Source organism: Sphaeramia orbicularis, chromosome 17 (assembly GCF_902148855.1).
Source record: "Sphaeramia orbicularis chromosome 17, fSphaOr1.1, whole genome shotgun sequence".
Taxonomy (NCBI): domain Eukaryota; kingdom Metazoa; phylum Chordata; class Actinopteri; order Kurtiformes; family Apogonidae; genus Sphaeramia; species Sphaeramia orbicularis.
In genome coordinates, this window is record NC_043973.1 from 31,046,039 (window position 1) to 31,170,939 (window position 124,901).

The 124,901-nt window shown below is 35.8% G+C and overlaps 3 protein-coding genes across 3 annotated transcripts; all 3 read left to right on the forward strand.

Moving 5' to 3' along the window:
* Nucleotides 1–17,715: 17,715 nt before the first annotated feature.
* Nucleotides 17,716–76,803, forward strand: colec12 (collectin sub-family member 12). The gene is made up of 10 exons (XM_030160097.1): nucleotides 17,716–18,167; nucleotides 25,880–25,930; nucleotides 64,845–64,967; nucleotides 69,775–69,861; nucleotides 69,966–71,009; nucleotides 72,093–72,653; nucleotides 73,203–73,345; nucleotides 73,491–73,600; nucleotides 73,739–73,881; nucleotides 75,747–76,803. Exons 1-10 carry the CDS (start codon nucleotides 18,161–18,163, stop codon nucleotides 75,764–75,766), a joined length of 2,289 nt encoding a protein of 762 aa, XP_030015957.1. The 5' UTR covers nucleotides 17,716–18,160; the 3' UTR covers nucleotides 75,767–76,803.
* A 2,579-nt stretch (nucleotides 76,804–79,382) lies between these two features.
* On the forward strand, nucleotides 79,383–90,460 carry stam (signal transducing adaptor molecule (SH3 domain and ITAM motif) 1). The gene is made up of 14 exons (XM_030160102.1): nucleotides 79,383–79,794; nucleotides 82,181–82,265; nucleotides 82,590–82,665; nucleotides 82,787–82,882; nucleotides 83,420–83,566; nucleotides 83,747–83,837; nucleotides 84,075–84,270; nucleotides 84,484–84,578; nucleotides 86,006–86,094; nucleotides 86,305–86,392; nucleotides 86,489–86,543; nucleotides 86,679–86,832; nucleotides 86,948–87,069; nucleotides 88,305–90,460. The coding sequence occupies exons 1-14, from the start codon at nucleotides 79,755–79,757 to the stop codon at nucleotides 88,534–88,536; spliced, it is 1,566 nt and encodes a 521-aa protein (XP_030015962.1). The 5' UTR covers nucleotides 79,383–79,754; the 3' UTR covers nucleotides 88,537–90,460.
* A 4,761-nt stretch (nucleotides 90,461–95,221) lies between these two features.
* tmem236 (transmembrane protein 236) lies at nucleotides 95,222–108,082 on the forward strand. Its single transcript, XM_030160104.1, has 4 exons — nucleotides 95,222–95,475; nucleotides 97,753–97,825; nucleotides 101,733–101,856; nucleotides 107,203–108,082. Exons 1-4 carry the CDS (start codon nucleotides 95,222–95,224, stop codon nucleotides 107,835–107,837), a joined length of 1,086 nt encoding a protein of 361 aa, XP_030015964.1. The 3' UTR covers nucleotides 107,838–108,082.
* The last annotated feature ends 16,819 nt before the right edge of the window (nucleotides 108,083–124,901 follow it).

Here is a 124,901-nt window from a genome sequence, read left to right on the forward strand (position 1 = left end):
TGTTGAAGATGACGATGTTTCCACAGTAACTACGGAGCCTCTGAACGTCCAAATGGCTCATATCTGATGACCACGAAAAGACGACAAACTGTATTTTACACCAATTATTTACATGTATTGATAGGATTCATGGATAAACAGTTTAGATCAGTAGATGCTTTTGGTTGACGGTGGAATTTTGGGTCTTTAAGGGTTGAAACATATTTTGAAAGTATTTTGCAAAGCTGTAAAATTATTAAAAAGAACATATATTTAGTTGTTGTATTATACTGAATTTAATGGCTTCAATTATTCTGTAAACTTGTTGTTATGATGTGAAGAGTGTTTGTTTGGATACAGATTCTGGTTGAGCCAAAATGTGTTGGATCGACATATTTAAAGGTAAAATATGTGACATTTTCCTGAAAAAACAAAAACAGTGTACAGACTGAGGGGCAATGTGGGAGTATATTTGAGCTAATGTCACTGGGGTTGGCTCCATAGACCTTCACTCGACTTCTCTCTCCATATTTTTTGTCCATGAGTCATTCTGTTCTTATTTGTTTTATTTGGTCCCTCTAAGACAGGGGTCTCAAACATGCGGCCCGGGGGCCAAACGCGGCCCACCAAAGGTTCCAATCTGGCCCGTGGGATGTTTGTGCAAAGTCAAAAATTCCACAGTCTTGAATTGAATTAAGTAAAAAAAAAAAAATTAGCTTGAATTAAGGAAAAAATCTTGAATTAAGCAAAAAAAAAAATAAAAATCTTGAATTAAGCCAAAAAAAAAAAAAATCTTGAATTATGCAAAAAAAAAATCTTAAATTTAGCAAAAAATCTTGAATTAAGCAAAAAATCTTGAATTAACAACTTCCATTTTTTTCCTTTGTTTTAGTGCAAAAAAAAATAATAACATTAAATTATGAAAATTTTTACATTTCCAAACTATCATGTAACAATAAAATGTGAATAACCTGAACAAATATGAACAACCTGAAATTTCATAAAGAAAATTAAGCACAATTTTAACAGTTTTCTGCCTGTTACTAAGTGTTTAGTGTCTTTGTAGATCCGATTTATAATGCACACGTAGAAATGATAAGTTGAGGCAGAATATTGTTAAAACTGCATTTATTTTCATGTTTTTTCAGGTTATTCACATCTCTTTTTGTTTGGATAGTTTATCAAAAATAAGTAGTTGCATAATTTATGTTTTTTTTCTTTACACTAAAACAAAGACAAAAATTGGGAGATAATAATAATAATAATAATAATAATAATAATAATAATAATGATAATAATAATAATAATAATAATAATAATAATAATAATAATAATAATAATAATAATACATTTTATTTGTATAGTGCTTTTCATAGAACTCAAAGACACTTTACATGCAGCAAATGAAAACAGAAACCAGACATATTAAAAACAGATTAAAAGCAGGTGCAAAAGGCAGCTATACAAATATAAAACAGTTAAAGATTAAACATTGAGATTAAACATTAAAAGCAATCTTGTTGTCATTATTTATAGGTTATTATGTTATTATTTTACTGGTTCGGCCCACTTCAGATCAAATCGGGCTGAACGTGGCCCCTGAAGGAAAATGAGTTTGACACCCCTGCTCTAAGTAGTCTTCTGGAGGTCCATCTTTAAATCATGGCTCTGTTAATCAGAGCTCATGTCTAATAGAAGCTTTAATGTCTGTCAGGTTTGGATTGACAGGTCCGTTTGACCTGCCGAGTCAGACTTTCTGAAATTAAAATTAGACTCATTTTTTCCTGACAGACCACTCCACTGTAGCTGTAGAGGTTCCACAAACAACACAACAACATGGGTTTTCAGTGCAGTGCCTGGAGACGTTTACCATTTGAACTAATTTGAAAAACTAGCATTTAGTATTATCTTACCCATGACAACCCAGATATGTCTGCAGTTGCACCCCTTTTGTCCAAATATGGTCACTGCCTTCTCCCAAAATCCAACTTGCTGGCTTCCAGATCACAAATGAGACTCATAAAAGAAAAGCACTCGGAGAACACAGACCTCCGCCAAGCGAGACCCCCCCCCCCTTCATTTTGTTCATTATTTTCTTCATTTTTCTTCATTTTGTTTTTATATTTTCTTCATTTTTCTTTATTTTGTTCATTATTTTCTTCATTTTTGTTCATTTTGTTTTAATATTTCCTTAATTTTTCTTCATTTTGTTTTATATTCATTTTTGTTCACTTTGTTCAATATTTTCTTCATTTTGTGTTCATTTAATTTTTGTATTTTTGTAATTTTTGTGCATTTTGTTCATTATTTTCTTCATTTGTGTTCATTTAATTTTTGTATTTTCGTCATTTTTGTGCATTTTGTTCATTTTTGTCCTTCATTTGTGTTCATTGAATTTTTGTATTTTCGCCATTTTTGTGCATTTTGTTCATTTTTTTTTTCCTTCATTTGTGTTCATTCTGATGATGTGAGTCCACTCCTCCTTCTGATTGGACCAACCCCCATTTCATTTCATATTTTAAATCATTTCCTTCTTGTGCCAGTATCAACATTTCCTGAAAATTTCCTGAAAATTCATCCATAACTTTTTCAGTTATCTTGCTAACAAACAAACAAACACGCACGCACACAAAGCAAAGCGATCAAAATACCTCCTGGCTGAGGTAACAATTCTTCCTAATCATCTCTCCTGGTCCTGCAGAGACCCTACCCACACGGATTTTTTTTTCTCCTTGTGTTTATGTGTTTGGGGCGTCTCTGAGTATCAACCTTTGAGCAGCAGTGAGATGATGCACTTCTGTTTAAGGAACAAAGCATACAGACTTACAACCTGTTGGCCTGTACCAAGGTTTGAATAGTTTGGGATTTTTCATTATAGTTTAGTTTTATTTAGTTTTGACTTTTTTTTTTCTCTAATTCAGTTAGTTTTAATTCATTTTTAGAGCAGGTTTGCTAGTTTTTATTAGTTTTCATTATTTTCTAAATGCTTAGTTTTAGGTTAGTTTTAGTTTCTTTATATCTTTTCTCTTCTTCACTGTCATATTCAAATAAATCCCAGACTGGACTCTGCTGCTTTCTCCCAACTTTAGTCTCCATGTTTCCAGGTAGAGTGGGGACCAGAAGACCCCTAAATGACAAACTGTTAAATATCATATGGTGCCAGCAGCTAAAATTGCTTGAGGGACATAAATCGATTTTATATCAATCCGACATTGACAAAGACGAAAACGAAGGGAATTTTATCCGGAATTTCACTTTTCACATTTCCAGAACATTTATAATTTCAAGCAATGTATTTATAATATAAAGACTGACACTGGACATGATGAACAGACAGAACCCAAAGGGAAAAAAAAGAAAAAGGCAATACAAACAAGACACGCATAAGACAGTCAAGACAGTGTATTCTGGTACCATTAAAGGAGGAAAGAAAATAAATAAATAAATAAACAAAACAGGTCAATAACAATATAAACACCTAAAATGTTTTTAAAGTTCCAGGCCAGGCAACATATTCACGCAGTGTAAGAGAGGCTCCCATATTTGTAAAATTTATTGATCGAGTTATTTAGGGTGTACCTATTTTTTTCTAACTTTATATTAAGCATGATTTTAATTATAGTTTTATTTATTTCAGTTAACGGAAATGTTTTTACAATTCTAGTTTTCATCATTTCGTTAGTTTTCGTTAATGATAATAACCTTGGCCTGTACCCCGTTATAAACCCTTTTGCAGACATATAGGTTCCAGAGGAATCCGCTGAATCTGGAACATTCCCATTTCCTGTTAGAGTTTTGCAACTCTTTGCAGTTTATGTGTACTTTAGAACATTACCGCTGCTGAACAATCAGATTTAATAGCATTTTCTTTTCTACTTGGCTGATTTCTTCTCACTAACGTTGCTTGTTCTCTCCTTTAATGTGGTCTAGTGGGTTGTCCACACAGACCAAAGGTTCAGTCCACATACTGAAGTGTCCCTGGGGGAAGACAATGAACCCCAGACCACCTTTGGCCCTGAGGCTGTGTGCTAGCAGGAATGGGTGAACGTGACATGTTGTAATGCATTTTGAGTGCCATCATGGTGGAAAAGCAAATCCATTAACAATTTATTGCTCCCATCATTTGTTAAGCAGAAAGGGGGGGTGGACTTTGAAAGGTCTGTGTACAAACAAACTAATAAGCTTGGGCGTATATTTAACATGACATATGTGCTTTTGATTAAAACTATTAAAATGATGGATTAATCCTGATTGACTTCTGCCACGCGTTTTGATTGTTATTAACATGGATATTAAAAATAATGAATCACACTCTTTCTGTTTCTGTCCAGCACACTAACAGTTGTAAAACCGCACTGTAAAAAATGACTGGAGAATTAACACCAAGAAGTTGTAAAATTGCAACATAAAAAACTATTGGTTAAATCCATACCAAATTGGTTTTAAATATTGCTAGTGACCAAGAATAGATGTGATTACATTTTAGGAAAAGTAGGTCAAAGTTAAAATTTTGTATGAATTTTTCAAATCTTTTTCTTCCCCATTTACACTGTAAAAAATAACTGTAGAATTAACACCAAAAAGTTGTAAAATTGCAACATAAAAAAAAAAACTGTAAGTGACAATACAATGCAAGTTGTTTATTTGAAAAGATTTTTGTGTTAACGATTGAATCAAATATAGCTGTAGTTTTACAGGAAGAGTATGTGAACAAAACCAGTTTTGTATGTAGAAATTATGTATTTCTATTGTTTTTAGAAAATAAAACTGTAAATTGAAAAACAATGTGGTGCCGTTTAAATTGCAAAGACCATAATGTTGAAATAACGGCATATTTTCTTTATATTTATTTATTTATGTATGTATGTATGTATTTACTTATATAAGTTATAATAAAGTAAACATTTAACAATTTAACATTTTGAACTTGTAAATTAATCACTTGGTAGAGTTGGTAGAGCAGCTTGTCCAATAACCAAAGGGTTGGTGGTTCGAATCCTGGCTCTGACTGTCCATATGTCCAAGTGTCCATGGAAGACACTGAACCCTAAACTGGTCCCAGTTGGACCTGGTGGTTTTGGAAAGTGCTTTGGACACCATGAAGGTGGAGAAAATGTGCTAAATAAGTGCAGTCCATTTACCAGTTAAAGCCACTGTTAAATCTACATGTTTAAACTGTTAAATCTACATGTTTAAACTGTTAAATCTACATGTTTAAACTGTTAAATCTACATGTTTAAAATGTTAAATCTACATGTTTAAACTGTTAAATCTACATGTTTAAATGTTAATCTACATGTTTAAAATGTTAAATCTACATGTTACTTTGTAAATATGTTTACAGTTGGATGTGTTTTTTACAGTATTGTTCTGGAAACCACAGCTGCCAGTTTTTTTCTGTAAAAACAACTGGATTTTTTTTTACAGTGTACCCCTCAGGGAAACTCACACATGCAGAAGCAAAGTCATGACTACGATCACTCTATTGTTTTTCCCATTTGATTAATGAATGAATTTGTTAGTGTGGGATTACTATGGCCCACTTTGTAGAAAATAATCACTATAAAATGAGACCACATAATCAGAGAAAACTGTTTGGCTGGTGCTGAGCCATGTGATGATCTCACATAGCACTGACTGTGGCCTACTGGAAATACGCACCCAACCCAAAATCCATCAAAAACTAATAGAGAGATAAGTCAGTAGGTCACTTCTGTAAGAGTAAATCACTAGTAGCTATTCTTACATTTCTAACCAGATGGGACTGCAGATATTTTTAGTAAAGGAAACATTCTCCTCAGTAGGAAGCTGTTTAGCATCTCCACATCGGATGGAATGCGAGGGGCGAAGGGTGAAAGGGTTTCTCGGTCCGAAACTCTTCACAAGTGCCCCGGCTCCTTCGAAAAATGTGCCCTCTATGCATGCTGTGACCCAGAAAATAGGGTCCTCTCCGGATAATAATCAGAAACAGCCAAGGCTTCAGTCCAGTCTGCAGCCTCAGTGACACCTTCAGCACCTGGTTCCTATAACGCTGCAGGGAGAAACGTCCTTCCCATGTTCTCCCATGGCTCACCATAACATAAAACAGTTGTCAATAAAAAGGTCTTAGGCTACATGCGTGCAAGCCTTTACAGGGCGCTAAAAGTATAAGCGGTACAACCTGAAACCGAGGAGTTTTCCAGGAAAGAAAAAAAAAAAAAAAAAAAAAATCAGCCTGAATCAGCCCTTTTCCAGTCCGATATTATGGAACTGTATTAAGTGCGTGTTGCAGCCGGTGCATATAACAGGCTCATGATGTCTTTAGTGTTAAGTTGTGATCAAAGCAGGGCGTCGTGGGCTGAAGAGATAAACAGGTGGATGGGATAAACCGCTTTACGGGGCATTCAGGTAATGGTTTAAACTGAGGGTGTCAAACATGCGGCACGGGGGCCAAATGCGGCCCGCCAAAGGTTCCAGTTCGGCCCCTGGGATGTTTTTGCCAAGTGCAAAAATTCCACAGTCTTGAACTGAATTAAGCAAAAAAAAAAAAAAAAGTAGCTTGAATTAAGGAAAAAATCTTGAATTAAGCAAAAAAAAAAAAAAAAAAAAAAAATCTTCAATTAAGCAAAAAAAAAAAAAAAAAAAAAACTTCAATTAAGTAAAAAAAATAATCTTGAATTAAGCCAAAAAAGAAAAAAAAAATCTTCAATTAAGTTAAAAAAAAAAAAATCTTGAATTAAGCCAAAAAAAAAAAAAAAAAAAAAATTCAATTCAGTAAAAAATCTTGAATTAAGCAAAAAAAAAAAAAAAAAAAAAAAAAAAAAAAAAGCTTCAATTGGGTAAAAAAAAAAAAAAAAAAGCTTCAATTAAGCAAAAAAAAAAAAAATCTCAAATTTAGCAAAAAATCTTGAATTAAGCCAAAAAAAAATCTCCAGTTCAGTAAAAAATAATCTTGAATTAAGCCAAAAAATACTCTTGAATTATAGCAAAAAAAAAAAAAAAAAAAAAAATCTTCAATTAAGCAAAAAAAAAAAAAAAAAACTTCAATTAAGTAAAAAAAAAAAAAAATCTTGAATTAAGCCAAAAAAAAAAAAAAAAAAAAAATTCTTCAATTAAGTAAAAAAAAAAAAAAATCTTGAATTAAGCCAAAAAAAAAAAAAAAAAAAAAAATTTCAATTCAGTAAAAAATCTTGAATTAAGCAAAAAAAAAAAAAAAAAAAGCTTCAATTAGGTAAAAAAAAAAAAAAAAAAAAAAAAAAAAGCTTCAATTAAGCAAAAAAAAAAAAAAAAAAAAAAATCTCAAATTTAGCAAAAAATCTTGAATTAAGCCAAAAAAATAAATCTCCAGTTCAGTAAAAAATAATCTTGAATTAAGCCAAAAAATACTCTTGAATTAAAGCAAAAAAAAAATAAAAATCCAGAATTAACAACTTAAATTTTTTCTCTTTATTTGAGTGCAAAAATTAACATTAAATTATGAAAATATTTACATTCACAAACTATCCTGAAACAATAAAATGTGAATAACCTGAACAAATATGAACAACCTGAAATGTCTACAGAAAATTCAGCACAATTTTAACTCTTTTCTGCCTGTTCCTCAGTGTGTAGTGTCTTTGTAGATCTGATCCATAATGGACATGGAGAAATGATAAGTTGAGGAATAATATTGTTAAAACTGCACTAAATTTTCTTACATTTTTTTAAAATTTAAATTTCATTTTTTTTTCAGGTTTTTGTTTGTTTGTTTGTTTGTTTTGGATAGTTTATAAAAGTAAGTATTTTCATAATATAATGTTTGTTTGTTTTTTACACTAAAACAAAGACAAAAATTTGGAGTTGTCATTATTTATAAGTTATTATGTTATTATTTTTCTGGTCCGGTCCACTGCAGATCAAATTTAGCTGAATATGGCCCCTGAACTAAAATGAGTTTGACACCCCTGGTTTAAACAGTTACAGACTGGGAACCACTTGTCTGAGGCCTGTACTCAGTAACAGGGCTCATTGGTAATAGGATTTATTAACAGTAACATTTCTGAGCCCAATGTACAGCTAAGTTAAAGACAAATATCTGATTATCTGGTTTCAAATGTGTTTTTTTTTTCACTTCAAGGTTTACACTAGTCCTGTCTTATTAACCCTTTAAGTGCCAAAGTCACAATATTGCAGCAAGCAACACAAGGTTATTATCGTTAACGAAAACTAACGAAATCTAGAATTGTAAAAACATTTTCATTAACTGAAATAAATAAAAACTATAATTAATAGAAAAAACGATAACTAACTGAAACTGTATTGTGTGCTTACAAAACTAACTAAACGGATAAAAATTATGGGTAAAATTCCCTTCGTTTTCATCTTTGTCAATGTCGGATTGATACGAAATTGATTTATTTCGCTTGAGCAATTTTAGCTGGTGTCACCATACAGAACTTCACGATCTGACACTTCTCATCACTTGTTATTTAGAGTGGTCTTCTCATCCTAACAACATGGAAACTAAAGTTGGGAGAAAACAGCAGAGTCCTGTATGGGAATTTAAGAGATAAAAGATATGAAAAAAACTAAAACTAAACTAAACATTTAGAAAAAACAAAAACTAACTAGCAAACCTGCTCTAAAAACTAATTAAAACTAACTGAATTAGAGTTAAAAAAAAAAGTCAAAACTAAATTAAACTAAACTATAATGAAAAATCCAAAACTATTATAACCTTGAAGCAACATAACTGAATGAAACGGACCATAGCTCCAAACAGAGATGTAAATTTTGTTTCCACCTCCCACCAATAGATGGCGGACATGTGCCCCTTTAATCCCAACACCATTTCAGGGCATGCTTCTATTCAAAGTGAAGAAGAAAATCCAGTTTGAAAGGCGTGGTCCCTGCAAAAAAGTCAAGTTGATGACCCCGCCCCTGAAGGGAAGGCAAGGGGGACTGTTTTTGGTTCAGTTTGTTTCTTTGTTAACACTTTAGCAGCAAAACTATTGGTTAAATCCATACCAAATTGGGTTTAAATATTGCTAGTGACCAAGAATAGATGTGATTACATTTTAGGAAAAGTAGGTCAAAATTCAAATTTTGTATGAATTTTTCAAATCTTGTTTTTTCCCCATTTACTTATAATGAGCAAAATTTGTCTATGCTGTCTATGTCTATGCTGGCATCACCACATGCATAGACATGATGACGTCAGCTGGATCGATGCCAAAATCAGGGCCGTTTCAAGATATCTGGAGGCCCTAGGCAAGAAAGTAAAGTGAGGCATCTTCGCGAATTAGGTGAAGATGTGGTGGTCGAATCACCGAAGAAGAAAAATAAAATCCAGATGCGATTTCCTGTTTTCTGGTGCATTTAATGAGTCGTGAATTACTCTGTATTACGCTACACAGAGTATCCACTAGAGTGTAGTAAAGGACACAGTGTCTTCAATTAGGCATTGTTGATGGGAATGACACAATTTGGTTATATTAATGTTTATCTTTGTTAACAAGTCAAAAACATAGTAAAACATTATTATTATTATTATTATTATTATTATTATTATTATTATTATTATTATTATTATTATTATTATTATTATCATCATCATCATTCTTAAAAAGAACTATACATGCCAAGACTTTTTGGAACAAAGTGCTTTTTTCTTGAACTACGCAATTTATGTGTTAAGAGATGTATTAAAACAGTGAAATAACACACACTATCTTTAACAACATGATACAGCAAGGATTGCTGTTAAAGAATAACCATCAAAAATTAAGAGTTTTAGAACGTTTGCGGACTTTAGCTCGCACAAAAGCAGTGACCAAATCTTCCATGTTCAATGACTTCCTGATGCTGCACTCTATTGATATAAGTGCCAGCCATATAGATAATTACACAGTTTAAAATGTAGGATTGTGATTACATGGTTCACAGACATGGTTCACAGACACTGCCATTCATTTTTTTTTTTTTTTTTTTTTTTATGTTGTATTTGAATATTCTGAATATTCGACGATTTTGAAAAGTGTTGTAATTTCCTAATTATTCTAATTGTTCCTGAACGCCTCATGTATTGTTTACGTGTGCCTCCTTGAACGTGAACAGAACTCAGTTCCGCAGTGAGGGCACAGAGCTGATGTGAGGGACTGAACAAATGTTGGCTGGAAAATACAAACTTTTGCTGCAGTCCTACTCTAGTCCTCTTCTGTGCCTAAACCATCTGACACACAAGGAACAGACGTATGGATGAGACGGACAAACGCAATGGAAAAGGGACGTTTTTCTCCTAATGGGATGGACAGATCACCAACGGAAATTGCTAGCTAACCGAAAATGTCCATGGAACTGGATGGATTACTTGTCCAAACTGGATGGGATTCATAGGAGCAGATGATTTTGATGGAATAAAGTTGTGTGGGTGACCGCAGAAGGAGCAGACAACCGTCCAGAGTAAGTGAAAACACTTCAGTAGGCTTAGCTTTGGCTTTTCACGACTAAATACTGTTAATGCTGTCGTACTTCGGTCCTCCACATCCAAATTATTTAGCTCAAAAGAAGTTTTGGAACGCTGGACAACTGTAGAAAAGGGCGATGGAGAAGTTGTGCTTCTTCTCTCCTTAAATTCTTCCAACAGAACACAGTTGTGTTGTGTGTATATGATTAGTTCTTGAACTGAATCCTCTCCCTCTCATGCTAACATCTATCTGTGTGTTTGGTCACTGATGTGAGGGCTTTTGCACACTTTCAAACATATCACACAGCTGTAGCCTATTTGGAGAAAACACTGGTTTACTTAATACTTACCGCTGTGTCGTTGGTGTTTTTCCCCTTCTTCTTTCTTTTTTTGTCTTTTTTCAAACCCTGAAGGGTAGGAGCGCTTCATCATTGCTGTTCTTTTAAAATGGCCGCCGCCGTACTCAGTGTGGACAGACGTTAGTTCCACTGACAGAGAGTGGGGGGTGTGATGGGGGGGTGTGCGAGGGCGGAGGTCACTTCTACATGACCCTCATAGTGTTTGTCATTGTATAGGGGGAATCCCTCTAGTTTGGGGGGCACCAGTCACAAAACAGTACAGGAGAGGGTTAGCACTGCCTCACTGTGGTGGTTTGTTTACAATGGATGGTTTTGAATAAGTTGTACAGATAAATGACCATGTGGCCATCGGGGGCCCTCTTCAGCGAGGGGGCCCTAGGCACCTGCCTACCTTGCCTACGTCATCCCAGGGGCTCTGTCCAAAATAAGCTACAATACATGCACGGGGCAGGGTTTGTTATGCCTGGCACCACTTGTTTAGTTTCAGTTTTGCTAGACAAGGACAGATTTGGCTATTCTGCTGCTTGGCTAAAACGCTGCTAAGGTAACACTTTAGTTGAAGGTCTAGTTTATTAATTATAGCATTAAGTGCACATTCATAAGACATTATAATGCATTTCTAATGCATTATAAAAGTCATCACAACAGTTTATGATCATGTACAACAACTTATACCAAGGTTAATAAAATATTATAAGTGTAGGCATAATGTATTATAAATTCAGCTTTCATAATGTTTTATACATCCGTACCAAAGTGACAACAGTGTTTGAAGGAAGAATCTCTAATCCTCAGTTACGGAACACATTCTAACCATCATAACTGTAGCCAGTTATAAAGACACAGAGAACTGCTGTGACATGTAGTTTCTGAAACCGAATAATGCCTTAGAAACATCAATAATAAGTTACAGGATGACTTTAAGAGCTTTTAGTAAAGTGACAACACTGTCTAAGGTTATTAGCAATTGTATGATATTATAACACAAGTATGATGACGTATGAGCAGTATCTGCTGGCTCTGAGTAAAGTGGAAGTCAAAAATTATACATCCAAGTGTTCCTAATAACTCTTTATTTTGCAAAAACACAACATTAAAAGAACAGAGACAGTAAATAGAAGTGTTACATGTTGCTTTATACATAAATAAAAAATAATGTGGCAGCTCTAAATCTTTGTTAATTGAAACACATACTTTTAAATAAATAAATAAATAAATAAAAATTACATCCCTAAAATAGATGGGTATAGGGACTAGTGACAAAACCTAATAAAAGTTCCCCACCTAAAATCTAAATTCCTTCACACTGCTTCTGTGCCAGAATCCAAATCACCCAATGTTTATCCGATAACTTTTAACTTAAAACCAAGCATCTGAGGAACTAAACAATACACTTTGAAAAACAAACCATAAGCTTAATTTACATTTAATGTGCAATGGGCAGTAAAGTACCATTTAAGTACTGCAGTAAAGTTCCTTTTATAATGCATTATAAATGCATTATAATGTCTTATGAATGTGCACTTAATGCATTATAAACTAGACCTTCAAATAAAGTGTTACCGCTACGAAAACTTACTGCATTTTGCTTTCTACTAATGTTAAAGTTAATTTATTTTAAGGATAATATGACAAAAAAAACGAAAACACAAAAAACTTCCATGTAAATATGTTCAAAGTTCAATTTTACTAAATGTTACACAACCCAATATGGCCGCCGACATGACATTACAATATGCAAATTAGATGAGTATATTTAACCTCATCATAAACTTTGAGTCTTACCCAATATTTTCCTCATTTACAGTATGACTTTATCTCGAACCACTTCTAAGATATAGCTTTTTGAAATCTTGATATCAAAACTGAATCTTTTTTCCGGTTTATTTGGTCCCACATTTAGACTCACAACTTGTATGAAATACACAAATAAACAACACACATGCATTTCTCCTCTGTCCCAGCTCCAAATCTTGTTTTGCGCTCAAACCCTGTTTTTCACCCTATCCCCCAAAATCATATCAAATCCATGAAAAAATTCCAGCATGTGTCCACGTGTACCGTGTGAAAACTGTATGATGTCTTATATTTGTGCTTTGCATTATCTTGTTCTTCACTGCAAATTTCGAAGAAGAGGGTTCAGTGGCAGCACACCAGTTGCGGCAGCCCGATGTCCTTAATCATCGATTGCAATCTCGTTTGATGCACTCTGTGCTGTATGTAGTCTGTGCTGTCAAATGACAATAAATGAATCTGGAATCTGTAAAAACAAATGTAATGTTACCTTCTTTCAAACCAAGCACAGAATACTGTTTCAGCCTCATGTCCTTTGGGTGTATCAGCTGTATCTCACTAACAGATACATCAGTCTATATGATACTTTGTGTGTGTATCAGGAGCTGTTGCCTCTAGTTTCCTTGGCCTCGGTACGTCATCTCCAAACAACTAAGCTGGTGTATTTCATAAACTTTATTACGTCTAATAAAGGAGCATGAACACTGAGTATGTATCATATATTTCCTCACACTGTCTCTATTTATCATATAAATCAGATGAACATTTTATCTTTGTGTTTGTCTATTAAAACTTCACAGATCTTAAATGTGTTTCCATGTAAACTGGTGGTTAGATTAGCCACCAGTATTTAACTGTGACAGTAATAATCTCAGTACACTGTGTTATGATCTTGTATGCAACGACACTGTTGTAATCCTCATAAAACACAATGAGATAATTGGACTGGATCTGCAAACACTTAACTAATCTACTGTGTACCAGTCACTTTTCAAGACAATATCATTGTGTGTTGCTTTCAACATCATTGTATCTGTATGTGTAACGAGCATGACTCACAAACTGTACTGACAGTAACATCAAAAAGTAATTAGATAGATAGATAGATAGATAGATAGATAGATAGATAGATAGATAGATAGATAGATAGATAGATAGATAGATAGATAGATAGATAGATAGATAGATAGATAGATAGATAGATAGATAGATAGATAGATAGATAGATAGATAGATAGATAGATAGATAGATAGATAGATAGATACTTACTTTATTCATACCCGAGGGAAGTTTACAGGTTCCAGCAGTATCCAAAAACTTAAAACACAATAGTAAAAACACAAAGAGTCAGTGCAAAATTAAAGAATTAACATTACATTATGATGCATTAACCCATAAAGACCCAAACATCCACCATCGACTAAAACCGTCTACTGATCGAAAATGTTTAACCCATAAAGACCCAGCGCTACTTTTATGTCAGTTCCCAAATGAAATGTTCTCTATATTTAACCTTTCTTAAGTGATTTATCACCATTTATTAATATATTATCATCTGTCTTTTGCATTTTATCACTACAAATCCAGTATTTTCCTATATTTAATTTACTGATCATAGAAATGGTCATAAAAACTGAGATTTAAGTTGAGGGGTTTTACATCAAAAACAGAGAAAACTGCAGAAAAAGTGACTTTTTTAGTCAAATCTATCAATACCTGATCATAAACCAAGTGTCTCCATCCACTGTCATTATTCAAACTCCATGGGTTTTACTGGTGAATCAGTGTTGTAGAAGATAACAGTGTTTCCATGTTTACTACAGAGCCTCTGAACGTCTAAATGGGTCATATCTGATGACCATGAAAAGATGACAAACTGTATTTTACACCAGTTATTTACATGGATTGATACGATTAGTGGATCAACAGGTATTAAACAGTTTAGATCAGTAGATGGTTTTGGTCGGTGATAGATGTTTGGGTCTTTATACTGTACTTATACTATTTACTGTATACTTTATACTGTACTTATACTATTTATAATACCTGCTGATCCACTATTCCTATCAATATGTGTAAATAGTTTGTGTAAAATACAGTTATTCATCTTTTCATGGTCATCAGATATGACCTATTTGGACGTTCAGAGGCTCTGTTGTTACCATGGGAATATCGTCATCTTCTACAACATTGATTCACCAATAAAACCAATGGAGATAAATAAAATGACAGTGGATGGAGACACTTGTTTTTATGTTCACTTATTTCTATATTTGCTGAAAGTCACATTTTCTTCAGTTTTCTCTGTTTTTGACATAATCACCCTGAACTTTACTCTGAGCTCATATGAACATCTACATGATCAATAAATGAAATATAGGAAAATACATGATTTTGACTGAAAAAAAACAAAGTAAAGAAGATAATATTACAATAAATGGTGATGAATCACTAAAGAAAGGTTAAATATAGAGGAAAAACTCATTTGCATTGGGTCTTCATGGGTAAAAAAAAAACTGTTTTTAATTTTTTTTTCTAGCATTGAGAATTGAGAAATCTACAGCCACTTCTGAAGAATTTTGTGTCTCCTCCAGCTCTCACAAAACTGATGGAAAACAGTCTTCATGGGAAATACTACACTATTTTCTAACAACAACTCAGTAAATTTCTGTCATTTCAAACCACAGTTGTGGCATCAGTCTAAAATAGAAATACTACTTCACTGGTGTAAATAGGAGGCTTTTAATTGTTTTGTAGGCTGTCAAACGGTTTACCACATGGATCCTTTTTTTCTTCAAGGCCACTAACTAATGTTGTACTCTCTAAGCTGTAGGCATCTGAATCTCTGTAATTTGGATATAATTCGTCATACTTGAAGGAGTGTCTGATAACGTAGCAGTAAAACCTGATACGGTACCGTTTTAATATGATAAATGTCATCTTTATATAATTAAATTCAGTGCTACTTTTACGTCAGGTCCCGAATGAAACTTTCTCTATATTTAATCTTTCTTAATAATTTATCATCATTTATTACCTCCGCCAAGGAGGTTATGTTTTTGCCAGTGTTGGTTTGTCTGTCTGTCTGTTTGTCTGTCCGTGTGCAAGATAACGCAAAAAGTTATGGACGGATTTGGATGAAAATTTCAGGAAATGTTGATACTGGCACAAGGAACAAATGATTAAATTAAACTGATTGGCCTTGGCACAGGTCTGCACTCTCCAAGTGCTTCTAGTTTATAATACTGTCATCTATATTTTCTATTTCATCAGTATGAATCATTTATTTTCTTATATTTGATTTATTGATAATGTAGGTGTTCATAAAAGATCAGATTAAAAGTTGACGATTATTATATAAAAAACAGACAAAGTGACTTTTTCAGTAAAATATATCACTAACTGAACATAAAACAAGTGTCTCCATTCACTGTCATTGATCCAACTTCGTGGGGTTTACTGGCGAATCAATGTTATAGAAGATGACAGTGTTTCCATGGTAACTACGGAGCCTCTCAACGTTCAAATGGGTCATATCTGATGACGATGAGAAGATTAAAAACTGTATTTTACACCGGTTATTTACATGTATTGATAGAATTAGTGGATCAACAGGTATTAAACAGTTTAGATCAGCAGATGGTTTTGGTTGGTGATGGATGTTTGGGTCTTTATGGGTTAAAACATTGCTTGTAAAACGCTTGAGTCAGTTACAGGCATGGGTCACATGATCAGGATGGTATCACTTCACTTTAACCCATAACGACCCTAACATCCTCTGGTGATCGAAACCATCTATTGATATAAGATATTTAATATCTGTTGATACATTAATCCTGTTAATACATGTAAATAATTGGTGTAAAATACAGTTTGTCATCTTTTCATGGTCATCAGATATGACCCATTTGGACATTCAGAGGCTCCCTAGTGAATGTGGAAACACTGTCATCTTCTACAACATTGATTCACCAGTAAAACCCATGGAGTTGGATCAATGACAGTGGATGGAGATGCTGGGTTTATGTTCAGTTAATGATAGATTTTACTGAAAAAGTCACTTGTTGATCAGTTTTTTTCTGTTTTGGTATAATAACCTTTGACTTTACTCTGAACTTTTATGAACATCATGATCAGGCAATTAAACACAGGAAACTAAATGATTATCGCTAGAAAAAAATGTAAAATTCAGAGGATAACTTTTTTTTTTTTTACTTACTTAATCAACATTTATTACCCGAGTGTTTTTATTCCTCTTTTGGCATGAAAAAAAACAATGTGATTGAAAATTTTCTCATGAACCTATTTTTCATGGAGTTCGAAAAATGTCAGCTTGACACCATGCATTTAATTTCTGAAGAAAAGAAACAAGGATTTACTGATATATTGTGTGAAAACTATGAAATAAAAACATTTTTAATGCTGCTAATCTGCTGTTTTCTCACATTTTAACAAACTCTAATACTAGTCATTACTCACTTCATGGAGATAATATGCAAAAGAAAAGAAAAAATGTATAAAAAAAAAAGTTAACTGCAGTTTAGTAACAATACGAAGCAATTGATTTGTTTGTTTGTTTGTTTGTTTGTTTTGGTTTAGTTTATTTCGAATATGCAACAAGACAAAGTAATCTTGATTAGTCCTTAGAACAAATAAAACAGGTATTAAGAAGTCACGGAAGAAAAACAAAAAACAAAAAAACCCAAACTTATATATACATGACTTCATTTGTACATTCGAAAAGGAGTGGGCGGAAGTACAATTTATTTAATCCCACCCCTTCTCCACCGTAATATCGTAATAAATGGTGATAAATCACTTAGGAAAGGTCAAATAATAAGAAAAAATTATCTGGGATCTGCCACAAAAGTCACACTGGGTCTTTATGGGTTAATAACGACAGCCCACATGTCACACAAGTTTAGTAGCTGCTGGACTTGGTTAAATCTGATAATTGTTTATTTATCCTACTGTTACTGACGCTCTTTCAGCTAAAAATGAAGTCACGCTCTCACCACATGCGCTCGCGCACACACGCACGCACCGGCGGAGTATGTATAAGCGCAGCCCCCCGTTATACAGATGTGCAGAACACGTGGTTTTTCCTCAGAGCAGCCCTACAGGCGCACCACTTCCTCTCACGTTTGGATTCCTGCACTTTTTTTTTTTTTTTTTTTTTGCAGCTCTCCGGTTACTGCTGCGGGTACCACAGGAGAACTGACGAGGATACACCCTCATCTCAGCATCTTTGCAAACTACCACATAAATAAGAAGCTTTTCTCTGGCTCCTGTTACTCCTACTTGCATTCCCTACAGGCTGCTGGCAACTAAATTACCCCCCCTCCCCTCCTCTATCCCATCCTTCTCTTTTCTGCTGCAGTTATAGAAGTTACCTGCGCTCAACGGATGGAGCTCTGATTACTATTTTTATTCTTAATTCTTTTTTTTTTTTTTCCTTTTTTAATTTTGCAAAGTGGATATTTGGATACACGCAGATTGAAGGTGCGTGTCGCCCAGGGGGAGCTTTGGTGCAAATGCCAGTGCAATGCTGTGGATGTGACTTCAAACAGCAGCTTGACCACGGTACAGTCCTCTAAAAGCACAATGAAAGGTAGGCGCACTTTATTCCTTTAACAACCCAGGAGGACACACACACACACACACATACACACTCATGGCATCACTAATACAAGAGCTGAATGTGTTTTCTGCGCATACACTCATCCTCTCGCACTTTCTTTGTCACTTTTGTGCGCTCTTTCTCTCAGTTTGAGACGTGTGGAATGCGTGGGCTACAACTCGCGACTGACATCTGGTTTCAATTACGGGACTGTGTTTGGGATTGTTTTGCATCTGGCTGCTGCTGCACATCAAACACTAACTTATGTCAAGAAAACTATTCACAACACAGTCCAAAACATGAACAAAATACACACAAGGACAGCCGATGGTCATTAAATATTAATACAGGGAGATGGATGTGAAAATAAACTTTAAAATGTGAACTTATTGGTGTTTCTGAGAGTTTTTGATGCTAAATTTGGACTGCTAGAGGCTTAAATAATAATACAAAAAAAAAAAAAAAAAGTTATAGAAGGAAACAGTGAGTCAGACTGAGCTGCTGGTCATGAACTGCTTTATTGTGGTCAACTCGAACCCCCCCTGCGCGTGCACAGACATGCGCGCTCACTGTTGATCTGATGACATGTTGTTGTCCAGCAGCAAATCAAACACAACCTCCCCCCCCCCCATCCAATTGTCCATGAGTCATTGCGGTCACTGGTGACAGCGCATCATTTGTGAATAAAAGTTTTTTTATTATTTCCTTTTTTTTTTTTTATTCTGATGTGGTGGTGACTTAATGTTTCTTCCACTGCTGCCTTTCTTTCTTTCTTTCTTTCTGACTTTGCATTGCTAAATTCATCATTACACATATTACACACACACACCACTTGAATGGTCACTACACTGACCTCTTGTTATATTAACCCTTTCATGCACAGTGGTCACTCCAGTGGACAGTTCTTCTCCAGTTGTTCTCTTGTATATTCATGGGTTTTGTTGTTTTAGTTCCATATCAGCCAACATAGTGGGCGCTTATGCACCATCCCATAATACACTGCAGTTCATACCATTACTGTAATGTTGCTGCTCTTGATAAACCTGATCTGCACTAACACATTTTAGTGTAAATTAATTGCTACTTGTTATTAGACTGTCATTAACAGTTTTCTGAAACAAAAAGTTTTTTTTTTTTTTTTTTTGCATATCCTCCTGAGACCCAGCAATGCATTTTGTCCTCTATAGGGGACAAAAGTTTGACAGTTTTACTTTAAAAATGCTGTCCATTACAAAGGACATTCCATTAAAAAATCAAATAAATAAATAAATAAATAAAAATAACTTTTAAAATGTATCTGAAAAAAACAGTTGCATTATGCAGTTTCCAATCATGACAGTTTTTTAATGTAAAAAAGCTAAAACTGTCCATTTCCTGGGTCTCAGGAGGATATTATCTCCATGAAATGAGTAATAACTAATATTAGAGTATAATAAAATGTGAGAAAACAGTAGCAATTTAGCAATTTGCAGCATTAAAAATGTTTTTATTTCATAGTTTTCACACAGTATATCACTTTCTGATGATGATTTTTAAATAAATGTTTCTTTGCTTCAAAACTTAAATGCATGGTGTCCAGCTGAGTGAACATTTTTGTAACTCCATAAAAAATAGGTTCATTAAAAAAAAAAAAAAAAAAAAATCAATTGCATTGTTTTTTTCATGCCTAAAGAGAAAAAAAAACCCTCCAGAAAAAAATATTGACTAAGGTTCTCACAATTCATGCATGAAAGGGTTAAATAAACAGTGTAGGACGCCCCCTTCTGGTGTATTTTAGAATACAAAAGCACACTGTGATATGAACAAGACTTTGCCCTTTGAATAAATCCGGTTCGTGGACCTCCTCCTGGCCTCAGCAGGGAGTTGGACACAGTCACAGTTGGACTTAACGTGTTTCACATTTACTGCTGTTCACCCTATTACAACTGGCACCGAAGGTTTTTTATTCATTTATTTTTTATGTTAACTATAGGCTGGGTTGTTTTTAAGATTTCATTTATTCCAGATATTTGCATTTACTGTCCCTGATCAGTCCATTAATTTCTCTTGTAATAAGTGGAAAGTCTGAAGATGCCTCAGGTTTACTATACTGTATTAGGCCTGCCTCCCAGCATGCACCTGGGAGGTTGTGTTTTGTTTAGCAGTGCAGCTAAAGTGTGTTCTTAACTGTATATATTTTTTTATTTTGGCAGATTCTAGCAGCCACTAATGTATAACAGTGCCCGAGGTTGTAGATCAGGACTGTCAAACTCATTTTAGTTCAGGGGCCACATTCAGCCTAATATGATCTAAACTGGGCCAGACCAGTAAAATAATATAAATAATAGAATAAGAACTTATAAATAATGTCAACTCCAAAGTTTTCTCTATGTTTTTGAGTGAAATAAGTAAAATTCTGTAATGAAAATGTTTACATCTATGAACTGTACTTGAGCATAACATGAACAAATATGAACAACCTGACAATTCTTACAAAAAAATAAGCGCAACGTTAACAATATTACATCTTAATTTATCATTTATACATATGCAGTACAACGTACAGATCACAGTGGATCTACAAATACACAAAACATTTAGTAACAGGCAGAATATTGTTAAAATTCCACATTTCAGACATTTTTGTAAAAGGCCAGTCTGTAAATGTAACCATTGTTGTTTAATTTTCCTTTTTTTTTTTTTTTTTTTTTTTTTACACTAAAACAAAGAGGAATATTTGCAGTTTTCATTATTTATAAGTTATTTATGATAGTATTTTACTGGTCTGATCCACTTTAGATTGAACTGTCCCAAAATGATTTTAACACCGTTTATTGTTCATATCTTCAGTGTAAATTTTGCATTTTACAAATTCATCCCAGGGGCCGGATTGGACCCTTTGGCGGGCTGGTTTTGGCCCCCCGGGCTGCATGTTTGACACCTGTGGGTTATTATGATAGTATTTTACTGATCTGACCCACTTGAGATTGAATTGGTCTGTACATGGAACCTGAATTAAAATGACTGTTAATATCTTAAGTGTAATTTTTGCACTTTTTCACAAATGCATCCTACGGGCCGGATTGGACCCTTTGGTGGGCCGCATTTGGCTTAATTGAAGATTTTTTTACTTAACTGAAGATTTTTATGGCTTAATTGAAGATTTTTTTTTTTTTACTTAATTGAAGATTTTTTTTTTTTTTGTTTAGTTCAAGAATTTTTTCCTTAATTCAAGCTAATTTTATTTTTTTTTTTTATTTATTTTTTTTTTTGCTTTAATTCAATTCAAGACTGTGGAATTTTTGGACTTGGCAAAAACATCCCAGGGGCCAAACTGGACCCTCTGGCGGGCTGCATTTGGCCCCCAGGCTGCATGTTTGATTTATATGTTATTATGGTCATATTTTACTGGTCTGACCCACTTGAGGTTGAACTGGTCTGAATGTGGAACCTGAACTACAAAGGATGGTTAATATTTAATATTTTAGTGTAATTTTTGCATTTCACAAATTTATCCCAAGGGCCAGACTGGACCCTTTGGTGGGCCGGATTTGGCCCCCGGGCTGCATGTTTGACACCTGTGACCTGGAGGGTTCATATTCAAACTTTTGGAACTATTAGGGTCCAAATACACAAATAAATGAACCAAAGACTAATAAAAGTGAGTTTAGCAAAATATGACCACTTTAAGTCTGCATAAAGGTTTGAAGACATCTCCATTTCAAAGCAGAGCATTGATTTCATCGCATTTCAGTGATAATATGTTCAAGCAGTCATATGTTAAACCTCTACTATCCCATACATAAATAAAGTGGCCCTCCTGTGACCTTCCACCGGTCAAATCAGTATTCGTAGACGTACCAGCAACAGGTCTGATGCAATCCGTCTTACACTCACATCCACTCAGTCTGATAAAGTGTGATGAACTCCTTTTCCCTGGATGTTTCTCTAAAAGTCAGAGGACACAATCAGAGTTGCTTAGAAACAAAGAGGAAAGGGATTGAGAAAGGGGTAGTGAGAGAAACAAATTCCTGGAGGAAGATCTGGTTTCACATGTTTTACAACTGTTTACATTTGTCCTGTCACCTCTTAACTCATTCTGATCTCTCTCATGAGGTGGATGCTTAAAATTCTCTGTGATTTGTTAGCCGATATCCCGCAGACGGCACACTTAAAGACCATACAAATCATTTGCGCTTCTGACAGATTGGTTTGTCTTTGCTTTCATCAGGCCACACCTCCGCTCCCTTTTTCACACTCACTTTTGTTGTTTGATTACTTGAATTTTATCATTATTTTCCTCAGGTTTTCGGTCTGTACGGTGGCCCAGAGGTGCAACAGCCCAAAAAATTTTCCATATAAGAATTAAAAAAGAGAACACCCCAAAAAATGATCCACTATAAGGAAAAAAGAGAACAGCCCAAAAAAATATCCACTAAAAGAAAAAAAAGAGAAGAACCCAAAAAATTTTCCATTGTAAGAAAAAAAAGAGAACAGCCCAAAAAATTATCCATTATTAGAAAAAAAAGAGAACAGCCCAAAAAGTTGTCCACTATAAGAAAAAAACAACAGCCCAAAAAAGTATCCACTATAAGAAAGAAAAGAGAACAGCCCAAAAAATTATCCACTGTAAGAAAAAAAAATATAACAGCCCAAAAAATTTATCCACTATAAGAAAAAAAAGAGAACAGCCCCAAAAATGTTCCGTATAGGAAAAAAAAAGAGAACAGCCCAAAAAAGTATCCACTATAAGAAAAAAAGAGAACAGCCCAAAAAGTTATCCACTATAAGAAAAAAAAGAGAACAGCCCAAAAAACCATCCCTTATAAGAAAAAAAAGAGAGTACAGCCCAAAAAATTATCCACTATAAGAAAAAAAGAGAACAGCCCAAAAAAGTATCCACTATAAGAAAAAAAGAGAACAGCCCAAAAAGTTATCCACTATAAGAAAAAAAAGAGAACAGCCCAAAAAACCATCCCTTATAAGAAAAAAAAGAGAGTACAGCCCAAAAAATGATCCACTATAAGGAAAAAAGAGAACAGCCCAAAAAAATATCCACTAAAAGAAAAAAAAGAGAAGAACCCAAAAAATTTTCCATTGTAAGAAAAAAAAGAGAACAGCCCAAAAAATTATCCATTATTAGAAAAAAAAGAGAACAGCCCAAAAAGTTGTCCACTATAAGAAAAAAAACAACAGCCCAAAAAAGTATCCACTATAAGAAAGAAAAGAGAACAGCCCAAAAAATTATCCACTGTAAGAAAAAAAAATATAACAGCCCAAAAAATTTATCCACTATAAGAAAAAAAAGAGAACAGCCCCAAAAATGTTCCGTATAGGAAAAAAAAGAGAACAGCCCAAAAAAGTATCCACTATAAGAAAAAAAGAGAACAGCCCAAAAAGTTATCCACTATAAGAAAAAAAAGAGAACAGCCCAAAAAACCATCCCTTATAAGAAAAAAAAGAGAGTACAGCCCAAAAAATTATCCACTATAAGAAAAAAAGAGAGCAGCCCAAAAAATTATCCACTATAAGAAAAAGAGAGAACAGCCCAAAAAATTATCCATTATAAGAAAAAAAAGAGAGCAGCCCAAAAAATTATCCACTATAAGAAAAAAAGAGAACAGCCCAAAAAATTATCCACTGTAAGAAAAACAAAACATCATCCACCTTTTCAATTATGGGGCGCTGTTTACCCAAAAGGTCTCTTGCTTTAAAATCAAGGCCATCACAAAAATAAAAGCCAAGGCTGAAAATTTTTAAGGCCTTCAGCTAATGTGGCTAATTCTAAGGAAGTAACCCACCAGAAGTGGAGGTCAGTGTGCTAAAAAATAAAGTTATTTAAAAATAGTGGATAATTTTTTGGGCTGTTCTATATTTTTCTTATAGTGGATAATTTTTTTGGGCTGTTCTATTTTTTTCTTATACTAGATAATTTTTTGGGCTGCTGTCTTTTTTTCTTATAGTGGATAATTTTTTGGGCTGTTGTCTTTTTTTCTTATAGTGGATAATTTTTGGGGCTGTTCTATTTTTTTTTTTTTCTTGTAGTGGATAACTTTTTGGGCTGTTCTATTTTTTTCTTATAGTGAATAATTTTTGGGGGCTGTTGCACCTCTGGGCCACCATAGGTCTGAGTTTCTATTCCATTTTTCTTAATAATTACTGGAGCGAATTTCTTTGTTTATTAAGGAACTAGTTAGAATTTGGTCAAAAGTTAAGATCAATGCAACTTCAAATGGGTCATTCCATATGAAATCAACAGATTTTAAGAAATTTTCCCACCTGACCCTCTCAGATTTTTCTAAATTTTTACATACTTACAGAACATAATATATGATGGGAAAATCCAAAATTTCAAGGCTTAATTGTAAATAGTTCCAAAGTTGTGACCATTTGAAGTAGGTAGGGGCTACCCTAAAATTGCGACCAAAATTAAGACTTGAAATTTTCAGCTATTTTCAGGACAACAAAAGCTAGAGGTCTGAAATTTTCGGAATCCTTTCACAGGAATCTATAGTCCTAAGAAATGTGAAAATATTTACGTAAAATTTATGACAAAGTTTATGATAATGACAAAGTTGAGATTTTATCCATTGCGAACTTCTGAAATGCTACATTTGGCCACTCAATACACAAAAACTAATCATCATATTCATTAGGAATTTTCAGCTATTTTCAGGCTTCTATAACTTCTGAACAACAAGAGCTAGAGGTCTGACATTTTCAGAATCATTTCACAGGAATCTATAGTCCTAAGAAATGTGAAAATATTTACTTCAAATTTATAATTGCATGTTACAGAGAATGACAAAGTTGAGATTTTATCCATCGCAAACTTCTAAAATGCTACTTTTGTCCACCCATTACACAAAAATTAATCATCATATTCATTAGAAATTGTATGTGCTATATCTTGGCTACTTAGGGAATGGATCTGTGTAAAATGAAGGTCCTATGTTCTGTTATGTATGATATACGAACAGCTGAAAATCAAAAATATCTGTCCGACCTTCAGATTCAAAGGTCAATACCAGCATGTAGGATAGGTAGGGTCACAAAATAAAAGACACCATGTGAAAGGACAGGAAGTGACCTAAATTTTGACATCAAGCACAACTTGCTTCTATAAATCCTTCTGTGTTAAATGTTCGAATTAAATATGGACGTTTTCGCCCTCAATTTCTCAGCGGGGCCAGGCGGGTGAAGAAATCTTTCCATTCTCTGTTCCGACCAGTTTTGACTGTGTCCGGGCAGGCTGAAGTGTAGTAATGCATGCAGTCACATGATCAGGTCAATCAAGATATGCCCTCTCAGATATTATATCCTGCATTTGATTTGAACTTGATTTTTAGTAGGAACAGTGTGTGGTGTTTTAATTATAATGAAATATATATTGGAGGAGCCCAAGGTTGAAAACACTGCATTACACTAATCATGATAGACTTCCTGTACCTCTTTGTGACACATAGTGGGTCTTTATTTTCACTGACCCAGTACAATGGAAAAGATACTAAAAGTTGCCAAAGTGTTTTCCAACAAACACAAGAGCTGCTTGAGCAGAAACGACCTTTTAAACAATCAGAGTTGGAAGAAATATTGCAAAAGAATACAAGCATTTACTGGAAATGCTTATTCAGTAGTCACTTGTAGCTGTCTTATGACAAGTTTGTTTCTCCTCATATTGTTTCTCTGTTTCACAATTGGCTCATTTTTTTTTCTCCCTGCAGACGACTTCGCCGATGACGAGGAGGTGCAGTCCTTTGGATATAAGAGGTTTGGTAAGTACTATGTTACTTCAGGACGTCCTATGTTCATTTTCACAGGACACTTTCACTGTTGGGTCTAACCTTAGAGCTGATTATCACATCATATATTCATCTGCATTAGAATAGGAATGGGTACGTTAAATGATAAAATAAGATAAGAAATGAATGAATGAATGAATGAGTGAATGAATGTAAGGTAAGGTAAGGTAGGACTGAATGAATGATAAGAATGAATGAATGAATTAATGAATGTAAGGTAAGGTAAGACTGAATGAATGATAAGAATGAATGAATGAATGAATGGTAAGACTGAATGAATGATAAGAAATGAATGAATGAGTGAATGAATGAATGAATGAATGGTAAGGTAAGACTGAATGAATGATAAGATAAGAATGAATGAGTGAATGAATGAATGGTAAGGTAAGACTGAATGAATGAATGAATGAGTGAGTGAATGAATGGTAAGGTAAGACTGAATGAATGATAAGATAAGAAATGAATGAATGAGTGAACGAATGAATGGCAAGGTAAGGTAAGACTGAATGAATGATAAGATAAGATATGAATGAATGAATGAATGAATGGTAAGGTAAGGTAAGACTGAATGAATGATAAGATAAGAAATGAATGAATGAGTGAATGAATAAATGGTATGGTAAGGTAACGTAAGGTAAGACTGAATGAATGATAAGATATGAATGAATGAATGAATGAATGAATGGTAAGGTACTATTTATGCATACAAACTGTTTGACCCGCGCTTTGAGACATGTTAAATATAGACAGTTTCTATCAGCAAAATTGCTTTTGAGTTTGATAAATCATTTTGCGTGTGCTAAATTAATGTATTTACATTTTCTCCTCCCAGCACACGCACAACTGTGTGTAAACGCCCCATATTGCATATTCATTGTGGCAAATGTACTAACTGGATGCAGATGCGCTATTTTGCACCTATGAAAGACTCAAACCCTTAGCGCACACTTTTAATAAATCAGTTTGTAAATTTTTTTGCGTGTGCAATGAGTTTGCACACGTTTTAGTACACACAAACTTTTAGTAGATCCGGCCCTAGATGTGTAAAGACTTTAATTTGAGTAGCATTTCAGTTGGGTGTATTTTCTTGAACTTCTACCAAAGTCAGTTTTTGGTAAAATACCTGTACTTCTACTCAACTGTGACTTTCCGGTACTTTATTCAACACTGGTGATAATAGACTCAATAAAAGATAAATAAAACAAAGTCATCAGGGATCTGTCCACCTGGAATGTAGCTAGTTTCCTGAGGCCAAACAGATGCTGCTGACCCCTCTGGCACAACATGTCAGAGTCTGAAAGAGTATGAATAAGACAAAAAAAAAGTTTAAAAATATAACATGACCCATGCATAATGTGAGCAACTGCCCTTGGATTAACTGGTGTCGGTGGTGATGATTATTACATTTAAAATACTGTTTCAAGAAAGATTTATTAGAATTTGGCAGCAGCGTTCACTTGGAAGTGAAGTGAACTGAAAAGATTTTGGCCCAAGTTCAAAGGTCAAAGTTACTGGGACCTTGTGTCTGTCCAGATGACCTGGTTACATTTTTGTGGCTAAAACGTGCTCAAACATGAAGGTCAACTAAAAAAAACGCATTTATGACTCTAACCCACAGGTGTCAAACATGCGGCACGGGGGCCAAATCTGGCCCGCCAAAGGTTCTGTTCCGGCCCTGCAGGATGAAAGTGCAAAAATGAACCTGAACAGTCCAGGTTGTCCAAATCATTTTGGTTCAGGTTCCACATACAGACCAATGTGGTCTACAGTAAAAACAACAACACAATAACCCATTAATAATGACAACAACAAATTTTCTTTGTGAAAAATTATGTGGAAAAAATTGAAGTGAAAAAAATCGCATTACACTGTGAAAATATTTACATTTACAAAACTATTCTTTCACAATAAAACACAATAAATGCATAACTAAAAACAAAGATGAACAACCCAAAATGTGCAATTTTAACAATATTCTGCTTGTTACGAAATGTTTTGTGCATTTATGGATCCACTGTGATCTGGAGTTGTTAATAATAACAGATGGAATATTGTAGAAATTGTTCAAATATTAGTTCCAAACTCCAAAATGTAACAATATTCTGCCTGTTACCAAATGTTTATGGAACACTGTGTGTAATGTACATGTATAAATAATAAATTGAGACATAATATTGTTAAAATTGCAATATTGTCGTTTTTTTTTTTTTTTTTTTTCAGGTTATCACATCTTTTTTGTAAAATGCAAATATTTTAATAATTTAATTGGGGTTTTTTGTACTAAAACAAAAAGGAAAAACTTGGATTTGTCATTATTTATAGGTTATTAAGTCATTATTTTACTGGTCTGGCCCGCTGCAGATCAAATTGGGCTAAATATGGAACTGAACCCAAATGAGTTTGACAGCCCTGCTCTAACCACTGCTATCTGAGGGAACTGTAAGAAGAGATTATGATGCACAACTTATATCATCATTTCCATATTGAACAATGTTACAGTGCATAAGAGATTTTATATTCTGTCCCACAATACACTAGTGATGTAAATGTCTGAAAGCTGCAAAAGTAATACTTTCTTTAAAGGCAGTGTTTTCCTTGGCCGACCCCCCTGATAATATCTGTGAGGTTAAAACGAGGCCACACCTCATTTCTTGGAAACCAGATTATTTTTGGCCGCTGCTTTAATTTGTATGTCTTTGTTAAAACAGCTTTTGGGTATAGTGGAAAAAGGAAACCACAGCGTCATGGGTGTTCTGACCAGTCCACTGCCATATCAGCATCCAGCATACTTTTGTTCCACACACACCACTTGGTCTAAAACCAAATATTCATTCTCCAAATGGGTCTGCTCATTTCCTCTTCTTCCAATTCAATCTGGTTATCTGAAACTCTAGAACCCAGAGGCAGAATTTTCCAGACAGGTTCACAATCGTCAGGAGGTAAAAATTACCCACTGACCAGATGGTGGTAACTCCCCAGCTGTGTGGAGCACATTCACAAATGATACTTTTACACATTCCATGAGTTCAGGCACGTCTGTATATGACATTTATACCAAGATGGTCTTTGGCAAATTAGGCAAAACTTTATTTAAAAATAAGTCCAATGCTCTTCTTAAAAGGTTATTATTGGTCATTATTTCTGTGAGTCTGTTGTTTATGAAATCATTTAATATGCTCAAACATTAACCCTCTGGTATCGGGGTGTGCCTTTTAGGCACACTTTGCACTTCGTGTTAAAAAACTTCATATTATTTTTCATAATTTAAATAAGGTTAGAATTCAATAGTTGTTCATTTGTGCATGATCTTCAAAATTCTGGCCACCAACTAAAATGTGCACATTGTAAACAAAAGAAAATTACAAAACTAGCATCTGTCTCCCAAGTGTGCCTAAAACGCACTATTTCTAACATTTGATATGTATGATTAGGGCTGACCTGGAGTTACAAAAATAAAATCAAATTAGAGCAGAAAAATAAATCAATATATAATATTTAATAGTTTGATTTACAGGTGTGCATTTTATGCACACTTGGTGACAGATGCTTGTATTTTTGAACATTTGACCTAGTGCCAAAAATAGTCATGCAAATTAACCAGTGTTGGAGTTAATCATTGACATATGCCAGACTGAAAAAATCAAATATGTGATCCACTTTTTATGTAGTATTTTGAAAAAAAACATTTTTTTGTGTTTTTTGCAGCCATAAAAATGGTTTGTTTACATTACAAACACGGGATTTAAAGGGTTAAAAAATGTGACAGTTATTGAGTATTTGGTATTTTTATTTACGGATCAAGTTGATGAAATAGAAAAAAGTGTAAAAGAATTAAAAACAAACTGTATGAAAATTTTTTTGACATTATTCCACAAGTGTGCCAAAAAGGCACACTTGGTGCTTAGTAAGGGCCTTGCTGGATGGGATACCGCATTTGCATTTTGCAAAGATGGATATAATGCACATTTTTGTATCAAGACTGTTGCCCGTATAGATGGAATAATTTAGTCTGTAGAAAAATTCCTCTTCTTATTCTTATTTAGAAACATCAATAATCACTTTGACTGGTCCAGTGATTACATACTGAGTCCCAGTTACACTTTAGATAGATAGATAGACAGACAGACAGACAGACAGACAGATAGATAGATATGCATTTATGACAACTTCTTTTTTTTGACAAAAATGGCCACTCATTTGACCCCCTAAGTAAATTTTAGCCAACATATATGTATACAGAGTACTCTGTGTTTGTGTGTGTGTATGAGTGTGTGCTTTGAAACACACTTCTGATGTATTTACTTAAAAGTTTAATGGGAAAAAATCACAACACTATTGACCACGTCGCCACAAATTGTCATAAATTAGCATCTAATCTCATATCTTATCTTAAGAAACACGAGTAAAAAAGAAATACAACACAAGAGCAAACACTATATATAATAAATTATAAGCTTAAAAAAATCTGGGTAGAATCTATTAAGGATAAATCACATTGTCAAAAATATCTTAATCCAAATTTTGGTGTAACGGTGTAAAGTTTGAGTACCTTCAGTACACAATATTTTCATAAACTAAGCCAAATCTTAGAAATACGTCTGTTTTTAATGATGTATTTCACACCAAGGTGAATTTATCAGATGTGGATTTACAAATGAATACAGTCAAACATTGTAATTATAACCCAAATTAGACACGAGAGTTTGAGAAATTCTGTCCCATAAAGAGCTTACACTTCCAGCAGGTAATGAAGAATATGCAGACTTTACTAGAGCTGCATATTTTACGTTATGGCTGTTGCACTTCAGGCTGCAGTGCTTGATAGGTTTTTGGCTTAAAATTCCATAATTACCCTTCGGTATACTGTATTTCAGCTGGTCTGACAGGAAACAGGAATTCGACTCCTTGTCTGGACTGTGTTTTCGGGCGGTACAAAACCAGCCCCATGACGGGAGGTTTTGGTTGAGGTGTTTTCAGACAAGTAGGGGGTTAAGTATGAGATTGGCAACTGTAATTACTGGTCGCTGTTAAGGTTCAGTCAGACGTGACTCTACTGCTCTGGTCTGAGGCTCAACACACAAGTGGCCTCACTTTTCCACAGTGGTGTGACACAGTCCAGTTTATCTATATGAACTCTGAGTTAAGAGGAAGGTCTGTGATATTTCCCACATTTTAGCTCCTGCAGCTTTAAGTAGTTAAATAATGGCTCTGTAGTTTCTGAATGGAAAAAGCCACTGAAACAAAGCTTATATCAGAGGTCTCAAACATGCTGCCCGGGGGCCAAATCCAGCTCACCAGAGGGTCCAATCTGGCCCCTGGGATGAATTTGTGAAATGCAAAAATTACACTGAAGATATTAATCATTTTATTTCAGGTTCCACATACAAACCAATTTAATCTTAAGTGGGTTGAATCAGTACTATCATAATAGCCAATACATACTGACAACTCCAAATTTTTCTCTTTGTAAATTGGCTAAAATTTCCTTAGGGGTCAAATGAGTGGCCATTTTTGCAAAAAAAAAAAAAAAAAAAAGTTGTCATAAATGCATAGAACTGTGTTGAAATAAAACTAATCCATTTGTGCACAGACTACTGATATTATTTGACAGTGGAAGCTCTATTTTCAGAAATATTGGATTTGGAATAGCACGTGTATGTGAAAACTTTTGGTGGTGGACGGACGTGACATTACCCATGATGCTCTGGTCAGTACCAGTACTTTATTAGGAATAAACTTATAGACTTACTATTGATAATTCTCCTCTTATTCATAAATGTTAGTATTGTGGATCTAAAACAATAACAGCTGACACAAAAACACTAAATGTGTCAGTGGACGGATGTGACATGGTTGTTGTGGATCCCATCATACTGATGCTCTGCAGCCATGTCACTGTTTACACTAATGATCCCTGTGCAAAAACTAGGATCACAATTATTTATTGGATAGTTTATCATCAGACTAAAGAGTAAATAACAATATAGAATTGTTATTTCTTTATAAAAATGCTTATTATTAGAAAACTGTTGATTTAAACAGTGCTGTGTGCCATTCTTCATGTATGTATTGGCGTAACATAAGCAGGATGGATCAGCACCATACTCCAGATTGAACCTGTACAAATAAAACATGTGATATGTAGGATAGAATCTGGGAAGAAAAACTGGGGAATCTAAAAGAACAGAATATTTGTTTTTCAGGTAAATTCAGTTCAAATAGAACTTGGCCATTTGTGACATGAAAATATAGCATTAATTGTGATGAAATCTGACATTTTTGAGCTGAAAACATAGTTCATATGAGCATCAACATGTTGAACAGAACTGAAATCCTGTACATTTGCAGAACTTGCATTTACCAACACAAAGTTCCTTTGGGGATTCACTGAGATTGATTTCTGATGCACAAAGACAGAAATAAGACCTCGAAGCAAATTTAGCCAAAATATAAACACTTTCATGTCATTTTTACTACATTACACAAGTGCAAGTTTATCAATATTCTGCCTGCTATTTGTTCTGCCTGCTATTTGTTTTGTGTATTTGTTGATCCACTGTGATCTGTAAGTTGTAATTTACATATTGTAAATGATAAACTGAGACATAATTTTGTTAAAATTGCACTAAGTTTTCTTAAGACATTTCAGTTTGTTCATGTTATTCACATTGTTTTAAAGGATAGGTGGTAGATGTTAACATTTTCATCGCATAATTGTACTTTTTTTCACTCTAAAACATAGAGGAAAGTTTGAAGTTGACATTATTTATATATTATTATGTCATTATTTCACTGGTTCGGCCCACTTCAGATTAAATTAGTCTTAATGTTGCCCCTGAACTAAAATGAGTTTGACACCCCTGGCTTATATCCGTGGCCATTAACCTATATGTTGAACAGGTTTTTTCCTTTTGTTGACAGCATACCTGTGCAGAACCTTAACTTTAGGGTGATGTATTAGCATCTCCTGATAGCTTTCTCCTGCCTCTGTCCCAGAGCACAGGTCAGGTTTCAGCATCGCAGCAGCCCCCTTTGCTTTACGACGTGTTTCAGAGCATGTGTGTCATCCTACAGTTCAGCAGTCAGGCTGTGTCAGTGGAGTAGGAGTTCATCAGATGTAGAATTTCAGTCATTGTCTAAAGTTCAGTTTTCTTAACCTTGAGTTTTTAACTGAACACAGTAACTGGTAATACCTGAACAAAGACATGCTAAATATAGTTTTCTCAGGGAAGATTCAGTCAGTAAACTTGTTTCTGACTGTAGGTATTTTACACTGTGGTTTACAGTTGTGAGACTATGTATGGATGAGGCAGATACTTCTGTTCATGATAGCCTACAAAATTAGTTTTAATGTTATTATCTGTTAATATAGTGTGAATATAATGATAAAATGTAACTTTAACTGTGAGATTCAAGACAAGGGAAAATGACCTTGGTTTGCTACAGAAAATAAATGCTAAGGAATGTGTCTCAGCTGGAAATCACAAAGTTTTATGACGTTTTATTATTATGTTTGATACTGAAGCAGAAAGGGTGTTATCAGCATGATTTTCTGCCATCCCAAAAATCATTGTAATCACGTTGTTGGCATGTTTCTTCCCACGGGAATGAAACCAAAGCTGTGTTTAATACTTTTTTTGACGTCTCTTGGCTCTTGCTAATGGTATACATCATGTAGAGGCCACATAGAGAACAGGGGGGAAAGTGGGTGGGGCAGGGGCCGGGGTGGGGGGTAGTGAAACGCACCTATCCTCCCCTAGTCTCTGTCCATGGACCGACCATAACATGTAGGTTTCACACTGCACCACTGTCTGTGGATAATTACAAGTAAAAACTGTATCGCCATAAAACAAACTAGAGATATTATTAGAACAGAAAAGACAACCATAGCTATTAAAATAGTTTGTCAAACCACACAACTTCAAGTAGATACCAATGATATAAGGTATAATAACAAGGCTATATAGACTCATAACCTTAACTTTATGACAAATGAAGTGAATACATTCAAATGTTCTGTAGGTTTCGTACATTTTTATTGCCATTGTGGTAAAGAAGTTAAACACCATACTGTCAAAGGGGGTATCTAACATCACATGTCCTAGTTAGCAGAGTGATCAGTGTTTCAGTACATTAGCATTAGCAAGTTTCTCCAAAGATGCTTAAGAACAAAGACGGATGAATGGAGCATGATTTTCTGTTTCAGTGTCACATGTTTTTCCATTTATTCAAACCGTGAACAGATCCTGTACCAGTCATTCTGATGGGAGAAGTGAAAGTGATTTACAGATTTCAAGTAAATATTTCACCTCGAGGTCACCCAAGTAAATATATATCTTCCTTCTTCCGTCGTCCACGTATCTTCATTCTAACATAAATCTCTGAACTTTTCTGACACAGAAAATGAGAACATCAATTTTGGTTGAAGTCTTTTTCTGTCTCAGCAACAAACTCTTGTAAGATCTTACAAGACAAATTTTTCGTGAAGGAAAAACAAGCACGAAAAGTTTTAACAGTAAAAATATATATATTGGTTTAGTATACTTTCATTTGGATCCTATTAATTTACTTTCATTTAATCACACAGTGTTCTCTACCCTCTGAGCACACCCACAGGCAGACAGGAAGTGAACAGTCCGTGCGTTTCCATGACAACTTTTGTTCCTGGTTTAAACTGATTAAAGGTTAGATCCTATTTCAGATGCCCATGTAAACACCTTATTCCAGCTGAAAAAAAAAAGTTGGGATTAAATTTAAACCCGATTAAAGTCACTGGTTTAATCCACTTTTGAATGAAATTATTCCTGGGACATGTAAACCCTTTATTCCGTTTGGACTGTATTCCTTCCATTCTGCTCATGCTCATTGTCTTGACGCACACATTCTGCGCTGGTGGAAGAATACGCAATGCAGTCTAGTGTTCCCAAACTGTTCCAGTGGGCTATTCTGATGGGATCTACCAGCCTGGAAAACCCTGAAGGAACAGTTCATCACCTGTTTTTTGTTCATTCATTTGTCATGCACTAATGAGTTCGATAAGTGGGCTAAACAGTTTGCACTGCAGTGCACCGATTGACTTGTTCTTCCGGCCCTTCTGTTAGCTTAGCTTAGCCTAGCTTAGCATAATTGCTTCATTCTTATGGTCAGATGTAGCCAGGCTTTTATAGGTGATCCGTAGTATTTTATGAGTGATTTTGTGAAATTCAGCTCTCCCTAATCATTTCTTTAGTCCGCTGGGGTCAATATGATCACAAACTGAGGCTCAAATCATGGCCATGTGACTTACTGCAGTAATAAAATCTGGGCAAATAAAAACTAATCCAAAGCTAAAACGGTAGAGCAAAGCTAATTTAGCGCATGCATCCCTTCCAACAAAAAGATTTTCCAACTTCAAGACTGTATGAGTGCAGTAAGTTGCGGATCTAAAGAAATAATTAGAGAGAATCGGATTTCAGAAAATCACTTAGAAAAGACAACAAATCACCTTTAAAAAACTGGCTACATGTGACCATGGAAATGCAGTGACTATGCTAAGCTAAGCTAACAGAAGGGCTGCCAGAACCCAATAAACGCTTCTCCTGTAAACCTTTATTCGGGTTTAACATTTCCATGTAAACAGAAGAGAAAGTACTTTAGTTCCGGATTAATTTCTTCTGGAAAAATAAATCGGATTTAAAAAACATCATGTAACCGTACCCAATTTCACCTCATTGATGAAACTTAGTTTAAAAAAGGCCTTCGGTAAATCAACCACAACACAGACTCCAATACACTTTCACTTCTACCACACAAACATGCATAGTCTTTTTGAACTTTCTACCAAAGAAACAAACCAATTATTTACATGAACTTTCAGTGTTGGATTTTGGACTGAGTTTATTCAATTCATCTGCTTTCAGTCTTTTTTTTTTTTTTTTTTTTTTTTTTTGCAAAGTTAAGCTAAGTATCTCCTGCCACCATACTTAACTCACAGACATGACAATGATCTTTTCTTTTGCACGGAAAGCAATATTAGTGTTCTTTCCTCAGACCCTAGCTGTTTCACTGTTTCCTTTGGTTCTTTCTTCTCTCTGTACCTCCAACACATATTTTTGTACAAACCTAAAGGTACAGCATGTTGTCAAATGTCTTAGAGTAGAGAAATGGGTTGTTTGACTCGTTTTGACATCTGCTTTCCACAAGAAGTCTATTATCCCACCGAGATTATGTCCAAACCCAAGAACTGCTGAGCCACTTCCTGCGCCCATACAGCAAATTTTTAGTGCAAACCTATATAGTCAGAGAGAAAGGGAGACAGAGGCATTGAGGGAGTTATTGTGGGTTTGTGTGTCAGCAGTGGAGCAAAGAGAATAGAAGGACAATGGAAAATTGAACTTACACTGATCTTAATTAAATCATTTATCTATTTGGACTTTTTCTCTTACTTGGTGTTTCTCTGTGCCAAGTGCTTTTATTAATCTGCTTTCCTTTTTTCTTATTCAAAGGGGAAACATTTGTCAACAGTTTTATTTTCAGCTGAGGAGTTGCATTCCTTACCCGACTTATTTTTGGGAGCAAAACAGCAAGTGGTTTTAATTTACGGGGACTTTATTACCAGAAAAGAATGTTTTCAGAATGCCTGCCTGTTACTTACAACCCCCTCCAGGGCATGCATGCATGCAGTTTGTGCTCTGTCGTTGTAATGAAAGATTACTCGCTCATGTTTTTAATAAAAAAGTGTAGTCAAGTAGTGTAGAGAAGAGAGGGTGAAAACATTCAAAGATTACAAAGAAGTACAAAAAAACTGAAGGGTTACGTAAAGGAGACACAAAGACACATAAATCATCCCAGAAAACAGTAAGGCTGTTTATCTTATTTAATTCCAGCGAAGTCTGCAGAGACAGACTGTGACTGGTCCGGAGGATGGTGGGTCAGTCCTGGATTGACCAATGACAGGCAGTTGGGAATGGATCCCAGACAAGGCACAAAGCATGCCATGAGGATTTCTGCTGAGTGTTAGAGGGGGAACAGGCTTAGGTCAGCGGCAGGTTGGCTGAACGAGCCCCCCACTAAAGAGCTGTCGAGATTAACCCTTCACTTTATACTGCTGATATGCACATGATTTATGCAAAACTGTGGCTCAGCACAGTTTACTGTTCAACAGATTCATTTTCACACAGAGGAAGGTCAGTGCAAGTCACAGTGTCACAATATTTTAACAAAGTCTGAGTAACAAACAGTTGAGAGCAAGAAAAGGGCACTTCAGAGAGAAATGGATTCTTTTTCAGTACTTAATTGATTTTTTAGCTCTCAAGTCACAGAACCACTACCTGGTAAGGGCTCGACTCAACTCGACTCGGCCTTTTTGCATTTCCATTACGAAAAAGGACCTGGAATCTGGTACCTGGTACTAGTTTTTTGGCATCACCTCCACCGAGGTTCCAAGACTGGGGACCAGATACTAAAACATGACGTGTAAACACTGCAGACCACTGATTGGTCAGAGAGTTGTCTCTGTGACCCGCCGTTTTACAAAAAACAAATGTTTACAGTTGACAGTAAATACAGCGGTAGGTTAATCCACATGATAACAGCCCGCAAAACTACACCATGGTTAGTCAAGGAGGTTCAGATGTAAAAATTCAGCACGAGCTTGATGAGACAACACACAACGAGCGAGTTTATCAGCAACTCTCTGAGCAGACGACACGAAAGTAATGTGCCGCATCGCTTTGACATCCAGGTACTGTAAAGTCAGTAGTATATGGAAACGGTCTCCAGGAATAGTACCTGGTACCTGAGTCGAGTCGAGCCAAGTCAAGCTGGTTCAACCAAGTGGAAACGTGGCATAATTTAGTTCAGTGTCTCTGAAATGTTTGGTGTTATTGGACACTATTGTTATTGGGCACTGGTGAGATTTTGCAGGTTGTTATGTTGTGCTCTTACACACACTTTCAGGTCCCTGAAACAGTTACTTTTTTGCATGATTTTCATTCTGATCCACAAACTTGTGTGAGACAGGAGTTGTTCTGTGAAACTGCCAGACCACAGTCAAATGTAGAGTGAAACGGAATCAAAAGGCACGTATACCAGACCATTCACTGGTCTGAACAGGTTTGAGAGCAGCAGCTAAATGCATTTTAGCTATCTGCAAAAAAGCCCTTCTAAAGCCGTCATTGTCACTTTAAATGTACACGACTGATGGAGCATTTTTTTTGCTTTACCTTGCTGTCAGACAGTCCTTTTCAACAGAGAACTGAAGCTGAAAGCCACGAGACACCTCTGAGAAGAACAGTCATTTTACCTCACACACCATGGGTGTATGCCGCTGCCTCAGCTGGGTAGTTTGTTTTTCTTATTGCATGTCTTTTGTTTCTTAATGTGTTAATTTGATTCCAGACTAACAAACACACTAACCAATCAAGACAGTGGTTGACCAACAAGTCCTGTGTTCTGCGAGGTAAAATTACTGTTTTTCACAAAGGAATCCAGTGGCTTTGAAAAGAGCGATATAATGAGCTCAGCACCCCATGAGAAAATGAGTGTGGTTTCACACACTCCCACGAGTGGGCTGGAGTTGGCAAAGTGATGATTTAAACCAGGGAAATGAAGTAGTGAAACATTTTCATCCAATTTTCATACATTCATACATGTCAGTATTTACAGCATTGTTTTGTTTGTGCAAAGTAAAGTTGTATCAGAAGCCGTTCATGTTAAAGTGAGAAGTACATTTTTAATCCTTAGCATCAGATTGCAGTGTTTAACATTCAGTGCATGCCAAGATATACGGCACATTGTTAACATGGCCTGCCTCGTGTCAAAGATCAGACCCTTTCACTTGTTATTGAGCAATAACTGGAAAATGTGACTGTAAACCATTTTTATCCCTGTCTGGATAATGAAAAGGCTCCATTTTTTATCAAGCTTGAAGATCAAAATGTGCTCCAGCTGCTGTGACTTCCACTTTATCTGCTAGCCCTGCAGGCGTTTCACATACAGTGCTGACAATACAGACTTAAGACAAGGAACTCCTATTAAGTAACTGTGGAGCTGAAAATGTTCTTCGCTAATGAAACGTGACATTTCGGAGGTGCAGCCGGGCCTCTCTCTGTCAGTAAGCGGCGGTTTTGACCAAAATTAGCCTAACCACCTCTTTCTCACTTCACTTCATGCTTCATGTCCCAAAGGAGTACATTGGCCGGTGATAATGACACGGCTGCAAAAAAACTGTCATCTGATATGGTGTCTGCTGTCACATAATGGATGTTTGTTAAGCTCTCCTTTCACAGCAGGTTTTGGCTCCATCACAAGATCAACACACACAAGTACTGGAAGTGTCTGACTCCATTTAATGTCAACAGTCTCAGACAGGATGGGTGAAGACGTTTTGCATATGGCTCAGCATCAGTGTTACACTGAATAAAAGTCTTCTGCCTTCAGAGTGGGCCAACATCAACCTTAGTGCTTCCTCTCTTTGAAAAAACCTGAGTAGAAAGCTCAAATGAAACATGTGTATTTTTCTTTGTTCCGCTGTGCTGCTCACCAGCCGACTCTCAGACCTGGCTGCGGCGCGTTTGTTTCTCTGGCTGTGATTATATTGGCTTAAGACCAGCACACCGCTCAGTGTTTTTCTTGTTTATGCTTTAGTACGTGTATTTTTGGAGATACTGAAAAATGTCTGCATGTTGTGCAAAGAAGACTGCCATGAAGAAGTTTTCCATTGACTCAGCTCTCAAGTGTTTCAGATGACTGTTTCAAGTCAGGCATGTGTTTGTGTGTTCACATCTGCACATCTGCTGCAAAGGAAAATATCAGAAGCGCTCAGTCTCCCACAGCAAACTTACAGCAACTTCTATGTTCACAGGATTAAGTTCACGGTTTTCAGTGGTTTTAGGAAATACCGATTCAGTTAGTCTGTTCAGCCCCATTACAAAAACAGATTTACTACCTTTAGTCCGACTGATACTACTGGGTTTGTTTCTGAAACAGGGTGACTTCACAGAAACAGAGAAAAACAATATCGCAGGCATAATTAATCCTGGGGGTTGAAAATAGGTCTGGACAACATGGGTCTAAATACAGGTTTGGTTGAATGGTGAGTTACAATGTTTATCTAAGTATTTTTTGTGAAATGGGATCATTTTCTGTTGTAGCTAAGGCTAAACAAGATATCACAAAAACACTCTTATCGGTCAGAGTAGTGGTTGAAGCACATTTTGTACTCAGGGTTTGAAACAGTCACTTTAAGGGGTAAGATTCTCAGCTCTAAAATGAAGCCAGTGCAGATGTATTTTTAAGAATAACATCACAGATGGACACTGGGGATGTCTCCAAAAAGCCATTGTTCCCATAGACTTCGAATGATACTTTTTTGTAAAAGTTCTAAACAAATAATTTTTTCCAAGGCTTGTTCTGGTCTTATTCTTCTCTAATCTCACTATTCATCTTTATTTTTTTTTCCCCATTCATCGAATCTCAGGTCAAGTTTATTTTTATAGTACATTTACCATAACGTAAAGTCCTCAAAGTGCTGTACGAAGATAGGTAAAAATACAAGATATGATAAACAGTAAAATATATTGAGATATAAGATAGACTAAAACTGATAAAAACATATAATAATAGGATAAATAGCATCACACAACAAACAGAAGATAAAACAAATAAAAGTCCCACACTTGTATTAAAAGGTCAAATCGAAAGCTTGGATGTCTGTCATGTAGATTTGATCATCAGGTCTGTACTGAGTCAAACTTTAGGAGTTTGTGTTTATTTAATACAGCTCTTTTTCCTGACAGGCAGTTCAAATGTATTTATGATAACTATGTTCCACTCAGATTATAAAATGGCTTTGTTTCACAAAGCTTGATTGACTTTACTGCATTGGGAAGCTAGTGCTTAGCATTAGCTGTCGTCAGGCTCCCATAGCTCCTTCTGTCCAAATGGTAACTTCTTAGCTCTGAAACACCCAACATGGAGTTCAGAAACCAATGGATGACTTCATAGGTCCTCCATCCACAAATTAAATCCAAACTATTGGTCATTTACTACATGGCATATAGAAAAATAGGACCAATGGCCCTGTAGCTTACCGGCCAAATTCAAAGCTTTGGGAAATGTATCCAGCTGCCATTTATTATCACCCAGTTATGTGTATTTATTATATTACAGAAATAGCCCATGTTTTAGTCATATTCCAAATAAATCTGTAAAAAATTCAAATTCCAACTTGATATCATTGATACTTAATGATTTATTGGATCAATCCACTTCCTATCTCTTATAATGGGAAAATTTTACAAAGTCGCACCAAATCCAGAATCAGATCCGGATCAAAATAATTTCACTAACTTTTGTTGACATCATCATAAAGAAGCTGTGTACCAAGTTTGAAGTTAATCGGAATTGTAGTTTCGGAGAAGACGACGATTGAAATTTTTGTAACAGACGACAGATGACGACGACAGACGACGACGACAGACGACGACGACAGACGACGACGACAGACGACGACGACAGACGACGACAACGGACGCCGCATGACGACAATAGCTTACAGCCTGTTGGCCAGTAAGCTAATAAAAAGGACCAATACATGGAGTGTATGAGATTAATTGACCTCCTTTAAAGTTAGTTACACTGTGCAGAATGGAAGATTCACAAGTAAAGGTTGTGAGTCTGTTTTAAACTGGGAGTTAGTGACTTTAGCTCTGCTGACAGGTCGAAGTCACCTACGTCCATGGTAAAACCGATGATCTGCATAGAGTTATAGGTCCAGTTTTCTGTGAAAGTACTTACAGTCAATCTTGAGTTCTTCAGTGTTCTTCTTTGGCTCATCTACCAACCATATGCAACTGTAAGGCTCAGAAGTTAAAATAATTTATGTTGAAGGAATGTAAGGTTACAGAGAACAAGTTAATTTATGTATTTGTTAAAATATATTGACAGTGTTTACCCAAATAACTATTTACATTTATGTTGCAGAATTATTATTTACACATATACACATTTAATTATTTTTATTTGTGGTATATAAGCAGCTAAAATAACCTGTTGAATGTGCCTTTTCTAAATCACTTAACATTTAGGTACTGTTAGCTCCTGATTGGCTGGTTCGGTCATGTGAGATGATGTTTTTCAGGAAGTGCTGTGGTAGCAGTTACGGTACATGAAAAGTAAAGCACTGTTGTGTGAGGAAATCCATCTCCATCCTGCAGTCTCATTTTATAGAGAATGAACTATTAACCACCAACAGACCCTCACGTTACACAACTAATAAAACAGCTGATATTAGACATTTAGACATCTGGCTCATAGCACAACAGAAAATCTATCACAATCGTCATGAAAGCACAGATGTATGTGCATAACTGATATAGAGCCCTTAGAAATAACCATTAGTCAAGTATAGGAAAGAACTATTTTCCCATTAGTTTAAACAGGTTTTTCCAAATAGAAAATAGATTCAATAGAAAATATTTTTTCACAGTAATTGACAGAAAATTAATAATCTTAACCCGTAAAGATCCAGTGCTACTTTGGTGGCTGCTCCCAAATATTTTTTTCTCTCTAACCTACGTAAGTGATTTAATTTAAGTGATTTATCACCATGTATTATAATATGACCCTCTGTATTTTGCATTTTTCATTGAAAATTAGATACTTTCTTATATTTAATTTACTGATCATGTAGATCAGGGGTCACCAAACCTGGTCCTCAAGGGTATCCTGCATGTTTTAGATCAGGTGTGTCAAACATGCGGCCCAGGGGCCAAATCTGGCCCGCCAAAGGTTCCATTCTGGCCCGCGGGATGAAAGTGCAAAAATGAACCTGAACAGTCCAGGTTGTCCAAATCCTTTTGGTTCAGGTTCCACATATATACCAGTGTGATCTACAGTAAAAATAACAACACAATAACCCATAAATAATGACAACAAATTTTCTTTGTGAAAAATTATGTGGAAAAAATTGAAGTGAAAAAAATATTACACTGTGAAAATATTTGCATTTACAAAACTATTCTTTCACAATAAAATGCAAATAAATACATAAATAAAAACAAAGACGAACAACCTGAAATGTGCAATTTGAACAATATTCTGCCTGTTCCTAAATGTTTTGTGCATTTATGGATCCACTGTGATCTGGAGTTGTGTTAATAATAAGAGATGTGATATTGTAGAAATTGTTCAAATTTTAGTTCCAAACTCCAAAATTTGAACAATATTTTGTCTGTTACCAAATGTTTATGGAACACTGTGTGTAATGTACATGTATAAATAATAAGTCGAGCCATAATATTGTTAAAATTGCACTAATTTTTCAAATGAAATTTCTGTTTTTTTAGGTTATTCACATCTTTTTTGTAAAATGTAAATATTTTCATAATTTAATTGGGATTTTTTTGCAATAAAACAAAAAGAAAAACTTGGATTTGTCATTATTTATAAGTTATTAAGTCATTATTTTACTGATCTGGCCCGCTGCAGATCAAATTGGGCTGAATATGGAACTGAACCAAAATGAGTTTGACAGCCCTGTTCTAAAACATAGAGAAAATTTTGGAGTTGAAATTATTTATATAAAATTATGTAATTATTTTACTGGTTCGGCCCACTTCAGATCACATTTAGCTGAATGTGGCCCCTGAACTAAAATGAGTTTGACACCCCTGTTTTAGATGTTTCCCTCTTCCAGCACACCTGACAGCCGTTATCAGACTTCTGCAGAGCTTGATCGTAAGTTTATCTTTTTTTTTTTTTTTTTTTCGAACATGCAAAGAAAATAAAACAAATCAAATTAAAACATAAAATAACATTTAAATGGATAGAATCTATCTTCAAGCACAAACAAGTCTGAATTTTGCATGGTCAAAAAAGAGTAGGAAGTATGAACTTATTTAATCCTACCCCTCAGTGCTTTTACACCTTTATCGTTAACTTTATACAGCAATCAGCCTATACTATTTCCCTAATTTTAGCATCGTACCGCAACAATGGATAATGCAGTAACTGAATTATCCACAACAGTATGTTCATGTCAGTACAGTCATACAAACAGAATCAACAAATCAAACATTTTCTTCAATAATTACAGCAGATTTATCAGCACAACTTCATTCATAAACAAACAAGCCTCATTGTCATTATTAAATACTGGACCTCTCAAGAATCAATTCTTTATATCTTTTTTTAAACTGAATTATGTTTGATATTTGTTTTATCTCCACACACAATTTGTTCCACAGTTTTACTCCACAAATGGTGAAATCATTTGAATCAGGTGTGTTGGAAGAGGGATACATCTAAAACATGCAGATTAGTAGATCTGGAGGACCAGGGCTGGTGACCCCTGATGTAGATGTTCATAAAAGTGCAGAGTAAAGATGAGGGTTATTATTTCAAATACAGAGAAAACTGAAGAAAAAGTGACTTTTCCAGTGATATCAATAACTGAATATAAAAACAAATGTCTCCAACCACTGTCATTTGTCACTTTACATGGATTTTACTCATGAATTAAAGTTGCAGATGACAGTGTTGTTTCTGTGTTCACTATGGAGCCTCTGAACGTCCAAATTGATCATATCTGATGACCATGAAAAGCTGACCAACTGTATTTTACCTGAATTAATTCAACATATTGATAGGTTTAGCGGTTCAGAAGATATTAAACATTTTTGATCAGTAGATGATTTTGGTAGCCAGTGGCCATTTGGGTCTTTGAGGGTTAAATAAAAGCACTATATTAAACAAGTGATTGGCAGCTGTAATAACCAATTGCCTTCACGTACACAACATAACTGCTCTATCTCCTAATCATATTATTTTGGCTTCATGTTTCACTTTCCTATACAGTCTGAAGTAGCGCTGTGTCATCCAGTTTTACATTCAGTCTATAGAACAGAGGAGAACGCTGCAGGAGGAGGGGGTGTTTTGTAGAATACTTGCTGGTTTTTCCCCCTCATTTCTGCCTACTGAAGCTTTAAATAACATTATTCTGTTCTCCATTAGGTTCCTGTAAACTGTCTTCTGTTAAACAGAGAAAACTGTTGTACCTGAATCAGTTGATATTGAATAAGAATTGTCTGTTTATGAAACTAAAGTGCTTTGCAGCTCAGTAACCTGTTAAGGTGTGTTGAATTATTTGTGTTTTGTTAGTTTTCAGTCTTCAGCTCTATTTGGTGACATCCTCTTATTCTTCCTTGTATTTTTCGTTATGTGAAAACAACCCGGAGTGAATAATACCAGACCTACTTTAAAAAATCTGACATCGACAGCAGCCCAAGAGGTCTGGAAGGAGAAGTTAAGAAGTGCTCGCTTTTTGTTATTTGTGCGATATTAAAATATTCGACTTGGACTGTATAGATAAAAACTTGATAATATAATATTCAGTGTAGTAGCGTAGACACAGACCACAGTGCGTCTCCAGTGGTCCAAACAACACTGTTAGATACCATCTTCTCTGTGGTCAGCATCTTTCTTGACACGTTCTTCCAGACTTGGCTGGGCGGCTGGCTGGGTCCACACTGTGTGGTTTTGTTGGCTCTGCTGGGCGATGAAGCTTGAAAGTAGTGTGCGGCGGTGGAATGAGGCCAGAGTCAGGCCGATGATCATCAGGCTGGTGATGATTGTTGCTGATTCAGTATCTTAAGTGGTTCTATGGCGGGCCACCCAGCTGGTGTGACCACACAAAAACCCAACAGCACAGATGGTCTGTGGAGTTAACTCTAGTGTACAGCTCAACGCCCGGGCAGTGGTTTTGTGCTCAAATGAGAGTGTAATGAAATACTCTTAACCTCTGTGACAAAACATGTCTCTGTTTATTTGTGTTCATGTTGTTGTGGTAAGTTTGAGACTAGTAAGAGGCAGATTTTGGATTGATCTCCCCCAGTAGATGTTTTCCAAAGCACAGAAAGTTCTCTGTAGGGCTTCACTGTGGGAACTATTACAAATACTAAAATGGCCTTTTGCCAGAATAATATGGTTACAATTATAGAGCTGTTTGACATCAATCACACTGATATGATCCACATTTAAATCTGTGCACCACACATTTTTCTGGTGGTAGAAAAATTAGTTGGTCAAAAATTAGTTCTTGTGAAATTTTCAGATCAGAGACACAGCACATCACTACATTGTGGTTGACTCTAAAAATACACTGTGTCAGATCTTGGTTTATTAGGCCTGCTAGTGCACTTTGTCTAACTCTGTTAATGACTTAAACCAGTTATTTTTATTTTTACCAGAGGTGATTTCTCACAGACTGCAAGGGAAGCTTGGCTTCCCCTAAAATTACTCAAATTAAATGGTCAAATTTGTTCGGTTGTGTTGACATTTCATTGACTCCAAATGTGTTAGAACACGTTCATCTCACAGACGAGTTCGTTCAGAATCAGCTTTATCACAAATCATCAGACTGGATGTTGTTCACTTCTCCTCCATTCCCGTGTCTCTGTTTTCTCATTCGATCTCTGCTCAGTGCATTTGTCCGTAGACGCTCTGCGTCCATGCACTTCAATGGGACTGAGTGGAACAGTTTTTTTCATTGCCTAAAAACTGGACGGTAATTGGATAAATGCCACGATGTTGTCCCGCACCCGGACGCTCAGCGTCTCTGGGGATGAATGGAGCTGTGGGCAGAGCTCAGCCGGGCTGGACGCCGAGCTTCCACGTGCTGATTGGAGGATCAGTTGAAAGGTTGAATCCCATTTGATTGACAGCTATTTTCAGATCCACTCCTTCACTGACACAGTTCAGTTTAATACCGTCGCACATTCTGCTGTGAAATCAAGAGAGAAACCACTACGAAATTACTCGTTCATTTCTTGCACTGTAAATAAAACACACTCATTGTACTTCCTTGTTTCAATTTAACATAATTTCAACGTTTTCTTGTTTCAGTTACATAATTGAATCATTTCTTGTTCAGGTTTAATATCGTTTTGTAGATAGTTAAATCAATCATACTGTTGGCTAGGTCGGAGTGAACTAGCAATCAAGTCCCTGGAAAAGACACCTACTTTGAACGATAAGGTCACTGACCATTTTCTTAAAAAGGAATGGAGGGCTGAATTTATGTTTAAATAACTGGACCATTTTTTTCGATGTAAGCCAACATGAGCTTCCCCTGTCTGAAAGACGAGCAGGCGCCACTGATTTTTAATATCTGTAACTGAGGTGCTGAGTGCTTCTCTCTTTTGGGCTCTTTCAACATCGGCAAACAATATCAATTACTGAGCTTTTGGAGCATAACAATATCCCACATATTGGCCTGTTAGATGGTCATACTGACAAGCTAAAAGTGGCCAACCTCCTCTGCTCCTTTCTGTGAGGTTCACATGGTCCTGTTTTACTTGAAATGACCTCATTCCGACATGCCAACACTCAAACATGAGCAGGAGGAGCCAGCAGGGCTCATGTTCTTCAGTCAGGGCCATAAAGTTAGTTTATGGCACGCATGTGAAAAATGGTAATTGAGAGATGTCTGTTTAAAAGCAAGGTATTAATCCCAACGATGTTCTGGTATTTAGTTGGAACTGTTTCCGATGCATGCTGGAAACTGAAAGGTTTGCAGTTTTAAGTGTTTCATGCATGCAGTACAAGGAAGAATGGAGTTTTTCTTATCCTCTTTAGTGAAAGGGGATTGTTATTTCACAACAGTGTTGGAATTTGTTTTTCCTTTACTTGGGTAAGAATGGACTTTAAGGCTGAGTTTATTAGAAAATGTTCATTCATTCTTTAGTTGCCTCTTGGAACAGGAGTATACGGTCAACGTAAAGATGAAAAAAGTAAAAAATGAAATGGAGTTTGTCAAGTGTGAGATTGTTTGTCTGTATTGGTTACACAGGGACTTTGCATTTCCAGTTTAGTATATCACACTTGTGCATGTTTGTGTGCATTGTGCTGGAGTTACTCATTTTCTATGCTACTGACTGTCTCCATTTCCCACAAGGATATTAAGAGTCTGCAACACATTTTCTCCTTAGATTTTCTCTTCTGCTACTCAATAGTTGCAAGAGTGTGCAGTTACCATTAGCTTAAGATTCCACAACAAACTTCATATTCACTGACACCAACTGAGAACATTTGTTGCTAGATTTAGCAACTTTTCAAACTGCTGTAGCAACTTTTATTTGTCTTCAAAAAGCACCCAGCAACAATTTTAGTTTTTAAAATTTGTTTGGAAACTTTTATCAACTTTTGAAATGACATGAAATAATTTTCCCTCTCATACAGTCACGAAAACACACTTTGTAGCTGCAAAAGTCAGTGTTGCCAACGTAGCCGCTTTGTTGCCATATTGAGCAATTTTTCAGACCTCTAGTGACTCTATCAAAAACCAAGTAGCAACAAATCAATCAACTTTTTCTCTTGTCATTGGAGACTTCTGAAGACTCTGACACAAAAGTACATATCATTTTTTAAGACAAATCACTGAATATAAATCACTAGACAGTTTTCTCTATTGTCTCTTTTTGGTCCATTTAGATCATTAATGTACTGAAAATTAAAAATGTTATGGTTAAAATTGTTGATGTTTTACTTGTTGTATGCGCTTAAGTAGACTGTAAGGTTAAAAAAACAAACCAACCTGAGGAAAATGAAGCTAAAAAATAAACAAATAAATTGGATCACTTTAGCTGGGATAAAGGAGGAGGGTTGGAACTGTGACACCAAAAAAAAAACCACGAACTGAAAGAGTTTGGTGTACATTTGTAGTTCTAAACATATTTCGGGTGTTTCTATTCTCAATGTTATTCCTCTCTTTTACATCATTCATTACAATTACATGCATGTTTCCAGTTATGCAAATTAGGTGCAAGGTTATTATCGTTAACGAAAACTAACGAAATGACAAAAACTAGAATTGAAAAAACATTTTTGTTAACTGAAATAAATAAAAACTATAATTAAAAGACAAAAAAAAACCGATAACTAACTGAAACTGTATTGTGTGCTTACAAAACTAACTAAGATGGATAAAAATTATGGATGAAATTACCTTTGTTTTTGTCTTTGTCAGTGTCAGATTGATACAAAATCGATTTATTTCCCTCAAGCAATTTTAGCTGCTGACACCATATGATATTTAATGGTCCGTCACTTGTGTTCACTTGTGGTTTCCAGTCGTCTTCTGGTCCCCACTCTACCTGGAAACATAGAGACTAAAGTTGGGAGAAAACAGCAGAGTCCTGTCTGGGATTTATTTGAATACGACGACAGAGAAGAAGAGAAAAGATCTAAAGAAACTAAAACTAAACTAAAACTAAGCATTTAGAAAATAACGAAAACTAATAAAAACTGGCAAACCTGCTCTAAAAATGAATTAAAACTAACTGAATTAGAGAAAAAAAAGTCAAAACTAAATAAAACTAAACTACAATGAAAAATCCAAAACTATTAGAACCTTGATTAGGTGATGACATCATTTAGCAACTTCTAGCAACTTTTAGGACAGATGTTTGCCACTGTAATTACTGAGGAGTTGGCAACACCGCATTGGCTAAACACAGGAGCATGTATAAATCATACGTATTAAACCTTTAATAGACGTTTCTGTAAATGTGGTCGTTATGCCAACTGGCTTACCCTCAACTGTTGTCCCTCAGCAGGTGTAATGATATTCACAGAAGATATAAAATATGTTAAATCATGAACAGCAGTTTTGTTTTTATGTAAGAGTATTTTTTTTAATAAAGTCATTAAAAGCCTCATTAAAATGAGGATTTAAACAAAACAACAAAATAAAAATAAAATACCAAAACAAAGCATGTACTATGTGTACCCTTGCATGTGGCAGCTTTAAAAACATTGTTTTTTTAATAATGTATGTGCAGGTGCTATTTTAGTTGCATTTTACAGCCTTCAGTGGGAATATTAATTATAATAAAAAAAAAGTTCTGCCTCTACTCGCCAATTCATGGCGGAGTTACATCACATGTTGTATTCCAGTCAAACACTACTATTTCTTCCTCATGGCAACAGATGTGAGTCCCATGTTATTTCTGCAAAATATACCATCCACAGTCAGAGCAGGAGACACACACTGAGCCTGGATTTGAGCCTATAATGGAAACTGCTGACACAAACACAAAGACTTTTTTTTTTTTTTTTTTTTTTTGATATCCAATCCTGCCTCACAAACTATCCCCAATACGGTGGCCCAGCTCTGTTTACGAGGCACACTTGCACGCTTAAAGGTCTGTCTCAAGATTACGATATATGACCTATTTGTCATAGTCTGTCTTTCTTTAAGCAAGCGCAGATGGGATGACAAAACCAGATCTAATCAACTCCATGTTCACTGCTCCACTGGATCCTGATCTCAGTTTAATAGGGCATCTAACTGTTTTCTCTACTAATTAGGTTCTTTTTGAGTCTTTTAGCGCCTCAGATTAAAACAGCAGTCTGCTCAGCTAACTAGAATCATGTTATGAAGTTTTCTTTCACCAATTAGCCACGCTCCGCTGAAGGAGACCACTCTAATCTTTTTGCATGGTTCTTTTAATGCACAGGTGTCAAACATGCGGCCCAGGGGCCAAATCCAGCCCTCCAAAGGCTCCAGTCTGGCCCTTGGGATGAATTTGTGAAATGCAAAAATTACACTAAGATATTAATAATCCTTTTAGTTCAGGTTCCACATTCAGAACAATTCAATTTCAAGTGGGCAGGACCAGTAAAATACTACCATAATAACATAAATAATGACAACTACAAATTTTATCTCTTTGGAAATGTAAATGTTTTCACGTATTTACACTAAAACCAAGTATGATTTTGCAAAAAATATGAATAACCTGAACAAATATTAGTGATGGGACTGTTGGCTCTTTGAAGGGAGTCGTTCAATCAGGAGTCGTTCACTGAAAAGAGCCGTTCAAAAGATTGGCTCTTTTATGTTTTTGGCATTATTTTGACACACCAATGTTTGAATGACTAAATAGGCTACATGTGATGATTGACATTACATTTTAAAGGTGTTTCATTGGTGCGGCAGTAAATATTATCTTATCGTAAAAAAGAATAGTTAGTTCAAATGTGTGGAATAAATCCATGACATGAGAGGTGACATTAGGCAAATGATGGAACTGGACCAAAAACATCACGGTACATTATGTGGACTAGTCTGTAGCCTAAAAATGAAGAAGAAAATAAAACATTTTCTTATGAAATAACATTTTATTCTCCTAAAAACAAGAACAATAAATGTGTGTAAACATATGGGAAAAACTGCACAAAACAACAGTGATTAATCACTGCAAATACTGAAATACCTGAACTGCAGTGCAATTCTCAGAACAAGAACAGTATGTTGGTAAATTGACAGGCAATCGGACACTCCCTCCTTTAAAGAAAAAATAAAAAATGAACGGCTCTTTACAAAGACTTGGTTCATTTCAAAGAGCCGTTCAAAAGATTCAATTCGTTCGTGAACGTCACATCACTAACAAATATGAACAACCTGAAATGTCTTAAGAGAAGTAAGTACAATTTTAACAAGATTCTGCCTGTTATTAAATGTTTTGTGTATTTGTAGATCCACTGTGATGTGTACGTTATAATGTACATGTGTAAATGATAAACTGAGGCAGAATATTGTTTAAATTACACTTATTTTTTCAGTTTGTTCATGTTATTCACATCTTTTGAAAGGATAGTCTGTAGATGTAAACCTGTTCATAATGTACATTGACTTTTTTCGCTCTAAAACAGAAAATTTTGGATTTGACATTATTTATATATTATTACATTGCTATTTTACTGGTTCGGTCCACTTCAGATCAAATTTAGCTGAATGTGGAACTGAACTAAAATGAGTTTGACACCCTGGTGTTAATGAAACACCACTTGTGACCGTTTACTAGTGCTTTTCTTTACTTTTACAGGTTTCTAGTCTAGGAGTTAAGAGGATGATGGCATGCTGAAAGGATGTTTTCAGGTTAGCTTATCAGCAGTTTGTATCATGTTAAGATCTGTGGCCAAGACCTTCAAAGGCCACTTTTTTAGCTGTGTAAGCTTTAGGCGAAGTGTGTATGTGCTCTGGTTGTGTGTATAATGAGGGCATGCCATCCTGTTCAGACATGCAGTCATCCATATGTTAGTTTCTCTAAACAGCCTTAACATACAGATCTGTGTCTGTAAACGCTCTTTTTATCTCTTTTTTTTATGATGAAAAGGAAGTGAGCGCCACTGAGATATTTTCTTATAACATCTAAAATAACCCACTGAAGGTAAACTTAAAATCGACACCATCGTACTTATGATGCTTGGCGTGAAGGGATGATGTATCGAATGTTTGCTCATGTCTTTTGATTTGGCTCCACCGTAACAAGGTCCAGATGTTGTAGAGTACCAGGGCCAATTTAAAGTGTTATAAACCTGTTAGCAGCAAGGGGGGGGAGAGAACACGGAACAGGCATGCGAGGCTAGCTCAGCAATTCAAGGGCCCTAATGTCTTAGTAATTTGTCTCAGTGGTAACTTCCTCTGTTGGAGAGTGTTTACTTGTTAACATTCCAGTTGGCGACTGTTAATGCTGGGGTAGCTGTAAGGGCCAGTGGGGGACACCACGACCCCAGGGCACCCTGTTTGCTCAGTTCAACAGGCAGATTGTCAGAAAGCTACGATCTCAAGTGCCAGGGCTTGTTCTGGAAGTTGGAGCTACACTAGACGATATATACAAGGACAAACATTTGTTTTCATTTAAGTTACACACAACTGCAGTAGAGAAGGCAGTGCAGAACGCAGCAAAGAAAGACAGCTTCATCTGTGTGAGAGTCTAATGTAGTGTTTCTCCACGGGGGCGTTGGGACACTGTCGGGGGGCGTTTGGAATGAGAAAGCTGAGAGGGGGGCGCTGAGACCAAAATAGAAAGTGTTAGTCTGTATAAGTATCAATATCAAGCAGCATGTTCTGAATTTCTGTGACCCCTCTATGGAAGTAAATCTGTCTCATCAGATTTTGAATTATAAAAGCGACTGAATTTTGAGCACTGAATTTTTTTTGCACTGAAGTTAAGTATCTGAATTTTTTGTCTCTGAATTCAACTATGTTCATACATTTTGAATAAAAAAATAAAAAAATTCAGATGTAAAAAATTCAGATCAGACATCCGGGACACCAAGGATAAATAATCAATTCTATCTCAAGTCGAACCGACAGCCAGCCAATCGAGTTATGTTAGGTTGGTCAAGTGACGCCGATGCAGGAAGATGGTGGATGTGTGATCTGAATTTTTTACATCTGAATTGTTTTGCATGTGATTTTTTTTTGCATTTGAATTTTTTGCTTTTGAATTTTTTGCATCTGATTTTTTTTGCATCTGAATTGTTTGTATCTGAATTTTTTTTTCTAAATTTATGAACATAGTTTAATTCAGAGACAAAAAATTCAGGTACTCAATTTCAGAGCAAAAAAAAATTCGGATATTTAATTTCAGTGCAAAAAAATTCAGTGCTAGAAGTTCAATAGCTTTTATAATTCAAAACCTGATGAGACAGATTTACTTCCATACCCCCCTCCCCTCCTCCACAATAAGATACGTTGCGGCACCCCATCTTCAGTGTAATACCTCACTTTTGCTTTTCATTCCTATCCAGTTGTTTTTCATTCCTATGCAGTTTATTCAAACAGCATAGGAATGATTGTGTCCCAGGTTTTAGGCCCATACAAGAGATTAATCCTAGTGCTTTCAACTATATTATGAAAACACACTGTTGTCCATAAAGTTGGAATAAAATATTTTTACCTCTTCTCATGAAATGATTGTAATAATGGGTACGGTTACATGATGTTTTCTAAATCCGATTTATTTTTCCAGAAGAAATTAATTCAGAACTAAAGTATTTTCTCTTCTGTTTCCATGGAAATGTTAAACCTGAATAAAGGTTTACATGAGGTATTAATGAGGTAGATAAGTGAGTAAAAGGGTTTGCGCTGCAGTGCTCACATTGCCTTGTTCTGGCAGCCCTTCTGTTAGCTTAGCTTAGCATAGTCACTGCATTTCCATGGTCACATGTAGCCAGTTTTTTAAAGGTGATTTATTGTCTTTTGTAAGTGATTTTCTGAAATCCGATTCTCTCTAATTATTTCTTTAGATCCGCGACTTACTGCACTCATACAATCGCATGCGCTAAATTAGCTTTGCTTTACCGTTTTAGCTTTGCATTAGTTTTTATTTCCCAACATTTTATTTCTGCAGTAAGTCACATCGCAATGATTTGAGCCTCAATTTGTGATCATATTGACCCCAGTGGACTAAAGGAATGATTAGGGAGAACTGAATTTCACAAAATCACTCATAAAATACTACAGATCATCTATAAAAGCCTGGCTACGTCTGACCATAGGAATGAAGCCATTATGCTAAGCTAGGCTAAGCTAAGCTAACGGAAGGGCTGCGAGAACAAGGCAGTCGGTGCACTGCAGTACAAACTGTTTTGCCCACTTATGGAACTCATTAGTGCATGACAAATGAATGAATAAAAAACAAGTGTTGAACTGTTCCTTCAGGGTTTTCCAGGCTGGTAGATCCCATCAGAATAGCCCACTGGAATGCTTTGGGAAGACTAGACTGCAGTGCATATTCTTCCACCAGCGCAGAATGTGTGCGTCATCACCACAGGACAAGACAACGAGCATGTGCAGAATGGAAGGAATAAAGTCCAAACGGAATAAAGGGTTTACATGTCCCAGGAAGAATTTAGATCGGATTCAAAAGTGGCTTAAACCAGTGACTTTATTCGGGTTTAAATTTAATCCGAACTATTCTCTTTCAACTGGAATAAGGTGTTTACATGGGCATCTGAAATAGGATCTAACCTTTAATCAGATTAAACCAGGAATAAAAGTTGTCATGGAAACGCACAGAATGTGATTTATTCCTGACAGATAATGTGTACCTGGGACTGTAATCAGTGGACCAGGTCAAAGGTGAATACTGATGTGAATAAAAAGGAATAAAAAGATAAATGTGTATGAAAACTAAATTATTTCAACTTTATGGGAACTTTGGACCTGTTATCTAACTTTTTTTTTTTTTTATCTCCCTGAATGTTCCTCTGCACCTGTTTCACATGCCTCTGTGTGGTTGAATGTGTATGTGTTTTGAACCAATTATCAAAACTAATAGTTTCAATACAAGGCCAATTACGGAAATTACAATCTGAAACTTGAACTGCAATTAGATGTAATTTTACTCTCAGCAATTTGTAGATTTGTGTGTAGAGGTACCACACGACAGTAAAAAGAACAAGAAATTATGTGCATTCCCTCTTGAAATGTCGAGACAAATATTCAGCGATTGGCAGCATTTTAATCTATCAGACTGTATCCAGATGCGGCGTGGAAGCACCGTCTTTCTTTGTGACTACTGGTTGTCAGCTTGTGACCATATTCAGCTTTCATATGAGTCAAAATGGACGCCTATGAAGTGAAAGAATTCCTGTGGTAGCCACCCTGTTACTGTATATAACATAGTATTAACACTGTACAAAGGCGCTTCACACAAAAAGGCTCTGGTCTGTAAAGGCTTTCTTTGTGTTGCCATGGAAATTTCCACTGGCGGCCAGGAGGGAGACAGGGCATGCAGGCAAGTCTTATGGCAGGTACATGGAATAAGGGAATAAGTGTTGGATTTGTTTTTTTTTTTTTATTTGACTGAGTCAGAGGCCAAATGAAATACAGCTGCTGTACAGACACTGAACTGTGCTGCCCCCTTCGTTCTCCTTCTGATTCTTTTCTCTGTTTTCATTCTGTGCCTCTTTCTTTGTGAACCCCAACTTAATTAAATATAAAAGTTCAGAGTTTATATGTCTTTTTTTTTTTTTTTACATTAACGCTTAAATTTAGGGGTGTCGCACTCATTTTTGTTCAGGGGCCGCATTAAGCCCAAATTCATCTCCAGTGGGCCGGACCAGTAAAACAGTAGCATAATAACCTGTAAATAATGACGACTCCAATTTTTTCTTTTTCTTTTAGTGCAGTCAAAATTAAATTGTGAAAATATGTACATTTACAAACTATCCAAACAAAAATGATGTGAATAACCTGAAAAAAACTGGAATTTCTTGAAAAAAATAAGTGCAATTTTAACAATATTACACCTCAACTTACCATTTATACATGCATATTATGGATTGGATCTACAAAGGCACAAAATATTTACCCTCCTCAGACCCAGCTATGGGTTTTCTGTCTGCATTTGTGGACAACGGTTTCACAACTTTATACAAAAAAAAAAAAAAAAAAGAAAAGAAAACTGTCTACCGCAAAGGACATTCCATAAAAATTTTAAAAACTGCATCTGACAAAACTGTTGCATCAGAATGTTTCCAGTATAGGCACTGATTTAATTAAAAAAAAACAAAAAAAAAGCTGGTACTTTGCTGACATTTCCTGGGTCTGAGGAGGATAATAAAAGGAAGAATAATGTTAAAATTTCACTTTCTAAAGTTCAGGTTTTTCACATTTTATTGTTAAAGGATAGTTTGTAAATGTTAATATTTTCATAATTTAATGTAAGTTTTTACACTAAAAGGAAGAAAAAAATTTGGATTTTTTTTTTTTTTTTATAGGTGTAATGTAATATTATGTTTTTCACATTAAACTAAGAAAATTTGGAGTCATTATTTATAGGTTATTATGCTATTATTTTAGTTGAGGTCACATTGTTCTGTATGTGGAACTTGAACTAAAACAAATTCGACATCCTTGATTGTTTATATGTTAAGTGTAATTTTTGTGCTTTGTAAATTCATCCCGCAGGCCAGACTGGAACCTTTGGTGGGCCGGTTTAGGGTTTTGGCCCCCGGGCCACATGTTTGACACCCCTGGCTTAAATATTTTCTGACATGTATAATCATCTTACCCTGTAAGTAGGCATATGAAAAATAGCCAAAAGGTACATGGTTTTCATTTGATTACCATCCTCTGCCGTACCTCTTTTTTTTTTGTAGTCCTTCTGGTATTTATTCACCTTAGGGGATTATCTGGCCAGAGTCCAACTTGTTGATTGGCTCGTCCTGGCTGTCGTCCAGCGTCTCAGCTCTCAGCGGGCTCAGATTGATCAGTGGTGTTCTGCGCTGGCTGTGGTTTCAGTCAGCTCATGACATGAATCTGTCAGCGTGTTTATGTAAGATGGTAGTTTGTGCTTAGACAACAAGCAGCCACAATGGCATGAAATATGACACGCAGTCACTAATGAGATGCTCCATGGGCTGCACTGCAGAACTAGATGCTATGTCATTTTATTTGATCAAAGTTGAGCATACGGACAAGTTCATTTGACTTTTTGCTCAAGGGCAGTTCAGTTCAGTATACTATAAAAACAAGCCAAGAACTATTGGCATCCATGATTCCAGCAGTTTTATTGTCTTTCTGGATTATGTATTCTACCTTGGAAGCATTTGCTCCATCATCCGTGTTACCTCGCCTGAGACAGAATTGTTATTCAATCAAAAACCCCTGCAGGGGAACAGAAAGTACACCAGTGACAGGCAGTGGGAAAATGTTGCAACACTGGAAGGAGCCACTGGCGACTCCTGCCCAGAATGAATGTTCACATCAGTTCAGTGGAAGCGTCACCACTGGGGGAACGTAACTGTGTGGGTGTTTTTGCTTCTCATTGCCTGTCTTTACAACCCACTGAAGACAACTTTGGGAGTTGTGCATTATTAAAGGACCTGACAGCTGCACTTATTCCCAACTTTGATTATGATTTTACCAACTTCACAGAGATATATGTTTTATTCTGTTTGGAAATGTGTGATCTTTATCACTGTCCAGGTGACTGAACATTTCCACTGGTGACCACACATAGAACATTGAAATACTATTAGTCAGGTCCTAAATCTATTCTAGACTAAGTCCTAGTCCACATGGAGATGAAAGTGATCTATTCATTTTTTTTGTTTTAAAAACAATTATATAAACATGGAATTATCTCAACAAATGTGTGTGTTTACACAAAACCACTGAAAACACTATAATACAGGGTGTCCCATAAGTCTCCATACATAGGAGACATAATACATTCCATACATATATGGTTCTAACATGTATTTCTTTATATTTCTTCTTTATAGTTCTTCAGCAGTGGAGGACACGCATTGAAATGTGTTCCCGACAAAATGGCAGTCATATAGAGCATATTATATGAATAAAAATGGTTTATGTCAAGAAACATTTATTTTTCCTATGGATGGAGACTTATGGGACACCCTGTATATATATGCCAAGCATGTAAGTCAGTGTTTTTCAACCTTGGGGTCAGGACCCCACGCGGGGTCGCCTGGAATTCAAATGGGGTTGCCTGAAATTTCTAGTAATTGATTTAAAAAAAAAAAAAAAAAAAACTTACTAATAAAAATATATGGTGAGTTGACAGAGACAATACCAATCCATAAAAGACATGTCAAACTGTGAAGCTGAAACTGAAGCACTGTGGTTCTGTTTATCTGTCAAATGTTCATTGTGGTCGGTTTCAGATGCTGCAGCTCTTTCATAATTCATAGTTTGAGTTCTTGTTTGTTCAGTATTAATTGTCAGCCTTGTAAATCCAAGCTGGACTGACTGTACATATCCTGACCAAGCAAAATAAAATTCTCACTTTGTGCAGTAATCTACACCTGGATTTACTGCCTCCGTCCATAATAATATACATTATATAGACTAAATGTTGTCTAAAATTAACATTTATTTGCAACGTAGTATATCAAACCATTACATGATCAAAAACAAATTAATTTTAGAAAAAAAAAAAAAAAGTCTCAGTTTTGAATGTCTGGGGTCGGCAGAAATTTGTGATGTTAAAATGTGGTTATGAGCCAAAAAAGGTTGGGAACCACTGATGTAAGTGGTGCTGTAACACTGCTGCACAAATACACCACAAACACAAATGTTTGTATTAAACTTGTGTGATGTAAACAAAAACAAAAAGAAGAAGATGGCGGCACATTACGGGAGAGGTGTGGCTATGTTGTCATCATTTCAGAAAAGAAGCATATGAGTAGCAAACACAGAAATGCAAGGGTGTTTTAAGATTTGTTCATTCTGGGACTCTGGGATTCAAATCCATGTGGGTTAAAGACCCATACAATAAAAAAATTAAAATTAAAATTTCAAAAACTTTAGTAGATACTCCTAAACTTGTCTCTGTGAGGACGGTTCCTAATTTTTGGACTTATTTGCAGTATATTGTTCAAAACATTTGAAAATCCTCTATAAATGAATTTTTCCCATGATATAGTTCAGCCTATTTGATTTACCAGTATACTGTATTTTTGACGTAGCAATAGCAAAGATATCCAAGTATCATAATATAGAGACATAGAGCTCTGAATTTATTCTCAGCCCTGGGCCAACATGTCACTATGAATGTATGTGACCACTAGAGGCAGTAGTGAGTCACTCTACTGGTCTGTCATGGCACTGAAATCTAATCTTTGATGAAAGTGTCAGAATCTGATAAAGTATGATGAGAACCATTAAAGAAAGTATTTTAAGATTTATATTTTTATTTTGATTATTTATTTATTTTATTTATTTATTTATTTATTAGCAGTAGTAGTAGTAGTAGTAGTAGTAGTAGTCGTAGTATATTTTAAGAGACTATTTTAAATGAACTGACAAAGTGATCCATTGTGTTTACCTTTAGACAAAACAAAAGAGGAAATGGCTGCATTTTTACTTCACTAAATCTAATCATGAATCAACTAATCATGAAGCCCAAGGATGTGAATGCACAAAAAAAAAAAAAAGAATCAAAAACAGAGATGATGATGAGTTTGTGTTGGAAGGAGAAAACTTAATGATACCAAATTCTAGATGTCTGTAAACAGTCTCTTTTACACTTTAATCAGTGAGCGATACAATCTGTTGGGACATAGTGTTTATTGGTGGGTTTGGTCATTCGGGGGGGGGGTTGTGGTACATAACTCCCCCCTGCTGTTCATAGTATGGAATATCAGTACGTCATAACACCTTTAAATGTGTGGAGTTTGCAGAAAAAAAAAAACAACTGCTACACAAAGCTAATGTACAAGTCTAGAGCTATATTTTGAGTGTCTGTAACTGTGGGGTTGAAAACTAGGAGAAGCTAAATAGATCAGCTGCATTTCTCCTTCTGAACAGCTCAATAGATATGACTGATTTTTGGTGATATTTGTGTTAGAGTCTGTGTTGTCCTAGTCTGCTTTTTGACTTTTATTTCAATGCACACAGCACACAGAAGAAAGTGAGGAACTCGGAAGCAAACATTAAGATTTTAATGCAAAAACAAACTTGAGTCCCATGCATAGAAATACGTGTACAGGACGTCATCAGGGATATAGTCAGCTGAGGGTTAGCTAATGTCAACAAACAACCAGCTGCCAGCGCAACACAGACTCCAACACAAACTCTGCATAAGCACATAAGCATGCACAAATCTAAAAAGACAATAGAGATAGATTTAGGAAGAACCCGACACATATGATACTGTCACTATGGCCTCAGCTCACAAACATCACATCTGCTTTGCTCGTGACCCAGAACTTTGAGACGGTCAGCTGCTTGTTTACATGGTGTGATGTTGTCCTTTAAGCAGCGGGTGCTTTGGACTAGTGGGGGCCTCTGATGGAACTCTCAGCACTGCTCCCCACATGGGGCTTTCAGTTAGTACACACGGCCCGCGTATCCATGTCTAGGTCCTCGGCTGGGCCCCTTTGAGGTGGTCGGACATGATGTTTGCACAGGTGTGGGTCTGGAGCACAGAGGCCAGAACCCGAGTACCCCTCTGGTGGTCCCAACCCACCCCTGACAGAGACCGAAGGAGCCTCTTTTGGCTACAGATTTAGCACCATCCCATATTACATGACTTAAAGGGACGCAGATAAGTGTATGAGTGTGTTTATAGCCAAGATATAGTACATGCTATTATTATTTTATTGTTGTTTTATGTGTACAGCTGTTTTATGTCTTTTAATCTATTCTTGTAATTTATTCTATCATTTTGGTTTTATTCATTCTTCTGTATAGCATTTTGGTAGACTGTGGTTGTTTTAGAGTGCTTTACAAATAAAGTTGGATGCTATATTTATGAGCAGAACTTGCTATAGTAATGGATAACATGATGCACTGGCAGTCACCGAAATCTGTGTACAGTGTAGTATTAAATATTCTTTAACCAACAGTCAAAGCTGCAGTTTTTGGTAGATTTTTTTAGTTTAGTTTAGTTTATTTCAGACACAGACATAATATAAAACATATGGAAGAATAAATAAATAAATAAAACACAAATAAAAAATCAAATAATAGAAAATCAAATAATAGAAAAAAAAACAAAACTGTTGTGCCTGAAAGGGAGTAGGTAGAAGCCACTGCTTATCCAGTCCTACTCCCTGATTCCAGTCCTCAGACTGTTAGTGCTTAATTACTTGATATACAACATAAGATTGTGATTATCTATAAACACACCCCTACCAACCTGTATGCCCATACAGTCACATACACATATACAGTATATACATACATACATACATATATATATATATATACACACACACACACACCAGTTTATGTCTACCACTGTACATCAACACACGTCTGCACCCCCATGTTTATATATACACACCATACAATACAACAACCTGACAATCCAAATAATGATCACACCCTTCCTTGAGCCAGATATTGTGAAAATAACATTTCTTTGTACATTTTTTTGAATTTCTGAATATCTGGACACTGCTTGAGGTCTACCACCAACCCATTCCAAAGCTTGACCCCACAGACTGATACACACAAACTTTGCTATTTTTGTATCATTGAGCAAAAATAGCATAATTACATATTGATCACATTTTAATTCAAGTGGTCTGACAAGAAATAAGAATACACTTTAACTTGGTTTTGGGATAATCAGGTATTTTCAGGCAGGTACAAGGGGTAAATGTGTTGAAAAGCTTTAATTAGGCCTACTGGTCAGTGGTCACATTGACACGTCTACCTACTATACAGACATGTCTGTACTGCACTGCCTGTATTGGTCAGCTCAGGCCTTTCTGTATAGAGTCTATATGTTATTCCTGTGTCTGCACAGGTCTTCCCCATAGACTATAGGTAATTAGTGAACAGAGAAACTGGGGTGCAGTGTTGATATCAGTAGTCTGCAATTTGGCTTTTTGGAGGTAGAAGTGACCATATTTGGACAAAAGGGTTTAGGGTTAGAGGTAAGCTAATGCTAAGCACTAGCTCATTGATACAGAAAAGTGGTAAACTTCTATTTGGTAAAACCTGATAACCACAATTAGAGTCAAACTGTCTGTCAGGAAACAATATATTTTGTTGTTTTAAATAAACTCAGTAGACCAGCAACCTGATGGACCACCTGATCACTTATTATAGGGATTAAGTAAAGTAAGTTCTGGGGGAAAAAAAAATATTGACATTTTGATTTTATGCTGCATTTCCACTATGTGGTGCCGGTTCAACTCGATTTGACTCGACTCGGCCTTTTTGTGTTTCTATTACATAAAAGAACCTGCAATCTAGTACCCCGTACTACTTTTTTAGTGCTTGCACGGCCGAGGTTCCAAAACGGGTGAAGAGATACTTAAATGTTACGTGTAAACACTGCAGACCACTGATTGGTCAGAGAATGGTCTCTGCGTCATTGCATCATCAATGCATGACATGCCATTTTAAAAAAAAACAGATTCAGAAGTTTATCGTAAATATAGGCTAATCCATGATGACACTGTGGTCGGTCGAGGAGGTTCAGACATTTCTGTCCTTGGTGGTCGATAAAAAAATTCAGCATGAGCTTGATGGAGCAACATGCAACTAGTGAGTTTATCAGCAACTCTAAAAGCAGACATCACAGAAGTTACATGCAGTGTTACTATGACGACCAGGTACTCTAAACTTGGTAGTATCCTGTAATGGAAACGGGTCCTGGAACAGTACCTGGTACCTGTGTCGAGTTGAGTCGAGCTGGTACCATGTGGTGGAAACATGGCATTAGAGAAAAGTGGAGTGTGAGTGTTTAGGAACCGGGGCTTTTTGGAACCAAACCCAGTGGCTGTGACCAGTACTACAACTTTCAGATACTTCCACATTGACTTTGTTTTGGAGCTGAGGTCCTTGCCCTTTATTATTGCAGAATGTCAGCTGCTTTATCTATAGCAAGGGTGTCAAACTCATTTTAGTTCAGTTCCATATTCAGCTAAATTTGATCTGCAGTGGGCCGGACCAGTAAAATAATAACAGAATAACCTATAAATAATGACAACTCCAAATTTTTGTCTTTGTTTTAGTGTAAAAAAAAAAACAACAACATTAAATTATGAAAATACTTTTAGAAACTATCCAAAAAAAAAAAAAAAAAACCTGAAAAAACTGAAATTTAAATTAAAAAGCGTAAGAAAATTTAGTGCAATTTTAACAGTATTATTCCTCCACTTCTCATTTGTCCATGTGCATTATGGATCAGATCTACAAAGACACTAAACACTGAGGAACAGGCAGAAAAATACTTAAAATTGTGCTGAATTTTCTTTAGACATTTCAGGTTGTTCATATTTGTTCAGGTTATTCACATTTTATTGTTACAGGATAGTTTGTAAATTTAAATATTTTCATAATTTAACGTTATTTTTTGCACTAAAACAAAGAAAAAAAATTGAAGTTGTTAATTCCAGATTTTTTTTTGGCTTAATTCAAGATTTTTATTTTTTTTTACTTAATTAAAGAATTTTTTTGAGTGTTAATTCAAGATTTTTTTTTTTACTAAATTTGAGATCTTTTTTGTCTTAATTCAAGATTTTTTTTTACTGAATTGAAGATATTTTTTTTGGCTTCATTCAAGATTTTTTTACTTAATTGTAGATTTTTTTTTACTTAATTGAAGATTTTTATTTTTTTTTTGGCTTAATTCAAGATTTTTTCCTTAATTCAAGCTAAATTTTTTTTTCCTTAATTCAATTCAAGACTGTGGAAATTTTGCACTTTACAAATTCATCCCACAGGGCCGGACTGAACCCTTTGGCAGGCTGCATTTGGCTCCCGGGCCGCATGTTTGACACCCCTGATCTACAGTATATGCCCGATTCTTGCCAGTAAACCACTGCACTTAAAATGACCAGGCATTTGATATCCCATATTATTAAGACAGTTTTTATTCCTAGTGTATATTTCACTGTTTTGTTTTTGCTCAGACTAAACCATATATTATATACGTTCTGTCTGACGGTTTATTTCAGGTTTCCACAACTTCTTTCCTCCGATACTAATGTGATTTAGACTCTGTTCCAATAACACATGCTTTATCGTGTGTTGTGAATCCATCCCAGCTGCCCTCTTGCTCTGCTTGCCAGAGGCTACTTGGTCAGTTCTAATGAAGTCAAGTAAACATCCTGGCTCTAGCAGAATGTTTAGCATTGTATCATACGGTGTTAGTGGCGTAAAGGAAGTAGTTGTGGCCGAGTAAATATCTGTGACGTGGATGACCAAAACATGCACTGTCCTGTGGTTTTAAGGTGGCATGGTAAAGCAATGACAGAGGAGGGGAATGTACTGTTGTGGTTCCTCTGTCGTATGGTTAACACATGTGCACTGTTTTTAAAAGTTTCAGAGTGAGTCTCTTGCCTGTTCATGAGTACAAATGTTTTCAATTGATACTTGGCTGAAGAAAGGCACAGCATGTCCCACTTCAGACATTCAGGACTAAACTTAGTTAACAAATGGAAAAAAAAAAAAAAACACCTTATGCAATTTCATTTTTTCAATGAAAACCTCTGCTTATTTATAGTAATTCCCAGTTCCAGAGTTACTACTGCATTTTAACCTTGCTGTATGTTATTGGAATGAAGCAGACTTCCTGCATACTGTACATTTGATTTCTGACAGATGGTCTGTTGTATTTTGCAGGGATTCAGGAGGGAACAGAGTGCACCAAATGTAAAAATGACTGGGCCTTGAGAGCTGCTATTGCGTTGCTGTATGTGCTCTGCGCCCTGCTCACCATCGCAGTGGCTGTCCTCGGATTCAAAGGTAAGTCTGGAGGGAATTCACACTGAGTAAATATAAAGGCACTTTTTACCATTTTTATATCAAAAGCAAATGTGGACCTTCATAGAGCATTTTACACTGAGATCGAAGAGAAAAATCCAAGTACATTTTGTTTAACATTCATCACAGAATTAGAACAGGGCAACTGTGGCTACATATGTAGTTTACCACCACCAGAGGGAGAATGTGAGAGCGAATGAATAATGGATCAATAATGTAAAGCGCTTTGGGTGTCTAGAAAAGCACTATATAAAATCCAATCCGTTATTATTATTATTATTATTATTATTATTATTATTATTATTATTTAACCCTTTCATGCATGAATTACTAGTACCTTAGTCGAGATTTTTTTTTCCTGAGTGTTTTTATTCCACTTTAGGCATGAAAAAAACACTGATTCAAATATCAATTTCCATGTATGAGTTTCAATTTTGTATCATATTTGATACATCAGGTCTCAATGCTCAAATATTATTTTTGAACAAATAAATCATAATATAAAACAAACATGTCCAACAAATTGGTAATTCCTTTTCAAAATTGCCAAAGTTCTTCCTCCTTCCTCATTAATGACAGTCTTGTAGTGTCACTGGAAAGGCCTCTGGTGAATGAATTCCTCCCCCTGGTGGATTATCTGTGTATTGCATGTATCCAATTGTATACATCAGGTTTTTCAAGAAAAACAATATCATACTGATCATCTAGAGGGCTTCAAACCTCATGTATCAAATATGATACATTTGGCGTTATAGGGTTAAGAAAACTTTTAATTACAGTCTAATAACAATTAGCAACTGATTTACACTCAAACATGTTAGTGCAGATCAGGTTTATCAAAAACAACAAAGTTACAGTAATGGGATGAATTACAGTGTATGGGATGATGCACAATCATCCACTGTGTGATATGCAACTAAAACAACAAAACCCATGAATATACAAGAGAACAACTGGAGAAGAACTGTCCACTGGAGTGACCACTGTGCATGAAAGGGTTAAATACACTAGGAACAACTGGGCTTTAAACTCATACCGTCCAGCTTCTAAATCCAGTTTCCAGACTCTTCTTCTATAGATAGTTAAATGTGATTATATTCATTAAACCAGTTTAAATGTGATTATATTCACTAAACCAGTTTGAATTGATTATATTCATTAAACCAGTTTAAATGTGATTCTGTTCATTAAACCAGTTTACATTGTTACCTGATAACACTATCAAGACATTTCTTAATAGATTTATTTAAGGAAGATGGATATGTGTAAATAATCTTAAATTACTAAAGCATACAAGTTATATAATCAGAATTTAAAAAATAGAATAGAATAGAATAGAATAAGTCTTTACTGTCACTGTTAGAGGAACAATGAAAAGTTCAGTTCTGTTTAGCAGCAGATTCTGAAAGTGCAAAAACAGAGATTGTATATAACAATTATACTCAACATATATACTGAAAAATACTGACAGTATACAAAACTACAAAGAACTGCTGAAATATACAAAAGGCCAGCTCCATATGACAGATAGAAGAAATATATACTACATATAAAGCATATATTTACAAGGTAATAAAATATATATACACGGTAAATAAAAAAAAAATACTAATCTCAGTAGAAGTAGATTCCTGGAAATTGTGAGTCAGTGTTTCATTCCCCTTTTATCTGCTGTGGTTTTCTCTGTACTGTCCACTGTTGAATAAAGGCACAATAAATCTCCGACAGAAATGAAAGGGTCAGTGATTAAAAAGTTATAATCACTTTCTATTTTTAGTTTCGCTTCTCCTCTGTCCCTCTGTTTGCAGCCTTTCTCTGTTTGGGGTTACGTAAGAGCCAAACTGTATCACTGACAACTGACTGGGAAACTAAATCATCATCAAAGTTTTAGTTCAGTCTAAGATTTGCAACTTAGTGACACTCTTGACAGACTCCATTGTTTACTCTTTGCTGAAGTGATATCTGTCGGAGATTAGCCATAACTAGAGTTTGAAAAACATTTGTTGTGCAACACTGTCCTCACTGCAGCTCATTTTAGCTGTTTCTCCCTTAAGACATAACATAATCCATTTGATCCAGAATAGTGATGCTAAATAGAAACAGAAAAGAATTTCAGATATCTAGGTGGCCATCAGTATGGAATGTATTTTATGTATTTTCCAGACTTACAGTCTTACAGATATCTGGCTCCGGTCAAAATATCTTTGAGAGCAGTAAAATCTCCTTCACATGTGCCCTTGCTATGTGAACATTCTGTTTTTAGCAAAGGGCATATTCTGGACACACTACTGTTATACATTGTCGGTGTTGTTAGTATTGTTGTTGGTTTCCAGATTTGAGTTTATGCAAGCATTTCACCCATGTGATTTTGATGGTTTGGCTCTAATGTCTACCAGATGACCATGCAGTGACGACCCCAGTTTAACCACTCTGAGCTTAGTTTATGGCTTCGTAGCAATTTGTTGTGTCATGAACCACAGGTTGACTCACAAATGGCTACAACTGTCCAAAATAGTTTGGGTTTGCCAGGAACCAGTGAAGTCTGGACTCAGTATGTTTTTCTGTACTTTATACTCTTTACCACAAATACACTTTCACTATAGTTGTGGTAATAACATAGGTACAACTTCGTAGCTGTGTTAACGCACATGTTCCTCTAGTTAACCTTTGATAATAGTGGGCTTTGTTAAAGGGTCCATTTAGCATTTATATATTCAAATATTAAAACATGACCTGAAATTATATATTATATATATACCTGAAATAAGTGTAATTTTACAATATTCAGCCTCAGTTTATCATTTCCACATGTACATTATAACGTACAGATCACAGTGGATCTACAAATACACACTAAACATTTAATAACAGACAAAATCTTGTTAAAATTGTACTTAGTTCTCTTAAGACATTTCAGGTTGTTCATATTTGTTCAGGTTACTCACATTTTTTGCAAAATTATATTTTGTTTTAGTGTAAATACATGAAATATTTACATTTACAAAGAGAAAAATTTGGAATTGTCATTACTCATATGTTATTATGATAGTATTTTACTGGTCCTGCCCACTTGAGATTGAATTGGTTTGAATGTGGAACCTGAAATAAAGGGATTGTTAATATCTTAGTGTAATTTTTGCATTTCACAAATTCATCCAAAGGGCCGGACTGGACCCTTTAGCGGGCCGGATTTGGCCCCCGGGCCGCATGTTTGACACCTGTGTTGTAATGCAACTGTCCTTTGCTACCCAGTTTGGAATATCAATACTGCGTAAAACCTCTTTAACAGCTGGTCTGTATGCAAAGACAAGCCATTAAAATTCAGTGCTATTTTACATTTTACTGAACTTAACTGTTCATAAATCAACCGTTTTCACATTAAACGCTGACACTATTCAAAGACGTCTTTCTGCTCTTGTGACACTGATCTGAACATATTTATTTAGCCTAGGAAAGGTTGGATAACTGCCTATTTATTGCTCATAACTCAGGTCACAATAGGCAATCAATAAGCCTTACTTGAATAAGCAGTCTTACATAACTCCTAATGCTTTTCCAGTGTGGGATGTTGGCGGCAACAGAGAGGGTAAGGATTAAGAAGGTCTGTCAGAGAGGGAAGACGGCAGCGGTGGAGACTTTTCTGTCCTTTATATGTGACATTTTTTCTGCTATTTCCAATATAATATTCAGCAAATATACTAATCTTAACTTGATGAGGGAAAGTTGTGGGAAGTGTTAAGATAAACACAGCTTTTTTCTGTCCTTGGAAGACACGAGCATGAAGATTCCAGTTGAAAACTCCACTTCCCAGCAGGCTGACCAACAGTTCTTTGAAACTGGGCCTATGTGTTTTTGTTTGTCCCAAGTGCATGTTATTGTTTCGTGTTATTGTCATTTCTGGAATGATAACAGTGAAAGCTCAGGATGTTTTCCAGTTTTAGACGCCCACATACAGACAGAAAAACAAATTGTGCAGGATGGAAGATAGACAGCTACACAGATGTGAGGAGGAAAGAGAAAGTGGAACCAGAACATGGTGTTCATTATGTGTGCTGTTTATACTCATGAAGTGGAATTTATGAATGTATTCTGGAAATTGAGATCCGTATCAATCAATAGTTCCTTAGTTACAGACATTTTAGGGAATTCTTCACCCTGTTGAGCATCCAGTTTGGTCTTCAGAGAGAATGAGGGCAGTAGCTCCCTCTGGTGTTCAGACATTTGATTGAGGAAATTCAACATAGTGTGAGTTTCTTCAGATTCAGATTCAAGTTTATTTGTCATTTCAGCATATAAAAAAAATACACAGAAACAAAATATTGTACTCAGGTCCCCAACTGTCAGCAGCATTTAGTAAAAATAGTATAAGTTACTGATAAAATAATAAAATACTGACATAAAAATAGCAATAACAATAACACCCCCTCCTAAAAATTACTTATAAATAACTAAAAAAAAGTTTTATTTATAAAGTGCACAGCAGTAAAGTGCCAATTTCAAAGTGCATTCTGGGCTCAAGTTCAGCAGGAGTTCATCATTCTAACTGCCTGTGGATAAAAACTGTTTCGGAGTCTGGTGGTCCGAGCTTGGATGTGCCGTAGTCTCCTTCCTGATGGGAGACAGGTAAAAAGTCCATGTGCAGGGTGGGTGGTATCTTGGACAGTTTGAAGGTCTGTTAGAGGTGAAAGAAATAAATATGTCAGTATCACAACAAAAAATCCATCTATATCACTTCAATCTGTGCATCCTGATGTTTGACGATATCTTTCCTTTTTTTTGTTGGTCACAGTGGTCCAGCGAATGGACAACGTCACAGAGGGGATGCAGAATTATGGAGGCAAGATCAATGCTGTGGAGAAAGACTTACAGAAATTAGGTAAGTTGTAATGTTGTATAAATTAGGGAAGCACTTCTGACTTTCCTTTTTTTTTTTTTCTATTTTGCTACAAGTAAGGTTGTGTTTGTGTTTTACCTTTACAGATTATCAGGCTGGAGCAAAGTCAGTAAATGCCACCAGTGAAATCAAGACTTTTAAATCAGATCTGGAGGTGTTACAGAATCAACTTAATGACATTGCCCTCAGGGCGACGAGAAACAGGGATATCCTGAATGAACTTCGTATCACAGGCGATGACATGCAAAACGGCCATGTGTCCCTGCAGACTGTTTTGGAGGGCAATGCTGCCTCACTGCGTGGGGTCAACCAGACCCTAGCCTCTTACAGTAGCATGATTGACAATCTGCAGACAGACACTGCATGGCTACAGTCAGAAATACAGGGTCAAGTTAAAGTGCAGAGTCAAACCCAGGTCACGGTCAATGCACTGAACATCACCCAGGCCCAGCAGCGAAATCTGCTCAGCAGCCTCCAGAAGACTGTTGAAGATGCAGGACAGGCAGTACAGAAACTGAAGAATGACTACCAGGGTCTGCAGCAGACAGCCAGACAGGCACGGGCTGACACAGAGTGGCTCAAAGAAAAGGTACAGAACCTCCAAGTTTTAGCAGCAAATAACTCTGCTCTGGCCCGGTCCAACGGTGACGCTCTAGAGGATTTGGGAGCTCAGCTCAACACCTTGGCCAGCCAGATCCAGAACGCCTCCTCCCTCGCTGAGATTCATGATCAGAGCCTGCGTGAGTTGATGGACCATCAGAGAGATCATGATAATGCCACCTCATCTAAGTTTGATGAGATGGAAGCGCGACTGGACCACCATGAGAATGACATGGACCGCGTGACGGGGAATGTTAGCTTTGCCACACAGCTCCTTGGTGCCATTAGTTCCGACCTGAATGGAATGAGATCCTGCGCTGAGACGGTCATGAGACATTCAGACCTGTTGCTGGGACTGAATAATAGTGTGACAGATGCCCAGGCCGACAGTAAAGACCTCCATGCCCAGCAGGATGAGCTGAGAGCCAGGCTGGACAGAGAGGTCAACAACCTGTCTGTGGTGATGGAAGAGATGAAGCTGGTGGACAGCAAACACTCGCAGCTCATCACCAACTTCACCATCCTACAGGGTAAGCAAAACACATTGGAGCTTCTCTTGAAAATAATGAGCCTTCAATTCACAGAATGAAAGCAAGATTTTTTTTTTTTTTGATGATGTGAAAACCACAGTTATCAGTATTTTCCCATTTTGGAAATGCATGCAGAAATCGAGCAATAAAAAAACCTGTTTGTTTACGTGTGTAGTTTAGAATGTTTTACTGTTTTAAATCACTGTCACAGGGGAAACAGAAGACATTTTATGGGTCTCCTCAAAGCCACCTGGCTCCCTTGACAGAAACATATTCATTTTATTTTAATTCACAGAAAATGTGAGTTGCTGGTCTGTCTTGATCTGATTTTTGTTTTACTGTGTGACTTTTGGAGCCAGTTTTATAAGCTAACAAATGATCGGGGCAGCTTTACAAGTTTAATGTCAATAGAGTACAGTGGTGTAGAAGAACAACTTACTGGCCTCAGATCACCTTAGGAATGGGCTGTCCGAAGGTGAGATAAAGTGGGCTTTGTGAACAGAAACCACTTTACTTAGGTTGAGGGCTGGTACTTCTGGTTGGTTCTCCACACCTGGGGCCATGTTGATCAACTACACTGATAATACACTGTCTCTGAATAAGCAGCTAATACAGCCCCACTTTAAAGCATTCAAACCAACACTTAAATCAGGGTTCCCACGGGGCCTTAAAAAGTCTTAAAAGTCTTGAATTTATAAATCTGCATTTAATACCTTAAAAAGTCTTTAAAAGGTATTGAATTTGATATGGTAGGTCTCAAGTCATGTTGTCATAAACTGCCATAAATGTCTTTAAATGTGTCGGTTAAATGTCCAAGCTGCAAAGAAAGCACTGTTATTCTACTCAGTTCTGCCCATTCCAACCCGACAATTTATACTGAAATTAGGAACCAATTATCACTAATTTTGCTAAATTTTCCTAAATTCTAGGAGTCACAAAATTTTGCCAGTATGGTCATGAAATAGGCATTAAATAATGTTCTAAGTAGTCTTAAAAAGGTCTTAAAAAGTTTTAAATTTAGCTTGTAAAAACCTTTAGGAACCCTGTTCAATATTAAGTACTCATCTGCTGTTACTATTTCAGGTCCACCAGGTCCAAGAGGCCCCAAGGGTGACAAGGGTCCACAGGGACCAGTTGGCCAGACAGGACAGAAGGGTGATAAAGGAGACAAAGGGATGCCAGGAGTGGTGGGACCTAGAGGAGAGAAAGGTGCTGCTGGACCACCAGGTGGACCAGGTTCAAAGGGGGCTTCTGGGGCCCGGGGTCTGCCCGGGGCAAAAGGATCAAGAGGGTCTGGAGGACGACCTGGAACACCTGGTGATAAAGGTGATCCTGGTGCTCAGGGGCTCCCTGGTAGGGATGGACAGCCAGGAATGCCGGGGCCACAAGGGCCACAGGGGCCCAGAGGAGCAGCAGGGCCTGCAGGGTTGGAGGGTCCTCGTGGACCTGTCGGACCTATTGGCCCTCCTGGTCCTCCAGGACTACCAGGGTTACCTGCACCGCCTCCTCAGCTTCCAATGCCTTCAAAGCCCACTCAGCTTCCTGAACGCCCCAAACCACAGGAATCTCCCACGGCAGCAGTTGGACCGCAAGTCTCTGCAACTCAGAAGGTCGAGCCCCTTCCTGCTCCCACCCCAGCACCCGGTGAGTTGTAGGCACAACTGTAGTTGGTTTGGTTTCAGATCATGATCTGAACCAGAGCGACCATCTGCATGCAGATAGAGAGTTAGTTCAGTTTCTTTTCACACAGATAAAATTCAAGCAAACCAAACAGGATTACTACTAACCATGGGTGAGCAGCCAGTCTGCTTACTGGTTAGGTGTGTTTGGGCCCACAGCAAGAAAGTAAAGACAGGAAGAAGTCTGAACTAGTGCATATTTCTGTTCGACACACATTGTTTATTGACCTCAGTTCAAAGCTTTTACTTCTATATCGTATGTCACATCCCAGTATACAAAGCACACTTGGCTAATTTAATATAAATGAACTGCTCCAGAGTTTTTTGTTATTGCAGTTGCCCCAAGTGCAATTACTGTGTTCACACCTTCCCAAATCAACCACATTATGACAGGAAATTCAAACAGTTTGATGTAAAGTCAGTCAAGGCTGCAGGTGTGTAAACACTGTTACATAGGATATAATGTACTGTTTATCCATTCCTATTATAACTTTCATTAAATGATCCGTTGTAGGTTGCCCTGCTGAGTTCAGGAGGTTTGGAAATAGCTGTTATTACTTCTCCTCCGGTTCCCAGAGACTGAATTTTGATGAGTCCTACAAGTTTTGCACCAACATTTCTTCACATATGCTCATTATCAACGACAATGAGGAACAGGTAAATGAAATCAGACCAAAACAGTGACTTTTATGCTTTATTTTAGTTTACTGACTTCAAGTAATGAAACAGAACTGTTAAACAGATTTAAAATCAATAACTGCAGCTATTTAGAGATAACTATCTGATTCTCCTCTGTCCTTAGCAATTTGTGAGAAATGCGATTGCAGAGAAGGGATATTTTTGGCTGGGTCTCACTGACAGAGAAGAGGAAAACGTCTGGAAGTGGGTGGATGGCACCATGCCAGTTTTCAAGTGAGTTAATCAGACAATTTATAAAAAATATAACATGTTTTGAAATGGATGTACAGAATAAGTTTGACATAAGTTCTGCTTTAATATTTTGTTTGATGCTTGAACATTGACACACATTATCTGTTCGGCTGGTAACAGGAAGTGGAAGCCTGGTCAACCTGACAACTGGACCCATGGGCATGAAGACGGCGAGGACTGTGCTGGCCTCATTCATAATGCCAACTGGAATGATTTCTATTGCACTGACAGGATCGGCTTCATCTGTGAACGTGCTGCTGATGGTCTGTACTTTTTATATGTCAGACCTACATGCATGATATCTTATATTTGATGCATTGATGGATACAATGGATAAGGCTGGTATATTCTTTACTGTATATGTTATATTGTCATGGTTAGTTCATGTTGTAAATTGATCTAATACAAGTGTTTTTCTTTTTCCAATGTAGCGTCTTAGACTAGATCAGACTAATTTTGACTTTAAGTTTAACCCATAAAGACCCAATGCCGCTTGTGTGGCTGTTCCAAAATAGTTTTTTCTCTATATTTAACTTTTCTTAAATTATTTTTCCTCCATGTATTATAATATTATCCTCTGTATTTTGTGTTTTCACAGTATAAATTAGGTATTTTCTTCTAATTCACTGATCTTGTAGATGTTCATTAAATCTCAGATTAAAGTTGAGGATTATTTACGGTGGCCCAGAGGTGCAACTGCCCAAAACATTATCCACAATAAGAAAAAAAAGACAACAGCTCAAAAAATTATCCACTATGAGAAAAAAAAGACAACAGCTCAAAAAATTATCCACTGTAAGAAAAAAAGGCAACAACCCAAAAAATTATCCACTATAAGAAAAAAAAGATAACAGCTCGAAAAATTATCTGCTATAAGAAAAAAAAGAGAACAGCCCAAAAAATTATCCACTATAAGAAAAAAAAGAGAACAGCCCAAAAAATTATCCACTATAAGAAAAAAAAGACAACCCAAAAAATTATCCACTATAAGAAAAAAAAAGAGAACAGCCAAAAAATTATCCACTATAAGAAAAAAAGACAATAGCCCAAAAATTATCCACTATATATTATTAAATAACTTATTTTTAGCGCACTGACCTCCACTTCCAGTAGGTTACTTCATTAGCATCAGCCACATTAGCTGAAGGCCTTAAACATTTTCAGCCTATGCTTTTATTTTTTCTGGTGGCCTTAATTTTAAAGCAAGAGACCTTTTGGGTAAACAGCACCCCCTTTAATTGAAAAGGTGGATGATGTTTTTTTTCTTATAGTGGATACATTTTTGGGCTGTTCTCTTTTTTTCGTATAGTGGATAATTTTTTGGGCTGTTCTCTTTTTTATCTTATAGTGGATAATTTTTTGGGCTGTTCCCTTTTTTTCTTATAGTGGATCATTTTTTGGGCTGTTCTCTTTTTTATCTATAGTGGATAATTTTTTGGGCTGTTCTCTTTTTTATCTTATAGTGGATCATTTTTTGGGCTGTTCTCTTTTTTTCTTATAGTGGATCATTTTTTGGGCTGTTCTCTTTTTTATCTTATAGTGGATCATTTTTTGGGCTGTTCTCTTTTTTATCTTATAGTGGATAATTTTTTGGGCTGTTCTCTTTTTTATCTTATAGTGGATCATTTTTTGGGCTGTTCTCTTTTTTTCTTATAGTGGATCATTTTTTGGGCTGTTCTCTTTTTTTGTTGTATAGTGTATAATTTTTTTGGGGTTGTTTGTCCCTCTGGGCCACCGCAGTTATTATATCAGAAGAAAAAGTGTCTTTTTCAGCAAAATATATCATTAACATAACATATACAAAGTGTCTCCATCCATTGTCATCTATGAAATTCCATGGGTTTTACTGGTGGATCAATGTTGTAGAAAATCATAGTGTTTCCACGGTAACTACAGAGCCTCTGAATGTCCAAATGGGTCATATGTGATGACCATGAAAAGATGATAAACTGTATTTACACTAATTATTTCCATGTATTGATAGGATGAGTGGATCATCAGGTATTAAACAGTTTAGATCAGTAGATGGTTTTGGTCCTCGGTGGCTGTTTGGGTCTTTATGGGTTGTATCTCACTTTTTGGCCTTTGTGTAAACCACATCTTACATATTTTTGCTTCCTTTTTGCAGTGACTGTTCCAGTTTTATAGCATCATTCTGTGACAGTATGAGCTGTCGTTGAGGAACTGTTGAAGAGGACGTCATGGGAGGAGGTGAAGGACACGCGGAGGAGTTCTAGATTACTGGACGACTCTGAAGTCAGCTGGGCCTAGCATCACAAGACTAGGACTGATATTCGTCTTAAAAGGCACTTTACAGACCAGAATGGTGCGAAAGACGAACCTGCACAGACTCAGCCCACTAGTGCCTTGATGGAGTGTGTTGTATTGAAGGAAATGCGAGAATGTAGGCATTAACTTAGGCTTTAAGTCATTAACTGGTGCAGCCACTGTTGTACATGTGTATCTGTAAATAATTGTTCACAAAAGACACATTATTGCTTGGGATTGATTCTCATTTTGTGCCATTAATGATTAACTTTTCAATTTTTACACTTAGAAAAAAAAATCTATACACGAGGATCATGTTGTTGATAATGTGTTATTTGGCATTTTACGTTTTATGTGAGAGATGCAGCAAAGGCCCCGGTCTGGATCTGTTATCAGGGTCGCTGCAGTTCGTACTGTCTGGGGCACAATCAACTATTTTTCACTAAATCATCCACAGAAAGACAACTGTGATTAGAAGTAAGCTAAAGAGAAATAGTTACAAGAGCACTTACCCTCAGCAAATGACTGCAACTCAAGCAAATAGAAATAAAGCAAGTTTAAATTTGACTTTCTGAAACTGTTTTAAAGTAGTGAAAGCCATGCTGCTGTTTTATAAAGGACCCTATTTTTAGACTTTAGACCGTCACTATGAGGCGCACATTAAATATACAGTATGTAATTTCTTTGTTAGGTAACCATCATATGTTGATTTATTCATTATGCCAAATAGAGTATGTGAAATATGTTACGTGTTTATAATTTGCATAATCAGTTGATATTACTGACTGATTTAATTAATGCGTATGGACTGAAGAGCAGCTTGTATTCCGGTTCAGCGTTCATTATTTGTCACTTAAATTGCCAGGTTATGGATCAGCCCAGAACACTTATCACAATAAAATGAGGAAGAAACTGTGTGTTCGTGTGTGTCCATGATTTCTTTCTTTCTTTTTTTTTTTTTTTTAAATTGAATAAAAATTCGTGTTCAATACACTAACACCATATCATTAAACGTTTCCTAAGATTTGAAAAAAAAAAAAAAAAAGTTTCTTCCCATGAAACCTGAAGAACAAAAGAAAAGTTGTAGCTGCTTCACAACTTAAGTCAGGCTCATATACAGTTGTGGAAAAAATTATTAGACCACCCTTGCTTTCTTCAATTTCTTGTTCATTTTAATGCCTGGTACAACTAAAGGTACATTTGCTTGGTCAAATATAATGATAACAAAAACAGCTCGTAGTAGTTTAATTTCAGAGCTGATATTTAGTCATTTTCCATGTTTTCTTGATAATAACCAAAATCACTTCAGTTCTTACATCAGTAGCTATGGCACTGTACTGCCAAAAACAGTGCTTTTAGGGATTCCATGTTTTCTTTTCTGTCTGTTTTAGTCACATGATACACACAGGAGTTAATACTTGATTGCATAACCATTGTTTTTGATGACTTTTGAGGGTCTAACTATTTTGTAACGTAAATTACATAGGATTCAGAGTAAAGACAAAATTTACAACCAGAGAAAAAACTTACAGAAAACAATATGAGTATTATTTTGACACCATATCTAATAGTGTGACTCACAAAAGCTACAGTTCTTTTCAGTGTACAAAAATACTCTCTAAACTATAGCTTTAACGAATGTGACATGCCCATAGTCTTACTTAAATGAAATATGAGTAATACACATTTTATCTAATAAAACAAGCTGCTCGTTACCTTTTGCATATATATATATATATTTTTTTTTTGATCGTTTTTTAATGTATTTTCATTGTGCATCTCAGAAATACTATACAAAAGAAAAAGAAAGAAATTCACATTTTATGATATAAGACTTTGTGACACAGAAAGTACAAACCCACCCCCCTAGAGCCAATGGTGACCCCCATACCAACCCAACCCGGATCTCAAAACACGAAAACCAACCAATAAAAACAAATACATGTATATTGATGAAAGAAAATACAATTTACAGACACAAACAGAATAGTGATCAGGAAAGTCATTGACTTGCACTCTTTCTTTAACCATAATATAAACACCATCCCACATACTAAGCATTTTTCCACTGGCTGCATGCATCCGGGCCACTGACCTCCATCGTAACTATATCTAGAAAATAATTGATCCATTGTTGCTGTGATAAAGTATGAGGCGGCTGCCATCTCAATGCCAGTGTTTTCTTGGCTCCAGTGAGGGCAGCTCATAACATACGCCTCTGCTGAAGAGAAAGTTCTAAGGTAGAATCATCATTAAGCAGAAGTAAAGATGGTGATAATGGGATATTAATCTCCAACATAACACTCAAAGTGACAGAGATTTGCTTCCAGAAATCATACACCTCAGGACACTCCCATACATATGTATAAATGATCCTACAGTATTTAGAGTACATAAGTCACACTTAGGAGGTGGAATAATTTTCATAGCGTGACATTTCCTGGGAGTTAAATACATCCTGTGTATAAACTTAAAATGTATTAACTGATGGTCAGGGTTTTTTGGATGTGTCAGTTACATTTTACATTTTGAAGTTATAGTATAGTATAGTATAGTATAGTATAGTATAGTATAGTATAGTATAGTATAGTATAGTTACAGTATTGGCACTGACCAATGTAATTGTATTTCTGAATTAGGATCATTTAGATTTTGATGCTTTTACACATGCAAAACTATTTGTAACACTGTGTTCCATCACCTTCCCTTTTTACTAGACTTTTTAATCATTTGGGAAGTGAGGACACTACTTGTTCCACTTTTGCAACATTATTTTTTGTTCATTCTGACTTATTCCACTTTTGCTTGGAAAAATAACATTTTTTAACTGACTGGCAAGTCTCTAATGAAGTTTAGTACAAAGTGATGAACAGAAACTCATTCCTACATGACTGGCAAAACTTTTGAGATTCCCCTTTCATGCCCAGTTATGACTCCCTCACCTGAAAACTCACACAAGCTCATATTTGTCAGTTAAATAATGGTTCAAGTAAATGTAACAATCACAGATTTCATTTGTCATTGCATTTTAGAAAATGTCCAATGCATGAAACTGTAAACTACTGTTTCACATAAAATAGTCAAACCAATAAAATTAAATCGCTAGTACTGAAACTCACACAACACATATTTCACATTATTATCATTTCATTTCAATATTATTATTATTATTATTATTATTATTATTATTATTATTATTATTATTATTATATAGATTATCGTATTAAAATAATCTTAACAGCAAATAAGTGCTCAGTGTGAGTATTTAGCACAGAATAGAATAGAATAGAATAGAATAGAATAGAATAGAATAGAATAGAATTCACGTATCAGACCGATTACAATATGGATGAATAAGGTCCCATGAAAACATCCAGCTGTAAATAAGTTGTGACGCTCTATTTTATTTATTTATTTAACTTTTTTTTTTTTTTTACTTGTGACGCTCCCCGTGGACTGATGACCCACTGGTTGTGTCATCGCGATGGGATAATGTCACGTGATCAGCATCACCTGACGATGACATGTTATTTTTTTTTTTTTAATGGAAAGGACAATTTGACGCCTGTAGTTGAAGGTTTTCTTGTGTAGAATACTAGCAGAAGACTGTAGGGCTGTGTGTCTGTGACTGTGAGGTTCTAGTTAATGTAAGCAGTTTATTTTAGACAGGACAGCCTGCTTGTGTTACCCAGAATGCCCCGCTTGTTGCCGTCTGGCGAAGCAGTGACTGTGTAGAATAGAACCAGCCAACAGTATCTGACATTTGGAAAGTTGACGCTACTATGCATTTATATCGTATGAAATAAAACACAGAGGGAAAGACAACAATAGGGGAAGGAGAATTTTTGTCGTCTTCGAGACACCAGCAATGCCTCTCTTCACGACCAACCCCTTTGACCAAGATGTTGGTGAGTAGTCAGAACTGGAGGCTACTTCTGTTCAGGCTAACCGAATTAGCATCAGAAAGCTTTGTTTGTGTTTCACTGTTAGCCTGTGGGCCAGTGTGGCTGATGGTAAATGTCTGTCTGACAGTCTGGATAGATTAAATAGCATGCTACAGTCCATGCTGCATGTTAAAATATCTATTCTTTTTCTGTTTGTTGTGAATTTTAACCCCGGCTAACTCAACTCACCCTATTTCAGATGTAGGCATAGAGCTAGAGATGGCTAACAGGGATCTAAGCTAACTGCTAGCATCCCACAGCTGTGCCATATATTAGCACATTTCGCCATTTGGAACCTGTGTAATGTTTAATATTTGAATTTCAATGTAACAGTCTGTCTTCTTGTTGGTTTTTCGGTTATAGTCGTCGGATACAGATGGTATCATTAGCTAGTTGAAGTAGCTAGCTAGCCACCTTCCCCACCAGTGCTGTACACTGTTCCATCGTATGTTGGCTAACCTATCCATCTGAATAAGGTTACATTTTACAGTTAGGGGAAGTGAAAAAGGATGTGGTTGTCTGTGAAACCCTAAAGCTCTCTGGGTTTCCTGTCCTCCCTTTGTTCTCAGTCGAGTGGTTAACCACTTCATTAGCATGTACAGTGTGCAGGGGGTGAACAAAGTATACAAACACCCCACACGACACAGTACAATACTATAGTCCTCAAAGCGTGTAGTAAACACCTATTTAGTAAAGCTTTTAAAGGCTATGTTGTGACTTTAAAGTGCTTGCGTCAATGGTAATTTTTACTTTGGTTTCTTCTAAAGCAGGGGTATCATACTCGTTTTAGTTCAGGGGCCACATTAAGCCTAATTTGATCTGAAGTGGGCTGGACCAGTGAAATACTAACATAATAATATAAATAATGTCAACTCCAAACTTTCCTCTGTGTTTTAGAGCAATAAAAGTAAAATTATGCGACGAAAATGTTCACATCTGCCAGCTATCCTTTAAAATAAAGTGAATCAGATGAACAAACTGAAATTTCTTAAGAAAACTAAGTGCAATTTTAACAATATTATGTCTCAGTTAATCATTTAAACATGTAAATTACAACGAATAGATCACAGTGGCTCAACAAACACACAAAACATTTAATAACAGGCAGAATATTGTTAGAATTACACTTCAGGCATTTCAAAATGTGCATATTTGTTGAGGTTATTTATCTATTTGTGAAGTGATAGTTTGTTTTAGTGTAAATACAGTAAAATGACATGAAAATGGTTACATTTACAAAGAGAAAAAGTTGGAGTTGTGAGTATTTATAGGTTATCATGATAATATTTGACTGATCTGACCCACTTGAGATTAAATTGGTCTGAATGTGGAACCTGAACTAAAATGATTAGTATCTTCAGTGTAATTTTTGCATTTCACAAATTCATGCCAGGGGCCGGACTGGACCCCTTTGGCGGGTCGGATTTGGCCCCAGGCCACGTGTTTGACACCTGTGTTCTAAAGAAAGATGGGATTAAGTAGTAATTGTCTGACAGAATTGCTTGAATCTATCATTAGTTTTGACACCTTTACCCCTTCTATCAAATATTTTTTTCAATGTACCATACAATTTATTAACATAACAACTTGCTTCCTCCAAAATGCCATGACAGATTATTGGTTTATGCAGCTTTGCACTTGAATCAACACATTTTGAAACAATATCAGTTTCCTCAAGGTGTATTTTATTGCAAAGCTGTTGTATTATTAGTCTGTTTAGTTGAACTTTCATCATGAATCTAGTTTTGCTTGTGAATTAAAATATTAGACAGTTAAAAGGTCTACCCTATAGGGTCATAGGTTCCATGCATCTTGAGGTGAAAAGTCTTTACACATGTACACCAAGGAAAGTCTACAGTGATCTTATGTATTAATAACTGTAGATATATATACTGTACAGAAATCATTAAAGCATACTGTTGAAAAAGAAGCAGGAATAGCCTCTCTCCACCACGTGTTAGAATTGTTCTTTATTGTACTAAAAACTTGGATTAGCAGCGATTACTCTCTCATTCTCATTTGATTGTTGGATTTTGAAATGTACCCAAAAGGGAAGTTTTGTCATGATTTGCTTTTCCAAATAAACAAAGAATGGAAAAAAATAAATAATAAAGCATACTGATGATCATCATTGAATAATTGACAATCAGTGTGTTTCCTCAAGAGCATTTAGACAATAAATAAACACTTCTAACTCATGACGGAGACTGAAGATTGTGAGTCACATTTTAACTTTGGAAATGAGGAAGCTCCCAACCTTTTTTTTTTTTTTTTTTTTGCCTCAAATGACAGAAAAGGCCATGGAAAATACTTTTCTATCACTCTTAACTGTTGTGTTTTTTTCCTGCAGAGAAAGCAACCAGTGAGATGAACACAGCTGAGGACTGGGGCCTCATTCTGGACATATGTGATAAGATAGGACAGTCACGCACTGGGTTAGTTAACCGTCTCATTGTAAGCCTGACACACAAATATATTTATCGGCCATTATATTTATTTAACCTTTATTTAACCAGGTTAGTTAGTTGAGAACTGATTCTCATTTACAATAACGACTTTATATAAATGTCATTGATACAGAAAGGATTTGATACCTTAATGTGAGTTAACATCAGAAATAACTATTTGTACAGAGCACTTTATTGTTAATTTCTTTTTCTTTGATGAATTTGATCAAATCAGTTTAAGTTGTAACATATTTTTGGGTTTTTCTTGCCTTCAATTGACCTTCACAAATCTTAAATGTCATAATGCTACAGGCCAAAGGAATGTCTCCGCTCTATAATGAGAAGAGTGAACCACAAGGACCCCCATGTGGCCATGCAGGCACTGACTGTAAGCAGACTACAGTATAAACCGCTATTTGACCTCACTTAGAAACCGTTTTTGAGATGTGAGCTAGTGTTATAACTAAATTTATCCTGTGTTAATACTTTGTGATCATGTGTCCTCACAGCTCCTTGGTGCTTGTGTCTCAAACTGTGGGAAGATTTTCCATTTGGAGGTTTGCTCCAGGGAGTTTGCAAGTGAAGTCAGCAATGTCTTAAACAAGGTATTCATTATCCTGCCCCCCAAAGGGGAGGCAAAGGTTATTGTTTTTGGTCCATGTTCTTTGTTTGTTTGTTTGTTTGTTAACACTCTAGCAGCAAATTTCTTTACTGAATTTATACCAAATTGGGTTTATAGATTCCCAGTGACCCAGAATAGATATGATTGCAGTTTGGAAAAAGTAGGCCAAAGTTAATTTTTTTTTTTTTTTTTTTTAAACATCTTTTTTTTTCCCCATTTAGTTATAATGGGCGAAATTTCAAATGTCTATAAAAACATCAATTTTGTTTCAATTGACTTCAAACTTGGCACATATATAGAGGCAATTGTAATGCTGACATCAGCGCACGCATAGACATGATGACATCAGCTGGATCGATGCCAAAACAAGCTACAATATGTGTGAGGGGCAGGGTTTGCTGTGCCTGGCACCACTTGTTTTTGTTTTCATTCCTTCATATTTTTCATCCCTATTCATTATTTCTTATAATGTGAAATAAGGCCATACTGCATCAGGCGTCTTCTCCTCTTGTGTCTCCAGGGCCACCCTAAAGTATGTGAGAAGCTGAAGGCTCTGATGGTGGAGTGGGCGGAGGACTTTCGCAATGATCCCCAGCTCAGTCTGATCTCAGCTATGATCAAGAATTTACGTGAGCAGGGTGTCACTTTCCCTGCTGTGGGGTCCCAGGTGGGTGCACAAATCAAAGTGACTGTAAAATTTGTGTGTTTTAACAGTTTATGTCAAGATAAACCAAACAGGGTTAACTTTTATGCTTGCTTGTTTCAATGTTTTATGTATTTTTGCTTAAGTCACTTGATTTCTGCTAGTCATCTGCAAAAACCTGTGATGATGTTTATTTTTTGATAGGCTGCAGAACAAGCCAAAGCAAGCCCGGCTTTAGTAGCAAAGGATCCCTCCACCTCAACAAACAAAAAAGAGGAGGAAGACTTGGCCAAAGGTAACTATGGAAATCAATAAGTTGACACCAAGTAATGATTTTATTGATCTGAAAATCATTTATTATCAGACAGTTAATGGCAGTACATGATTCAGCCTGTAGCCATCTTTGAAAAAGATCTACTCACAGAGTCACTGTCTTTAAAAATAGACACACCAACACTTTTTATGCAAAGGTATAAATCTGGAATAGCATTTTGTGGTCACACAGTCACGTGTAACTGTCACTGTTGTGCAGCTATTGAGTTGTCACTGAAGGAACAACGTCAGCAGCCACAGACCTCCCTATCGAGCCTTTACCCAAGCACCTCCAGCCTGCTCTCCTCTCACAAGTCTGACGGCAGAAAAGTCCGGGCCATCTATGACTTTGAGGCCGCCGAGGACAACGAGCTCACCTTCAAGTCAGGAGAAATCATCACCATCCTGGACGATAGGTGAATTTCCAACCAGACATTCTTATAAATGAGTAAATACGCACAGCGAACACATGGTTTTGGATACACTGTCCCGTTACTCATAATTTACTAAATAACCATATATTTTTTTCATATGAAACCTTCCTGGATCACTCATGAGATTAACATTCACCTGCTGAAGTGTTTTTTTGTCATTTCTGTTCACATCTGATGGTCTTGTTCTTTTTTCAGTGATCCTAACTGGTGGAAAGGGGAAACATACCAGGGAGTGGGGTTGTTCCCTTCTAACTTTGTCACCGCTGACCTCACTGCAGAGCCAGAGATGAGTGAGTACATACAGCCCACTCTATCTGCTTAATGCCATCCCCACTTCTGCAAAGCCCCATTTAGTCCATTAGCAATATTGCCTTATTGATCCCATGTGTGTGTGTTTTGTTTTTTTTTTTAAATCATAAATCAATAGCCAGTGAAACAATGTTATGAATGCAGCACAATAAGAAATTCTGTACAGGTATCCTTTATTTTTTATTTAGAAGTATTTTAATAATAATTTCCAGAGTAATAATACAAAGCGTGTTGTCCTGCTTTGATATTTTTCCTCTCTTTCTGCTACATGCCTTTAACTTTAGTGCTGCAAAGGGTTCAGCTGTGTTAAACACACCTTAGTGCTTCCTTCTATCTAGTCCATGCTGTGTCATGTCTGATGTGTATATATAACCAGGGTTCCCGCGGGGTCTTAAAAGTCTTTAATTTACAAATCTGCATTTTATACCTTAAAAAAAATCTTTAAAAAGTATTACATTTTATATGGTAGCTCTTAAGTTATGTTGCCATAAATTTGTTCACTGGATTGTGTTTAAATGTATCTGGGAAATGTCCCATATGCAAAGAAAGTAACACTAGTCTACACAGTTCCACCCGACAATTTATACTGAAATTAGGAACCAATTATCTGTATCTTTGCAGCCCAGGTGTTGGAGTAAAGTTTTTCTACATTCTAGGAGTCACAAATTTTTGCCAGTGTGGCTGTTAAATGGGCATTAAATTCAGTTCTTTTTTTTTTTTTTTTTTTTTTTTATGGGCTCAGCTGGCCTCTTAAATTCAGTTCTAAGTAGTCTTAAAGATGTCTCAAAAAGGCCCTAAATTGAACTTGTAGGAACCTGTAGGAATCCTGTATAACACACAGTATCTGAGTCGTCTCTATGTACTGTAAATCTCCACATTTTTGGAGTTTTGAAACATTTGAAAATACACTTCATCAACAGTTTGCTGTTTTGTCATGTTCAATGAACAGTCATACTCTGAGGAAGGCTTTTGCCCTCCACTATATTGTTTTTCTCTATTACTGGCTCTGCTTTGTTGGACATAATTTCTCATGTGTCTCTCTTTCATCCAAAAGTACATATTTCTTGTTTATGCCTCGACAACTTTGTGTCCCTTAGTACACTCACCGTGCATGACTGGATCCTGCAATTTGTGTAGAATATATTTTCTTAGCAAACATACCAACAGGTACCCACCATAGCCGTTGCTGTTGTGCTGTGTGTGACTGTTTCCTGTTACAGCATGTTGCACAAAGCATTTCTTTACAGCTATGTAAATGGAATTTCTAGATCATAATAGTTTCTAATAGGATGCAGATTTTATCTTTAATGTGCTGGTGTTTTGTACTTAATAACTTGTTACTGATTGCTACTGTCACGTTGTTGTTTGTTTCTTTTTGCCCCATCTGCTGCTACTTGGAAATCTACAGTAAAGACAGAGAAAAAGTCAGTACAGTTCAGTGAGGACATCCAGGTGGAAACTATAGAGCCAGAGCAAGAACCTGTGTATATAGATGAGGTAAGTTCTACTGTGCAGACATCAGTGTTACATTACAAATTCATTGCATCTAAAATGTGATTTTTTTTTGCCTAATGTAACAAAATATGTTGAACATTGAAATCAGAGCTTAACATACCTGTTGAAGAGAAGTCAGTTTATCTTTTTTTCCTCATGAGTCATAAAAATGATTCTTTTTTATGTATGTGCAACTCCTTTGAAACCATTTAGGACAAAATGGATCAACTACTGCAGATGATCCAGAGTGCAGATCCCACAGACAACCAGTCAGACAGTGTGGAGTTACTACAGCTGGAAGGTAAAATCTATTTAATATGAAAGACTGTGAGTAGAACAGTAATAGACAGAGATTAATGTGGATGTGTGGAATTAATAAGAATTGTTTTCCGTTCAGGTGCATGTAATCAAATGGGACCCCTCATTGACCAGAAGTTGGAGGATATAGACAGGTACTGTGTCCTCTTATAAACTGTGTAAAACATCACATGGATCCATAGTATGTAGTTCAAGAATGTGCCAAGTTTTTAATGGAGGTGATCTAATGCACGTTGTGTTTGCATTTGCGTGTGGTTTTCTATTATCAGGAAGCACTCTGAGCTGTCGGAGCTGAACGTGAAGGTGATGGAAGCTTTGTCTCTGTACGCCAAGCTGATGAACGAAGATCCAGTCTACGCCATGTATGCAAAGCTGCAAAGCCAACAGTACTACATGCAACAACCTGCTAACACAGCACAACAGGTGAACTCCGAACTGTTTATCACTCTTAACTCCTCTTTTGTTGCTCACTCTGTAGCTTTTTAGATTGAATCACCCATGTAATATCCATACTGATATGTGTTCGGTGTGACCGCAGGTCTACCCCGGTCAGCCTGCATCAGGGTCCTATGCCATGAGTGGCACTGGGGTGCAGGGTTACACCGTTCCTATGGAGCAGCTTCCTGCTGGAACCCCCATTCCTGGTCAACCAGCTCCTGGGTGAGTTTCTCACTGACTGTGTTTACATGCACACTATTTTGAAATGTTTGATATAAGGAGTCTATTCTATTTTGATAATTGGAGTGTAGCAATTTCATAATAAAATCTATGGGATTTGCCAGTATTATTCAGATTATATGTCGTGTTTCCACTATGTGGTATCGGCTCGGCTCGGCTCGACTCGACTCGGCCTTTTTGCGTTTCCATTATGAAAAAGGGCCTGGAATCTGGTACCCGGTACTAGTTTTTTGGTATCACCTCCGCTGAGGTTCCAGGACTGGGGACCAGATACTAAAATGTGACGTATAAGCACTGCAGACCACTGATTGGTCAGAGAGTCGTCTCTGTGACCCACTGTTTTACAGAAGATGCAGAAGTTGACAGTAAATATAACAGTAGGTTAATACACATGATGACAGCCCACAAAACTACACCATGGTTTGTCAAGGAGGTTCAGACGTAAAAATTCATCGTGAGCTTGACGAGACAACATGCAACAAGCGAGTTTATCAGCAACTCTCTGAACAGATGACACGGAAGTAATACGCCGCATCGCTATGATGTCCAGGTACTGTAAAGTCAGTAGTATCCTATAATGGAAACGGTCTCCAGGAATAGGACCTGGTACCTGAGTCGAGCCGAGCCAAGTCGAGCCAGTTCCATGTAGTGGAAACGCGGCAATAGTGACATTTTTCATTCATATATAAAAGCATTCTTATTATAATATTCATGCAACGCCTTATCAACTAGCCTTTTTACAGTCAGTTCTGTATGTTGTATGGATAATCGAGTCAACTAACAGTTTGCTAGTGTTGTGCACCACAACACTGAACTTTTAAAGGGATGTTGAAGGAATGAAGGAGGAAACCTGTATTTGTGCGGTTGATTCTTAAAAAATACCTTCTTTGACACATAGCTGCAAGATGTAAAACATGTAGTTCTACTTTTCATCTATACAACAGGAGTGCTATCAGTGCAATATTGGTTTTAATTTGCTGTGTAAATGTTGTCTTTTATATGTGCACACATTCAGTGTTCTGGAATAGTGAGGTGCTATTATGCTCACTAAAGAGGAAACTTCAATGTTTAAAAACACGCAGCTGCTAAAAGAACATAATCCTTGTTATCCCTGCCAGGGTTTAATTTGAAACATGCACTAAGTGCTGCCATTATCTAATTACCAGCTCTGATTCCACTTCCTGTGTTATTAAATAATGTTTCTCTCTTTGCTGTAGTGATGTTCATATGTACATGGGCCAGCCGCCGGTCTACACTGCAGCTCCAGGCAGCATGGCCCCGGCAGACGTTCAGTCTTACCAGAACCCGGCCAGTGCCCCTGGTCCGGCCCCGGCCACAAACCCCGCAGGCCTGACACAGATACCAAACTACAGCGCTCCCTCCGGCCAGAGCATAGCACCTTCCTCAGACGCCCCACAGGCCCCTTACGTGGAGAAAGCCTTGCTATAGGGCCCCCTGAAATCACTGTAATCTTCACGCATACACGTACACACTAAATCACACGCCAGACCTGATCAAATAGTGGTTGTAAATGATTTTTTTTAAATGATTATGTTTTATAAATTCTTCAGATGATCTCATTTCTCATTTTCATCTAATCGGGTAAACTTTGACATCTGGCACACTTCCCCAAAGTTCGTACCTGTAAAGACAGTTACACACTTTGGACCTGATGATCTCCAAAATACTCTTCAGATTTAATCATGACAAAAGCATAGTCCATTTAAAAAAGAAAAAAAAAAAAAGACTAACATTTAAACACTATTGTTGTGTGGGATTTTTCCTTTAATTCTACTATTTGATCATGTATGAAGACGACACACAGGCATTCCTTCAGGTCGTTCTTAACATTAACACTGGAGCTACATACACACTACACACACAGACAAACAGATAGAAACGTTATAGGGGATAAAGGCAGTGGAGCTGCTCACAAACACAGCTGCACCAGTGAGTTCACACACCCGCAGTAGTATGTCATGATTTACCTTTACTTACACTCTAACATGGAGAGAAATCCACAGTATGCCACAGCCTTCTCATCCACATAAACACCCGCAGCGCTAAGTGAGTGGCAGGAAAAGGGGGCGTCAACTTTCATGATCTTTTTAACAGAAAAAGGACTGGATGAAAATAGGCTACTACACTCTGTATATGTTGTTAACTTTTAGAAGTACTGAAGACTGAAGCCACTTTTTTTTTTGTTTTTGGAGGGAAAAGAAACAAGAGGAAGCATGCACATCACTCTTGTAAATACTGTACCGAATTAGTAGTGAAGCCACACGATGGCCTCATGGATGGGCTGTATGTTAGAACAGCTCCTGGGGTTTTTGTTTTCCACAGCCTTAAAGGTGAACTCTGCAGTCACCACGTCCCGAAATCGAGTAAAAACGTCAACGGTGTAAACGCCAAAGACAAAAGAACAAAAACGAGAAATACCTACATGCGTTATTTTGGCATGGGTGCTTTACGTTAGTCGGTACTTTTCCTTCATTGTAACTGAGACTTCGTACTGCAGAGTCCTCCTTTCGGACGTGAGCAGCTGTGCATCCTCAGGCGTGGACGTCGAGGGTCAGTCCTCATTCAGGGGCCGTACTAACAGACCTGTACCACAGACTTGGCTACTAAGGGGCGAACTCGCTGAACCCCCCCCCCCCCCCAGTGTCTTTAAAGCATCTCTTTAGTCTGTGTTTAAATGAATACTATGTTTTTTGTAGTGCATTTTAATTTATGTTTTGATTATTGTTATGCTATTTTAAACGGAGAAGCAGTGCAGGATGTATGTATTCAGAGAAAAGCGGAGTATGTGATATTCCGCCTAACTTAGTTGTATATTTAAATCGCTCACTCAAGAACTTGGACTTTTCTCTCTGTGTTTGATACATGCTTATTGTACTGTAGGGTCAAATGGTAATGTGAAAAATGATCCAACCTCCCCATCTGACCTGTCCTTTCTCAGATCTGTGTTAACACTAAAACATATTCTACCTGAAGGAGAGGACAGCACAGTCAGGACTTGTAGACATCGCTTTACCGGTTTCTTCGTGAGGCTACGTTCACCCTGCGTAGCTTAAGTGTTCTATTCAGATTTATTCCCATCATGTTCTGGTTTAATATTAGATTGCAGTCCTGAACTGACCACAAGACATCACATACTTTTTAGGTTGTTCTGAAGAAAACATGGAGGCCATTAAGTCAGTGTAAAGGAGTTTTATGTAGTGTTGATTTTCACACCAGAACACACCTATCACTACCAAATCCACCAGTGGGTCTTCTATGTGTCCACAGATTGTATCGCTCAGTGAATAAAGTATGAAGCTCATTGTTTAATCACATTTGTATTATGGTATCATCAAGTTGTTTTCTTTAAACTGGTTATTTTGACACTCAGTCAAGATAACACTGTCGTATATTCTTTACGTGTTACATCAGCTGATAGTTTACATTATAGCTGTGTTAGCTTAACCACAGTAAAACCACAAATCACCTCTTTTTTTTTTCCATACGGTGTGAATATATTCACCTCATATCTACGGTTTAGTACGTAAGTGTGTTTGGAATAACTTCAAAGCTCTTTATTCTGAACACTAATGATAGTTTTGGGCCGTTTCTTTACTTTTCTACTTGAAGGTTTCATTTAAGTGGATGAAAATGAAGATGAGGGAAACGGACATCTTTTGATTATCACTCCTACCTACATAGAATTGCGATTAAAAATTGATGTAGACTGACGTAAGTTGAAGAATTCTAAATTGACCGGTCAGATTGAGATAGTTTTGCAAGTAGGGCTGGACAATATTGGAAAAAACTGATATTGCGATTTTTGTATTTTTTTTTTTTTTTTAACCCTGTGATATGGAAAAAATACTCAGAAGGATATAATAGCTGTGTGGCGCTGACATAAATGAGATGTTTCCTCTCATTGTGGCGACAGGTGTAAGACACTGTCGACACAAAACGCACGTTTCAGTATCCATCGTGTAGCCAAAATAATTCCACATAACTGACGTTGCTTTTCTTTTTGGCACCAAGTCTTCATTTTCAGTGATTTTCTCTTGTTTGTTGCTCATTTTCAATGTTGTTACAGCAACTCACTCCATGTGCAGGGGGCGTGGTCTGCTTCGGCAAACTGATTAAGAACGATTGCGATTGGTGGATCGCTGCACGCAGTGTGTCGGGTAGCCAGGTTGAAATTAGATGAGAACACGTCGAGTTCGTTTGCCTCCTACATTGCAGAATCGGTGATGTGACTATTGCGCACTCGTACATTGCGATGACGAAGCTCAAACGATATATTGTGCAGCTCTAATTGCAAGGCACTGATGTGTATATGATTTCTAAACACCGGGAAGTGGCTGTAATATTAAATTCCATGTTTACTCTTCACATTAAGAGAAAACAGATCAGTTTCCTCCAAGTAATAAATAGATTTGGCTTTCACTTTTGCTTGCGGTCTGAACGTAGACTTGTCTTTCAGTTACACTGACGCCTCTTTAAAACATTCAAGATTAAATTAATAAAGATATCTCTCTTTTTATTTTGTCATCTGTTTAACAAAATATGCTCTTTGGGAAACTGTTGATGTTTACAAGTACTGACTGGGTAGAAAATAAGCTGATGAAAGTAAAAATTATTTATCTGTTGTATAATAAATAATGATAAATGAAGGAATTATGACGAAGAAAAGCTTGATTTTTTTTTTTTTTTTTTTTTTTTTCCCCCAATTGCAGGACAAATTGGTGTCATTTCAATGTCTCTTCAGATACAGTATTATCCGTTAGATGTCCCTGTGCCACATAAAAAAAACAAAATAAAAACATAACTCATAACATAAGCTACCTGGGACTTTGCGAACAACAGGCCATTATTCTCCAAGACTGACTTTGCTCATTCAGACAAGGGTTCTTTTTTTATGCTTTGCTGCTTTTTCCTGATTGCAACAAATATGAGAAATAATATTTTAATATTTCGGATCAAAGAGGGCCCAAAAATCCAAGTAGCAGCTTTTCTGGGACCACAGGGACTAGGAGCCAGTTTGTCATCACACGTTGTCAACATGTAAACATCTTGTTGCGCCTCGGTGTTGGAACTGCAGCTCAGATGTAACTTTATTGTACAGGATTAAGATGCTGCCTGTAATTATTATTATTATTATTTTTTTTTTTTTTTTGAGTTTTAAACATCCTTATTGTAAAGGTTCTGTCTAAAATTGTATCCTGCTGTTTGTATGTATTCTTTTAACCATACTTATTAATGGGTATTCACAATAAAACCAGGCCAAATGTACAGAAATATCTGCATTTTGCTCAATTTACTTTTTTTTTTTTTAACCCTTTCATGCACAGTGGTCACTCCAGTGGACAGTTATTCTACAGCTGTTCTCGTGTATATTCATGGATTTTGTTATTTTAGTTTCATATCAGCCAACACAATATACTGCAATTGATAACATTACTGTAACTTGGCTGTTCTTGATGAACCAAATCTAACATGTTTGAGTGTAAATCAGTTCCTTGTTATTGTTATTAGACTGTAATTAACAACAATTTTTTTTTTTTTTGGCATATTATCTTCATGAAGTGACTAGTGTTGGAATTCACTACAAACAAAAAATTAAGGATATTTCTTTTTTTGTGTGTGTGTGTGTGTGTGTGTGTGTGTGTGTGTGTGTCATTTTTGCCATTTGTAAATAAAACTATGTCTGGTCATTAAAAAAAAGTGTTTCAATTCACACACAAGAAAGTAAAAAGCGTTGTGCAAAAATCCCAACTGAAAAAATAGCCCCAAAAATTTTAAATATCCATAACTTTGTGTTTGTAGTGTATGTTAAAATGTGAAAAAACATCAAATTAGCAGCATTTAATGTTTTTATATTATAGTTTTCACACAGTATATCAGTTAATACATGTTTCATTGCTTTAAAAATTAAATACACATTTTTGCAACTCCATGAAAAATAGCTTCATAAAAAAATAATAATGTCATTGTTTTTTTAAATCCCTAAAGAGGAATAAAGAAAAACATCTTGATTAACGTTCTCATAATTCATGCATGAAAGGGTTAAAGAGATTCTGTAGACACTAGATTTATTTTAGTTTTGTTTGTTTTTTTTTATTGTAGAAAACACCTCTCTGCATTACCACTAGAGGGAGACACATGCACATAAGGTTCAACATGGAACTAATGGTCAAAGCATTCTGTAGGTTGAACAAAACACTGAGGCACACATCCTTAGTGAAGAAATTAATATGTTACTTATTTAGGATTTTGGGACACCAATATTATACATGTTTTATTCACATACAGCTACTTTCTGTTTTGGTTTACTAAACAAAAATGAGTGTAACCCATATCTTTATGTAACCCAGTCTTTTATAGATTACATTACATTACATTAGAGCTGCAACCGATTAATCGATTGGATGCTTGAAGTCAATGCAAAAAGTCCCAATTCGATTAATCGACTCCAATTGATTGAAGGGAAATATTCTATTGCAGTTTTCCTGAATTGAAGTTTCTTTGTGCGTCACAATAAGCGTCCGTGTGAAACACAACAGTGGAACCAATGTTTAACAGCAGAGAAATGAAGGAAACAAAGTTTTGATTCAGGAGAATTGTGGTTGAAGGATTTTTTTTGGCTCACTTTGAGTCGATTAATCGGTTGCAGCTCTAGATTAGATTAGATTAGATTAGATTAGATTAGATAGAACTTTATTGGTCCCTCAGGAAATTGAGGTTCCAACAGCAGCACAACACCATATGTACGCATAAGAAATATAAGAAAATAATAATAATAACTATAAAAATAGTAGTGAAAAACAGGTAATTGCACATTGGAAAGTACTAGTAGAAACAACAAATAACAGTAGTAATAATAATAATAGAATGATAAATAACTAATTGTTACAATATTATATACACTATATTAGGGATGTAACGATTACCAGTATAACGATAAACCGCGGTAAAATTGCAGACGGTTAGTATTACCATTTAATTCTAATTATCATGATAACTGTGTTTGATTACTGCACTTTTAGGGGAAAAAACCCTTTGTAAAGATCTGCTTTTATGTCAAATATTTGAGTATATTTTTAATTTATTACAATTTTAATTGTATATACCTAATATATGGAACCAATATTCACTTTTAAAGTCTTTGAAAAGGTTTGTTAAGCATCTGTGTGTTATTTATGCAATAAATTATATACATTTTTCAAATCAGATTTTATATTTTTTTTATGTTTCCAGGGCCTTTTGTGTTTTTATAGTAGGTTAAAGTGGAAAAAAAATAATAGACAGATGATATAGATGAAGTTGTGCTGAAAAAAAACCATCCCAAACATGGGTATAGTAAACATTTGTTTACATAGTATATAAAGGCAAAATCAAAAGGACTGAAAAACGGACAAAATAGGCTCAGACCACTAAGGGTTAATATTTGAATGTTTCTGCAACAGAAGGGACACTGTGCCGATTATTTATTTTTTTTATTTATTTATTTATTTTTTTAAATACAACTTGGTTAAATTATTTCAGTGTGTGTTTAAGTACTTTCTGAACATTTTGAGCACAATTTCAATAATACCGTGATAATAATGATAACCGTGATATGAAATTTTCATATGGTTACATCCCTACACTATATGTGTGTGTGTGTGTGTGTGTTAATCACAGGATAAAAGTTCAAGTGACAACAGCAATAGTACTCACAACAACAATATATAGAAATAATAAGTAATACAAGTATGTAACAATGAATATAATATTAATAATTATTATTATAATAAGCAATAAGAAGCTAAATTGACAACGACAACAAACATAACATTGCACACTGGATACAATAAACTATATTGCATAACTTCCAATGCTTGTGTCCAGTTCATCTGTAGGCACAGTGTCTCCTTGAAATTATGGGATGGGAGTGCTCTTCTTTGTGAGCCTATAAAAAGCAAAAAAAGGTGAGCGTGACCACCTCATTACTTCAGCAGTAAAAGAATACAGCCTCCTGTGCACTGTAAGCATTCTGGGTGTACAGAGTCCAACGACTTGACAAGTTCCTTTAGTGGGAGATGATTGTCACAGTCTTTAGCTCCAAGTGCAAAGCAGCAGCAGCTGGAGTTCAGGGACCATGCCCTCTGGGAAGGTGGTCAAGCTCATCCTCTACGAGGGTCTGCAGTTCACGGCCCTTGTCGTACCGGTGCTTGTGATCATGGAGAGGTTCGCCAGCCTCATACGTGACATGAAAGGACAGGATTTAACAGCCTACTGGTTGGTGGTGGCCGTCTCTATCGCTTATATGACCTCAGTCACACTGCTGGTGTGGGTTCCACTCAAATATGTCATCATGAAGGGCCGCAGGTTCATCACAAACATTTCACAGTGGTGAGTATAGCTGATGTTTTCACACGTATAAAGTACATGGTGTGGTTCCATTCAAACTCAAATAAGTCTTTCAGAGTTATGTGACATGTTCTACCTGTGGTGTAAGGCAGGGCTGTCAAACTCATGTTAGTTCAGTTCCATATTCAGCTCAATTTGATCTGTATTTGTTGTTTTTTGGACCAGGAAAATAATAACATAATAACCTATAAATAATGACAACTCCAAATTTTTGTCTTTGCTGTAGTGTGAAAAAAACGTTCAATTATGAAAATACTTACTTTCATAAACTATCCAAAAAAAAACAAAAAAAACCTGAAAAAACTGAAATTTAAATTTAAAAAAGTAAGAAAATTTAGTGCAATTTTAACAATATTATTCCTCAACTTATCATTTCTACATGTGCATTCTGGATCAGATCTACAAAGACACTAAACACTGAGGAACAGGAAGAAAAAGAGTTCAAATTGTGCTGAATTTTCTTTAGACATTTCAGGTTGTTCATATTTGTTCAGGTTATTCACATTTATGTGTTACAGGATAGTTTGTAAATGTTAATATTTTCATAACTTAATGTTATTTTTTGCACTAAAACAAAGAAAAAAATATAAGTTGTTAATTCTAGATTTTTTTGTCTTAACTCAATATTTTTTTTACTTGTAGATTTTTCTTTTTGGCTTAATTCAAGATTTTTTTTACTTAATTGAAGTTTTTTTTGCTTACTTCAAGATTTTTTTTTAACTTAATTGAAGACTTTTTTTTTTTGCTTAATTCAAGATTTTTTGCTAAATTTGAGGGGGATTTTTTTTTTGTTGCTCAATTCAAGATTTTTTTAAACTTAATTGAAGAATTTTTTTTTTTTTGCTTAATTCAAGATTTTTTTCCTTAATTCAAGCTAAATTTTTTTTTTTTTTTTTTTTTTTGCTTAATTTAATTCAAGACTGTGGAATGTTTGCACTTGACAAAAACATCCCAGGGGCCGAACTGGACCCTTTGGCGGGAGGCATTTGGCCCCCGGGCCGCATGTTTGACACCCCTGGTATAAGGTATTATATTTGAACAAACACACATCATCTGTCTATGAGACAGAAGTTAATGACTTATATGAAATAGTTCTAATGTCTCTGCCCATATATTTAAAACCCATTTTGTATGGACTGGACTCTGTGTGTTTTTACACCATAAGGAGATAAGTTTCACATCAAAAAATACAATATATGTGCATATATTTGCAAGTATAGAATGATCTTTTTACTCTTTATGCCTTAAATTTGATAAACTACAAGTTTTGTAGATCTGTTCATGATTTAGTACATAGGTGTCAGACATGCGGCCCGGGGGCCAAAACCGGCTCGCCAAAGGATCCAATTTGGCCCCTGGGATGAATTTGTAAAATGCAAAAATTACACTGAAGATATGAACAGTCAAGGATGTTCGAATCATTTTAGGTCAATTCAATCTAAAGTGGGTCAGACCAGTAAAATACCATCATAATAACCCATAAATAATGAAAAAAGCTATTTTTTCTCTTTGTTTTAGTGTAAACAAAGTAAAATTACACAAAAATGCTTAGATTTACTTTGACAAAAAATGTGAATAACCTGAATTAATAAGAACAAGCTGAAATGTCTTAAGAAAAGTATGTGGAATTGTACCAATATTCTGCCTGTTCCTAAATGTTTTGTGTATTTGTAGATCCACTGTGATCTGTTAAGTTGTGATGCACACGTATAAATTATAGACTATGGTGCAATATTGTTAAAATTGCTCTTATTTTTCTTAAGAATTTTCAGGTTGTTCATATGTGTTTATGTTATGTTCGAGTATAGTTCATAGATGTTAACATTTTCATTACGGAATTTACTTTTTTCACTCAAAAACATAGAGAAAGCTTTGGAGTTGATATAATTTATCAGTTTTTATCCTATTATTTCACTGGTCTGGCCCACTATATTTCATATTAGGCTGTATGTGGCCCCTGAACTCAAATGAGTTTGATACCCCTGATTTAGTGCATGTAGTGAAGTAAAAAATGCAATATCTGCCTATAAAATGTAAAATATTATTCTAAACAGGTAGGATGTTGTAAATATGTCCAGGATTTGAGTAAATACATTCAGTCAGACTACTGTAGTGATGGATAGAAAAAACACACAGTAATAAAAGAATAATAAATATGAGAGAATGCAGTTCATTCAGTAAAAAGGAGTACAAAACAATTGTCATTCTGCGATGTTATGTGCGACAGATAGGATCTAAATCATCTCTTTTGTTTTTCAGGAGACCCACAGCGTTGGCATATCTCATCCTGTGCACATTTCCGTGCTTTGCTATTTTAATAGTCAGCTCCAAGGTAATGCCGTTAAGACTGATCGATCCTGTCATCCACAGGCACCTGTTGACGTTTCTGTTTGGTCATGCTCTGACGGGGTCCTTCAACGGGCATATTTGTTGTAAACAGTCCATTTGCGACACAAGCTCGTTTTACGACCCCCTTGTGTGTGAGAATATGTTCATAATTATTCACTGAGTGACGTCTGACATGGCGCGCTGCACCACAGAGAAAGAAAAATACAGCTGGTCACCAAACTCCTCTGTGTCCTCTGAAATGTGGCTCTTAAAAGTTGCATTTAAACATTTTCTCAACATGCACAGGAGAGGACTTTGACAGAATACTCGGCCCTTCATCACGAGACTGAAGTACTCAGTAACCCACTGTGGTTGGATATTAACTCAAAGTTTAATACCATCCAATCCACACTCGTCCCTGTACAATCAGCTGGTTCTATGTCCACTTTTCTTCATTTTGAGAAGAAGGAGTTTGTAAATGTCACCTGTCTGATCTGTGATATTTGCAGAGTTATCAATCATCTTTTTGTGTGGAATAGTGTTGACTGTGGAAGGAACCCTAAACATATTGTTCACATGTTCTAAATCTCCATAGGCTTACAGATAGAAGAAGTTACAAATGGACATAGAACTTTCTGATTCCAAGGTCTGGAAGTTGGCCCTGGTCCACATGTTCTATGTCCACCAGAGGACCTGGTGCCTTTACAGGTGTCACTGATGATCCACATCAGGAAGTTCTATGTCCACCAGAGATGTTTTGAAAAAAGTTATGAACAAACTAAGAACGTTTTAGTCAGTGATTACATGGATTTTACACTGATGTCACAAAATGCAACATTAAAAACCATCCTCTGCTGGTGTTTTCCAATCCACATGTATTTAAGGTGGACAACTAAAATGAGCACATCTGTCCTTTTTCATTAACCCTTTCATGCATGAATTATGAGAACCTTAGTCAATATTTTTTTTCTTGAGTGTTTTTAATTCCTCTTTAGGCATGAAAAAACAATGCAAAGGAATTTTTTTTAATGAAAATATTTTTCATGGAGTTACAAAAACATCCACTCAGCTGGACACCATGCATTTAAGTTTTGAAGCAAAGAAACCTGTATTTAAAACCCATCATCAGAAAGTGATATACTATGTGAAAACTATGAAATAAAAACATTTTTAATGCAGCTAATTGCTAAATCGCAAATGTTTTCTCACATTTTTATCATACTCTAATATTAGTTATTACTCATTTCATGGAGATAAAATCCTCCTGAGACCCAGGAATTTGACAGTTTTAGCTTTTTTACATTAACAAATTGTCTTGATTGGAAACTACATAATGCAACAGTTTTTTCAGAAATATTATTAAAATAATTTTCATTTATTTATTGATTTTTTAATGGAATGTCATTTGTAATCCACAGCATTTTTTGAGTAAAACTGTCAAACTTTTGTCCCCTTTAGAGGACAAAATGCATTGCTGGGTCTCAGGAGGATAAGCAAAAAAAAAAAAATTGTTTCAGAAAACTGTTAATGACAGTCTAATGACAATTAGCAACTAATTTCCACTAAAACATGTTACTGCAGATCAGGTTTATCATGAGCAGCAAAGTTACAATAATTGTATGAACTGTAGTGTTTGGGAGGATGCATAAGTGTCCACTGTGTTGGCTGATATGGAACTAAAACAACAAAACCCAAGAATAAACAATAGAACAGCTGGAGAATGGCTGTCCGCTGTAGTGACCAGTATGCATGAAAGGGTTAAAGGTAGAATGGTGAATAAACGTGTTCGGACACCTGGAGGACCTGAGGAAACTGTGTTCACTCAGTTTTCATGGCAAACAACCATTTTCCAGCCATACTTCAATCCTCAAAGGCAGGAGAATTAGTTGTGGAATGGAGGCAAATGATGTGGAACACCATGAACCACCTTTAAGACTGAGGATGGCTGAGGATTGAACATGCTTGGTACACTCATAGATAAAAGTGGATGAATGAGACACATTCTCATTTGAACCTGACACCGGACAACATTGCCCACTGGACCAGAATCTATAACATAAAAAATAAAAATGAGAAAAAAAGTGTATAAAATGCAAAAATTGCATCCAAATTAAATATACATTCACAGATAAAACGATTCTATCAAATCAATGACAAGTCTGTAAATGAGACAAATTCTCATTTGAACCTGAGGCCGGGACAATATTGGCCACTTGAGCAAAATCTAGTACGAAAGAACGAAAGGATGAAAAATAAAACTGATCCAGAAATGACACATTTTGAGTCCAAATGCCTCATACACTCAAATCTAAAATGACTACCAAATACACAAGTTTATCTATGAGCCTCCTTCTCACACCTGACTCTGGGACAGCCTTGCCCGTCTAAAAATGCAACATTTGAACACTGAACTACTTTGAACAAACATTAAACAAAACTATTTCCATGACAGCCCTGTTCAGACCAATCATTTCAAACTTTTCCCAGTATCCAAATGCCTTACTTAAGCATCAAAGGCATAAAGTAAACATGTCTCAGTCAGTTTCAGACCCCCTCCATGTATTTTCTGAGCATACATCTTTTTTGAGTGAATGTCACATGATCCAGGTCTGGCCCCTGATTGGCTCCTCTTGGACATAGAACTACCGGTAACACTTTATTTGAAGGTCTAGTTTATAATGCATTAAGCGCACATTCATAAGACATTATAATGCATTTATAATGCATTATAAAAGTCATTACAACAGTTCATGATCATGTACAACAACTTATACCAAGGTTAATAAAGTATTATAAGTGTATGCCTAATATATTATAAATTCAGCTTTCATATGTTTTATACATCCATACCAAAGCAGTGTGAAGGAATTTATTTTTTTAGGTGGGGAACTTTTGTTAGGTTTTGTCACTGGTCCCTATACCCATCTATTTTAGGGATTTCATATTTATTTATTTTTTAAAAAGTATATGTTTGAATTAACAAAGATTTAGAGCTGCCACATTATTTTTTATTTAAGTATAAAGCAACATGTAACACTTCTATTTACTGTCTCTGTTCTTTTAATGTTTTGTTTTTGCAAAATAAAGAGTTATTCAGAACACTTGGATGTGTAATTTTTGACTTCCACTTTACTCAGAGCCAGCAGATACTGCTCATACGTCATCATACTTGTGTTATAATATCATACAATTGCTAATGTGTTCTGTAACCCAGGATTTGAGATTCTTCCTACAAACACTGTTGTCACTTTGGTATGGATGTATAAAACATAATGAAAGCTGAATTTATAATACATTACGCCTACACTTATAATATTTTATTAACCTTGGTATAAGTTGTTGTACGTGATCATAAACTGTTGTAATGACTTTTATAATGCATTATAAATACATTATAATGTCTTATGAATGTGCACTTAATGCATTATAAACTAGACCTTCAACTAAAGTGTTCCTGAACTACCTGATTTGAAACCTTGGGGACACTTTGGGACACAAACTGAAATGGTTTTAGAATGTCCTGATATGCTTAACTCCATTTTTGCGAAAGGTGGACATAGAACCAGCTGATTCTCAAGGGACGATTTATGTCTTGTGTTGCATTGTAGCGACAAGGATATAAATAAGAAGATCTAACTGTAACGACTTGGCAACAACATCTGTCAGATATATTTATTCATCTTATATTTCTTAATCTTGAATTAAGTAGAGTCAGTGGCATCCTAATGTCTGTGATGATGAGGTAATAAAATCGGCCGGGCTCATAAAATGTGGAATTCAGGAGCTCCTCCTTTTCACTGCAGCCAAATGCTATAATGGAGCTTCATTCTCCAACATTTCTAAGAAGCAGATCAATATTTGTGCTGTTATTGAGCTCACGTTGTCTTTTGTTGTTATTGATCCTCCTATAGGTGCAGGTGGACGGTGGACACAGGCTGGACCATTTCACAGAGTTGCCTGTTTCTCTGGTGCTTTTTTCCCTCATCTGTGTGGATGTAATAGAGAGGATTCGCCCCTGCAGGCTCATGGGACAGTGTAAGGATGGGAGGGGTGGTTGGGATTTTTGTTTTTCTTAACGTTGCACCACATGACACTAAAAGGATTCAACAGAAATACAAAAGAAGCACACCTTTACACTCTTTATACCAGGGCTGTCAAACTCATTTTAGTTCAGTTCCATATTCAGCTAAATTTGATCTGCAGTGGACCGGACCAGAAAAATAATAACAGAATAACCTATAAATAATGACAACTCCAAATTTTTGTCTGTGTTTTAGTGTAAAAAAAAACCCAAAACATTAAATTATGAAAATACTTACTTTTATAAACTATCCAAAAAAAAAAAACGTGAAAAAACTGAAATTTAAATTAAACAAAAATAAGAAAATTTAGTGCAATTTTAACAATATTATTCCTCAACTTATCATTTGTCCATGTGCATTATGGATCAGATCTACAAAGACACTGAACACTGAGGAACAGGAAGAAAAAATGTTAAAATTGTGCTGAATTTTCTTTAGACATTTCAGGTTCATATTTGTTCAGGTTATTCACATTTTAGTGTTACAGGATAGTTTGTAAATGTAAATATTTTCATAATTTAATGTTATTTTTTGCACTAAAACAAAGAAAAAATTGAAGTTGTTAATTCTAGATTTTTTTTTTGTCTTAATTGAAGATTTTTTTTACTTAATTGAAGATTTTTTTTGGCTTAATTGAAGATTTTTTTTGTTTGTTTGTTTAATTCAAGATTTTTTGCTAAATTTGAGATTTTTTTTGGCTTAGTTCAAGATTTTTCCTTAATTTAAGCTAAATTTGTTTTTGCTTAATTCAATTCAAGGCTGTGGAATTTTTGCACTTGGCAAAAACATCCCAGGGGCCGAACTGGACCCTTTGGCTGATATGGAACTAAAACAACAAAACCCATGAATATACAAGAGAACAGCTGGAGAATAACTGTCCACTGGAGTGACCACTGTGCATGAAAGGGTTAAAAAAAACATATGGATTACAAAAATTGTGTATCTGTTTATTTTTGGTAATTTTATTGATTGCAAATTTGTTTTGAAACATCCACTAATTTTGAACAAAAATTTTAATGATAATGACAGCTCATACATCTTTACCCAAATTATGTCACACCTCCTAAACTTCATCAAACCTGGGTTAATGTAGTATTTCAATGTTTCCCTTCTTGCACTGACATAGTTGTGATGCATTTTATCTACAGCACAGGTGTCAAACATGCAGCCCAGAGGCCAAATCTGGCCCACCAAGGGTTCCATTCCGGCCCTGCAAGATGAAAGTGCAAAAATTAACCTGAATGAACCTGGTTGTCCAAATCTTTTTGGTCCAGGTTCCACATACAGACCAATGTGACCTACAATAAAAATAACAACACAATAACCCATAAATAATGACAAGTTTTTGTGGAAAAAATTTAAGTGAAAAAAATAACATTACACTGTGAAAATATTTACATTTACAAAACTATTCTTTCATAATAAAATGCAAATAAATACATAAATAAAAACAAAGATGAACAACCTGAAATGTGCAATTTTATCAATATTCTGCCTCTTACTAAATGTTTTGTGCATTTATGGATCCACTGAGATGTAATATTGTAGAAATTGTTCAAATTTTAGTTCCAAACTCCAAAATTTTTACAATATTCTGCCTGTTACCAAATGTTTATGGAACACTGTGTGTAATGTACATGTAGAAATAATAAGTCCAGGCATAATATTGTAAAAATTGCTGTAATTTTTCAAATGAAATTTCTGTTTTTTTCAGGTTATTCACATCTTTTTTGTAAAATGTAAATATTTTCATACTTTAATTGGGTTTTTTTTTTTTGTACTAAAACAAAAATAAAAACTTGGATTTGTCATTATTTATAGGTTATTATGTCATTATTTTACTGGTCTGGCCCACTGCAGATCAAATTGGGCTAAATATGGAACTGAACCAAAATGAGTTTGACAGCCCTGGTCTACAGGGTGGGTGAAAAGTAACTAAGCATTAAAAACTGGTAATAAAGTCCATATTCCTACTATAAATGTATTGAAACAAATGATCTATGTTCTTTATTACATGGAAAAATGAAAGTAAATCTTTATATTTCTATGTAAGCACCGGTAGTGTCAACCAGTTTCCTCAAATGTGCAGGGATGGAATGAACAACCTTCTGAAGGACGTCTGGGATATCATTGAGAAGAAAATAAGACAATAAGAAAAAAATCATCAGAATCAGAAATCGTCGGCTTCCTGATAAAACCTGCTAAGTGACATTTTTGGTTGGGAATAAAAACCTGTTATCTCCCCTATTATATCTTCAAATTTCAGTCTCCTGTGAAAGTTGTTTACATTCCATCATAAGTACCAACATTAAAGGAACAGATATTTTTTGTCATATTTCAGTTTCCTGTTATATAAACAGTTTTTTGTTTCTCCTGTAAAATTTGCCAAAAGTCCCATAGCAGGTTTTATCAGGAAGCCGACGAAATGCTCATTTGTATTATCTGTTTAAAACATGTTCTCGTCATGATTTCAGCGATACTAAAAATTCTATAAGTAATTTCTAATGCCTAGTTACTTTTCACCTACCCTGTATTTTAAAACGAACCTAAACGATGCCACAAAAGCTCTGAAAGCATGTCTGTTTGAGAACAATGACACCTGCAGTGACTCATTTAGATTTAATTTGATATTATTTTCCTCCCACCATCCAAACACATGCACTGATAGGTTAATCTTTTAATCTAAATCACAGGTGTCAAACATGCGGCCCAGGGGCCGAATCCGGCCCTCCAAAGGGTCCAGTCCGGCCCTTGGGATGAATTTGTGAAATGCAAAAATTACACTGAAGATATGAGCAATCCTTTTAGTTCAGGTTCCACATTCAGAACAATTCAATCTCAAGAGGGGAGGACCAGTAAAATTCTATCATAATAACATGTAAATAATGACAACTCCAAATGTTTCTCTTTGTAAATGTAAATATTTTCATGTATTTGCACTAAAACAAAGTATAATTTTGCCAAAAAATGTGAATAACCTGAAATGTCTTAAGAGAAGCAAGTACAATTTGACCAATATTCTGTTTGTTATTAAATGTTTTGTGTATTTGTAGATCCATTGTGATCTGTACGTTATAATGTACATGTGTAAATGATAAACTGAGGCAGAATGCTGTTAAAATTACATTTATTTTTTCAGTTTGTTAATGTTATTCACATCTTTTGAAAGGATAGTTTGTAGATGTGAACTTTTTCCTAATGTAAATTGCCTTTTTTTTGCTCTAAAACATAGAGAAAAGTTTGGAGTTGATATTATTTATATATTATTCTGTTATTATTTCACTGGTCCGGCCCACTGCAGATCAAATTTAGCTGAATGTGGAACTGAACTAAAGTGAGTTTGACACCCCTGATCTAAATTGTCCATAGGTGTGAGAGTGATTGTTTGTTTCTATATGGTCAGCCCTGTGATGAGCTGGTGACATGTCCAGGGTGTACCCCGCCTTCACCCATAAGTAGCTGGGATAGGCTCCAGCGACCCCCGTGACCCTAGTGAGGATAAAGCAGGTTCAGAAAATGAATAAATGAATGAATGAAATTATTTTGACAAAGTATGATGCTCTTTACATTATTCTACACACTCACCTTTTACTAGCAGCTGTTAGCAAAGTGTTCAGGAGCATATATGGTGTGAGCTTGTAATTATAAAAGGCCTTACTCTGCATGACCATATTCTGCAGCTACTCGGCAGTTTTCCCTCAATAACCTCCTAATTGCCACTTATTGGTTATTGAAGTACTTTAGAATGTTTTGCACAGAGTGGACCTTAGAAGAAAACTTCAGCATGCTAATCTGTTAAAAACAGGCTTTCCTGTGTGTTTGCTGACTGGGTGTATGTTTGCTCACAGCGAGGATTACAGTAAGTAATGGACATAAACTAAGGCTTATGGGACATGCTGTAGATACGCTGTGAGTCCCTGCAAAGATGCATAATACCTTCAGTATGCTTTACCATACTGGTTTTCTTTTATCTGAACTGAGGATCCAATGATGCACTGTGTCAAATACTGTAGAACCGGCTGCACCGAATGGATTTAAGTCAAAATTCCAGTCCAGTTTCATTTATATAGTGTCACATCATAACAAGTTTTCTGATGACACTTTACATTTAGAGCTGGTCTAAACCAGACTCTTAAGCCAATTTACAGAAACTCTGCAGAATCCACCTGCCAGAACAGGTGAATGATGGACTCAAACACGGAACTGAAGGGAGTAAATATTTATTTATTATATTATATTATTACATTGTATTAAAATATTTTATTTATTTATCTGTGCAGCACTTTGGTCCACTGTGGTTGTTTTAAAGTGCTTTACAAATAAAGTTGGATTGGATTGGAAATGAGTGATGACATCAGTGGAAATACCAGATTTTCCTCAGAATCGCTTGATGTCAGTGAGAAAAGACACAAGATGACCATGACTAGGGATGGGAATCGAGAACCAGTTCTTTTTGAGAATCCCAGTAGTTCAATTCCTTGGAATTGTCTGCCTGCTTAATGTTTCTGTTTATCGATTCCGCCTTCGTTGTGCATGCGCGATGATGTCACGCGTATGTTGCATTGTTTTGGTCAGAACGTAGTCAACATGGTGTTGAGGCAGAAACGGTCTAAACAGACGACACCAGGTCCACTGGAACACTGTCAAAGCTTCCATGTCTTCAGAAGGGTGGACTCCGCCAATATCCTCAAACATTTGTCCACAGCATGGGAGTCATTTGATTCACTACTTAGCGGTGCTTGTAAACTAGTGGCAGAGTGAACACCAGGCCGTCATCTGGGCCCAGTTCTGATTCTGGTGTGGGCAACAAACGTCGTACCCCCTCAAATACAAGTTTCTGAAGGAAGGGGAAAGGACATGAGGTGCACAACAACGGGAGATGAGCAGAGTCGAACCGGTCCCATGTAGTGGAAATGTGGCAATAGAGGAATTAGTAAAGAGTCTTTAGTTTCACTTTCACTGTACAACCCCCCCCCCCCCCCCCAAACCAGGCCCTGCATCATCTGTTATTATTATTTGTACATACTGTATATGTTATATTTTCTGTGCAGATGGAAATATAAAAGACAGTTGATGCAGACACACCCGTTTGTACTCTTTTATTCCCTCACCCAATGAGAATCAATAAGAGAATCGATAAGAGAATCGATAAGGAATCGGATCGATAAGCAAAATCGATAATGGAATCAGAATCGTTAAATTCTTATCGATTCCCATCCCTAACGGTCACCGCTGACATGGACTTTGTAATATCCTTATCATGCATGCAGGATGACATAAGGTGTTTTGTCATGTGCAGCAGACGACTTGGATGTGGACATCACCGCTCCAGGCCCCATCCTCACCCACCTGGAACCAGTGACCACTGTATCAGGCCAGCTGCACCCCCATGAAGGCCAGAACGGTTTGACCCACGGCCAGCCAGAGACCAGGAACGGCAGTGCCACAGGCAGATGGCAGGACCCCACGGGCTCACCCGGCCGCTCAACACTCAGCACTAGAACACCTGCTTATCTGTACTCCTCATCCTCACGACCTCGATCCCACTCAGGCCATCTGGGCTTCCTGTGGAGGAAGGATGGGAGGTCAGAGGTGTTTGTGGACAGCTTCATGTTCTGGTTGGACACTGTGGAGATGGTGAGAGTAGGAGGTGAACCATCGGTCTTCTATTCAGCCTGGGTGTTTCCAGTCTACATCCTGGCCTTTATGTCCACTCTCCGCATGGCCGTCACACCTCAGAACTCCCTGTTGTCATTTGCAGGAGTTGCTTTGCAGGACTTTCCTTTCTTTATCATTCGGGTAGCTCTCATTGCTGTGTTTGGCTATGTAACCCCTGTACTGTACCCACTAAAAAATGTACTAGTCACTCTGACTTATATTTACTTTACATTTCTGACTAAACTGAAGATATTCCGAAGCCACAGCATGTTTTGAGGAGGAGTAGTCCATTCTGTTGTCGGTGAAAAGATCACCTTTGACGTGGATCAACAGTTGGTGCAGTTTTGTGCGGCTCCACAGAAACATGGTGCTGTTACTGACAAAGAACAGGAATCTTATTCAAAGCCCATTCAATCCAATCTAGACGGAAAAATTTAATGTTTTTATGCAAAAGAAAAAAGGCATTCATTGTAGTTCCTATTTAGATTTCTTGGTATTTTTTGTATGAAGTGCTTTTTGAATCCAAATTATATTTATTGATACATCATTTTATGTTTTCTGCTACATTTTTTTTTTTTTTTATCTGTATGTACACGTTAACACCACAAAGGGACAGAACACACTTTGTTTGCTTAACCTAGGGGTGTCAAACATGCGGCCCGCAGGCCAAATCCAGCCCGCCAAAGGGTCCAGTCCGGCCCGCGGGATGAACTTGGATAGTGTAAAAAATTACACTGAAGATATAATCAACCAAGAGTGTTGAACTAGTTTTAGTTCAGGTTCCACATACAGACTATTGTGATCTCAAGGAAAATAATAACATAATCACCTATAAATAATGACTCCAAATTTTCTTCTTGGTTTAATGTGGAAAAAAAAAAAACATGTTATACTGATGAATAATGACAACTTCAAAATTTTCTCCTTGTTATAGTGCAAAAACTAACACAGAAATTATGAAAATATTTACATGAAGAAATTATCCTTTAACAATAAAATGAGAATAACCTGAAATGTCTCAAGAAAATTAAGAGTAATTTTAACAATATTCTGCTTGTTACTAAATGTTTTGTGCCTTTGTAGAGCTGATCCATAATGCACATGTATAAGTTGAGGCATAATATTGTTAAAATTGCACTTAATTTTCTTAAGAAATTTCTTTTTTTTTTTCAGATAATTCACATCTTTTTTGTTTGGATAGTTTGTAAATGTAAATATTTTCATAATTTAATGTTTGTTTGTTTGTTTCTTTTACACTAAAACAAAGAGGAAAAAATAGGAGTTGTCATTATTTATAAGTTATTATGCTAATATTTTTTTGGTCCGGCCCACTTGAAGTTAAATTGGGCTAAATGTGGCCCCTGAACTACAATGAGTTTGACACCCCTGGCTTAACCCATAAAGACCCAAACAGCCACCGGTGACTAATACCATCTACTGTAAACTGTTTAATACCTGTTGATCCATTAATCCTATCATTACATGTAAATAATTGGTGTAAAATACAGTTTCTCATCTTTTTATGGTCATCTGATATGACCCATTTGGACGTTCAGAGGCTCCGTAGTGAACGTGGAAACACTGTCATCTACAACAACATTGATTCACCAGTAAAACCCAGAGAGTTGGATCAATGACAGTGGATGGACACACTTGGTTTATGCTCAGTTAATGATATATTTTGATGAAATTGTCGCATATTCTTAATTCTTCTTTATTTCTGATATTATGACAAACAACTTCAATGTGAACTTTTATGACCATCTACACAATCAGTGAATTAAATATGGAAAAATATCAGATTTTCATTGAAAAAAATGCAAAATACAGAGGATAATATTACAATAAATGGTGATAAATAACCTAAGAAAGGTTAAATAAAGTGAAAAGTTCATTTGGGAACTTGCCACAAAAGTAGCACTGGGTCTTTATGGGTTAAATAAAAATCCTATTTTATAATACTGTTGTGAATATTGTGGTTAAAGCTGTACTAACCAGTATTGGGTATTATACAGCAAGTAGCTTGAAGTTATTACCCCTAGTCGTAGCTTTGGAGTAATTGGTGTTAGCTGGTGAAACCCTAATGATGGACCATAAATAAATCACACAACATGTGCTGGTTGTGTAAATGACCAACTGTTTGCTGAACCTGGTTTACTATGTCAGCTTTATTTTACAAGGTTTTGCTGGTTTTGCCGTGTGGCTGGACAAAATAATCAGTGAACATTTCTAATAAAGTTAAATACACAATATGTATTTTTGTCTCTCAATTTAAACAGTAAAAACTAAAAATGGAGCTAGATGAGTCGTGTTGGGTCATGGGAGCTTTGATTTTACCATCACTGGTACTGGAAACCTGGAAATCATATTCGCAGACATGTATTCAAGTTTTATTTACATATTGTTCTGTATTATTATGTCATTTCGTTATATAGAAATAGCCACAACATAAGTATGAATAAACATTAATGCTGGTAAAGAAATATGACACTTTTGATAGGTGACTAAATTAAATAAAGTGACTTTTCTCCGAATTTGAACATAGTTGGAGACAAACAGGACTGTACAGTTTTAGGCCACGAGTTAGTTTGTTATTTTAGCAAGAGTATGAATGAATGAATGAATGAATGAATGAAATCTTTATTTCGAATATGTAGATGGTGAAATAAAAACAAAAATCAACCAGCAAAATATAAGTACTGGTACATAAATGATTGATAAGCAAACAAACCACAAAAATAAATACATAAATAATAATAGTAATAATAATAATAATAAGAAGAAGAAGATAAAGATAAAGATAAAGAAAACAAATGAAATGGAATTATACATGCTCAAAAAGGAGCAGGAAGAAGTAAAAACTTATGTACTCCTACCCCTAAATTCTATTCCTTATGATCACTATATAGCGATTATTATTTTGCATGAATATCAATATAATAATAATAATAATAATAATAATAATAATAATAATAATAATAATAATAATAATAATAATAATAATAATAATAGTATAACAATATCATACATCCTTTTACCTATATACACTAATATGATATTACCATTTACAACTTATCCTACCTGATATTAATACAAGATATTAATAAAAACTAATAAAAACAAAACAAACAAAAACACATATACATATATAATATAAATACATATAATATTCTATATTGTCCTCTATAGTAATATATTCATATGTCCATATTTAAACTAGATATTATCAGCACATAAATGACAAAGTCCCACTATGAAAAACAACCGGATTCCCCCCCTCAGGCCCCTTCCTCTCTGTATTTTGTAAAAACCAGTATCAGTGTCAGTATAATGATATATTATAATGTACAAACACACTTCTCAGTCTCTGTAAAAAGACGCAGTAGCATTAAAAACAAGAATTTCAGAAAAAAAAACAAAAAAACAAAAAACAGGCTGAATTGTCCAGTATTTCGTGTGAGCTTCATTTTTGAGTAAAATGTCTTGAACTCATGCACACATGAGATTTACTGGACTAATCTTCTGGTGTTTTACACCAGGTTTCATTCAACATACGTCCAGTGTTTCCTCTGCTTGTGCGACTTTTTGTCATTTGAACAGAGATCACACTCAATAGTGGTTTATATTTTCTATGAGTTGTTAATACTGTGCTTAATGTTTCCCATATTTTTTGTCGTATTTTGATAAAGAGGCTGAGAAATAAATATTTTAGGCATTACAACCAGGACTTGCCTAATGCTGCCTTCAAGGGCTATCAGGAAAAATGATCCTTTCCACTAGTGAATTTGAAATTACAAGTGCATTGTGTCCAAGTGCTTTTGTTGTCATTTCAAAATGAAAAATGGCTGATACACAATTTATCACAACCTGCTACTTGGGTAAAACAGTTTTGGATGTGTTAATTCATCTGCTACAGCTTTTGTTTGTTTGTTTGTTTTTCAAATTGTGTTTTCTATAAATGTGCAAAATCATCAGCTAACAGCAGCAGGACATTACTAAAGGCATTTTTTATCATTTGCAATGAATCCCTCATTGCTCTCTGAAAGGTTCAAGGTCATTTTTATCTTGGCAGCTCGTGTATCAAAATTTTTCCCAGTTCTCCAGTGGGAAATACAATATGAGGGGCATTCACAACCAATTTTTGAGTTCGTAACTAATATTTATCATAATTCCCATAGCATGTGAAGGCAGGATTAGACATCTGCACAGCACTGTATGATATAGTGTTTGGAAAAATGTCCCACAGGCTGTCATTTTTATTTTAATCTAATGTTGAAATGTTACATATTGCAGCTTAACCCTTTAATCCCTGATGTATCTGTGGTGAGCGTTCTGTATGTATGATCTATTTAAAATATTCATAAGAAATTCAACCGTTTGCTCAATAAGAAAATTTTCAAAATGTGCTGATTGACTAAACCACAGGTGTCAAACATGCGGCCCGGGGGCCAAATCCAGCCCGCCAAAGGGTCCAGTCTGGCCCTTGGGATGAATTTGTGAAATGCAAAAATGACACTAAAAAATTAACAATCCTTTTAGTTCAGGTTCCACATTCAGACCAATTCAATCTCAAGTGGGCAGGACCAGTCAAATACTATCATAATAACATAGAAATAATGACAACTCCAAATTTTTCTCCTTGTAAATGTAAATATTTTTCATATATTTACACTAAAACAAAGTATAATTTTGCAAAAAAATGTGAATAACCTGAACAAATATGAACAACCTGAAATGTCTCAAGAGAAGTAAGTACAATTTTAACAATATTCTTACTGTTACTCAATGTTTTGTGTGTTTATAGATCCACTGTGATCTGTAAGTTATAATGTACATGTGTAAATGATAAATTGAGGCAGAATATTGTTAAAATTACACTTATTTTTTTCAGTTTGTTCATGTTACTCACATCTTTTGAAAGGATAGCTTGTAGATGTAAACCTTTTCATAACGTAAATTAACTTTTTTTGCACTAAAACATAGAGAAAATGTTGGAGTTGACATTATTTATATATTATTATGTTATTATTTTACTTGTTCGGCCCACTGCAGATCAAATTTAGCTAAATCTGGCCCGTGAACTAAAATGAGTGTGACAGCCCTGGACTAGACCTTGTTGTTTCCATAGGCGTCTGAGCATGCTCAGTGAACCTCCTGCCGCTTTTGGAATGGGGGACAAATCACAGAGCAATTGCTTAAGAAAGCTTAAACAGCGAGAAAAATTAATTTGGAACAGCCACAAAAGTAACACTGGGTCTTTATGGGTTAATAAGCTACTATATGGCCTTGCATCCCAGTACATCACAGATATTTAATTTAGTTAATGATCAGTTTTGTTGAAAAAGTCACATTTTCTTCATTTTTCTCTGTTTCTGATAGTATGACATTTAACTTTAATCTGAGCTTTTATGAACATCTACATGGTCAGTGAATTAAATATGGGAAAATACCTGATTTTTATTGAAGAAACACAAAATACACAGGATAATACTATAATAAATGGTGATAAATTGCCTAAGAAAAGTTAAATAGAGAGAAAAACTCATTTGGGAACAGCTGGAAAAGTAACACTGGGTCCTTATGGGTTAATAAGCCACTACATGGCCTTGCATCCCAGTACATCACAGATATTCTCATCATTTATACCCCAGCAAGAACACTTGGGGTCAACAGGCAGTGGGAACTTACTCATCCCTCACACTAGATCTAAAAAAGGGGAGGCAGCTTTTAGTGTGTATACCCCACAAAAATGGAACACCCTGCCTGATACAGTTAGACATGCCACATCAGTAGCCATTTTTAAAAGCAGATTAAAAACATATCTTTTTTCAACAGCGTTCTGTTGAATTGTGTGTGTGCATATGTGGTTGTGTGGGTATGTGCGAGTTGAAGTGTGTGTACATAGGATTGCACTCTCTTTTTAATGATTGCTTTTGTTTAAAAAAAAAAAAAAAAATCCAAATGAACTCCATGCTGTTGGAACATCTGCACCTCTGCGTCTCCAGTCAGTTTTGGTAAATGGACTGAACTTATGTAGTGCATTTTCCACACATTCATGGTGCCCAAAGCCCCACATTCACCCATTCACACACACTCATACACCAGTGGGCGGCTGCTGCCATACAAGGCCCCCCCAGGCCCTACTGCTGTGGTTCCCAACCTATTTTGGCTCATGACCCCATTTTAACATCACAAATTTTCATTCAAAACAGAGACATTTTTGGCTAACATGAATTTGTTTTCAATCATGTAATAGTTTACTATACTATGTTGCAAATAAATGATAATTTTAGATGACATTTAGTCTATATAATGTATATTATTTTGGCAGTAAATCCAGGTGTAGATTACTGCACAAAGGGAGAATTTGATTTTCCTTGGTCAGGATATGTACAGTCAGTCCAGCTGTGATTTACAAGGCTGACAATTAATACTGAACAAACAAGAACTCAAACTATGAATTATGAAAGAGCTGCAGCATCTGAAACTGACCACAGTGAACATTTGACAGATAAACAGAACCACAGTGCTGCAGTTTCAGCTTCACAGTTTGTCATGTCTATTATGGATCGTGATTGTCTCTGTCAACTCACCATAGATTTTTCATTAGTAAGTTTTAATTTTTTTTTGATCAATTACTACTAATTTCAAGTGACCAGGAGTTGAAAAACACTGCCCTACTGGGGGCAATTTAGAGTTCAGTGTCTTGCTCGAGGACACTTCGACATGTGGACAGTCAAAGCCAGGAGTTGAACTGCTGACCCCTCAGTCATTGGACAATCTGCTCTTCCAACTGAGCCACAGCCGCCCCAATGTGTGTGTTGAAGTGTGTGTACTAAGGATGTAACGATTACCGGTATAATGATAAACTGTGGTAAAATTGCAGACGGTTACTATTACCATTTAAATTCTAATTATCACGATAACCGTGTTTGATTACCGCACTTTTAAGGGAAAAAACACCTATGTAAAGATCTACTTTTATGCCAAATATTTGAGTATAGTTTTAATTTATTGAAATTTTAATTTTATATACCTAATATTTGGAACCAATATTCACTTTTAAAGTCTTTGAAAAGGTTCGTTAAGCATCTGTGTGTTATTTATGCAATAAATTATATACATTTTTCAAATTGGATTTTTTTGTGTGTGTGTGTGTGTTTTCTGTCCTTTTTTGTTTATATAGTAGGTTAAAGTGAAAAAATAATAGACAGATGAGATAGATGAAGTTGTGCTGAAAAAACAGATCCCAAACATGAGTATAGTAAACATTTGTTTATATAGTATATAAAGACAAAATCAAAAGGACTGAAAAACGGCCAAAATAGGCTCAGACCACTAAGGGTTAATATTTGAATGTTTCTGCAACAGAAGGTACATCGTACCAATTATTTTATTTGTTTGTTTTTTTTATTAAATACAACTTGGTTAAATCATTTAAGTGTGTGTATTAGTACTTTTTGAACATTTTGAGCACAATTTCAATAATACCGCAATAATAATGATAACTGTGATCATTTTGGTGTTACGACCCTGGGTCATAATTTGTCCATTTATATGTTTCTGTTTAGTGTGTGTGTGTTCTCCCCCAGTCCTGTAGGTGTGCTGTGTCTGTCTTGTGTCTTTTGTTTTTAGCAGGAAGCTGATTGGTGGAGTATGATTGCCCGGCCCCTTTAAATGGCCCTGGATCCAGCTGTTCGCTCTCTCTCTCTTGCCTCCTGCCAGCTTCCAACCGTGTTCCTGCGTGTGTGACTGTCAGTCTTCGTGTGCTCGTGTGATAATTCGATTGTATATAGTTGTTAATAGATATTTTGTAAATTTGATCCTTTTCCTGGTAGGGGAGGACGGCTCTTTTATTTTCACGATTTCTCCTGTTTTTCTTCGGGAGTTTAGGTTAGTTTTCTATATTTTATTTCTTGAATTTATTTTGGATTAGGTAATTTAGTTTTGAACAGTGAAGAAGATATTTTGTTTGTTGTTTTAGCCGTACCCTCCCCTAACCCTTCTTTAGTTGTAAAAAAATAAATTTGTGAACTTTAGTTTTTGACTGACGCGTGTGCTTGGGAGCTGGGAGGGGACAAAAGTAGAGCAATATTATGTTCGCCCTGGTGAACCCCTAGGCCGGGGTGTAACATTGGTCACAGTAACTGTGATATGAAATTTTCATATTGTTACATCCCTAGTGTGTACATATGATTTTATATTATGTTGTTACCACATTTTCTGTATGCTGTTATTACACATTCAACAAACAGTGCAAAAACTGTGGTTAGTATCTGTTTTTCTATAATGATGTAATTTGCAATTTTCCTCGGCTCTATTCCAGAACCAGTAAATAAATACTAATATTTATGTTTTGTCCTTGGCTGTAGCACATAAGTATCTGCCTGTCCCTTGTGGCCCAGACACAATGGTGGTTCATCCATGTCTATATAACTCATTGGATTGTAACCTTGGCTTGTATGTGAGTGTATCGACGCAGAATGCCACAGTGACACAGCAGAGATGCTGGTGTATAATCGCCAGTCCAAGTCTACCAGGACAAGTCTGACAGAATTATACCCCGTGGAGCACTTGGTCTTTGTCCCTGTGATGGATGAGCCGGGGCTCTGGGATACACTGTTTAAGGCAATTGCCAAACCGGTGGCGACTGACAAAACAGGGAGAAATGAAGGAATGTGGAAAAATAGCAGCAAAGATCCTGCAGCATTCACGGTAATAAAATGAAGCCCAGACACGGCTGTATATCAGTTAGAAAAAAAGGCTCGTTAATGGCGTTATCAGTGATATACATACGCAGTGAGTGACAGAACGGTGGACTGGGTGTAGATGAGCAGATGTAATTTACTCCCAAAATGAATGAGGAACCAGCGTTGGCCTGCTTTCATTTACTGATATGAAAACTAAAATTAACTTCCCTTAATTTCCCCACAGCCATGATCATCCTACTCCTTAATGATTCATACTATAATCTGCGAGAATGCATTAGTGCAGCTCGAGTTACTGTTGCCATTTTCCATGTGATGATGGCAGCCTGAAAAGCACTTCTTTATCCCTGAGACACGCACAGAATCCTCTGCACGATCAAAGCAAACAGCAACAGCCGCCATCCATTCTGTCTTATCTATGTGTGGAAAATCCATGTGAAATTTCTGTATGAAGAGTTTTCTGCTGAGTTCTTTTCTTTTTTTGTCACCAGATGATGATCTCATAAATGCTGAGGGAAGCACTGGGTTAGTTTTAACTTCACATTCAGTACGTTTATTACTAAAATCTCCCTTTTAAGAGTTTTTGTTTGCTATTGAGTCTTTTAACCCTTTCATGCATGAATTATGAGAACTTAAATCAATATTTATTTCCTGAGTATTTTTATTCCTCTTTAGGCATGAACAAAACAATACGATTGAACATTTTCTTATGAACCTGTTTTTCATGGAGTTCCAAAAATGTCAGTTTGACACCATGCATTTCATTTTTGAAGAAAAGAAACAAGGATTTACTGATATATTGTGTGAAAACTATGAAATAAAAACATTTTTAATGCTGCTAATTTGATGTTTTCTCACATTTTAACAAACTCTAATACTAGTCATTACTCACTTCATGGAGATAATATGCAAAAAAAAAACAAAAAAACAATTTTTTTGTAAAAAACAAAAAAAGTTAATTGCAGTTTAGTAACAATAAGAAGCAAATGATTTTTTTTTTTTGTTTTTGGTTTAGTTTATTTCAAACATGCATCAAGACAAAGTAATCTTACTTAGTCTTTAGAACTAAAACAGGTAGTAAGAGGTCATGGAAGAAAAACAAAAAAACAAAAACAAAACTTATACGTCTACATGATTTCATTTGCACATTCGAAAAGGAGTGGGAGGAAGTATAATTTATGTAATCCCACCCCTTCAACACTCAAACATGTTAGTGCAGATCAGGTTTATCTAGAACAGCAAAGTTACACAAATGGTATGAATTACATTGTATGGGATGATGCATAAGTGTCCACTGTGTTAGCAGATATGGAACTAAAACAACAAAACCTGTGAATATACAAGAGAACAGCTGGAGAAGAACTGTCCACTGTAGTGACCGGTGTGCATGAAAGGGTTAAAGGAGGGAAATCTGTTCAGTTTCTACTTCAAAGCCTCATTCTCCATTTTTATCTAAACGCTGATGCTCTTTCAAATACTCAAATCGAAAGTCATAATACTCAAGAATGGCCCGGTACCAACAATAAACCACTAGATTACTACTATAAACATCTGTCTCTGCATTTATTTCCTGTTTACTCTGTTCTGTTGGCTGTCAGGAAAGACTGTAAGGAAAAAATCCTCAGCACAGATATTTGATCTCAACTAAATTGAATAAAATTAAAAAAAAAAAAAAAAAAAAAAAAAAAAAAAACAGGATGATGACTCACTGGGGTGCAGATATTTTTAGTGTTCAGTAGGAATGCAGCTTTTCCAGGATTTAAAAGACGGTATTAAACATTAACCCTTAAAGACCCAAACATCCATTAGTGACCAAAAGCACCTCCTGATCTAAACTGTTTAATACCTATTGATCCATTAATTCTATCAATACATGGAAATAATTGATGTAAAATACAGTTTGTCATCTTTTCATGGTCATCAGATATGACCCATTTGGACGTTCAGAGGCTCCGTAGTTACCGTGGAAACACCGTCATCTTCTACAACATTGATTCACCAGTAAAACCCACAGAGTTGGATCAATGACAGTGGATGGAGACACTTGGTTTATGTTCAGTTATTGATATATTTAACTAAAAAAATGACTTTTTCTTCAGTTTTCTCTGTTTCTGATATAATAAGCCTCAACTTTAATCTGAGCTTTTATGAACATCTACATGATCAGTAAATTAAGTATAGGAAAAAAGCTGATTTTCACAGAAAAAACACAAAATTAAGAAGATAATATACAATAAATGGTGGTAAATCACTTAAGAGAGTTTAAATATAGAGGGGGAAAAAATAATTTGGGAGCTACCACAAAAGTAACACTGGGTCTTTATGGGTTAATGTCACAGGTTTTATACTTTTCTTCCAATTATTATACAGTATTTTTGGAAGAACCATTAGTCGACAAGTCAACAATATAAAAAGTCACAGTAACTATCATTAGTATTAAGTCTATGTTAGTTAATTGAATGAACTGGGTTTTGTGGTAGACTGTGGTGCTATTCAACAAAATCAGTTATTTTCACCTCCTATTTTGTGTTTTTCTGTCATATATGGGTTCTATCTGCACTTTTCTCTTTTACTTTGTTTTAATTGAGGATTAATTATGTTTTGTTGATTATGTTTTAATTGTTATTGTGTGTTTTTAACCTGTCTCTTTTCCATTTTTGTAAAACACTGTGAATTGTCCTGTGTGTGAATTGTACTATGCAAATAAATCTGCCTTGCCTATATGGTGCCCCAGAGGTAGTGCATGATCGTGATCTCACACTGGACCATGATAAAATTGTGCGTTTCTTTGAATCCTATGATGTACAACCATAGGCTGGATATATAACAGCACACTGGGTTTTGAACGGATTTTTTTTTTTTTTTTTTTTTTGCCATCTTGGCTGTTTGGAGCCAAACATGACCATATTTGTGTTGCTTGTAAAATGATAGAGTGAATTTAATTCTGATGAAATTGTATTAAAAAAAAATGTTAAATTATGTTTTTCTATATTTTTGTTTTTCGGGGTGCTTGGCGGAGGTTTGTGTTCTCTGAACATTTTTTCTGTATATAGATTTATACTTTTCTTTACCTTTCTTTTAAACTGTTTTACACTACGCGCTACTAAAGTTGTCTCTTTGAAATTTTGTTGTACATACAGTACAGGCCAAAAGTTTGGACACACCTTCTCATTCTTTGCATTTTCTTTATTTTCATGACTATTTACATTGTAGATTCTCACTGAAGGCATCAAAACTATGAATGAACACATGTGGAATTATGTACTTAACAAAAAAGTGTGAAATAACTGAAAACATCTCTTATATTCTAGTTTCTTCAAAGTAGCCACCCTTAGCTCTGATGACTGCTTTGCACACTCTTGCCATTCTCTTGATGAGCATTTCTTCTTCTTCTTGATGAGGATTTCAAAAAACCTGCTTCCACTAAAATTACCCATGGGAAAAAATGTTCCCTCAACCCCAAACTTTCCCTGAGAAAACTACTTAGTGGAGGGTTAGGACTTTTCAGCTTTCAGAATTCTTGAGGGACGGGGCTATTTGCTGAAGAATGCTGATCGGTGGAACACATCTGCAGTGTTCACCTGCCATGTTTAATCCAGTGGCGTCTGCGTCTTTTCCGTGTAGATCACATGGTTTTATTTACAATGCAGTAAAACACAAGGAACAACTTGAGCGTCCTCCATCCTAGAATATTGTGTTGCTTGTTGGTCATCGATTATGGCGTCATCATGCTTGTTTGTCCTTATGCTTCTTCTTATCACCACCTACTGAACTGTAGGTGTAGTGCAGTTTCCATATGTCATCAGCCTGATTTGATGAAATAATGATAATGATGAAATTCTTTATTCAGTCATCACATAATAATACAACCAGTGTCAACACTACAAACATTACCAACAGGTTAATGACTGAAAAGGCCCAGGCAGAAGCAGAATGCTTCTATTAATGCCTGTCCTACAGAACACACTCAGCTACCCAGTGTTCAATATAGGAAAAAGAAAAAAAAAAACCAATCCATACAACCAAACAAACAATCAAAAACATTAAAAAAAAAAAAAAAAAAAGTGAAACTAAACCAGAAAAATAGAAAACTTTACCCACCAAATTAATGGTAATTTAATGTAGAATCAAAAATAAATTATTTACCTATTACTTATTAAATCTTAACAATTGTATCCTTCAAAAATTGCCTTAAGTACCATTTTCTTTAAATATCAAAAATGGGCTACACATTCTTAAATCCATGTTAGAATCATTCCATAGTTTAACTCCAATAACACATATACATCTGCTTTTAGTCTCTTTTTTTAACTTTTTGTTCAACAAATTTACAAACATCTCACAAATCACATTTATACTCATGTGTTGAGAAGAACCTTTGTACATAGACGGGGAGTCACTTTAATTTGGCTTCATACATTATTTGCATTATTTTATAGTAAACCAAATCATTCAATTTCATAATATGGGATTTCATAAACAATTCATTAGTATGTTCATAGTAACTGTCCTTATTAATAATACGTATGGCTGGTTTTTGTAGGAGGACTCTAGTATTTACAGTTATTTTATATGTCCAGCCCCACACTAACACACAATAGGACATAGAAGGAAGTAGAAGTGAACAGTAAATTATATGGAGTGCCTTATGGTTGAGTAGATTTCTGGACTTATACAAGATTGCCATTGACTTTGCAATCTTTCCTTTTATATATCTAATATATGTCTAATTTGAATACATTTTCTGGAACTTTGACGTGTGGTGGAAACACAAACCTCACAGATGACCAGGAATTCTTTGAATCAGGTAAATAAATTCTTGTAAATAAAAGTTCCTGGAAATGTTGGTAGAAAAGTTCTACAGGCAGTTAACATGAAGAAATGACCGACTACCAACACAACAGGGGTTTCAACAGGCGCTTTTAAAATGGTAGAGTGAATTTCATTCTGATGAAACTGAGTTTTCTTAAGAAGGAAATATAAGAGTGAATCACATTGTTTGTATGCTTGGAAATGGATACTGTATGTTTGTTTGGAATGGGAGGACCCCAGGAAGAGTAGTTGATGTACTGCATCAGCTAATAGGGATCCTAATAAATAAATAAATAAATAAATAAATAAATAAATAAATGAAATTGTTTAAAAAAAAAAAAAAAAGTTAAATTGTGTTTTTCTATGTTTTTGTTTTTCCTGAAAACAATCAAATTTAGTATTAGATACAAGAAACTTTTTAAGAGTACAAATTGAAATTCCTATTGCATTGTCTATCATTTTATAGTTTGGACATACGCTTAGACGCAAATGACTTAAAACACAGGTATCAAACATGCGGCCCTGGGACCAAATCCAGCCCACCAAAGGGTCCAGTCTGGCCCCTGGGATGAATGTGTGAAATGCAAAAGTTACACTGAAGATATTAACCCTTTCATGCAAGAATTATGAGAACCTTAATTGAGATTTTCTTTCCTGAGTGTTTTTATTCCTCTGTTGGCATGAAAAAAATAATGCGATTGAAATTGTTTTTTATGAACCTATTTTTCATGGACTTGCAAAAATGTCTACTCAGCTGGACACCATGTGTTTAATTTTAGAAGCAAAGAAACACGTATTTACTGATACACTATGTGAAAACTCAGGGGACTAGAATTGCATAGGGACGCCAGGGACATGTCCCTACCATTATCCAGTCACTACTGTTCTGTCCCTACCAATACTACCGCTGTCCCTTGTGTTTAGTCAATGATTATGGCACACAAAGGGTTAAGAGTTGGTCTCTGCTAGAAGTCCCGCCTCTAATCTAATTATCACTCTCCGATTGGCTCTGCGGTTTTGCTATCGTACATGTGATTGGCCGTCCCCGCTGTCACTCCATCTACTTGTAAACGCTACAGTTAGCCGCTAGTCGGACCGGACAGGAAAAAAACACAAAAAGTTGGACCGGACAGGAGGCAGGTCGTATCTTCAGCCGCTTAGCGTAAGTTGTCAACATGTTTGTATTTGTTCTGCCTGGGTCACGTCAGCTAGACGGATTTGAATATCACAGGTGTCATTTCCATTTACATGTGCATTTGTACATGGGTCTGTTTGCCTGCATGCGCGTGCGTATGAGTGTCTGTGTGTGCAGGGCCGGTTAGTAGCATAGGCTGAAAACTAGTAACATGATCATTTCTCATTAATTGTCTTAAAAATAAAGAAATGAGAGGAAAAAAAACAAACCAAAACAACAACCCCGTAATCTCTCAGGTGAGCTCTCCCAGACCGGTGCTCACTGCGCATGTGTGTGAGTGACAGAGACAGACAGGCGTAGAACTAGCATCCAGGTAAAGGATGGAGAGTTTATCACCATGAAAAGGCCTTCCAAGGCCTTAACTGCACAGTTTAGAAGAGGAAAGAAGAGGAGGCAGAAAAGTAATCCAATTAGGTATAGGTATGTAACCTTTTATAATGTTAAAATACGTTTGATGTTACTAGCTACAGCTAGCTGAACTGAACTGAAGCAAAGTTGGCTAATAATGGAACTGAAGATGATTAAGAGATGAGATATCTGCTAAGGTGTGTGGGTTACTGCTGCTGAACTGGGTTATATGTGTTTCTATGTGGTTTATAAATGTTTCTATCTGGTTTATATATGTTTCTATGTGGTTTAGACATGTTTCTATCTAGTTTATACATGTTTCTATGCGATTTATACCTGTTTCTATCTGGTTTATGTCTGTTTCTATATGGTTCACTGCTGGTTGGCTGGTTTCTATGTTTCTATATGTTTCTATGTGTTTTACTGCTAGTTGGCTGGTTTATAAATGTTTCTAATTCATTTATGTTTCTATGTGGTCTACTGCTGGTTGGCTGGTTTATAAATGTTGCTTATTCATTTATGTTTCTATATTGTTTACTGCTAGTTGGCTGTTTGATATGGTTCTACGTGGTTTATAAATGTTTCTTTCTGATTTATTTATGTTTCTAAGTGGTTTACTACTGGTTGGCTGGTTTATAAATGTTTCTATCTGATTTATATATGTTTCTATGTGGTTTATTGCTGGCTGCTTTGTGCATCTCCTCTCATGCTTCATGTATCTCCTCTTCTATGTGTGTGTATTTGTGTGCATGTGTGTGTTTTTAAGGAGAGGGGGGGCACCAAATTCATATCTCACCTAGGGTGCCAAAATGGCTAGAACCGACTGACTATGATTGTTTGCTTGTTTGATCAGCTCCACATGATGTGAAATTATGATCGCAACTGCAAAAAAACATCAACTTTCAGGAGTGCTGCCTTGGAGCACTTTTGTTAAATCAAATCAAATCTTATTTATATAGCACCAAGTCATATCAAAACTTATCTCATGATGCTTTACATATCGAGTTGGTCAAAACTAGACCAGACATTTGTGTCCCCACCAATGTCAGAATCAAACCTACTCCCTTGTGAAAACTATGAAATAATTTCTTAAATGTTGTTGTGTTTTGTCACATTTTAACATACCCACTTTATGGAGATTTTATGCAAAAAAACAAAAACAAAAAATTAATGTTAATGACAGCCAAACAACAATAACACCACTCTGATTTACACTCAAACATGTTACTACAGATCAGGTTTATCACGAACAGCAAAGTTACAGTAATGGTCTGAATGTTAGTGTATGAGATGATGCATAAGCTTCCACTGTGTTGGCTGATATGGAACTAAAACAATAAAATCCTTGAAAATACGATAAGAGAACAGCTTTACAATAGCTGTCCACTGTAGTGACCACTATGCATGAAGGGGTTAATCATTTTTAGTTTAGGAACCACAAACAGACCACTTAAATCTCCAGTGGATCAGATCAGTCAAATACTATCATAATAACCTATAAATAGCCATAACTCCAAATTTTTCCCTTTGTAAATGTAAAAATTTTCATGTCATTTTACTGTATTTACACTAAAACAAACAAAATTTTCCCAAAAACACAAACAACCTCACCAAATATGAACATTTTGAAATGTCTGAAGTGTAATTTTAACAATATTCTGCCTGTTATCAAATGTTTAGTGTAGTTGTTTATCCACTGTGATTTGTATGTTGTAATTTACATGTGTAAATGATCAACTGAGACATAATATTGTTAAAACTGCTCTTAGTTTTCTTAAGAAATTTCCATTTGTTCATGTTATTCACATTGTTTTAACCCTCTGGTATTCTGTCCAGTAAGGCCCTTACTAAGCACCAAGTGTGCCTTTTTGGCACACTTGTGGAATAATGTCCAAAAAATTTTCATACACTTTGTTTTGAATTCTTTTACACTTTTTTCTATTTCATCAACTTCAGCCATAAATAAACATACCAAATACTCAATAATTGTCACATTTTTTAACCCTTCAAATGCTGTGTTTGTAATGTAAACAAACCATTTTTTTGGATCCAAAAAACACAAAAAAAATTTTTTTTTCAATATACTACATAAAAAGTGGATTACATATTATTTGAACATTGGTTAATTTGCATTATTATTTTTAGCGTCAGGTCAAATGTTCATAAATACTAGCATCTGTCACCAAGTGTGCGTAAAATGCACACCTATAAATCAAACTTAAATATTATACATTAATTTATTTTTCTGCTCTAATTTGATTTTATTTTTGTAAATCC

Coding starts and splice junctions, on each gene's coding strand:
- colec12 (XM_030160097.1), top strand. Junction 71,010..72,092: donor CAACTTCACCATCCTACAGG/GTAAGCAAAACA, acceptor TTACTATTTCAG/GTCCACCAGGTCCAAGAGGC. Junction 73,601..73,738: donor GGCACCATGCCAGTTTTCAA/GTGAGTTAATCA, acceptor GGCTGGTAACAG/GAAGTGGAAGCCTGGTCAAC.
- stam (XM_030160102.1), top strand. CDS start 79,755: ATGCCTCTCTTCACGACCAACCCCTTTGACCAAGATGTTG. Junction 83,567..83,746: donor TCCCTGCTGTGGGGTCCCAG/GTGGGTGCACAA, acceptor ATTTTTTGATAG/GCTGCAGAACAAGCCAAAGC. Junction 84,271..84,483: donor ATCACCATCCTGGACGATAG/GTGAATTTCCAA, acceptor TTCTTTTTTCAG/TGATCCTAACTGGTGGAAAG.
- tmem236 (XM_030160104.1), top strand. CDS start 95,222: ATGCCCTCTGGGAAGGTGGTCAAGCTCATCCTCTACGAGGGTCTGCAG. Junction 97,826..101,732: donor TTTTAATAGTCAGCTCCAAG/GTAATGCCGTTA, acceptor ATCCTCCTATAG/GTGCAGGTGGACGGTGGACA. Junction 101,857..107,202: donor CTGCAGGCTCATGGGACAGT/GTAAGGATGGGA, acceptor TGTCATGTGCAG/CAGACGACTTGGATGTGGAC.